The sequence below is a fragment of the Salvia miltiorrhiza genome, chromosome 2 (genome assembly GCF_028751815.1).
Source record: "Salvia miltiorrhiza cultivar Shanhuang (shh) chromosome 2, IMPLAD_Smil_shh, whole genome shotgun sequence".
NCBI lineage: Eukaryota > Viridiplantae > Streptophyta > Magnoliopsida > Lamiales > Lamiaceae > Salvia > Salvia miltiorrhiza.
The window spans coordinates 59427364-59569746 of record NC_080388.1 but is presented as its reverse complement, the minus strand read 5'-3'; the positions used below and the strand labels follow the sequence as shown (position 1 = coordinate 59569746).

At 35.9% G+C, this 142383-nt stretch overlaps 17 protein-coding genes and 2 long non-coding RNA genes across 20 annotated transcripts in view; 12 read left to right on the top strand and 7 right to left on the bottom strand.

The window, feature by feature from the left end:
- LOC131010735 (agamous-like MADS-box protein AGL104) overlaps positions 1 to 661 on the bottom strand; it is a 3157-nt gene extending 2496 nt beyond the window's left edge. The window contains exons 1-2 of the mRNA XM_057938396.1: positions 147 to 661; positions 19 to 72 (exon numbers count right to left, since the gene is read on the bottom strand). Coding sequence (XP_057794379.1) covers positions 19 to 72; positions 147 to 331 — 239 coding nt within the window. The 5' untranslated portion in view covers positions 332 to 661. The remainder of the gene's footprint in view (positions 1 to 18; positions 73 to 146) is intronic.
- A 16595-nt stretch (positions 662 to 17256) lies between these two features.
- On the top strand, positions 17257 to 19308 carry LOC131010734 (cytochrome P450 81Q32-like). The gene is made up of 2 exons (XM_057938395.1): positions 17257 to 18315; positions 18396 to 19308. Exons 1-2 carry the CDS (start codon positions 17407 to 17409, stop codon positions 19017 to 19019), a joined length of 1533 nt encoding a protein of 510 aa, XP_057794378.1. The 5' UTR covers positions 17257 to 17406; the 3' UTR covers positions 19020 to 19308.
- An 18376-nt stretch (positions 19309 to 37684) lies between these two features.
- On the bottom strand, positions 37685 to 38240 carry LOC131010733 (uncharacterized). Its single transcript, XM_057938394.1, has 2 exons — positions 37881 to 38240; positions 37685 to 37803 (listed from the first exon to the last, which is right to left on the bottom strand). Exons 1-2 carry the CDS (start codon positions 38205 to 38207, stop codon positions 37714 to 37716), a joined length of 417 nt encoding a protein of 138 aa, XP_057794377.1. The 5' UTR covers positions 38208 to 38240; the 3' UTR covers positions 37685 to 37713.
- Positions 38241 to 39941: 1701 nt separating this feature from the next.
- Positions 39942 to 42715, bottom strand: LOC131009817 (uncharacterized). Its single transcript, XM_057937224.1, has 3 exons — positions 42614 to 42715; positions 40537 to 42563; positions 39942 to 40464 (listed from the first exon to the last, which is right to left on the bottom strand). The coding sequence occupies exons 1-3, from the start codon at positions 42713 to 42715 to the stop codon at positions 39957 to 39959; spliced, it is 2637 nt and encodes an 878-aa protein (XP_057793207.1). The 3' UTR covers positions 39942 to 39956.
- A 1124-nt stretch (positions 42716 to 43839) lies between these two features.
- Positions 43840 to 46918, top strand: LOC131010731 (cytochrome P450 81Q32-like). The gene is made up of 2 exons (XM_057938392.1): positions 43840 to 44826; positions 46078 to 46918. Exons 1-2 carry the CDS (start codon positions 43924 to 43926, stop codon positions 46696 to 46698), a joined length of 1524 nt encoding a protein of 507 aa, XP_057794375.1. The 5' UTR covers positions 43840 to 43923; the 3' UTR covers positions 46699 to 46918.
- Positions 46919 to 49009: 2091 nt separating this feature from the next.
- On the top strand, positions 49010 to 51272 carry LOC131010732 (cytochrome P450 81Q32-like). Its single transcript, XM_057938393.1, has 2 exons — positions 49010 to 49973; positions 50507 to 51272. The coding sequence occupies exons 1-2, from the start codon at positions 49092 to 49094 to the stop codon at positions 51119 to 51121; spliced, it is 1497 nt and encodes a 498-aa protein (XP_057794376.1). The 5' UTR covers positions 49010 to 49091; the 3' UTR covers positions 51122 to 51272.
- A 1291-nt stretch (positions 51273 to 52563) lies between these two features.
- On the top strand, positions 52564 to 55546 carry LOC131010730 (uncharacterized). Of its 2 annotated transcripts, none has more exons than XR_009096645.1 (4): positions 52564 to 52862; positions 53548 to 53581; positions 53668 to 54263; positions 55349 to 55546. It is a non-coding gene; the product is annotated as an uncharacterized LOC131010730 (long non-coding RNA). The 2 variants fall into 2 exon arrangements; XR_009096646.1 differs by having other exon boundaries at positions 55020 to 55546.
- An 883-nt stretch (positions 55547 to 56429) lies between these two features.
- LOC131010729 (metal transporter Nramp3.1-like) lies at positions 56430 to 58617 on the top strand. The gene is made up of 4 exons (XM_057938391.1): positions 56430 to 57141; positions 57246 to 57382; positions 57462 to 58114; positions 58180 to 58617. Exons 1-4 carry the CDS (start codon positions 56519 to 56521, stop codon positions 58387 to 58389), a joined length of 1623 nt encoding a protein of 540 aa, XP_057794374.1. The 5' UTR covers positions 56430 to 56518; the 3' UTR covers positions 58390 to 58617.
- A 9167-nt stretch (positions 58618 to 67784) lies between these two features.
- On the top strand, positions 67785 to 71966 carry LOC131010728 (pumilio homolog 12-like). Its single transcript, XM_057938390.1, has 5 exons — positions 67785 to 68871; positions 68960 to 69122; positions 70109 to 70272; positions 70369 to 70624; positions 71627 to 71966. The coding sequence occupies exons 1-5, from the start codon at positions 67985 to 67987 to the stop codon at positions 71735 to 71737; spliced, it is 1581 nt and encodes a 526-aa protein (XP_057794373.1). The 5' UTR covers positions 67785 to 67984; the 3' UTR covers positions 71738 to 71966.
- Positions 71967 to 76753: 4787 nt separating this feature from the next.
- Positions 76754 to 78884, top strand: LOC131009816 (uncharacterized). The gene is made up of 2 exons (XM_057937223.1): positions 76754 to 78791; positions 78853 to 78884. The coding sequence occupies exons 1-2, from the start codon at positions 76754 to 76756 to the stop codon at positions 78882 to 78884; spliced, it is 2070 nt and encodes a 689-aa protein (XP_057793206.1).
- Positions 78885 to 78909: 25 nt separating this feature from the next.
- On the bottom strand, positions 78910 to 81891 carry LOC131009815 (uncharacterized). The gene is made up of 3 exons (XM_057937222.1): positions 81213 to 81891; positions 79892 to 80737; positions 78910 to 79803 (listed from the first exon to the last, which is right to left on the bottom strand). The coding sequence occupies exons 1-3, from the start codon at positions 81312 to 81314 to the stop codon at positions 78910 to 78912; spliced, it is 1842 nt and encodes a 613-aa protein (XP_057793205.1). The 5' UTR covers positions 81315 to 81891.
- Positions 81892 to 85322: 3431 nt separating this feature from the next.
- On the top strand, positions 85323 to 86286 carry LOC131010727 (uncharacterized). The gene has a single exon (XM_057938389.1). The coding sequence runs from the start codon at positions 85745 to 85747 to the stop codon at positions 86123 to 86125; it is 381 nt and encodes a 126-aa protein (XP_057794372.1). The 5' UTR covers positions 85323 to 85744; the 3' UTR covers positions 86126 to 86286.
- A 7609-nt stretch (positions 86287 to 93895) lies between these two features.
- Positions 93896 to 95342, top strand: LOC131009814 (uncharacterized). The gene is made up of 2 exons (XM_057937221.1): positions 93896 to 94705; positions 94788 to 95342. The coding sequence occupies exons 1-2, from the start codon at positions 93896 to 93898 to the stop codon at positions 95340 to 95342; spliced, it is 1365 nt and encodes a 454-aa protein (XP_057793204.1).
- A 3072-nt stretch (positions 95343 to 98414) lies between these two features.
- Positions 98415 to 101040, top strand: LOC131010726 (uncharacterized). Its single transcript, XM_057938388.1, has 3 exons — positions 98415 to 98990; positions 99758 to 100096; positions 100175 to 101040. Exons 1-3 carry the CDS (start codon positions 98580 to 98582, stop codon positions 100784 to 100786), a joined length of 1362 nt encoding a protein of 453 aa, XP_057794371.1. The 5' UTR covers positions 98415 to 98579; the 3' UTR covers positions 100787 to 101040.
- Positions 101041 to 120190: 19150 nt separating this feature from the next.
- Positions 120191 to 122091, bottom strand: LOC131010725 (uncharacterized). The gene is made up of 2 exons (XR_009096644.1): positions 121898 to 122091; positions 120191 to 120816 (listed from the first exon to the last, which is right to left on the bottom strand). It is a non-coding gene; the product is annotated as an uncharacterized LOC131010725 (long non-coding RNA).
- Positions 122092 to 125946: 3855 nt separating this feature from the next.
- LOC131010724 (protein TRIGALACTOSYLDIACYLGLYCEROL 5, chloroplastic-like) lies at positions 125947 to 128191 on the top strand. The gene is made up of 4 exons (XM_057938387.1): positions 125947 to 126082; positions 126198 to 126242; positions 127821 to 127853; positions 127940 to 128191. The coding sequence occupies exons 1-4, from the start codon at positions 126043 to 126045 to the stop codon at positions 128092 to 128094; spliced, it is 273 nt and encodes a 90-aa protein (XP_057794370.1). The 5' UTR covers positions 125947 to 126042; the 3' UTR covers positions 128095 to 128191.
- A 410-nt stretch (positions 128192 to 128601) lies between these two features.
- Positions 128602 to 132062, bottom strand: LOC131010723 (uncharacterized). Its single transcript, XM_057938386.1, has 5 exons — positions 131560 to 132062; positions 131294 to 131408; positions 130498 to 131136; positions 130211 to 130391; positions 128602 to 129026 (listed from the first exon to the last, which is right to left on the bottom strand). Exons 1-5 carry the CDS (start codon positions 131634 to 131636, stop codon positions 129001 to 129003), a joined length of 1038 nt encoding a protein of 345 aa, XP_057794369.1. The 5' UTR covers positions 131637 to 132062; the 3' UTR covers positions 128602 to 129000.
- Positions 132063 to 133632: 1570 nt separating this feature from the next.
- Positions 133633 to 135701, top strand: LOC131010696 (protein arginine N-methyltransferase 2-like). Its single transcript, XM_057938359.1, has 3 exons — positions 133633 to 134078; positions 134697 to 135092; positions 135252 to 135701. The coding sequence occupies exons 1-3, from the start codon at positions 133799 to 133801 to the stop codon at positions 135563 to 135565; spliced, it is 990 nt and encodes a 329-aa protein (XP_057794342.1). The 5' UTR covers positions 133633 to 133798; the 3' UTR covers positions 135566 to 135701.
- Positions 135702 to 136207: 506 nt separating this feature from the next.
- LOC131010681 (subtilisin-like protease SBT1.7) lies at positions 136208 to 139128 on the bottom strand. The gene has a single exon (XM_057938339.1). The coding sequence runs from the start codon at positions 138762 to 138764 to the stop codon at positions 136452 to 136454; it is 2313 nt and encodes a 770-aa protein (XP_057794322.1). The 5' UTR covers positions 138765 to 139128; the 3' UTR covers positions 136208 to 136451.
- Between the last annotated feature and the right edge of the window lie 3255 nt (positions 139129 to 142383).

The following is a 142383-nucleotide window of genomic DNA, read 5'->3' as shown; positions in this document are numbered from 1 at the left end:
GATTCTAATTTATCATACCTTCCTCTCTCATGCTCGGGAAGATTAACAAATCGCGCCATGACCTCTTCGATGCTGCAACAAAACAAACAAACTTCATCCTTAATGTATCTGTGTGTGTGTGTGTGAGAGAGAGAGAGAGAGAGAACCTTCTGTTTCCGGAGAAGATGCTAACTCTGCCAGAAGGGGAGAACATGATGAGAGCAACATCGACATCGCAAAGAACAGAAAGCTCATAAGCTTTCTTGATGAGTCCATTTCTTCTCTTGGAGAAAGTGACCTGCCTGTTTGTTGTGTTCTCGATTTTCTTGATCTGGAGTTTAACTCTTCCCATTAGGAATTAAATTAATATTACCACTAAATTTAGCAACTATCTCTGAGTTGTATATATATACACACAAGAAATGAGAGATATCCGTGTCTGTGTGAAAGAAGCAAGAAATTGCATATGAAAAATGAATGATGAAGAGGGAAAGAGAAAGGGGGTGAGAATGAGAAGATTATGCAATGGGTTTTGGCGCTGTCAGGCCATCTGCAGAAAGGTGACGGGAGAGAGAGAGAGAGAGAAAGAAATCATATATATGGCGGTGTGTGTATTGGGTGATGAGAGAGAAAGCGCGCAGTTGGTTAGGGAAGAAGCAATTTTCAGCCACGTACCAATTGGGCTGTTAAATTTGCTGCTCATACATACCACCGTTGCAGTAATAATGCACTCCAACCTTTAAACAATTCAACTTTTATATCCATTATTATCTCTATTTCAAATTTTTATTTTACTTTATAGAATAGAGACGAGGCTTCTCATATATTTTTATGTTTTCTTTTTTGAATTGTCACTCCTACGAAGAAGAGGAATGCCAATATGAGTTACAATCATCACTTCATATTCATAATTATTTGGTTGTTAAAACAAATTAAGTGATGTTTCTAGTATAAATTGATGGCAAAATCTCCTTCTCTTTTGTATATCTTTTTCAAGTGTAATTTTGATCGATGTTCTCAATGAAGAGTTAAGCGGTATTTGTAAATAGAATTCAGTATGGAATTCTTACATTAAAATATTCCATTCAAAAGCTGTATACATCATGCATCAAAATTTCTTATTTGCATCCGGAGTCCATGTATTTAAATAGAGTACCAGGATGGTACTAGTACAAGTGTGTGATACACGTAAAAATATTAAATTTGACTATTTGAGTAATAAATATATATGTGCTAAAATTATATGAATTCTACCACAAATTTAAAAAAAATTAAATATTAAAAGATCTCCCCACACATATTAAGTAAGGATAATATATATTCATGTGTAGTCGAAATTTGTCAGAATCGACAATTATATAATAACAATAGATAAATATGATTTTTCACATGACACTATTAATCTTAAATTAAATATTTACTCCGTCCCCATAAATATACATAGATACTTATAATATGATTTTTAATGAAAAATTATTTAGAGTATTAATAGTGGAGAAGGAGTTCTATATTATGGGTATTGTTAAATAATTACAAGGATAAAATTGTGAAAAATATTTATATGATATTGTCCAAAAGTAGAATGTTCATAAGTTTGGGAGACGTACCAAATACTCCTTTCGTCCACGATATGGTTTCCACGTTTGCAATTATGGTCCGTCTACAATATCATTTCAATTTTTATTTATGGGTCTACAAACTCCACTCACAAAATAGTATAACCCAAACTTCACTCACAATAATACCCTTTACTATCGATTACTCCCTCCGTCCCAATAAGCTTGTTCCATTTCTTTTGGGCACGATTATTAAGGAGAGTTAAATTAGTGTAGTAAAAGTGTATAAAGGAGTGAAGCCATATTGTTTGTAGTGTAAAATCATTATCAAAATAGAAACATGACAATATTATTGGGATGACTCGAAAAAAAAAACGTGACAAGATTAATAGGACGGATGGAGTATTGCCTCACTTTCGGTGGGATGGAGAGAGTATATAATATTAATTGTAACGAGGTAAAAGAAATAAATTATTTTGAAAAAATATATACTCTTTTTGTCTCATAAAAATATGAAAATTTGTAAGTGATACAGATTTTGAGAAGTGTTTGATAAAAGTTTATTGTGAATGATAAAAATACTTTACTTTATAAATAAATAAAGATAAAAAGTAAAGAGATTGTAATGAAATAGTGTATACAAATAAAAATATTTATAGTTTTGTGAGACGGTTTAAAATGATAAAATGTTCCTATTTTTGTGAGGAGGAAGTAAATGGTTTGGAATTTTGGATAAAAGAAACCCATCCAATTTGGTAATTAATAGATAAAATCTCATGGAAATCAGTGCCTCCATGATACTCGTCGCTGCATTCGAATTCGAAGAATTGTATTGTACGTACTATTTTGGTTGGAGATTTGCACGTACCAACTTAATGTTTTTAATCAATAAACAATTAAATTTAATGACCATCACATGATAAATTTAAAATCTAAATTTTTTGATTTTAAGTATCTTCTATCTCATGCATTAATCATACTAAATCTGAATTCAAAATTTGTAGTTTCAACCATTTTTAATTTCAGGCATCATATTGAAAAAATATGCACAATAATTTAAAAAATCAAGAAAAAACACATGAGAAATTTGATTATTCAGTTCATCCTATTTCTTCAATTCAAGAAAGCGCCACACATATCAAATTTTTCTTTTTACCGAAAAATAGCTGGCGCCGTTATTAAATTTGCGTTCGGAGTAAAACTTTGCTTCTATATAATAGTTTAATTAATGACAAAGCATATTAAAATATTCATGATTGATAGATTCATCGACGCGTGTTAAGACTTATTCGGCTCAGTTTCTACTTCTACATTATTATAGTCACAGAAAAATGTAATAAAATAATACTCCCTTCGACGAAAATCCTTTCTAGTAGAGAGTAACGCATGTTTTAAGAAAAAAATTATTATGTGTACTAAAAATGGAGAAACATAAATATACATTGTTGGGGATAGGTCCAATAACTACAAATAAGGATATCGGGATCGTCCTAGATAGGGGCGGAGCTAGGGGTGGGGCAAGGGGGTCACTGGCCCCCTTGGGATTTTCAAAAATAGTAGGGGTATTTTCGTAATTTTATATTAAAAATAAAAAATATATAATTTTATCTACATTATTATTATGTTGAGCTATTATAAACTGTAATTGGTATGCAATATTTAGAGTTAAGACGTTTTGAAGAAGTGAACACATAATTAATTTATACATATCATGATTGGATTGGATTCTAGAGATTTATTTTTTTTATTTGATATTGATAGTTACTGTCTTACAAAGTTTTATGAGATTTTTGCAAATAAAATCACAAACTATTTCAAATTTGTAATTTTAACGTGACTTTTGACTGTGACGAATTAAATCACTATTTTTTCAATTTTTTCAATTACGTCCCCTATTTTTTTTTCGATTGTCAGAGTGTTGAATTGCAGCTTACGTGGATTAGTAAAGACGACGTCGTTTTTGTGAGGCCTAAACGACGTCGTTTCGTACAATTCAATTAAATTTTTTCCAACTTAGAAAGAGACTGTATCTTGTATTTGCACCATAATTTCAATATGTAGTAATTTTATTGTAAAATACTCCCTCCGTCCACTAATTGTTGGCCTACTTTCCTTTTTGGTCCGTCCACCAATTTATGTCCTACCCATTTATAGTAAGTCTTTATAATTTTTTAATTGGTGGGTCCCAATAAACAATACACTTTTTCTCCACTCAACTAATAAACAATACACTTTGTGGGTCCCTTTCTCCACTCAACTAATAAACAATATATTTTGTGGGTCCATTTCTCCACTCACTACACTTTTTCTTAAAATCCGTGTTTTGCCTCCTAGGCCAACAATTAGTGGACGGAGGGAGTACATCGTAACATGAATATTACATGGAGAAATAATTCACACAAACTTCAAGTTAACAATTCGACAATCGAAAAAATTGGGGGATGAAAATTGAAATTGCAAAAATTAAAAAAGATGAGTGATTTACTTCGCCACACTTTCAAAGTTACGTTAAAAAATTTTTGGACCCCCTGAATCGAAAGTCTGGCTCCGCCCCTGATCCTAGGCGATGGGCACTAGCAACCTGAAACCACAAATACGTTAGAGCCCTTCTAGGAGCACCAATGGGGTATCGATGAAGGGGGTCTCCGACACTCAAGTCAGTAACAATATAAGAAACTGTATTGAAAAGAAGTGAAATATATTAAATAAATGGTTAGATCGGATCGGTCTGGTTGGCGGAGTAGAGAGTTTGTTCAGCAATCAGCCAAGGTCGCCGGGAAGTCCTGGATAATCTGGTTGTCGGGATCCCTTAGATTGAGAATGTGGAGACGGATTAGTGCGAGTGAGGAGAGAAGGTGGAGAGAACATGCTAGAACGTGAATGATTGGATGACCTGAATGACTTAGTTGGTTTTGTTTTATACTGTGGTATCCTGGCAGCTAAGGTTTTACTGGCACGTCCCTTAAACCCTAGTCGTTCTGATATTCATGGGATCGTCTCCTTGATCCGGTTCCTACCTACTTCCCCAAGTCATTGTCCTTTCTAGGGTTTGAGTCGATGGGCCTTAATAATTTAGCGCATGGGCTAACTTAATTGAAATTAATTTGATTTTCGGATTTGGGCTAAGTATTTGGGTTGTGAATATCTACTTAAATGGGTTATACGAATTTTGTCCATTATATATATATATATATATATATATATATATATATATATATATATATTGAGGAAAGAAGAAAAGGTTATTGAGTATAATGGAAATGGCGAAAAGGTGAAAAATATTGGCAAATAAAATATTTATAAATGATGGGATATAATCTAAAAAGAAATGTTTTTATGGACATTTCAAAAGGAAAAAGTAGAAAGTTTTTTAACACAAAATCTCCCGTACCCAAATCCTAACCCGCATGCTAATCCAAACTTGCACACTGACTCAATTCGTGTAAATGACACTATTCAGTTATATAAATGACACTGATTATAATTAACACTATTCAATTATATAAATGACACTGTAACATTTTAAAATGTTATAGTGTCATTTTCAATCTTATAATGTTATTTTTGAATAGTATCAATTATACACAGTGTCATTTATAATGTCAATATTATCATTTATACGCAGTGTCACTTGTATAACAGAATAATGTCAATTACAGACAGTGTCATTTGTATAACCAAATAATATCATTTATAATATTTTAGTTAGAATACAGGTTTTGATTAGATTGCGAGTCAAGATCTGAGTACACTATACCTGAATGTACCTAAGACCACCTCTATATTTAATTGCAAAAGTAGGATGATAAGTCCTTTTTCGTAGTGTTACGGAGTGAATCTAGATCCACGCTTTCGTCAAATGAGATGATGCCAAGTTTTTAAACATTTGATACAACAACATAAAAAATTGTCAATAAGCTTAATAAGTTTTCCAAGTCATTCAACGTACATTTTTTATGTACGGATGCTTCATTCGTCTCTTAATAAGTGTTATTTAAAAATGAATTTCATCCACGAATAAATGTGACATTCTAGATATCATGATATGTTAAAGTTTTAAATTTTCATTTTACGCTTACCATCAATATAAAATTTACATGATTTTCAATTTTCTTACAAGAATGAGAGAGAGAAAATGTAAAATTATCCACACGCATTCACTTGTGTGTTCAGAGCTGGGAACAATTACTTGGAATGAATGTAATATTTATTTATCAATTAATTATTAATTATTTATTTCGTCAATTATACGTACTTTAAAAATTTACTTAATCCGAAACCTCGAAGATCTCGGATGATCGTAGCACGAACAAGGAGAAAGGTCAATATGGTTAGAGCAAAACTCATGCATGGTTGCTACACTATCGTCAGAATAGACCTTGTATACCATATTTGCCAAAATTGAAAACCAAGTTATTATGACCAAAAAGAAAATAACAATATTTAAATAGTTTAGATGAGGTGATTGATACGGCCGACTACCGATGGCCTTGACTCAGCACCAAGAATGGAACATTCAGATATTTGATGTTTTAATTTGCATAATAATCATGAATGATGTCTAATTCAAGTGACGAAGTTGAGACACTTAAGAATTCTTCTTTTAGATTTAATTTTGCTTATATATGGTATAATTTTCTTATTTTTATGTGGATAGAGATCCCACTTATTATTTTTCCATCTTTATATGGTGTAGAATCTTTCCACTTTTGTGTGATATAGAGGTTTCATTTGCATTTAAATGATTTATTTAATTACATAATAGATATTTTTTGTAATTTTTTTAAAAAAATTGCACAATAATCCATCAAATAGTTATGTTTTTATTTTTAATTGAAGTTATGTTTTTCTATTTCAATTCTACATAACTTATTAATTTGAGTCAAAATCCCCCAAAAACTCCAAAAACTATTGATTTATTTTACCTTGAATTTTTGTTTGTGCATAACCAAAAAAAAAAAAGAGGACTTGACGTGTCGAGATGAATAAAGCAATAAGTGTAACTAACAAAGTAGGAGCTGATCTGGAATTTGGTTGGGTCCAATGCGTGAGTTTTGGAAATATTAGCCGTCGATGTGACCCATTATTTTTCGATATAGGAAACTTTTATTATCTCGATAAATAAAAGTTAATTACACCATCATAAATATATACTCATAACAAAAGTGCATGATAAAATACACTCGTTATTTTTTTCTACAATATCAACCAGTGGTTCGGATGTCCTAATTTTTATATTATTAATTTACATCAAACAATAATATTTATTATCCGAGTATTAAAATGAATAAATGAGAAAACGAGGAAAAGGTAGCCGCAGTATCTTTTGGAAGGGAAAAAGGCTTATTTTCATCTGAGTTGAAGGAACAAAGTTGGCGAAAGTTGGGAGTTTTAGTTTGTAAGATTATCCTCGTTTTCTGCGAACTCACACTGAAACTCCGCTGCAACTCACACGATTCCTCCACACGTGGCGCTCTCTCATTTCACATCGTACGACTCCGCCGCCCACAGTTTTATCTATACTTCCCGGCCTATTTTTCCTTTATCTCCTTTTCTCTTTTTCTTTTCCGGCTTCTTCCCGCAGATTTGTGAATTATGATCAAATGAAATGATCTGCTTCACCTCCTGTAATTTTCATTTTATTAATAGTGTAGTGGCGGAGACATTTAGTTCGAGAGACTACTAAACTTCGTATATTTAGATATTTTTTATTAAAACATAAACATAATAATAATAATAATAATAAATAATATTTTCATAAATTATATAGTTTCAGTACATTATAAACTAAAATCAATAGTAAGAAAAGACAAGCATAATAGTAATAATAACGAATAATTTTTTTTGGACATTTCATACATTTTAGGCATTTATTATTAAATAAACAAGTATAATAGTAATAATAACAAACAACATTTTTATAGATTATATAGTTTCAATACATTACAAACTAGTTTCAATACATTACAATTTTTTTTGGGGCATTCCATATATTTTTGGTATTTTTTATTAAAAGACAAGCACAATAATAATAATAACGAATAATATTTTCATAGATTATATAGTTATATAGTTTTAAATAACATAGTTAATCTTAAATTAAGTGTATATGAAGGCATATAACAAGCAAATCAACTTTTACAAAACAAGATTCTTTTATAATACTCCCATAAAAATATTTATAATTTGGGACGGCGCGAATTTTAAAAAATTCTGTAAAATATAGTATGAATGGAGAAAATGTCTCACGTTGATTGTGATGTTTAGTGAGAGAATTATTACTATAAATAAACTATGCATATTTTTATGAAACGAAAAAATTATACTATATATTTTTATGGGACGTATATATAAAGTAGGTATAAACACATGTACATATTTTTTTAAACAAAACAAAAAAAAAAATTCAAAATTTGGGAGGCTCCCCCGACTCCGCTCTACTGCTAGTATTTGAGAAGGTCTACATATTTCTTTATACTATAGCTTCTATCGGCCTTCACCCTTTACTATTCATCAATATCTATATCTCTACTTATTTAGATATGTATGCATGGATTCTCTGTTCAGCTGTTCCAGTTCTAGATGTGCACAGCACCACCTCGATGCACAAAATAAATTATTTAACCTTCAGATAATGTAAAATGACGTTGTTTTTTATTAATGGATTTTCAGAAATACTATTATTTAGTTACCTTTATAAATTAAAAAGAAATGTCCAAGTTTCGGAACCCATATTCCCGACCCCAATTCAAACCAAAAGATATATTCGAAATAAAAGAATAGGCTCAAGCACCACATTAGCCTCGCACGGCAGAGCGTGGGCTTCTCAAAGAGCCCATTTTCTATATGGCCCATAGAAAATCTATCAATAAATCAATGGGGATAGAAACACAAACGAGATATAGAGAGAAAGATATCAAAGAAGGTTTAACTATAACTAGCCATTTCCAACAGTCTATCTCACGCAACAAGCTCTGCATTATTCGTGATTATCTATGTTGGCGAACCTCTAATTTTTCTAGTTGTCTAAAGAATATTAATTGGTTTAAATTAAAACTAGTCATTTCCAACAGTCCATCTATTTCATTTTAATTACTTAAGAAAAATCTACCATTCCTCCTTTTATTTGATTTCATTCTCTTTCCATTTCCATTCATGTACTTGAACCAAACAAGCACTTATATTTCATTCTCTCGTTGTTCAGTTTTATCATACCAAGCATATGTCGTAAGGGGGAAGGACAAACAAAACAAATGATGAGGGAGTGGCGAGAGTAGAGTGAAGATAAAGATGACAAAGGGGATGGGTGAGGATGGAAATTCTTAAGGTAAATGATGATAATATGGATATATAAAGCTGTAAAGAGCCAATCTAGTTGGATTTCGATTCAATGAGCACGTTTAGTGAATTTCGTTAATTAAACAAGTCAAACTTTAGATTGACCACTCAATTCACTAGACATACTTTACTAAGAAAATCACACTTTTTGAAGTCAAAGGTTTAATTTTCGAGTCTACTGTAACGCAATCTTTAAAATGATTTATTCATCGACAAAAAAAATCATATTGTATACTTTAATAAAAATTCACACAATTATCAGTACAAATATTATTTTTTAAGTCCGTTGTTCGTAGAAAATAGAGTTTAAAATTATTTCAGGCCATTATCTTAGGGCGATTTGCAAAAGTAGGCCATTATTTTTCGCACTTGCAAAAATAGGCCAATTATTTTAGTTTTTGGTATTTTTAGGCCACATGTGTACCCAATCAGGCTATTTTGGGCCACATTTTGACTCCAAAAAGTGGCCTATAAATGCTGAATTGAGCTCAAATGTGGCATAAAAATGCCAAAAACTAAAATAATTGGCTTATTTTTGCAAGTCCGTAAAATAGTGGCCTATTTTTGCAAATTGCCCTAAGATAATGGCCTTCAATAATTTTAAACTCTAGAAAACATGATTGATGAACCTTTCTAATAGTATAAGATCTGATCCATATATAATGTAATTTGGTAGTTTAATTAAATTGGTTGATTATTTCGAAGTGTCGTATCGAAACAAATAAGGGTGTGTTTACTTTGATTGAAAATGTTAGAAAAAGTATATTTTCCATCATTTTCACATGTTTCCTATGATGGATAATTTTCTCCGGTCAGGTTGGATAATTTATTCGGGCAGCCCCTTTTCTCACAAATGTTGGATAATATTATCCTATTGGGAAGGTGTGAAAATATTTTCCAACATTTCAATTTTTTTAACTTTCCAATTTTACCCTCTGAAAATGTAGGGTTTGGCGATTCTCTCATTCTCTCCTGCAAACATTAGAAATCCCAAAAATCTTCTCTGATCGGCGCCGCTCTGCTCGGCCCCGGTGGCCGCTCCACCCAGCTCCGCCGTCAGCCTCGCCACTTGCTTGATTATCGGTCAGTCGCTCTCTCTCTCTCGTTGTCTCTATTTCCCATCGTCTCTCTCTCAATTTGGGAACCCTACAGAGTGCTCGCGAGTGGTCTCTCTCCCGCTGTCTCAGCCTCGACCGTCGCTCCGCCGTCTGCCTCCCATCGCCATTGCTGAATATCACCGGCGGGGTTAGATAAATTCTGCCTTTCCATAAATCTAATCGAGAAATTGGAAGATAAATTCAAGGTTAGATATAATGTTTGATTAGCTTTTGTTTTATGTGATATTCTATTTTAATTTATGTTATCACTAGAAGTAAATAATTAATGGGTTCGGGTAAAAATCATCCCAATTTACTGTTTTATGTGTTTCTGTTCTTGAATTTGGGAGGTTATTAGGAGGTTTGGGGTTGTAATTTGTGTGCAGAATTGATTAAGATGCCAAAATTATGTTTATGGTTCGTGTATTTTGAGTGGGAAATTGGTGAAGCTACATTTCTTTGCTTTTATTGGACTTTAGTATTAGAATTAGTCTTGATTGCTGTTCAATTGTTGCTAATTTTTTAGGGTATATATATATATATATATATATATATTAATTTCAAAGTTTGTAAATAAAATTAAAAGTTATAGTATAAATTTGGAACAATTAATTTCAACCGTAATTAATTATATTATTGTTGTTTAATTTGAAACTTAATGATAGATGAAAAGTAAAATTATTTGATAAAAATAATTTTATGTCATAATTGAATAGAATTGAAACTGAAAAAAAAGGATACCAAAAAAATATTGAGCTACAACTAATCTCAAGAGGTTTAATCTTGGTAATTAATCATGAGTTATAATTGAGGGCAATTTGGTAAAATTACTAATTTATCTATTCATTTCCAACAAAGTAAACAAGTGTATAGGATAAGTGTAGTATAATTTATCCATCTATTTCTAACAAAGTAAACACATGATAAAAAATGAGAAAAAGATAATATTATCTCACATTTTCTTATCCATCCTTTTCAAATGAAAACCTTACTAACAAAGTAAACACACCCCAATATATGGACAAACTTTAGTAATAATTTTGGTTGGTTGGTTTGTAAGAAACTAGATTTACAATGGGTCTTGAACCATGATTACTTGCTATTTTTTTTTAAAAAAAAAATCGTAAAATTAACTGGCAAACTAGAATTTGGGAGTTATATATATTCGTTAGTTATAATCCGCGACATGTCTATAGTCATTTTAGTGTCTGGCGTTCTGAGCCCATCAAATATTTATACACTACCATTGTATTCACGATGATATATAATTATAAAGTACGTGTGCTATGAAAGTGGTGTTAACCTAGAAAACTAAGTTGACAAGAACTCACGGAGCACATGCCAATGATGCATTTTTCTAGTGGAAAAGTTGAGGCACCCAAAGACTCTCATTTGTGAGAGCTCTTGGGTTCAATCCCGTTTGTGTGCGGTGATGTTTTCCCACTTTATGTGGTATTGTATTTCCGTTTGCGTGCGGTGTTGTATTGTTTGATATTGAGGTCCCACATGCAGGACATTTTTCGCCTGCATGCGGGTGATGTTTTCCTACCGTAAACGGGTGGTGATGAGGTCCCGCCCGCATGCGGGTTGCATAATTGATTATATTCAAATACCTCTTGTAATTTCAAAAAAAGAACTCACAGAGCACATCTTAATTGATAATTATTTCTTCTCCAATTATTATGTTAAGTTTGAATCACCACTAAAGATAAATAAGGAACTATTATTAATCATTCTTTAAAAATGATTAACTAGTAAACTAAGCTATAGTAAATCATAAAAAACATCGTAATAAATTGTTTAGTGCATAAAAGCACAAGTTGATGCTCAATTGTGTATTAAAATTTAGTGGTATATATTGACTAATGTGTGAGGAATGTATAATAGTAAAATTAAATTCTATCAAGTTTAATTAGTATATAGAATAGAAAAATATTTTGAAAGTTTAAATATTCCAAATTTGAATTCAATAGGATTAGTTATTATATGAATGTTGACTTCAAAAAAAATATTAATTGAATGCTCTTGAAAAATCAATCAAAGTAAATACTTGCCTGTATGTGCAGATTAATATATACCAATGGTGAATTTTTCAATTTTTTTTGAAACCATGATTTTTTCAATTATAGTTAGACTACATTAATGAGATATCAAGTGTATGGAAGAGACGGGTAAGATTGAGGCTGGACACGGGTCAGGTCCAGCGATCCAATCAAGAAAAGACATAATCAAAGAGAGAGTATAAATGACAAATCTTATTCAATCTTATTATCTTCAATATTTAATCTACTTTTCCTCTTCTCTCTTATTCAATACCCTTCAATCTTGGGTAGGTGGGTGTAGTAATGGAGGTTAGGGTTTAGAGTGGAGTTGGGCGAGTGTTGAATAATGTAAAGTATGATATCTTTTTTTTCAAATTTAAAGGTTTTAGGAGTGTATAAGCTGAAAATCGTGAATGGGGCCTACAATTAGCCAAACTCTGTCTTTTTCCTGAGGTCACGGTCGTGATCGCGACTGAGGAACATGGACAAGCATGAGGGGCCTACGGCCGCGGCCTGGACCGCGAGGGTTCCCTGGAAAGATTTGGACATTGGCCACAGTCGTGTGGCCTGGTGTAACAGACTTTCTCGACTCTATTCTCCCTCGTCCGAGTTTCGATTCGATCTTTGTTTGTGCTTACGAATTCCTCTTGAACTTTATTTCAACACCATGCTTTTACATTCTCCAAAATTTCTTTGACTTTTCCTGAAATCACATCAAAACTACAACTAAGCATCAAATCTTCATAAATTTCAACACTATGGCACAAACACGTATCCATAAGCAAAATACGAAGGTAAATGACAACAAATCATATAAAATTAAGATACATAAATCATGTTTGTCGGTGTCACACGTGTAACATTTAGTAAATACACTACAAGAAAACACGCGTTTAACGACCAAAATTTTCGGTCGTTAATTTTGCGGCCTTAACGACCGATTTACGATCGTTTCATGACCGATTTTATTTTTTAACGACCGAAAATTCGTTCGCTAATTATTTTTTTAATATTTTAATATTTTATTTTTCTTAACGATCGAATTTTCGATCGTAAATTTTTTTTTTTATAATTTTAACGACCGACAATTCAGTCGTTAATATATATATATATATATTTTTTAAAAAACAATTTTTTTTTGAACAATTTTTTTTAACGACCGAATTATTCGGTCGTTCATATTATTTTTTATTTTTTTAATATTTTTTAAATAAAAAAATATTTTTTTAATTATTTTTTTTAAAGACCGAATTTTTCGGTCGTTAAAATTATTTTTCTTTATTTTTTATTTATTTATTTTTTTTATTTTAATTAATTTATTTATTTTATTAACGACCGAATAATCGGTCGTTAATATTATTTTTTCAATTTTTAAAATTTTTAAATTTCGTTTTTATTTTTATTTTTTGATTATATATATATATATATATATATATATATAAATATTTAATTATTGTTTATTAATTTTCTATTTAATTACTATTTTCAAATTATAGAGAATATTTTAAAAATGATTGTTATTTTCATAATATTATTCTAAAAGTAGATAATATTGATTATTAATAAAAATGTGATATTATTTTCAAATAATAATAAATTATTAGACTTATATTTTCTAAATTATTAGATTCATTATTTTCAAAATAGGGTAAAGTACCAAATACCCCCCCGACGTTGGCGTCCCTATCGCGTATAGCCCCCCATAGTCAGGGTCAGCGCTGTTTACTACCCTAACGTGGCAAAATCGTAGCAATTAACCCCCCCGCCACTTAACGGACATTAACACCGTTAGATTAAATAATTTTTTTTATTTTTAATCGTAGCAAAACATTTATTTTCTACTATCTCTCTTGGCCTCTCCGCCTCCCTCACATACAGGCGCCACTCTCTCTGTCTCTCTTCCTTCTCTGGCCGACGGCGTCGCCGGTGCTGACGTCGCGCCGCGACCGCCCCTATCGGACCTCTCTCTCTTTCCCTCTCAATTCTCCGGCCGAACAGTCGCCACCCATCCCCCCTCTTCTTTGGCGGATCTGGGAGCTAGGGTATGCAGGCGCAACACATCTGGTTTGCAGGGCGGCGGATCTGGGGGCTAGGGGCGGCTGGGGTTTGATGGCGCGACGGATCTCTGAAGAGAAGGAGCAGAGGCGTTCGATTTTAGGCGAGAATCCTCCGCCTTGGTTCTTGAATCCTCCATGGCTGCCGCCCATCACCTTCACCTCACTTCACCATCACCGCCACCGTCTGTTTCATGCTTATGAAGACTTTGATTTTGGGGATTATTTTTGATTTGGGGGTATGAATCGAGGGTTCCAAATTTGCAGATTTTTTCTGATTTGGCGTATGATTTTGGGGATTATGATCGGAGGGAGCAGAGGCGAAGGGAATGCAGGGGACAGCGGCGATGCCTCGCCGGATCAAAGAGTGGTGGTCGGCGGCGGCGGCGGCGGCGGCGGTGGTTGTCGGCGGTGGTAGTTCAATTTCTGAATTTTAAAATTAAAAAATCATTTATGTATAAAAATAAAAAAATATTTAATTTAACGGTGTTAACGTCCGTTAAGTGGCGGGGGGTTAATTGCTACGATTTTGCCACGTTAGGGTAGTAAATAGCGCTGACCCTGACTATGGGGGGCTATACGCGATAGGGACGCCAACGTCGGGGGGGTATTTGGTACTTTACCCTTCAAAATATTAATAATTTTATTATTTTAAAATAATAAAATTATTTTTCAAATATTAATTTTATTAATATTGATTATTTGATTTAATATTGATTTTGTTGTATATTTGATTGTTATTTTTCATACTCATATTTTCTTTTCTTTTTTTAATTACGATAATATTAATTTTTTATTATTTTAATTTCGATCGTATATTTACCGTCAATGTTTCACCGGCACCACAAATCTTAATTATTATCTCGACATATTATAAGGTTATGAATGATTAATGATATTTTATATTGAATTAGAGTTTAAATGAATTAATAGGTACTATATATATCAATAATACGAGTGTTCTGTACTGGTGACTACTCAAAAGGAACTTCAAGGTTAAGCGCTCTTGACTTAGAGCACAAGTAAGATGGGTGACCTACTGGGAAGTTCGTCAAATGGTATGCAATTAAGGTCAAAATACATTAGAAATACACTAAAAATACTTGTGGGATATAAAGATAAAATATATATATATATATATTTTTTTTTTCGAAAAAAAAATATTTTTTTATTAATTTTTAACGACCGAATTTTCAGTCGTTAAAAATAAAATTTCGGTTGTAATTTAAAAAAAATAATTTTTTTAATTTATATTTTTTTATTTTTTTCTCTTTTTAACGACCGAAATTTCGGTCGTTAAAAATAAAAAATACTATGTCGTTAAATTTAACGACCAAAAAAACGGTCGTTAAAACTCGGGCGACGATGCAAACAACGACTGGAAAAAATGGTCGTTAAATCGGTCGTTAAAAATATTAACGACCGATTTTTGGGTTTTAACGACCAAAATTTCGGTCGTTAGAGCCACACTTCCTTGTAGTGATATCTTTTCTATTTAATTTATATTTTTTTAAATTAATATAACGTGAACTCAAATTTAAGACTTTTTGCTTCAAATATTGAAAACTCTATTACTATGTTAACATGCACATACACTTTTAGTCGGTATAATATTAGAATATGTAACTTTAGTACTATGCTAACATGCGCACACATTTAGGGATCGGCAGGGGCGGATCCAGGATTTAACGTTAGGGGGGACTGACTTTGTTGAATTACAGCATTTGAAAATATTTACACATGGTTCGAGGACGGGTGCCCCCGAAGAATTTTCTTTTTTGAGTATTTCGTACACTTCCTTTTCATACATTTTTTTAATAGTGGATTGAAAGCACATAAAGACATACTTTTTATGCATTTTTTTTAAAAAAATGTTTCATTTTCTAAACAAATGAACTAATTTTCATTATTAATAATTCGTAATTTTACTTTTAACTTGAAAATTGACTCAAATTCAACATTAAAAATTATTAAGAAAGAAAAATAGGATAAAAATAACATAAATGTAGCAAATCAATATATAATATTAAGCAATTACTATGAATAGTTTGATACTATATTTTTTCTTGTATTTCTTATTTATAATTCACATCGCATGGGTGAACGTACTAGTTACAATTTAAATAGAAGTGTTTTAAATAAATAATTAAAAATTATTCTACTCTATTTCAATCTTCAATATTATCAAATTAAATTCAACAAAAATGAGATTAATTATGATATTAATTCTAAGTTGGGATTTTAAACTACATACCGTGATTTGCTTGTTGAGATGATGGAAAATTATTAAATTCAAATTGATCAAGACTTTGGAGTCAGAGACAAGAACTATGATTTTTTTTAGGGGACGAGAACTACCACTTTACTATTGCTGATTTTGTGCAATGCCTATTTTCTTAATAGTTTGCTAACTGCCAGTTTTATTTATATGTTGAGATTATGTAGAAGTCTTGTTTTTTAGGTTGGGCTGGGCTGTGGGCTAGAATTTGGGCTGGGTTATGTAGATAGGAAGAATATATATAAGAAAAAATATTGGGCTTGCACTGGGCTGGAGCCCAGTGCAGCCATACTGTAGATCCGCCCCTGGGGATCGGGACGTTTATTTTGAAAAATTAATTTTAATAGATAGAAGTAATAAGGTTAATTTCTTGTTTATTTTGATGGATTGAAATTTTGAAATATTTCAAAGTTTTTGATTATTTCTATTACTCAAGCTAGTTTTACTTGATTCTTATCTATGAAAAAAGTGAGAATAGATAAAGTCTACTTTTAAAAATAAAAATTCTCAATCAAGTAAATTGTACTCCCTCCGTCCACAATTCAGTGCCCCATTTGGGTGTGGGCACGGAGCTTAAGAAAGCTGAAAAAGGTGTTGTGGTGAAATATAAGGGTAGTTGACTAAAGTGATAAAGGTAGTTGACTAAAGTGATAAAGTGATAAAGTGTAGTAAATATAGAATATAAAAGTGAAAAAGGTGTTTGAAGGTGGGTCCATTAGTGGCAAAGGGTAGTAAATATAGAAAAAGTAGGAGAGTAAAAGGGTACAAAAAGTAAAACAGGGCATTCAATTGTGGACACTTTTTAAAGGCCAAACAGTGAACGGAGGGAGTATCAATTTTATTAAAATAAGGAACATGACATGCCCTATACAACATAACGTGCACGACTATGTGTGGCATATATATAAAAAATCCAATTCTCTCTCAACTTACATAGATGTGGGGCCCTGATTGGGTCGATGTCATATAATTTTCATCGATTAAAATTGGCTTATTAATAAGGTACTATAGTAGTAACAAATCGTATCTTGTTCACAAAGACAAGCTCTGCTATAAGCATTAATGGAATTCTCAGTCTCACACTTCCTCTTCATTTCCTGGCTTCTCTTTGTTTTGTATCTACTATTCCGCCCATTTCTCCTCACGAAAACCTTAAATTACCCTCCAAGCCCGCCGCTCTCACTCCCAATTCTCGGCCACCTCTATCTCTTCAAAAAACCCTTGCATCAAACCCTAGCCAAAATCTCCCAAAAATATGGCCCCATCCTGCTGCTCCAGTTCGGCTCCCGCCCCGTGCTCGTCGTCTCCTCCCCCGCCGCGACGGAGGAATGCTTCACCAAGAACGACGTCGTCTTCGCCAATCGCCCGAGGCTGCTGGCCGGAAAACACCTCGGCTACGGCTATACCTCCCTCGTCTGGGCCTCCTACGGCGACCACTGGCGCAACCTCCGCCGCATCGCCACCGTCGAGATGCTCTCAGCCCACCGCGTCCAGACGTTCGCCGGCGTGCGGCGGGACGATGTCCGCCGCCTCGTGCGCCGCCTTCTCAGCGGCGGCAGAGAGAGCGAGGACGGATACCGAGTAGTTGAGATGAAATCCGCCTTCTTCGAGATGACGCTGAACGTGATGATGATGATGATCGGCGGGAAGCGATACTACGACGACGTTCCGGGGAATTCGGATGAGAGGTTGAGGTTCAAGGAGATCGTGACGGAGACTTTCCAAGTCAGCGGCGCCACCAATATCGGCGATTTCGTGCCGATTTTGCGATGGTTTGGGATGGATAAGATTGAAAGCAAGCTCAAGGCGTTGCAAGAGAAGAGGGATAATTTCATGCAGGATTTGATCGAGGAGCACAGAAATATCAATTCGGAGAAACAGAGGACTACGACGTTGATCGATGTGCTTTTGTCGTTACAAGAGAATGATCCTCAAAATTACAAAGATGAGATCATTAGAGGCATGATGCAGGTATATATGCTACTACAATTTATACAAATTGATAAATTAATTTTCGATTGGTTTGAATTGTGTGTTATATTTTTGATCAGGTGATGTTGTCGGCTGGCACGGACACATCATCATCAACAATGGAATGGGCAATGTCGCTCCTACTCAACAATCCGGACGCACTAATAAAGGCACGAGCCGAGATTGACCGTCAGGTCGGTCATTCTCGACTCGTCGATGATTCTGACCTCCCTCACCTGCCCTATCTACAAAGTGTAATAAAAGAGACATTTCGTGTGTGCCCGGTGGGGCCGATGCTCGTGCCACACGAGTCATCGGCGGCATGCACGGTCGGGGGGTACCGGGTGCCACGTGGGACAATGTTGTTGGTGAATACATGGGCCATACAAAGAGATCCCAAGGTGTGGGATCATCCAATGGAGTTTAAGCCCGAGAGATTCATTGGTATCGAAGAGAAAAAGGAAGGGTCGTTTGCGTTGATGCCGTTTGGATATGGGAGGAGAGGGTGCCCCGGTGAGAACATGGCGTTACGTGTCATAGGCCTAGCCCTCGCATCACTCATTCAGTGCTTTGAATGGGCGCGCCTTGATAAGGAGATGGTCGATATGGCCGGATCGCCGGGGCTTACTATGCCCAAGACTCAGCCGCTTGTGGCGAGATGTAGGCCACGGTTGGCCGTGGCGGAATTGCTTAAACATATTTGAACTAGTACAAGTATTTTCGATATTATATGGAGTAATTTGTTTATACCACTAAAATGTTTAGGGGTTGTCAAATTAAACAAGGCTATGCGCTTAGACTCAACAAATTCTCGACTGATCCAAATTTGACAGCTCTATACCTTTATAATAGTGTAAATGGAGATGATCTACTTTTGTATAAATAATCAATCTGAGGATTTAGTGTATAGCTTAAATTAAAATGTTAGATGAGGTCTTGTGTTATTCAACAAGTATACGATTCAAAAATAAAATCTGATTTCTGGTCAATAAATTAATCTCTAGTTATACTATGATTAAACTGGCCTTGTAATTGATCGATGGCTGAGTAACCAATCTCCCAAGTCCATTTAATCTCTCTTGTTCGAGTTGTAGCTTTCCCAAAGCATATTGACCGGAAGGCATTTCCATTATTAGATGACTACTTATGAATTTAAGAAATATTAGTTCAAATTTTTCAGTCGATTTGCTCAATTATTATATGTAAACCACAATTTCGAAGGATCCTAGCTACAAACTTTAAACACGAAATAATTATCTGATGCTTTCTCAATACTAACCACTTTTATATAAGCTTCAAGCACATATTCACCAGAGATTTTAAGAGGGTGTTTGGCTGAGCTTATAAGCTGTTTAGAAGCTTATAAGCTTCTTCAAAATGTTTGGCAAAATAAGCTCCTAAACAGCTTATAAGCTCCCCAAAAAATAAGTTCTTCTACCCCAACTTATTTTTTTATAATATCATATGAAACAATCATTTTACAAATATTTTTCAACTATAATTTATTATTTTCATCATATATCATTTAAGTTCATTTTTCATCGATTTTCTCTCTCTAAAAAATATTTTCTCTCTCTAGCAAAAAAAATTCACTCTCTAGCTTATAAGCTCAATTATCTAAACACTTTGACAACTTATAAGCTCTTGAAATATCTTATAAGCTCTTGCTCTTTAAAATAAACTTAGCCAAACACCCTCTAAGTCCAGCTCGAGTAATAATTCAGAAGCTTCACAATGATTATGAAGACTTATAATTTGAGGAAGAGAGAGATGTTTGTCGGCCGTCAATTTTATCGGACTAATAAAGTCTGATGTTCCATCTAGTGATGCCCGGTTCACCTAATCCACCCGTGAAGAGATTGAGAAAGACCGAACCGTTGATTGTCCTATTTTTTTTTAACGTTTTATGTACTGTGTATATTTTTTTTATTAAATTATGTTATTTAATCCATTACATATGTAACAAAATTGTTTAAAAAACTATAAATGAAATAAAATTATAACACATTAACACCCAAAATGTAATAAAATTCGTATTTTTATTAAATTTAAAGTAAAAAATTAATTTACTTGTACAAATAAATTATAATTTTCCAATTATAAAATTGAACAAGTAAACTAAATTTATTAAACAATTTTATTAGTACTACACTAATAACTAGTCTCAAATTTGAATTAAATAAAAAATTAAAAATAATCGAAAATCGTCAATTTTAGGCGGTTAACCGGTGGTTTTCGGTTCACACTTCGGAGGTCCGTAACCGGATTGGGACTCTAGCGGTTCCAATTCCGGCCTGTGGTCAACAGTCTGAGCTTGAATTGTTGACTTAGGGTCGATTCTGGGCCAGTTCAGGGTCGACCTGGGCATCACTAGTTCCATCCTCTCAAAAAGAAAAAAAAAAGAAGTATGTTGTTCCATAAAAAAAAGTAAAGTGTGATGGATTTGCAATCCCTCTTTGCGTCCTAACGTTTTGGGATATATTATTATTTTTTCTTTCTATCATTTATACTTGTTGTCTCTTTCATCTGTTGCACATACACCTTGTACGTAGCTTAATAAATTTTACTTAGAAAAAAAAAAAAATAGAGTAAAGTGTGATGTTTAATTATGAGAGGCCCTGGTGTGACCTGAAATGAAATGGAAACAAACAACTCGTAAAGAGTAAAGTGAAAGTGTGATGTTTGTTTTGGTTTGTTTTCTTTGTCTTCTGGATGCAGTCATTCTTGAGCTACATTTTTTTATGTTTCTGGTTTGTTTACTTTCGGCTTTTCCTTGTTGATTTTATTGGACGTTGTTACTTTTAGGCACCATCGTGTATGTGATACGGGTTGATGGTTTATCTATAGACCGCCTAACCCCTCATCCTGTGAGTGATTAAAAAAAAAACTCGTAAAAAGGGGGAAAAGATCATTTTATTGTGTAAAACGTATTGCGATATTGTCATTTTTTATTTTATTTTTCAAATTTAACTTCAACATAATTATTGCGGGAATTTGAGGCCAATCAAAATAAAATTATCATAATTTTCTTTGAGTTAACTTTAAAAGTTTGGGAGTGTGCGTGTATTAACATAACGGTAGGAGGTTAATGTCTTGAGTTCGAAACCTTCGTCGCCCTATCTTTAAAAAATTCTTTATATACTTATATAATTTATCAAAAAAAAATTAAAAATTTGGGTCGGAAGCTTTTGTTCCAACATGATTTTCTGTGTCCCGCTATTAAATTTATTATTTTAATATTATTTATCATAAATTTTAATTTTTTTATTATATATATAGTGAATCATAGTTAATATGTATTTCTAAAAATTTCATTGGAAGAAAATTATATATTCCAATTACTGATTTAATTATCAACTTGAACAATTAATTAGTAATTAGTAACATTAAAATTAAGTGCTAAAAAAATAACGATAATACCCAAATGGTATATAATGACACATCAGAAAATAAGATAGTGGATCCAAATGACGACTTGTGTGTAATTTATTCAGTTATTCTCAAAGTCTGAATGAGCATTGACCATAAATTTCCTCGTCAGTGGAACTATATAGGGCCACATTTATTAAGTGGAAGGGAAAGTAATTTCTTGCATCAGTAACCAATTGTCAAGCAAGGTCTACCATAGAAAGATATACACAAAGGTATATATTGAACAAATAAATAAACAAGGCTGGACGTATTAAGAAAGTTGACTTATATCACCAGTAGCCTCACTTTGGATCAGAAGTCATCTTTGGTTACTTGTCCGACGGCGACGGAAATCAAAGCGGTGGTCTTTGCTATGGACAAAGATAGCGCTCCAGGTCCGGATGGCTTTGGAGGTACTTTCTATCGTTCCGCTTGGGACATTATTGAGCATGATTCACTTCCGCCATCAGAAGATTCTTCACTCATCATTATCTCCCTTCGGGTCTCAATTCCAATACTCTGAGCCTTCTTCCCAAGAAAGTTGATGCCAAGGTTATCTCTGATTATCGTCCCATCGTTCTTGGCAATTTCTTTTTCAAAGTTATTGCCAAGATTCTGGCGATCCGGCTGAATGCTGCTGCGGCCACCATCGTCTCCAACAATCAATTTGGTTTTATTTTAGGACGTTCTATTCATGAGTGTATCACTCTTGCCTCGGAAGGGGCGAACTGCATGGAGAGGTCTTTACACGGCAAAAACATGGCTCTCAAAGTCGACATTCATAAGGCCTTTGATACGCTTAGATGGGATTTTCTTCTGTTCGTGCTTCAAGAGTTTGGCTTCCCCAATATTTTCTGCTCTTGGATCAAAACTATTCTCAGCTCGGCTCACATCTCTATTCGGTTCAGTGGTGCTCTCTATGGCTATTTCGAATGCGGTCGGGGGGTAAGACAAGGAGATCCTTTGTCTCCCATTCTTTTTGCCTTGGCGGAAGATGTTCTTAGCTGTATTTTTCAGGATGCTGTTAATCGGGGTTTAATCACCGGCATGCGTTTCTCGAGATCTTTGAGTTTCCCTTCTCATCTGCTTTACGCTGACGATGTGCTCCTGTTCTGTCAGGCCTCCAAGCGTAATTGCATTATGATAGACTCGATTCTTCAGCTCTATGCCACGGTCTCTGGTCAATATTGCAACAAGCATAAGTCTACTCTTTACTTCGGGAAATGGGTGTCTCCTGGGCGACGTTCTCGGCTTCAACAGATTTTGGACTTCAACATTGGCTCCATGCCTTTCACATACTTGGGAGTGCCTATTTTCTCGGGTAGAGCTTCTTCTGCTAAGCTTCGACCTATCTATGATCGGATTCTTGCCCATTTCCCTAGGTGGCAAGGTGCTCAACTCTCTATGGCGGGCAGGCTCTGCTTAGTTTCTTCTGTTATCAACAGTGCTGCGGTACATAGCATGCTTGTTTATAAATGGCCGGCGAAACTTCTGCATGCTCTCGACAGAGCTTGTAGATCGTTCATCTGGACTGGGAGTACTCTGAAGAAACCTTCCTTTTCTGTGAGTTGGATCAGAGCTCGTGCTCTGAAGGAACATGGCGGCATTGGAGTCAAATCATTCTCTGACATCAATAATAGTTTCATGTTTCGGCTGGGTTGGTTTATTATGAACATGAACAGCTTCGGCTATCGGCTGCTTCGTCAGAAATATCTCACTCAGACCATGGATTGGGCTTCCCAATGGGCGAGTTCGTCGATTTGGACTGGTGTTAGAAGGACGATTCGGGAGATTGTTTCGGATACCTTCTGCACGATTGGCACTGGAGATTCGATTTATTTTTGGAGAGATAATTGGCTCGGGTATAGACTGATCGACAAACTTCATATTCCGATGTTCATGACACCCTATTTCTCTCAGAAGATTTCAGACTACTACTTTGATAATAAGTGGCACCTCACTTCTAGTTTCATACAGTCTTTCCCGCGCATTGCTCTCGACATCATTTCTACCCCCATTCCTGGATTGTCTGACGACAGATCCTGGATTCACTCGGGTTTCGGGAACATTACTGCTACTTCGGCCTTTGCTCACATACGACCTCAGTTCCCTAAGGTCGACTGGGGCTCCTGGATTTGGGCCCCTTTTATCCCAGCTCGGCGATCTCTCTTCGTCTGGCGCACTATTGTTGGCAAGCTCCCTACCTTTGATATGAATCGTCTCCTGGGTATTCAGGGGCCTAACCGCTGCACTTTATGCTCGGCAGCGGAAGAGACGATGGATCACGTTCTGTTGAACTGTTCCTTCTCGGCTTCCATTTGGGCGGATGTCTTTCGTTGGTTTTTGATTGAGCAACCTTTGCCGTTGGACGTGGGCAGCATGATTCGCTTCTCTATCCACCAGAATAACAGCAAACAAGTTGGCAATTTATGGAAAGTTGGGGTGGTCTCTCTCCTCTGGAGTCTCTGGTCTCACCGCAACAACGTCATACACAAAAATTTAGCACCTTCACGCCACTTGATTCTCAAGCAGGTCCGGGTTTTTCTTTGTGAAGCGGCCAACAATTTCGTCCTTGGCACTATGGCCAACTCGATTTCTGATCTTCTCATTCTTAAGAATCTTTCCATCGCTGGACAACCCAGGAAGCCTTTCTCCTATATTTACGTTGCTTGGCACCTTCCCCCTCCGTCTTGGATTAAAGTTAATACTGATGGTTCGGTTCGTGATTGGAGGATTCGTGCGGGGGGCGTCTTTAGGAATGCCTTCAATGACGTTCTTGGTTGTTATCATTTTTCAGGCGGCCAGGGGGTTGCGTTCGAAGCAGAGCTTTTAGCTATTATTATTGCGATTGAATCTGTGCATCGTGCCAAATGGGAGAGAGTTTGGTTTGAGTCGGATTCCTCTTACGTGGTTCAGCTTCTTCAGTCGCTCTCTGAGACGGTTCCTTGGAGATTCAAGCCTCGGTGGAAGCTTGCTCTCTCCAAACTCCACACTTTCACGTGGCGCATTTCTCACATTTTTCGTGAGGGCAACAGATCGGCGGATTATTTGGCTTCTCAAGCTACGGAAGAGGGTTTTTGGCCTCATGCCATTGCTGGTTTAAATGATTTTGTCAAAGAGGATGTTTCTATTCCCTATTTTACTCGTTTCGCTTGATTTTTTGGTTTTTTTCTCTTGGTTCTGGATCGGTTGTAAGCCGGGAGGCCTAAGGGTAATGGTTCGGCCGGAATCCTTGAGACCTCCTAACTCAGCTCTGTCAACCTTGGTCCTTGACGAGTACTCTTTTTCCTCAGCTGTTATGAGGTTTTAACGAGGCTCGGCCCTTAGTCTGCAGCTTTGTGCTTTCAAGGGTGTTTGGTTTTCCGTTGTTGTTTCTTTTCTTTTTAATAAAATCTTATTTCAGCAGTATTAAGAAAGTTGACTCATGTTTGTTCGAAATTGATTTACGTGGATTCGAATTTTGAATTTGACGAAAATTTTATTAATTAATTAAATATTATTATTTAGTCATTATAAGTAATTTATGCAATATTAGTATATACTGACTTATTAATTATTTTTATTTTTCACGAAAAATATCATTCTTACTATGATTTAACCATATATATAATATTGAGATATAAGATATATCATTGGAACACTCCCCATATATATATATATATATATATATATATATGGGAGGGCTAAAATAAAAACACTTTTTAAAATATAAAATATAAACAATTTTCAGCCCTTAGATCATCAACTTTCAGCCCTTAAAATATAAACACTTCCTATTATATGTATATAATATTGAGATACTTATAAGATATATATATATATATATATATATATATATGTATATATATATGGGAGGGCTAAAATAAAAAAACTTCTTAAAATATAAAATATAAACAATTTTCAGCCCTTAGATCATCAAAATCTACGGTTGATTCGTAACCCTTTTGGATGCATTCGTGGTCCTGGGTTCGAATCTCAAAGGTAGCAAAAATTTATTTTTCACAATTCGTAATCCTGTTGGATGAATTCGTAACTATGTTGGATAAAATTCGTACATTAAAAACGTTTATATTTATATTTTAAGAAGTGTTTTCACTGTAGACCTCCCATATATATTATATATATATATATATATATATATATAGGGTTGGGTTCCGGTGGATCCCTATGCTTATAATAGATCCGTAGATCCAAATCTAGACCACACATTTATGACATGTGGCGCATCAAGATGGTGACACGTGGCAAGGCATTTGAAGGCAAAATCTGGAGAGGGGTAAAATTGAAATGTAATTTTCGAAATTAAAAAAAAAAAAAATAGATTTTCTCAAAATAGGTATATTTTAGATGCATAAAGTTTCATACGAGAATGCATAAACTTTCATATAAAAATGCATAAAGTTTCATATAAAAATGCATAAGATTTCACCCCACCCCCCACACCCCTGAACCCCACCCCACCCCAGAACCCCACCCCCACCCACCCCCTACCCCCCATCCCCCCACCCCACCCCAAAAAAAAAAAATTATTTTTTTAAAAACTGATTTTCTGACCACTGACCCACCCCTACCCCCCACCCCCCCCCCCCACCAAATTTTTTTTTATTTTTTTATTTTCTCAAAAACTGATTTTCTGACCACCCACCCCACCCCCCCATTTTTTTTTTTTTTGAAAATCAGTTTTTAAAAAAATACAATTTTTTTTTTTGGGGGGGTGGGGGTGGGGGTGGACCAGCAATCAGAAAATCAGTTTTTGAAAAAAAAAAAAATTGGGGGTGGGGGGGTGGGTGGGGTGGGGTGGGGCAGGGGTGGGGTGGCGAAACTACCAGATTTATTAAAATGAAATGCATTTTTTGTATAATTTAATGCATTTTTATGTGAAAACTTTATGCATTTTGTTGTGATTTTATAGCATGTGAAACATGCCTATTTTTGGGGGGTGGTAATGGGGAGGGTTGGGGGGTGGTGTGGGCTGGATTGGGGGTGGTATGGGGTGGGGTGGTGAAAATACCAAAACTCGAAAAATTAAATGCATTTTTCTGTTCAAAGTTATGCATTTCATGTGAAAACTTTATGCATCTTTGTGTGAAACTATATGCATCTAAAATATATCTATTTTGAGAAAATCTAAAAAAAAATATTTTTTTTAATTATTAAATCCGAAAATTACATTCCAATTTTACCCCTCCAGATTTTGCCTTGGAATCCTTGCCACGTGTCACCATCTTGATGCGCCACATGTCATAAATGTGTGGTCAAGATTTGGATCTAGGGATCTATTATAAGCATTGGGATCTATATGATCCCATTCCTATATATATATATATATATATATATATATATATATATATATATATATATATTATGATATTAAATATATATTACAATGAATTATTTAATTTTCTCACAAATGAACAATCAAATTAGTATAAATTAAATCAAATAACCAAACAAATGAAAATAACCCTCCGGTATATAATAGGATGTTCTTTTCTATTGAGTGATCTTTTCATAATGGTATATTTTCTTTGGTATAGATAAATTAAAACTATTCTAAATATATTTGATAATATTGATTAACCATTAATATAACATTGTAGAATCAAACTATGACTACTGTTATTTAGATTGTGCTCGGCCCTTAGTATTTTCCACTTAATTTTCGGTGGAAAGATTTTGATGAGACTCGACCCTTAATTAGTATATTTATACTATTAATGGGTTGTTAGACTTTTTTTCTTTTCTTTTCTCTCAATAAAATTTCAATATATCATTGTTATTTAGATTGTTTATCAATCGAAATTTATTTCAAGTGCAAGTGTTTTTTTATATACTTAGCTATTTTCACATATTTTAACATTACAAAAATGTATTTAATGTTATACCTATACATAAAAAATTGACAAATTAATCTGTATATATGAAGCTTGATAAAGATATTTAATTTATTACAATCATTTTATAAATTTTACTTTAAAATATGGTATCCGCTGCATCGTATGTACCAACTTATCATTTTATTAATTTGATTTAAATTATAATATCCGCTGCATCGCACAGAATGAATGCTAGTCTTTCAAGAAAATCAAAACACAATGGGTTGGAAAAATGTGACCTTACTTACCCCTCTATGCAAGGCAAAAAAAAAGTAAAGCTAGATGAATAAAAGTCGCAGCCATCTTTGTTGACGAAGCAAAAGACAAAGACTGGTGTCTTACGTTTGTTTGAAAATTAATAATGTCTTGCGTTTGATCGTTTTTAAGTTGTTTATATATTATATGTTCCAACTTCATGTTTATCTGGTAACCAATAATCTATATATATTTACTGCAAATGGTATATGCATGGTGTCATATACGCCATTGTAGTTAATTAGTGAAATATAAAACGTAATGCGTGACATATATGGAGATATAGGTTCACACAATTATATTAATACAATCGCATTTTTATATTTAAGGTGACAAAAGAAAGTATGGCGCACGTATAGATGGTGGTAGGTCTGGACCGAATCCTGCTTGGTTCATATTCAAATTCAAACTTTCTTTGTCTAGGTCGGATCTAGTTCAAAATTATTGGATAAAAATAAAAATGAGATCTAGGTCCAGATTTATAAGATACGCAGAGTCTCGAGTTCAGACTCGAATTCATTTTTTTCTCTTTTAAAATAAATTTATAAATTTTAAATTAATTAAAAATAAAATCATAATTATTGTCCAGAGTTTCAATAATTATTCAAAAATAAATAATTATATCATAATCCATAAAAAGTATTACAAATAATAATAATAATAATAATAATCAAGTAGTATTAAATAACATGTTAGTAGTAGAATAATGGGATACATGTAACACACTTATTTCAATTGTATATGTATTATATGGATGAAAATTAATTATCATATAATTAAAATCAATTTTGTCTCTATCTTGATCACAATATTCTGTAACAGTGGAACAATGTGTCTTCTATTTTTCATTAAAGAAAGAAAAATAATAGACTTCATCCGCCCACAAAGAGTGTATGGTGGAGTGGAGGCACGAGTTTTAATAAAATATTGAAAGATGTGATTTTAGTGTTAAAGGGTAGTATTGAGCTCACCAAATTGTAAAAGTAGATGGTAGGTATTTTGTAAATATTGAGTGTTAAAGGGGGTTTCTAAAAAGGGAAAACACACAATCTTTGCAGACAGACCGAAATATTAATAAACACAACAATCTTTATGAATGGAGGGGGTATTATCAATTCAGATAAAAGATACAACAATAATAAGGGAAGAACAACAAATAGTCCCATATCATATAACCCCTAACATATTTACATCTCCATCTTTTGATTTTGGGTTGTCAGCCCCTCAACTCTCATAAGAGCATCCGTAGTAGAGAGTCAAGGTGGGCTTTTAAGAGTGATCTCCACCATTTAAGAGCCAACCCTTCATAGAGGGAGAGCCTCCACTTTGGCTCTTAAAAAATCAATTGAAAAGTAGTAATTATTTATTTATTTATTTAAAGAGTCGTGCAATGCACGCGCTCTTCACAGGGTGCGCACCAACCTTCGCACCCCCCACTATGGATGCTCTAAGGAGTGCCAAATTCCCCCTAATCTTAACGGACACCTAACTCTTCTAAGAGTTTTCATTTTTTTAAGTGGGTCCCACTTTACGAATATAAACTGTCAATTGAGGGATAAGAAGAGCAAAATACACATTTTTAAAGTTTCAATTGAGGGATAATATTCTTAATGGCAACCATTACATAAGTAAAACATTTTATAGATCAGCATTGAGTTTACGAAATAACACACATGAATTTTAGAAATATCAACTGCTCAAATTATTAACATCCATATTTTTTTAACATTATTTCCACCATCAATGTAAGTCCATTCATGTACACTTTAACATTACTTGTTTAATTTATTTCTACATGCATTTGATTAATATGGATGCTAATAATTTGAGTCGTTGATATTTTCAATATTTATGTGTGTTATTTCATAGATTCAATCCTGAGTTATAAAATATTTTGCTTATATTATGGATGCTAATAAAAATATAAGTACTCGATTGAAGTAGGGATCTTATGTGTATTTCACTCTTTTTATCCCTCAATTGGTAGTTTATATCCGTAGAGTGGAACTCGCTTAATATATATATATATATATATATATATATATATATATATATGGAATATAGGAGATTTTGCACTTCTTATGAGATGTTGAGAGGCTGACAGTCCAAAATCAAAAGATGGAGAGGTAAATATATATGTTAGGAGGTTATAGATAGGGGGCTATTTGCTATTTCTCTCTAATAATAATACTCCCTCCGTCTCATTACAAATGTCTCAATCTCATTCCTTTTTTGGCAAATAATTAAGAAATTAATTAACTAATGGGTTCACCACCTACACTCTCTCTCTATACATAATTTTACAAATCTCAATTTATTTATCTCTTTCCATCAACTCACTTTATCTCCTAATTACACATTCCTTAATTACCGTGCTCAAAAGTAATGGAACATTTGTAATGGGACGGATGAATTAATAACTAAAATATAAATGAATATAAAAGTAAAATATTGCCTTTTAATAGAATTATATACACCCTCCGTCCTCATAAAATGTACTCCCTCTCATTTTAATTATATGTCTTTTTAGGGTAAAGATTAATTTTTTTTAATATATGACGTTTTATTTTCTTTTACCAAAATATACCTCATCATTTAATTCAATAGAAGAAGATTTTGAGAGTCCCCTTCCATTCAAGTAGAGATCGTAGAGTTTTAGCCGAATTATAAATTATCATTAATTGAGGTTATTTTTAAAAAAAATCTTTTATTAATTTACGTGCTTGAGCTTGGAATGACATATAAAAAAGTGGAAGGGAGTATTCAATTTGTCATTTTCATCCGTCTTTATAAAATGTATTCAGTATATTTTTGATAAGTTTTCCACTCGCTCGCAATAAAATGAGACCCTTACTCCACCCGTATCATTTTCAAATAAATACTTTTTATAAAGATGGAGGAAGTATTATTTATGAAAAAAGATGTATAGATTAACATAGATCTTTAGAGTAAAATTAGATAAGAATAAAATAAAATTATAAAATTCTTTATATATAATTGAATCCGCGGATCGAGTTTGAATCGAATTTGAGTCTCAGAAGTTTTCCTTTAAATTCAGATCCAAAAATCTTAAAAATAATTTAGATTTAGGTTCAATTTTTATAAAGTTGAGGTCTTAAAAAAATTAATCTAAATTACAAATCGATTATCATGATCCCTAGGCGCACGTCTAAGTAGATTCTAAGCCACGTTAATTTCCCATCAATTACGTCTTCCAGAACGTATTAAGTTTCTTTCTTTCATTTTTTTATTATTTTGTCTTGGTGTTGGAATATTTGTACCTCTTGAAATACTTTTCTACACCTTCGAGGAAAAAGAACAAATAAATTCTTCTAGATGATTGACTAGAAATTTCAAATATCAGAGTCTCCGAGTATAGGTAATCCTATCTTATATTCTCGGACTTCTTATTGATGGCTACTGCTTTGAACAATAAAACGTTCAAAATAAAATTAATATGAATTCGAGACTGTATGTTATCAACTCCGCATAATTTCATAATTCAAGCTTCTAGAAAATAGTTAGCAAAAAACTTGTTTTTTTAACAAGGGAAAATTGCACCTAAATACACAAACTTTGCCTATTTGACGCGAAGTTAGGATTTTACATTTTAATACACCAACTTTCGTTGTTGTCCAAATTTGACACGATTTAATTCTTAAAAATTCAAAAAACAACCCATGTTTGTAAATAATTATACAAAGACCCACTTATGTTATAATTTTGGACATTTAAACCAAAACAAGATATTTCCTTATGATGTTTTCTTTTAAACCATTTTAGGCGCGGATCAAAGATTAAACGAAAACATCATAAGGAAATGTCTTGTTTTGGTTTAAATGTCCCAAATAATAACATAAGTGGGTCTTTGTAGAATTATTTACAAAAATGGGTTGTTTTTTGAATTTTTAAGAATTAAGTCGTGTCGAATTTGGACAACAACGAAAGTTGGTGTATTAAAATGTAAAATCCTAACTTCGCGTCAAATATGGATTTTTGGCAAAGTTTGTGTATTTTTACGCAATTATCCCTTTTAACAAACATAATACATGTATACATCGGTAGAGAGACACCATATATCGATCAATAAAATAATATATATAAGTGTATTTATTTTAATGAACTAATAATATATAATTTTTTAAGAGTTTATAAACTGTCAAAGTATTTGATAATTAAGCTTATAAACTAGAGAGAGAACTTTTAGTTAAAGAGAGAGAATCTTTGTTAGATAGAACAAATCGATGAACTTGTGAGCACATATGATAAAATAATAAAAAATAGTTGAATAATATTTATAAAATAATTGTTACATATAAGATTATGAAAAAATAAGTTGGGTGTAGAAAAAATTATTTTTTAGGGAGCTTATAAGCTTTTGGAGCTCACTTTTAGAGTTTATAAATTATTTATGAGCTTATTTTGCCAAACACTTTGAAAAAACTTATAAATTCAGTCAAACACTCTTGTGATAGTGTGAAAGTACTCAAATAATTATTTTTAATCAAGTAAAGCTTATCTAATTTTTATAACGACAAATAATACATGAATATGATCCTTTAGGGGGCATTTACGTTGAAGCGTTGACCTTGATAGATAATAATAGTTAGATTAATTCTTTGTCTATTTTAATAAATTGAAACTTTGGGATATTCCAACGTTCTTGATTATTTTTATCGTTTAAATTAATTTTATTTGATTCTTATTTCATTAAAAATGTGAAATTGAAAAAATCTTGTTCTTGAGGATATAAAATACTCAATCACGTAAAAAAAAAAAAAAAACGTCACTTTAGAGTCATCCAAATGATAAAGACTTTCTCTATGTGTAGGATTCAGTCCCCCCCCCCCAAAAAAAATCATTACATGAGTCAGTTTAATTTGTCATCAATTAAAATTAAACCCGAAATGGTGATTAATCCTCAACAATTAGTTTCTAGACTTCTGAAGAGTAGATTTGTGGCCCTTGTGGGTGTCCACACATAATTTGCCTTGATATCTCTTGCCAGCTGCTCCTACTATACTTCTTGGCGCTTAGCCTAATCTTTCCTAGTTTTGGAGCATTTATTTATAATTATAATGGGGAACTACTTCAACAAAAAGAAGAAAAAAAACTGTTTATTAAATTAATTAAGATAAATACAACTAGCATTTATCTCATCAACAGATAACAAATCTTTTTTTTTTTAAACTAAAAAGATAATTAAATAAGATATCTAGCACTATGTTGTTGAACATGTAACTATTTCTTGTAATTTCTTCTTCTTTCTTCTTTTTTTCCTTTCTAGACGGTGACATCGCTATTCAAAATGCGTTTTCGATAAATCTCATCTACGTGTAACAATTTGTAAATTAAGTAAAGGCGATATTAGAATTGTGTGATAGAATCGACCTCTTAAGATATTTGTCACAAGCACCACACCACACTCCAATCGAGCACAATAAATCTAATCTAGGACTGTAAAAAAAACCAAGCCGCTCGCATATTATTCAGATCTTGACTAAACAAAATTTGTTCTAATTATTTAGAGAAATTCGATAAATAAATAAATCAAACTTGAGCTTAATATAGTATTTGACTCGTTAGCTCGTAAACACGTTCGTTGAGTAATTTAGCTTGAAAAATATAAATTATTAATAGGTACAACTTATATTTATGATCTACTGTATATATATATAGGGAGAGGTTCAAGAAAGAATCATAAATAAAAAAAGAACGGAGAACCATTTTCAGCCATTCGATTATCAAAATCTACGGTTGATGTATCATCTTGTTGGATGAATGCAGATCCTGGGTCCGAATCCTAAAGGGAGCAATTTTTTTATTTTTTTGAGTGCATTAATTTTAACAACGAATGCATTAATTTTTACAGTGAATGCATTAGATTTGATGTTTCTCACGTTCTCACAAATAATGTAGTTCTCTCTAGAACCACACCCTATATATATATATATATATATATATATATATATATATATATATAGGGATGGGCTATAATAAAAATACATCTTTTTGTAAAAACTAAAAACGGCTAAAATGTATGAATTCTATGTAGAACACGTAGTATGAATTAGTTGTGTAACTGTATGAATTGCGAAATTCATACGTGTTCTACATAGAATTCATACATTTCGCAATTCATACAGTTACACAACCAATTCATACGTGTTCTACATATAATTCAGCCGTTTTTAGTTTTTACAAAAAGATGTGTTTTTATTATAGCCCAACCCTATATATATATATATATATATATATAGGCCAAGGTTCAATGAAGAAGGCCTAAATGTAAGAAAGAAGAGAGAAGTAATCTCATCCGTTGATTTTATCTAATCTAACGGACATGATTTGTTCACGCCATGTTCAACGGATTTTTTCGTTGAACATATGGGGGGTCGAAACCCAGAACCCCCAAAAATATTGTATATATTCACGAATGTTCAACGAAAAAATCCGTTGAACATGGCATGAATAAATCATGTCCGTTAGATTAGATAAGATCAACGGATAAAATTACTTCTCTATTCTTTCTTACATTTAGGCCTTTTTCATTGAACCTAACCCTATATATATATATATATATATATTGAAGGAGGTTAAAATGAGAAGCCTTATTTAGTGGTTCTTTCTTGAACCTATACATACATATATATATATATATATATATATATATATATATATAACCGATTACCTACCCACCGTGGGCAAGCATAATGTGTCCACATCACTGATCTGGCAATTTTAATTTGGAAAGATAATTAACATATCTTATTATAATTAAAATTATCTTACTCTAATTAAGATTATCACATCAATGGTGGGCACATTATGTCTGCCCACGGTGGGTAGGTGATCGGTTCTATATATATATATGGGAGAGTTCAATGGAGACCACTTCCTTAAACAAAGAATAAAGACCAAATCTTGTGCGTCGATTTTGCTTAATCTAATGGTGATCATTCAACTGATTAAGATTATTAATTTTTGGTTATTTTATTTAATAAAGGTACGTAGGTATGTAATTATTGCACTAAATATATCTAATGAAATCTTTTATTTATGGAATATCCGTTTGTTACGTGAATAATGCATTCACAGAACAAATGAACATACTAGTGTTTGTATATTGGAGAAGGTTCAAATGAAAACTTTTATTCAAAATGAGAACGCAAGATTTATGATGAATGCATCGGAGCTTGATGGATGTAGGATATCATGAAGTGTAAAACACATGCATACACTGTACATGTATATTTAAAAGGGGCCGGAGTTTTTAAATACCAAAAATTAAAAAAGATAACTCTTTTAGCCTCAACTTAAAAACAACTCTTTTGTATACCAAAATCAGTTAAAAGACTAAAATACCCTTACATTATATCATTAAAGAAAAGCAAAAAAAAAAAAAAAAAGAGAAGTCATCGGCCCCTCCTCTCTCCTCCCTCCACCCCCAAATTCAAATTCTCTCTCTCTCTCTCCCAACTCACGACACGCTCACGACCGGCGCCACCTCACGATCGAATTCCAGTCACGACGTCGAGATGGGCGACCGCGACCGGAACGACGACGACTCGGTGTCGGCGACAAGCTCCGAAGAGGAGGAGCGTCTCGCACATCCTACTCCTCCGGTGAGTGAGCCCTAATTTTCGCCCAATTTTGCCTCCCTTGAAAAATTGGAGCCTAAATTCATTGTTAAATGCATGTATATGTGTTATAATGCTTTGAGAATCATGTTTAGTTGGTAAATAGCTAGAGTTTGTTGAGATTTGTTGAAAACAACTTGAGAATTTTGGTGTTTTTTGTGAATTTTTCGGCTGAAATTGGCGGAAAGATCGTGGATGGAGACGACGGGGGTTGGGGCAGGGTGGGCACGACGACAGGGGCCTGAGGCGGGGTGGGCACGAAGGGGGCTTGTGGCGGGGTAGGCACGACGTGGGTCTCGTCGTCGGATTCACGATGGCAGGCTCCCCATCGTGGGCACGATGGCGCCGTCGAGATCACGACGATGGCCCACGATGGCGTCCATCGTGGTCACGACGGGGGCTTGGGGCGGGGTGGGCACGACGGGGGTTTGGGGCGGGGTAGGCACGACGGGGGTCTCGTCGTCGGATTCACGATGGCAGGCTCCCCATCGTGGGCACGATGGCGCCGTCGAGGTCACGACGATGGCCCACGATGGCGTCCATCGTGGTCACGACGGGAGCCTCCCATCGTGATCTCGACAGTCCGCCTACCCCGCTTCGTTTATTTTTTTTTTTTTTATTATTGTTGTATTATTTGTTTCAAATACATGATTATCTTTCTAATTTGTTTTTAATACATTGATTTTGTAGATTAATTGTGATTGGAAAAGGCCTACATTGATCTACGTGACCCGTGGAGTTAATCTTTATATGAGGACCGATATATTGAAGGAGGTCAAGAATGTTTTACTTGATAAAGGCGGTCCGTTGGCTCTAGAGAGATTTAAAGAAGGCGTAGTAGGACGGTTGATTGATATCAAGAGAAACCATAGTGCAAGTAATGCTCTACACCACTTGCTAGCTCGTCAATTGAAAGGTAGCGATATACCATGTGACGAGTCTTGGTTTCAAGTTGGTGGACAGACCATTCGATTTAGGCCGACGGAGTATGCCCTTGTCACGGGACTTCACTTTGGCAACAGTGATTTTGATCCATATGCAAAACACAAGCCTCCACGGAATGGTATATTCAATCGATTCTTCAATGGTGTATCCACGAAGGTGCATGTGTTGCGCAAGAGATTCAATGAGAAGAGCCTTGGCAAGGATGTGGAAGACTATTTGAAGGCTGCCAATCTTTTGGTGTACTATCTATTCCTCCTATGTCGGGATAATCCAGTGATCGAGGATTGGGCATGGACATTAGTTGAGGATTTTGAGCGTTGGGATGCCTTTCCATGGGGCTCATACACGTATGGCGCATTGTCTTACTACATAGACACTGTTGGGATTGCCCCGGACCAAGCTGAAAAAGATTACCACTTTTATGGTCCGGTTTGGGCCTTACAAATTTGGTCGTACGAGGCCGTTCCAGATTTGGGAAGCCAATGTGGCTTTCGAGAGCGCGAGGAGATATTGCCTCGTTGTTTGAGATGGAGCACTCGACAGATGAGGAAGATTGATTTTGCAACTTTTTTAGAGAAGCGGGTACGTTTTATCTTTTTATTATATAATTTTTTATATTAAAATTCGAATTCTAATATTGTGCATGTTATATTGTTTTGTAGCGGCCGGTATATCCTGTGTTGGAAGCTACATCTAGTGAGTTAGATGAGTACTATATGATGAGCTTCGACAATGGGGATATGTTTGATGTTCGTTTCGAGGCTCCTGTACGCGTTGCCTCAAGATATGAGACAACATTGAAGGCGCCTGTACAGAAAGCACGACGCGGGACGAAGCGCCCCCGACAGAGCACTCCACTTCTCACTCCAACAGAGGGGGGAGAGAGAGCTAGAGTGTGTTGTGTGCACGGACGGCCTTGCCCAGACAACGAAGGGGGCACTGACAGGGGGCATGATATCGAGGACAGATTGAGGGCAGTTATCGATGATAGATTGAGGGCAGTTTTGACTGATGATTCTGATACAGGCTTTCTTGCTGTATTGAGAGCAGTTATCGATGACAGATTGAGGGCAGTTTCCGGCCGGAGGCGTTCTAGGAGTCCTCCACTCTTCCGGGAAGAGGATGTTATCTCCCACCACTCTCAGAGTCGCTCCCGCCAGCCACAGCCTCATTTTACACAAACAATAGAATTATGCTAACACGATCGGCATTCATTATGCTAACACACCATACATTCTTTATTCCAATCCTACCAACAATTCTAAAATAATTTAATCATCCTCTTCAATATAAAAAATTCCACGGAGCAAGAAAAACATCGGTTCTCCGTGCCACTGGTACGCAAGATAGCCTCTATCAGCCTACAACAAAAAAGGTTTACTTAACATTATGTGAAATTATAGAAATTAGTATATGTAATTCAATGTTTGTATCATACCGCACTATACGCCTGCAACTGTTCGACGCTGATTTCCATTGTGTTATGCATGGGATCCCATTTCACACTGGGATCCTCAAGGAGGTTTCCAAATTTGAAAAATCGGTCCCTCAACTGGTTTATCTTAGCCTGGTAAAAATTAAGCTGGTGATGTATATCAAATTCACAGTTCATACCTTCACAAAGTCTGCGTTGTCGACCATCTTGCAGATGTTCGGGATTGCCATCCCACTGTCCGCAATCGACCATCTTCAATAGCCTTGTGAGAAATTTGTACTCTATTTGAGCCGTCCACTTGTAATCACCCCTATCGGCGGGGTACCACATCTCACGTTGAAGGAAATCTATGGTATTGAGATAATTCATTTTGTAACAAAACGAAATTATGAAATTAACTCAAAATGCTTTGTGATATGAGACCTCCTCATCCCCTCATCCCTTAAATAGAGTACGAGAATGAGTTATATACAATTGCACCCGTGACTTTCGAGTTGTCATTCCAAAAAATTATACACTATTGCACTCGTGAGTGGCATGGGTCCCTTGCCATCGTGGACCACGATCGTGCCCACGATCGTGTCCATCGTGCTCACGATGGCACGATCGTGGGGTCATGCAGTGAACACGATGGTGCTCCACGATGGCAGCGACCATGTCCACGATCTTTGACGCCGTGAAATCGTACACTTTATTCGAAAAACATGTGGGACATAATTGATTCGTCTCATTAATTATGCTTTCCCCTGAGTTTGAACACATTTTCCAAAAAATGCACCCGTGACTAGTTGTCATTCAAAATAGTTAAACACTATTGCGCCCGTGACCACCATGGGCACACATGGATTGCCATCGTGAGCCACGATCGTGCCCACGATCGTGTCCATCGTGTCCCACGATGGTACGATCGTGGCCCACGATCGTGTGCACGATGGTACGATCGTGCCCACGATCGTGTCCCTCGTGCCCACGATGGCTACCATCGTGCCTACAATGATCACGGTTGCATAGTATTACTCTCTATTTAATGGGATCAAACCCCCACTCCTCATATCACTAAACCTTTTAAGTTATTTTCATAACTTTTTTTTTCCGCACAAAATGAATTATCTAAACACTCTAGATTGGCTTCAACGTGAAATGTGGTTCACCGATGATCCAAGGAACGAATGGACCCAGGATATGGAGTATTACTTCTTACTAAAGCTGATGAGGATGGTTGACAATGAGGTTTGGGATGGTAGTCCACAGCATTTGGAAATCGACCGCGCTCGTCGCCTTACTGAAAAAATGAATACCTACTTTGATGTGAATCATAGTAGACATTTTTACGCCGTTAAGATTCACACGCTGAGGTCCCGATATCTTTTATTTCGGCAACTCATTAAGGATGAAAATGTGAAATGGGATCCTTTGCATAACGACATTCGAATAAGCGACGAGGACTTTACCTACTTATGTTCGGTATGATTTCTCTATTATTGTATTACATATCGTTATTTCTAATAAGTTTACATAATTTTAAGTAAAAAGTTTTTGCTTTTTGTTGTTGTAGGTTGATCAAAGGTATGCTGCGTACCGATTCCACGGAGACCCGTTTTTTTTCTTACTCCGTGGAGTTTTTTATCGTCAGGACGATTAAATCTTTTTAGTTGTAGATTGATGTTTGTTTGTGTTGTTTTTGTTGTTGTAAATTGATGTTTTTGTTGTTGTAAATTGTAATGATAATAAATGTCGTTTTAATATGCCTTACTCACGGAGACCCAATGAATGTCACGATGACAGATTCCTGACAAAACCGTGATCACGATGGCAGCCTCCCATCGTGATCACGATGGCAGCTCCCATCGTGATCACGATGGCAGCCTCCCATCGTGATCACGGTGGGAGGCTCCTATCGTGATCACGATGGGAGGCTGCCATCGTGATCACGGCAGACTGTGTTAAAAACACCAACATCCACTATCAAAAACTCAATTGATACAAAAAACGGATTAAATTCAAACTAAATGAACATTAAAATAGATATTGGACACAAAGTTCCTTCTAAGAAGTGACAAAAAGTTTAACAACTTACATTTATTCACGGAGGGGCATTGGACATGCTCTAATATCATGACCCTCTTCTCCACAATTGCTACATCTTTTTTTCTTCCGACGTCTCTGGGTCGGTTGTGCTTCCTCCGTATCATGAGATGGTTCATCTGTGGCATGAGAAGGATCCTGAGAAGTTTCCTCAAACTCTGCTTCTTGAAATGGAACATTCAAATCCACCCCACCCACAGGGATAGATATTGTGCATTTTTTTCTATTGTGTCCCGTTCCATTACACCTAGAGCACACTTGACGCCGTCGTGAGGGTAGTCCTTCAACTGTTGACCGAGTACGACTCATCTTTGGACGCCCAGACTGACGTAGAGTCTCCGGATCGGGTGGACTACAATAGATTGATAAGACATCTCCTGGCACATTCCATTCACTCGGATGTGGTATTGGACTAACATGTTCGGCATAAGTTTGTGTCAACTCATATTGTTTGAAATATTTGTGTACGAAATCGTACACATTCAAACCATTGCCCGCCCACCTAATAAAACAATATAATTTCGGCTTAAAAACAAATTAAAATGTAATTAAAAAGTAAATAAATTTTACATACCTTATAGCGGCAACCGCATGCTTGCATGGAATTTTATCCTCATCAAACTCTCGACACTCACAAGTCCAATTCTGAAGATCGACTTGATATTGTTGATCATCCTCTTCAACTTTATACACAAGTCCGGTGGTGGCTCGAACAGTAAGAGAGAGACTTGCTTGCACAGAATTAGATAGCTTGTTGAACGTAGACACCGTTAACACATGATCTCTCGATTCAGACGATGTACGTCGCTCGTCAAACCAATCCTCCAAAAGTGTGCGAAACGATTCAAGTAAAGAGCACACTGGTAAACGCCTAGCCCACCACAACCGAGAGTTAAACGATTCCGCTGCATTAGACGTCATAAATCCATAGCGTTGCACCGGACACTTTGACCTAGCCCACCTCTCCGGTCCAATTTGAGAAAGTCGTCGGTGAGCTCCATCCGGACTAGCGTCGTGCAGCAATGAAAAAAATTTTTCGAACACTTCGTGACGATAAGAATATGCTGCTTCATAGAAGACCGTGGCCACTGTCTTCCCATAGGGCGTTAGATTCTTCAACAGATGGTGATAACACAGTCCATGGAATGCATTTGGATACACGGCTTGAACTGCATTCCGAATGCTTTTATGTTGGTCACTCACAATTAATAAATCTTCTGGAGGATTGTAACACCGCCGTAGATTGTAGAGAAAATAAGTCCACGACTCATCGTTCTCTATTGGTCCGAGGCCAATTGCTAGAGGAAACACTTGATCGTTCCCATCCTTTGTCACAGCAACAAATAACACTCCTCTGTTCTTTCCCTTCAAGTGGGTTCCGTCTATTACAATCACCGGTCGAAGATACTGCTCAAAAGCCCGAATACTTTGCCCGAGGGCAACAAACATGTGGCAGAACACACCCTCACGAGTCGTCTGCAAATCATAAACAGTCCCTGGATTACGTTGTTTCAATAGATAAAGATACGATGGAAGCCTCACATATGACATATTGAAGTCACCATACGTTCTCTCTATCGCCTGCTGCCTAGTTCTGACTGCGAAGCAATATAGCATTTGAACGCCATACTTACTACGCATCTCAGCAATCATCTCCTTTGGCCTCAAAACAACCTTCTCATCGATTAATTTTTTGGCAAAATAATATGCAGCCACCTCGCCACTCACAGACCGTGCTGTAGTAACACGATTCAAATCCGCCTGACATGTGTGATCCAATGTCAACTTAGTAATTCTCCAAAGAGTTGCAGCCTCTACTGCACATAATCTAAAAGTGCAGTTCTTCCTACCACTCTTGCATATGTACACTGCACGAGAATCTGTAGAACGATCGGTTGCAAACTCTAGATAGTGCTCCAAATGATAAATTCCTATAGCTATCCTCAACTCTACTTTGGATCGAAATATGGCCCCTACCTCGAGCAGTCCGTAGGCTATTGGATGATACTCTTCCCACCCCAACTGTAATATACTTTCAATGTGCGGAAATGGAATATCCCAATCGCGCGAGCCATGTTCATGCTCAACATAGCTTGCAGTCTGATAATCCGATGAAAAATGTCGCAACTCATTGCGACGATCTTCCACATCGTCTTCAGATGTAGACTCTGCTTCATCTTCCTCATAATCCTCATCGAATACCTCTTCATCATCTTCCTCATGATACGGCATTCTTTGATCATGATGTACAGCCGAGGTACATCCTCTCATAGTGTTGCGGCTCACATTACTATCGGGGCCGGAAGAACCGCCTTTCTCAATCACATAAACTTCTGGATCCTCTCTAGGATCTGCTAACCATCGAAGCAACTCCATATCTCCCCTCAATAGAACTTTTGCTTTAATACCATTGATGTTTGTGACGTACCATAATGTATATTCGGTCTCATTTCGATATCCCAAACCATCTCTAATAAGATCCACGAGGTTAGCACGATTAATTGTACCGGAATCGATATACGCAACAAAGAATTCCCCATCTATATATGTTGATCGCTCCCAACGACCGCCATGATGTATCATAATACGTCGCCCCGACATCTGAAATTAACAAAATGTAATATAAACAGTCAGAAAACCATTAAAAGTACCTTAAAACATGGACTGTCAACCCCACGATCGCAGCACACCATCATGATCACGATGGCACTCACGATCGTGGACACGATCGTGGCCACGATCGTGAGTGCCATCGTGATGACGATGGTGTGCTTCGAATATGTGGGCTAAACCCTAAACCCTAATAACATGACGTCGAAACATAAACTCTAATGTGTGACCTATTTGAAACAAAATAAACAATATTCATGATCAACATATATACTTCCATGAGATCAAAACGTTCAAACAACGAAACAATCATAAAAGCCGTTTTTAGAATGTTTTTTCACGTTTTTTTTTTTCATATTTCATGCTTGTGAGTAGTAGACGGAGGAACAAAACATACATACCTTTATATGAAGCGAGATGAACGAAGGAACGTCGCCTCTTGTTGTTTTCTTCTTCCTTTATGGTTGATCTTTGGATTTCTTTGATTAGGGTTTAGGTTTTAATTCGTGGTTCTTTTTGTTTCGTTCTTTGGTTTTAATTCATGGTTTTGGATTTCTTTCGTTCTTACAACAACTACAAGCTTCCACAATTATTATCACCAACAACCTCTTCATCACAAAAGTTATTCCTAGTCTCAACCGAAAAGATTCACCAAATCTGCACTTCATTAATGACATTCCGGAGTTCACGGCGTCGTGACCACGTTCGAGCCATTTATCGTGAGCTTCCATCGTCCCCTCGGCCCGTCGTGGCCATCGTCCCCTCGGCCCGTCGTGGCCATCGTGCCCACGGGCAATTGGCCTCGACCGTCGTGGGCACGACTGCGCGCTCGCGGGGTGGGCACGTCGGGGGCCTCGTCGTTCGGCGTGGGCACGATGGGGGCCTCGTCCGAGGTGAACACGATGGACGGGGTGGGCACGATGGCTCGCGTGCCCACGATGGGCACGATGGTCGTGTCCACCATCGTGCCCACGTTGGACACGACGGCTCGCGTGTACACGATGGTCGGCGACACCATCGTGATCACGATGGACGACGGTCGTGTCCACGATCGTCGCCATCGTGTCCGCCATCGTGGACACGGGTTTGACTTTGGCTTCAAGTGGTGGGCACCGTAAGGGGTATTTTAGTCCTTTCACAGATTTTGGTATACAAAAGAGTTAGTTTTAAAGAGGAGCTAAAAAAGTTATCTTTTTTATTTTTTGGTATTTGTTTATTAGTTTCCTCTATTTAAAATGTATAGCCAACCACTCCCATCAATCGGGGTCACACACATCCTTATAACCTAAATAAATACTCCCATCCACACCAAAAAAGATTAGAATCGCCCCACTTCCTCTTCCTCTTCCTCATGGAGACATTAAATCTGGTATATCTCCCACTCATATACGCCCTCTACATTTTGACAAAACACTTATTCCACAAGCTCCAAAAGCTTCCCCCCACCCCCCTCCTCTCCCTCCCCCTCCTCGGCCACCTCCCCCTCCTCAAAAAGCCCCTCTACCGCTCCCTGGCCCGCATCTCCGCCTCCTACGGCCCGGTCGTCCTCCTCCAGTTCGGCTCCCGCCGCGTCCTCGTCGTCTCCTCCCCCTCCGCCGCCGAGGACTGCCTCTCCAAGAACGACGTCGTCTTCGCCAACCGCCCCCGCCTCCTGGCCGGCAAACACATCGGCTACAACTACACCTCCCTCGCCTGGACCTCCTACGGCGACCACTGGCGAAACCTGCGCAAGGTTTCATCCATTGAAGTTCTGTCAGCTCACAGGCTGCAGCTGCTGCACGGAATTAGGGCTGATGAGGTTCGGACCATGGTTCGGGCCCTGGGGCGGGCCGCGGCGGAGCGGAGGCCCGTCGACATGAAGGCCACCTTCTTCGAGCTCACCATGAACGTCATGATGCGGATGATCGCCGGGAAGAGGTACTACGGCGAGAACGTGGACGACGTGGAGGAGGCGCGCCGCTTCAGGGAGATCGTCAGGGAGACGCTGCGCCTCGCCACGTCGCACGTGGGGGACTTCGTGCCGCTGCTGCGGTGGCTGCGGGTGGGCCGCGTGGAGGAGGGGATGGTGGAGCTGCAGCGGAAGAGGAATGTGTTTATGCAGGAGCTCGTGGAGGAGCGGAAGAGGAGCTTCAGGAGTTACGGCGCCGCCGCCGAGGAGGAAGGGAGGATGAAGACGATGATTGAAATGCTGCTCGCATTGCAGGAGAAGGAGCCTGACTATTACACTGATGCTGTCATTAGAAGCTTAATGCTGGTAATTAATTCAATTCTATCGTTTCATCTAAATTTATATATCTTCATTTTTCTAAATTCAAGTGCTAATTATAATGCTTTTCCGCATTATTGCCTGTTGCGTTTGTTAGTTTGTTCTTAAATTACTCTTGTTTGCTTCCTTGAAGCATAATAAATGCATAACAGTTGTGTGTAAGTGATATAGATGTGAAACTACAGTCTTGAACACGGCATAATATAATATTAAATGATATAGTGTCATTTATTTTATACCTGTAGCACATGCATCGAGTGATCGAATTGACTCTAGTCGGAAATTAGATTTGAATAACTTTTTCTGTCTTTGACTTTTTGGATATGCTAGTCAAAGTGGGGGGACCCACTGGAGGAAAAACACTACAAAAGAAGGAATTATAGTAAAAAAAGAATCTAGATCCTCTACCTACCAAAAAATAAAGAATCATGATCCACTAATCACTCAAATTAAAATAATTTTGTTCTTATGTTTGGTAGGCGTGATGCCTACATGATACTAGCACGCTAGGTATAGATTTCTAGAAATTTTGGTCTACTAAGTGGGCCGAAAATTAATCGGATCATTTTCACGTATGGTTTAGCCTTGTCGAAAATACCTACTATCGGAGTCCATCCGCTTGCCAACATATGATATTTTGGGCTATCAGGAAGGCCCAAATTGAAGGCCCAGTTGACCCGACTAAGACTTAGTCCAATCCCTTAGAGCATAGCACAGACTTCTAGTTCTTCGTCTCAACTGATTTAAAATACAATCATTTAGAAGGGTAAATTTGTAATCTAAAAACATGTATGTTTATTAAAAAATGTAGCACAAAATAATTACATAAACATATATGTTAAATTGTAATTATCCAAAAAAGAAATATGTCAAACCAAGTGAAACAATTCGATTGCCAAATCAAATATGGTGCATGAAGTAGTAATTTGAGTTTATTAAAATATCTTGTATATATGCATAACATATATTAGAGTGTTGTAAGTTAAGCAGATCAAACCAAAACTAATTAAGCTTGACAGCAACTTATTCTAACAAATTTTATGTTATATCATATTCTTAGTTACCAAAATTCATAGATTAAACCACGTCAAATAATCTTATAAACGTAACACATCAAATAAAACTAAAGTATGTTGGGCCAAAAACTTTATTTACAGTTTATTTTTTTTCCGATATAATTAATTTTTGTAATTGAAAACTTGTTGGCCTCTAATCTTGTCTGCCCACCGAACTCTGTAGGTGATGCTAATCGCCGGCACCGACACATCCGCCGGAACGATGGAATGGGCTCTGTCTCTCCTCCTCAACAACCCCCACGCCCTCCGCAGGGCCCAAGCCGAGATCGTCGACCGCGTGGGCCACGGCCGCCTCCTCGACGAGGCCGACATCGCGGAGCTCCCGTACCTCCGGTGCGTCATCAACGAGACGCTGCGCATGTTCCCCGCCGGCCCGCTGCTGATCCCGCACGAGTCCTCGGACGAGTGCGTGGTCGGGGGCTACCGCGTTCCCGCCGGCACGATGCTGCTGGTGAACGCGTGGGCCATGCACAACGACCCCAAGAACTGGGACGAGCCCCGCGAGTTCAGGCCGGAGCGGTTCGAGAAGCTCGACGGCTACCGCGACGGGTTCAGGCTCATGCCGTTTGGCGCCGGAAGGCGCGGCTGCCCCGGGGAGCCCCTGGCCGTGCGCATGGTGGGGTTGGGGCTGGGGACGCTTATTCAGTGCTTCGATTGGGAGAGGCTCGGTAAGGAGCTGGTTGATATGAGTGAGGGCGCGGGGTTGTCGATGCCCAGGGCCACGCCGTTGATGGCGTATTGCAGAGCCCGGCCTGCTGCGGCCGGCCTTCTCGCTACTATCTAAATACTGCACACTCAATCATTACTCCTAATTATGTGCAATAGTCTGCGAATCACACAAGAATCATAATATATATCACCGTTATGGATAGTCTCTTTCTCAACTTGCGAGATTAGAGAATCCAAGTAGTATATTAGTGAAGAGTGGCTATATATATATATACATACACATTCGTGTTCATTATATTTTTGTGTTTTTTTACTTGAGCTAGCATTTATTTCTAGTGATTTTGTTCAAATCATTGGTGTACTCACTCTAGTCTTCTATTTAAAATAATTATAAATTTATTATTTATTCTATAGTCCATAATTCCATAATTAAAAATTCTATATAATTCATAACCCCCGAAATTAAATACTCTATAATTTATAGATAAACTAGGGACGGCGGTTGGAATTGAATGGTAGAGATAGAGAGAGAGGCGGAGGCGCGGCCTGTTGACTGTGTTGTCCCCGGAGCAGGGTTGGAGCGGCAACGGTTGAAGGAGGAGAGAGTCAGCGCAGGATCAATGAATGTGCGTGTGCCTTATGTGGTATGGGAGAGTCATCGGCGAGAGAAGAAGGTGAGGAGGAAAGGAGGAGTGTCTCAAAAATTGAGAGGAGAGAATGAGAGAAGACAAATTTATTTAAATTAAGAAAAAATAAGGGTACAATTAGTTTTGCTAATTAAATTTTTAATTTCTCTTATAATAATATATCCCATAATAGAAACGACACATTTTTGTTGGGACGGCCTGAAAATGAATATGACTCAGTTTCACTGGCACAGATGAAATATTAATAAAATACTTGTAGCTCATCCATAAGAATAAATTATATATATATATATATATATATATATAGGGAAAAGATCATCGAATGAGACAAATGTGGTGAGAATGGAGAATGATTGCATAAACCAGTATATATGTTGCATAAAATGCTTGTAATTAATGACTGCATAACGAAATTCAATTAATTAGATAAATTTTTTGCCCCCTCCAGGATTCGAACCTAGGTAAAAAATTTATCTAATATTATACGATGCAACACTATATATTGACTTATGCAATCATTCTCATTTGAAATGAGAATGATTGTCATTTCTCACGAAAAATAGCATTCTCAATATAACTCATACTTATATATAAAAAAAAAAAACCAAAAAACAAAACAAAACAAAACACACCACACCCATTTAGGACCACACTTCAAAACCATATTATTATAGCCTCAAAAAACTCAGGACCACAAACAATAATTAACCAAGCACGCGAACTTAAAAAACATGTTTTAATTAATGTTCATAAAATACACAAATTATAATTAATCTCGAATTACTTAGGAGACGTTTCTTTGAAGGATTAGCCTTGATTGATAAAAATAGCAAGGTTAATCCCTTATTTACTTTGTTGGATTGAAACTTTGGGATATCCCAATGCTCTTGATTATTTTTATCATTTAATTTTATTTTGTTTGATTCTTATCCCATCAAAAGGATGGGATTGGAGTAATCCTATTCTCGAGGATAAAATACTCAATCATCCATTTTATCAATCATACAAAATAAACCTCCTCTTACTATCATAGGATGTGGCTGATTCAAATATTAGGCATTACTCACCTTCACCATTTTCGAGAACTTCATTCACAAGTATTTGATGTTAAGAAGATTGAAGAGCGACACGACGATTTTTCAAGCTTTCGCGGGAAATTGAAGGTTAAAGGGATTTAATTTGGGGAATTTTCGAGTTAGGGTTCTTGGGGACAAATTTTCGATGTAAGTGTTTAATTGGGGTTGTTGGGGAGAAATTTTCAAATCAAGTGGTAAGTGTTCACTGTACGTGTGTATTAATAAAATAAAAATTTCAAATTTTCAAACTGTGAAAGCACTCACGCCTCACATACAAATCATTGTCCTAAATATACAAACTCAAAAAATTATGACTTGTTTTTGTAAATCACCTTAAAATAATGGTCTAACAAATTTTAAAATTGATAAAATGAAACGTTAAATCTCGTTCTCAGAGTTGTACTCCATCCGTCTCACAAAAACATGAATATTTGTAAGTACGTAGCACGAGTTTTAAGAAATATTAGATAAAAATTGAGAGTGAAAATTGGGTCCCACTTTATAAAAAATAGATATAAAAAGTAAAGAGATTGTGGTGGAGTAGTGTACAAAAATAGAAATGTTCATGTTTTTGTAAAAGGCTTCAAAACAAAAACATTAATGTTCATGTTTTTATAAGACGGGGGGAATATGTGGTATGAAATTCAAGAAAGATACTTAAATCATGTTTTCCATTTCAATTAAACATACTACGATACACTTGATTTTCACCATATCATTAGCTTTATAATCTCTCATAAATTCAACCAACAACTTACGAAAAAAACATCAGTACTAGTGGAGAAATGGATTCACATATTCTCATCTACATTCCTCTCATACTTGCCCTTTTCATCTTCATCAAGCACATCCTCCACAAACTCCAAAACCTCCCTCCTACTCCTCTCCTCCGCTTCCCCTTCCTCGGCCACCTACACCTCCTCCAAAAACCCCTTCACCGCTCCCTCGCCGTCATCTCCCGCCGCCACGGCCCGGTGGTCCTCCTCCACCTCGGCTCCCGCCGCGTCCTCCTCGTCTCCTCCCCCTCCGCGGCCGAGGACTGCCTCTCCAAGAATGACGCCGTCTTCGCCAACCGCCCCCGCCTCCTTGTCGGCAAGCACCTCGGCTACAATCATACCTCCTTGGTCTGGTCATCCTACGGCGATCACTGGCGAAATCTGAGGAAAGTTTCGTCCGTTGAAGTTCTGTCGGCTCACAGATTGCAGACTCTGCAAGGAATTAGGGTTGATGAGGTTCGGGCCATGGTTCGGGCTCTGAGCCGAGCCTCGGGCGAGCGGAAGCTGGTGGACATGAAAGCGATGTTCTTCGAGATGACGATGAACGTGGTGATGAGGATGATCGGCGGGAAGGCGTACTACGGAGGGAACGTGGAGAAGGCGGAGGAGGGGCGGCGGTTTAGGGAGATCGTGGCGGAGACGATGCGGCTCATGGCGGCGTCGAATATGGGGGATTATTTGCCGTGGTTGGGAGATGGCGGCGTGGAGAAACGGATGGTGGAGCTGCATAGGAACAGGGACGATTTTATGCAGGAGCTCGTGGAAGAGTGTAAGAAAAAACGTCGGAGTTATGGCGACGGCGAGACCAAAACCATGATTGAGATGTTGCTCGCCTTGCAAGATAAGGAGCCGGAGTATTATACAGATGAGCTCATTAGAAGTCTCATGCTGGTGAATATCTTCTCTAACCCTCAATTTCTTTCATATTAGTATTACTATTTTTGGGTATAATTGCTAAAATATTTACTAGTACTACATATTTTATCTTGATTTTAGTCTTCGACACATTTTATAAATGGAAGGGGATCCACCGTCTGAAAGTTTTTAAAAATCAAGATAAATTAATTTGCGTCCATGTCCCAAAATGACTATTTTTTACAGACGAAGGAAATACAATAATAACATATTTAGTATATTATTAAAGCACATAAAAAAATTTAATATAGTACTATTATTTTATTGGATATTTGTGATGTTTTAAAAATTTATGATGCTTATGCTTAGAAATTGAGATAAAAATAGGTTTATTGAAAAAATTGTATGTACAATTCGGTGAAAACAACTCCAATTCAGTTGTATTTGCGATTTGACAAATTTTACCGATCCATAGAGATCCCTAGTTATTATTGTAACAATTTATCGAAAATGAAAATGGTGAAGGTTGGTGAATTTTTGAGCTATTAATCCATGTTGTTTAATTGCAGAGTCTGGTAATCGCCGGCACGGATACATCCTCCGGCACAATGGAGTGGGCCCTCTCTCTCCTCCTGAACAACCCGCACGTGCTGAAGAAGGCCCAGGCGGAGATCGATGCCGTGGTCGGACAGGGCCGTCTGGTCTGCGAGGGCGACGCGGGCGAGCTGCCGTACTTGCGGTGCATCATCAGCGAGACGCTGCGCATGTATCCGGCGGCGCCGCTGCTTGTCCCGCACGAGTCCTCGGAGGAGTGCAGTGTCGGGGGTTACCGCGTCCCCGGCGGCACCATGCTGATGGTGAACACGTGGGCCATACAGAACGACAGCAGATACTGGGAGGACGCGGCAGAGTTCAAGCCGGAGAGGTTCGAGGGTTCAGAGCGCCACGGCTGCAAAATGATCCCGTTCGGGTCCGGGAGGCGGAGGTGCCCCGGCGAAGGGCTGGCGGCGCGTATTTTGGGGCTGGCGCTGGGCTCGATTGTTCAGTGCTTTGATTGGGAGAGAGATGGGGAGGAGTTGGTTGATATGAGCGAGGGCGTGGGGGTGTCGCTGCCCAGAGCCGCGCCGTTGATGGCTTATTGCACACCCCGCTCTCATGCTGCTCATCTTCTTTCCACTATATGACTTACAGAGTAATGTATTTTCTATATTTCATAACTTCTTTTTTCTTTTTCTTTTCTTTGGGATAGTTTATTGGAGAGAGGATAGATTAGGGCCTATGCCAAGAAAGAATTGTGGACGGTACGTAGTGATATTGATATATGGTCCCCCAAAAGAGCTATCAGCCTATCAACTATCAAGTGCGTAGATATATAGTTTGTGTGAGTTGGCTAACCGCTAAGGAGTTTAATGCTTAAGGTCAAAGTCTTGAGTTCGAGTTCCATGTGACGTGACCTTTTAATTTCTTTATTTAATATTATAAATTTATATAAAAAAAACTATCAAGTGTGTATAAAATTGGAATCCTCAACAAAAACGAGGGAAATGAAATTAGATAACTTGGATGTATATATTAAAAAAAAATCATGATTTTAGTTATCATAGTTAAATTTATCTCGGCCGTCCAGTATTACACTTGACTTGTCTTGGAAGCGATCCATCAAATGAGGAGAAGATGAAGGATCATCCCCAGTAAGAAAGAATCCGGATGTGTACCACACCAAACCAATACTTAATTAATGGAGTATTGGGGTGTGCTCCAATGAGATCTTATTTTTCGTGAGATTTTTATTTTTTTAATGAATAAGACATATATATTTATGAACAAGGCAATATATATTGATGAATAACGAAATTTAAAAAAATGGTAATGAATAAGACATATATACTGATGAACAATACAGTATGTACTGATGAATTACGAAATTTAAAATATTTCGTTCCCTCCAAGATTCAAACCCTGAGAAAAAAATCCGCCCTTTAGGTACAATATCAGCCATAGGATTGATAAAATAAACGCACGAGATCGTGTCTAAGATCTCACTAAAATAGGGGATCTCATTGGAGCGCTCCCCAGCAGTATTTATTAATTAAGAACTAAAAAGAAAACTATAAATCCTAATTATGACATAAACATACCTAATAATTAATTATTTAAAAACAAAAAAAAAGTAATACTAAACCTTAATTGAATATAATAATCAACCCTAATCAATAATTTGAAGATATATCTAAAACACTAGGAAATAGAAAAACAAACTTGAAAAGTTAGTAGCAATACACATGTATAATACCGAAAAATGGGATCGATCAGAATTCACACTACTAGAAAAATGACTTATTACTACATTTAATTTAATACACTTTACAAGAAATGTCATTTTAAATACTCAATCATTACACCACCTTTTTACTACATTTAAATCTAATGTTAATACTACATTTTTAAGTAAATGTCATAAGCACGCTCATTTGCTGACACTTCCATTAAGAGTCTACAACTTCATAATAAACGTATTCGTATTTATATAAATATGAAAAAAGCTCTACAATGTCATAGATATGGGCGGCAATATATCCCACCAAAATTTTTCTTTTTCTTTTTAAATCTTCCCACCACCCACGAAATAAACACCCCTCTACAAACGCTTCTGCTTATGCAAATTCAAATATGGAGAATAAGCTTTCATCTCTTTCTAATTTAGTTTTTTTAAAAAAAAAAAACTCTCTCTCTCTCTAACACATACACGCACACACAATTAGAGAAACATTTACGAACTGTACCAAGATTTTTTCATCTCCCATCTGCCAACATACTTTATCAACGACATGTCGTGAACCGCCGGATGCTAGCACCTGTCGGTTTCCATAGTCATCTCAGCATGTACAGTTCTTCCAAAACCCCCCAAACGAGCAGTTCTATCAGGTGAGAATTCGATCTTTTTCAACTACCATTGAACATATCGAAACCTAAATTCGCAATTTTGTTCAATTCATTAACATTATCTTGAAATTGTAGTAAATTTGTATCTTTTTGGGGGTGTTTGAGTGGCAGTCGAATTAATCTCTTTAATCTAGGGCTAGCTATTGAGAGCATATTAAATTGGATTGGATTGAAAAATAAGAACCGATCTGATATATGTGTTGTTGGTCGTAGGATAGCTTCATTTCTTTTACGGCATTTTCCAGTTGATTGTTGCGTATTGGATTGAAATTTGGAGGTTTTGTTATGCTAAAATGAACTATTAACTTATTGTAATCTATACTTGTTTTAGCATAAACTATTAACTTATTGTAATCTATACTTGTTTTGATATGCATATTGAAATAAAGAGTTCGATAAGAAGTTAACTTAATGGTTGCTTATGTTCATCCAGCTGATGGTTGAATATATTAACTTAGCTGCTTATGCATTGTCCAGTTGTTAACTTAGCATGAAGGCATAACTCTTTCTCTGGGCACCAAGTAATACATTTTCTGTGTTATTAGCATAAATCTGACAACTTGATAGGGTATCTAATATTAGGACTTATCTTTTTATATCTTATATTACAATTTATGTTTTGCTACTGGGTGTGTGTTACCATAAGTTTTACTGTAATTTTTGGCAGTCAGTCACAAAGCGTGAAGCTGAGGAGCGACTGAGTGAGGCTAGTACTACTCTGTACATACGGCATATTACTTTTATGTAGGTCCCTAAATCATATATCATTTCTCGGTCTTTCCTGCAGGGGATGAAAAAAATTCAAGAAATTTTCAATCATGAAGGAAAAGCTGTAGATGAATTATTAAACATTGCCAAGGTAAAGTATCTAGTTTAAAACAAATCAATTATGGGAAGAGCAGTCTATAAATCTTAAATTATGCATAGTGATGTAAAAATAAGGTCACAATTTGTACTTGTTGACCCTAACTGCTCAGCAAAAGGATAATACATGGCTTTTTGGGTGAGAGTCGTGAGACGAAACAAAAGTACTTGATCTCATGAATGTATCGTTTCTATTGTTTCTGATTTTCTCATCATTTAAATTGTTATCAAGCAGGAGATTTGATTGTGCTGATAACTACTTACGTCAGTTTGTGTAACTTCCTCTCTTCTTAGATTATCTGTCGTATTAATCTTCTGAACTCTGAAGTAGACTCAAGTGTTATCCATCAGTTTCCATGATGGTGGAAAGTGCTAATTTCTTAGGGATAGGAGATGCATGTAAGTATGTTTTGACAAATTGCATGCAGACATCTGGAAACACCTACTCTGTGCCTTGTTGGGGCTCCAAACGTTGGAAAATCATCTTTTGTTCGTCTACTATCTACAGGAAAGCCAGAGGTATGTACTAAAGCACAATCAAATTTTACATTTTATTCAAAATAATTGAAGACTTTTTCTCTTGGATTTATGTCAGACTGACTTTGAACTTGGCATTGCTGACACTTGGGATGAAATATTAGGCTGTCTAGTTAATTCTTAAAAATTCTCTGTACAGCAGTCTTGTGCACGTTATTGTTAGCTGCTAAATTTCATTTCTCTTACTTTTCTGTACATAGATCCATTGCACCATAATAATAGGGTGCAGTATTCTCAATCTCATTGCAATATGCTAATTGTGTGGCTTTTAGTAATATACTATGATATCCATAATTTATGTTGAATGAAGATTTTTATCTTGTTTGATGCTCTACTGGCCTTCAGAGATTTAGTTAACTGTTTGTATTTACCTGGCAAGATTAAAGAAGAGTAGTTCAAAATTTCTTAAGGTTCTCTCTACAAGAAACTTTCATGGCAGGAACTGTAGAAAAATTAGAGCTAACTTTTATGCATTGCCTAAGCGCATAAGATATGCAACTTGAACAATTTTCTCTCTCTCAAACTCATGTCCTAGTCTATTGAACTTGGTTATGCAAATAATTAAACTGAACATTCTAGATATAAACTGGTGCCAGCCATACAAACGTATGTAGACAAGCTGGAAAGGCAAATGCTTTTAATTGATTAGTGCAAAAGTTGCATGATCCAAGATTTTTCTTAAATCACGATATTAGGTAAGATTCCACGTAATTAAAATTCTCAAGAACTGAAATACAGGATAGAGGATTCGTTGCCATAATATATTTTCAAATTCAAATGATGTGTCTCGACTTGAACAAGTCAATAGTATCCAGTTGGAGCCTGGAGGTGAATGATCACAACTCACCCACCGTAAAAACTGGTAGCTTAGAAAATGACAATTTTGGAACTTCTGGTGGGAGCACTTTAGCACTGGTAAAATCTGCTAAACTTCTTCTACTGGTGTTTTTCCTTCTAATACTATGATACAAGCTGTTCTCTATTTGTACTATTTTGGAATTCGAAGTTCTATATATTGTTTGCATGCCCATTATTCATTTTTCACTTTTATTTTTGTTTTGCGACAGGGAGGTATATATCTTGTTTGAAGCGCTTCAGTTGATGCTAAAAGGCGATCATCTAAAGATGCACAAATTCAAGATTGATCAAAAGTTGTTTATTCTGTTAAGGAAGATCAGATGAGCTTTTTATAGTTGTCATATAGATGTTATGTACTTTGATATATATTTTTTAATGTTATTAATGAAGCATTTATATTTTTTTCATGTATAGTTTTATTATTGGTGTTAATATGAATTTCATAGTTTTGTGTCAAATTATCAATATGAACGTTTTTTTAGTCTAAATTTAAAATTATAGCAAAATAAATGTGAAAAAAATATGCTTAATATTACATTGAAAGTGAAAAATGTAATTATATATACTTAAAAGTAAGAAATATAAATTTTAAATATTTAAAGGATGAAAATATAATTTGCAAATATTTGAAGGATGAAACGATAAATTATAGACATTTGGAGGGACAAATGTAATTATCAATAATTACGGGAGGTACTTTGTAAATTCTCATCCTAGTAAATTAGTGTAGTCTTAGATGATATTTCGAGACACTTTATAGTGACATTAAATGTGATTTTTTGTGACGTTTTTAAGTGAGGTAATAGAGGCTCTATCGTTACATGAAAGCTATTATTACATTTTCTAATATTACACCAGCACTAAGTGCCATTATAGCTGAAGTGTCACAATAACTAATTTCTGGTGATACTTTTAGGTGTCATAATAGGCCAATTTTCTTGTAGTGTCATATGAAATGTTGTATCCTTTGATAAAAAAATTAAACCATATAATGGGTGGTGAAATCAGAAACCAGTTCAAAAAGCTACACCCTTGCAAATTTTGACTTTTATCTTTTTGGGATACTCTTGCAAAAATCATAACTTATCATCCACTAACAAACTCAAGTTACTATTCAAAAGTGCTGATAGATTTGTCTGTCAAAAATTCAAAATAACCTTGTGTTCGCTGCGGAGAGTTTATTAGTATATTCTTAGTAACCAAACATGAAACATATCTATGACCAATGTTTTAAAATCCAATCTTAGAATACAAACAAACCTAAACTTTTTTTTAATCCCTATATTTAAACATAAGTATATCGTCAAAAAGAAAAAGAAAAAAACAGCAACCTCATCTTTCACGGTCAACGCAAAATTGGTCGAAAAAATAACAAACACATGCAAATTAATAATCTGATTCTCATAAATCCGATGACCTCTTCTCCCAACAGTCCCACTTCATTCTCTCCCCGCCACCACCACAACCACCACCACCGCCATGCCGACTCCAATCCCCTCCTCCCCTCGTCCTCCGCGCCGCTACCGATCCCGCCCCACGTCGCCCACGAATCAAGCATTCTCCTCCACAGCGTGGAGATCGAGAGCAGCGACTCCCCCGGCGTGGCGGTGCCGCCGTTCTCGTGGAAGAAGCTCTGGAAATTCACCGGTCCCGGGTTCCTGATGAGCGTTGCCTTCCTCGATCCCGGAAACCTGGAGGGCGATCTCCAATCCGGCGCCATCGCCGGCTATTCGCTGCTATGGTTGTTGCTGTGGGCCACGCTCATGGGCCTTCTCATCCAGCTGCTCGCTCTCCGCCTCGGCGTCGCCACCGGCCGCCACCTCGCCGAGATTTGCAGGCAGGAGTATCCTTTTTGGGCCGGCCTCATGCTGTGGTTCATGGCGGAGCTGGCGCTCATCGCTGCCGATATTCAAGAGGTCATCGGCAGCGCCATTGCCATCAAGATTCTCAGCAATGGCTTCTTTCCTCTCTGGGCTGGTGTCATCATAACTGCTTCTGATTGGTCTGTTCGTTTTCTTCTAATATTCATTGCATGTATTTAAGTGCAAATGGAACGTAAATTCATCTTTGCTAGACCATGCATATACACTGTTTTTTGTTGAACAGTTTCATCTTCTTATTCCTTGAGAACTACGGAATCAGAAAGCTGGAAGCCTTTTTCGGAGTTCTTATCACAAGCATGGCCATCTCTTTCGCATGGATGTTTGTGGATGCAAAACCCGGCGGCAAAGAACTCTTAGACGGTTCCCACCCAATTTTGATTTTTATAAAATGTCATCACTCATTGTGTATTTGGTAGGTAGATGATTGTTTGTGGTGCAGGAATACTGGTACCTAGGCTTAATGCAGAGACAATTCCGAAAGCAGTGGGAGTGATAGGGTGCGTGATAACTCCATACAACGTGTTCCTCTACTCCGCCCTAGTCCAGTCCAGAAAAATCGACCTAAAGAAGAAAGGGAGAGTTCAAGAGGCTCTCAACTACTACACCATCGAGTCATTCGTCGCCGTCTTCATCTCCTTCTTCATCAACCTCTTTGTCACGGCCGTCTTCGCCAAGGGCTTCTATGGGACCCCGCTGGCCCACAATCTCGGCCTCGTCAACGCCGGCGATTATCTGGAGCGCAGATACGGCGGCGGCCTGCTGCCCATCCTCTACATTTGGGGGATAGGGCTGCTGGCGGCTGGGCAGAGCAGCACCATCACGGGCACCTACGCCGGCCAGTTCATCATGGGCGGCTTCCTGGACCTCCCCATCAAGAAGTGGCTGAGATCGGTGATCACCAGGAGCTGCGCCATCCTGCCCACGGTGCTCGTGGCGGTGCTGTTCAATAGATCGGAGGAGCTGTTTGATGAGCTCAATGAATGGCTCAATGTGCTTCAGGCCTTGCAGATTCCGTTTGCGGTCATTCCGCTGCTGCATTTAGTCTCCGATGAGCACATTATGGGGAGCTTTGTTGTTGGAACTACTATTGAGGTAAGCTAATACATTTTACACTAATAATTATTTCAGATTTTGAATTAATTTGTTTTGAATGGCAGAGGATATCATGGTGCGTGGCTGGAATCGTGATAGCCATAAATGGATATGTATTGGTAGACTTTTTCATATCACAAGTTCATGGCTTCATGTATGGAACGCTGGTGTGTTTGGTAGCAGCTTCTTACACAGCTTTCCTTTTCTATCTCATTTTACGCCGCACTCTCCTCATCACACCACGCTTTCATGGGTTTCATTTCTTACCTCAATAATTAAACCAATAACTTCAACTCTAACACCAGATTACATATATGTATATTAATTAATTGCCGATTCATGCATTCTATTATTATACACTACAGTGTTTTCTTCGTCAACTAGTTTATGTAAATTTTATATATGATTTGATTAGTATACTTTGTAAGATGTGTTGTATGTGTAACTGGTAGTGCATATCAAAATCTCTTGATGTAATTAATTAATTCCTTTATTTTGAATGAGCTCAAGGAGAGCTATCATGCATCCAAACTATATTGCAGTTTACTCTTGTTTGTTTGGCATAAATTTTGTTCTTGATATCAGAAGTAATATTAGTATAATTTAAAAAAATTAAATTCATGTGTTTGATTGAATTTTTATCAAACAAGAAAAGTAATAAAATATCTAAAATAAGAAAATGGGTGTTGGGTATCTTCGCCTAACCGAGGGTTCACCGCTTGGTTCCCGACCGCCCTGCCGCTTTCACTCGACACTCAAGTGCCAATGTCCTCTTCTCGACTCTCTTCCTTCTTCTTCTCAACTTAGTACCTGCAAATCACAAAGAAAAACAGCAAGTAAAAGAGAAACAGAGTATAACTTAAAGAAGAAAGAAAAGAAAGTATTCAGAGGAAACTCGAGGTGGGAAAAATGTGTCCTCGGGACACTTTGGCTTAGATTTTTCCCACACAAGGCAGCAACTCTTCCGGCAACTCAATGATCACGGCTCAGGGAATAGGGAGAACTGATCGGCACTCAAATCTCACGTTGTACAGCCACCAACAACAGGAATCCGATGGACAGGGTTCCGATGACTTGCACACCCACAGTGTATCACCAAACATGAATCCGATGGTCAGGAATCCGGCGATACAATCAATCTATCGGAGCGAAGTTCACACCCACAGTCACCAATCAGGAAACCACGAACAGGAATTCGGCGACACTTCAAGAAGGAATAGCAGAGCCTTCCGAGTAAAACAGTGTGTGAAACTTACTACAATAGAAAGACTTGCAGCAGGGATAAAAATGAGTGGAGTGGAGTTAATGGTTTGTGGGAACACAAAAGAGGGCAGCCATCAATGGGGGAGGAGCTCGAGGGATCAGGAGACCAGAGGTCGGGGGAGAGCAAGGGTTTCGGGGGAGAGAGGTGAGAACGGCGGAGAGGAGAGAAGATGAGAAGGCTAAGTGAGGTGGGGGTATATCAGATGGGGTAGTGGGCTAGGGTTTGAGAAGGGGCCGAGGAACTGCTTTGGGCCTGGAAGTTGGGTCAGTTCAGAAGAGAATTAATGAGAATTGGGCCAACACTCCACAATGGGTAATTTTATTCACAGCCTCCATTTTACTTAGAAATTTCACCAAAAGCCCTAGAAATTGGGGATTTTATTTTAGGGAAGAAATAGGGAAGGAGATGAGGAGGAAGAAGAGGCGCTGGTCTCGTCGTGCCAGAGGCGGCGAGAACCAGCGATGTCACCGGGCGAGAGAGGGAGAGACAATGGAGCGAGAGTTAATGCCGAGAGAGGGAGGGAGAGAAATAACACTGTGTACAAGAAAAAAAAAAGAGATGAATAGACGATGTGATGTTGCATTGTTGTTTAATACATTAATAGATGACGCTGTTGTAAGCGGGTAGTCTATATTGGGCGGCTATAGACGGCCTCAAAAACATGCATGTCATCTATGTTTTAATAGATGGCGGTTTCTTAATTATGAGCGTCGTCTATGGCCGCTATTATAGACAACATGTTTTCGGAAAGCGTTATCTCTTCCTTAATAGATGACGCTCTTTTATGACTATCGTCTATTGCCGCCCATATAAACAACACGTTTAAGAAACCGTCATCTATAACAGGTTTTGAAATATGTCATCTATATTGTGTTTTCTATAAGCTGAATTCTTTTAGTGAATTTAAAATAATAATATAAATAAATATAAATGTACTATTATATCCTTGTAAGTTATAACCCCTAATTTTTTATAATGAATTAAACTAAAAAAATATGAAAGATGTGTATAGCCCCTCCGCTAATCACTAAAATTTGCAAAATATATATATTTGATGTGAGAAGGATCTTCATCTTCAAGAACCTTCATCTTCTTCACTCTGTCACCAGACATGAAAATGCTTCACCCATCCCCCAAATTCCAACCATTTCTATCAAATATTAATTTAACTCAACATCCAAAATATTTATAAAACTTACGAGAATCGCATCAATGGCTCTGAAGCTGTCGACTGCCTCATACGACAACGCGTAGGCGAGAAGAATATTTAAGATCATTTTCTGTGCTATTCGTATGCCTCGGCAACACCAGCCATAGCCCAGTAGTTGAAAGCATTATCCGGCAACTTGTTAAGAAAAAGAGCTCCGTATTCCATCTTCTTCACACTTCAAATTAAAAATAAAAAAGAATTGCAGATATCAATAGTTTCGATTCAAAGTGGCTATCATATTCCATCTTCTTCACACTTCAAATTAAAAAAAAAAAAAAAAGTTTTGCAGATAATAGTGGTTAACGGAGGGGCTATATAGATCAATCATTTTTTTAGAGTTTAATTTATTATAAAAAAATTAGGGATTTTAAGGATATAATGGTACATTCTTATTTATTTATATTATTACAGATTTAGGGGGGTGTATTCGTTCAAGACTTGTGTAGATTTTAAAAGTCCGTGGATTTTAAAAATCTGTAGAAGTCATGTGGATTCTTCATGATTTGAAAGGAATTCTTGCTCGGATTTTAGGTGAATTAGCAAGAATTTTTCATTGATTTTATCGGATTTCAAATCCTAAAAGCCAGCGGGCGTGGAGACCGCGCGGGAGCTGCAGGCCCCGCGAGCGCTGGGTTTACGCGAACGCTTGAGGCCCAGCGCTCGCTGAAGCCCAGCGACCGCTGGGTAATGAAATACTGCATTGAAGATGGCTTCCTCCGCAGAATCAATTTTTTACGGAGTATTGGTATGCAAAATTCTGAAGCCTAAATACATGTATTTGGTAAATGAGCTTAAGAATGAGGTCCACTCTCTGACCAAATATCCAACGTACCTTAGCTTGTCTTTGGACCAACGGATCAGACCTCGTCATCGATTCCTGGTTTCATTGAAGAAAGCTCCGAAAAGGCCAGCAGTGGGCAGGAAGTAGCAAAGAAATATGAAAGACAGTAATAGGCAGCGGAAGCCCAGCGATCGCGGCAGACCAGCGAGCGCTGGCTTCGTCAGGCTCGAGCGCTGGGTCCAGCGGCCGCTGGCTTCTTGGCCGCGGGCGCTGGAACCCAGCGAGCGCGGTGATTTTGCCAGATTTGTGAATTTTTGTGGTGGGTCGTCGGATTTGTTGATGCCTATTTTTTGAACGAAATCAATGAAAGTCATTCCAACTTAAAAGTCTGTAGATTAACGAATACACCCAGATTTTCATAGACTTTTAAAAGTCTTGAACTAATACACCCAGACTTTAAAAGTCTGCAGAAATCTATAAAAATCCTGAACGAATACACCCCCTTAAAATAGAAGCTAGTTATAAGGGTATAATAGTACAATCATAATTATTTTTATTATTTTTTTAAATAAGGGGCTATAGTGAGAAAATTAGAGGTTGTGTTTAACCCTAAGAAAAGTAGTGTAACTCCTCAGGATTCTCTAACTAATTTTCTTATATGTATTTTTCTTAATTCTTAGGATTTTTACATAGTTAGGGGTGTTTAATATTGTTTGATTGAAACACATACTAATTTTTATTAAGTAGTGTTTTGCATTATTATTAAACTAATCTTAATTAGTTTGATTTTAGAATTATGAGTCATGTGATATATACGTATCTTAACAATACATTGTTGTTACTATAAAAGTGATTATGATTATTTTGTTCATGTTAATTTGATTATTGTATTATTAGTTGATTAATTTAATTAATGAATACAAACCCATAAGCTTAATTAACAGTTTTAATTTATTGGTATTTTCAAACACATGATAAGGAGTTTGTTAAGACCCATTTTTATTTTTATTTTAAACCATTAAGAGTCAATTTTCTATGAATTATTTTCCTAGGACATTATCAATTAATATTACTTCCTTGACAAACAAACATAGAGCTTTTTACTTTTTATCATTCAATAAATTGGCATAAATGTATTTTATTTTCTACCAGACTTATCTTAGAGCCGCGTGATAAAGTGCTAAGACTATTCAAAGTTGCGACCCTCATCTTTTTTTTTCACGGGAAAAACCCTCATCTAACCCAATCTAATTTAACTTTTTAATAAAATATTCATTTTTCTTTCATCCTTATACACAACCCACAACCTAATATAATCTATTTTCCATTAATATTGACACCGAAAACCTAACATATGTTTTCTTTTTAAATTATCTATTGTGTATAATAATTTTATGTTATATTTTAAAATACAGTAATTAACTTTTTTTTACTTTGCAATATTCATACTAAAAATAAATAAAATTTACAGATTAGACTATAAAATGAAAAAATCAGGGAAAATAAAGTATTATTAGGAAAAGAGAGGTTTAATTTGCTTGTGAAAATATAACAAAATTAAGCTCTATTTAGGGGGGGGGGGGGATCAATAAGAAGTATATAATAAAATTTTATAAAAATTATACTTGTAAAATATGTTTAAAATAAAATTTTAACACACGAGTAGAAAGATGTCAAATGTCAAAATATGGTAAAAAGGTATCAAGGTCACTTAAGTTTCTTTGGCCGCCTTTGGCTGAACTTATAAGCTCCTTTAAAATGTTTGGCAAAATAAGCTCTCAAACAACTTATAAGCTCCAAAAATAAGCTTCAAGAGCTTATAAGCTCCCCAAAAAATAAGTTCCTCTACCCCAACTTATTTTTTTATAATCTCATATGCAACAATTATTTTACAAATATTTTTCAACTATAATTTATTATTTTCATTATATATCATTTAAGTTCATTTTTCTTCGATTTTCTCTCTCTAACAAAAAATTATCTCTCTAGCTTATAAGCTCAATTATCCAAACACTTCAACAACTTATAAGCTCTTAAAAATTACATCTTATAAGCTCTTAAAACATCTTATAAGCTTCAAGAGCTTATAAGATCTTTAAAATAAGCTTAGCCAAACACCCTCTTAAAGTCATGTAATTTAATATATATGTGAACAGAAATCCCATTAATTACTGCATCGCGGTCACATTATAAATTATCCAATACTTTTATACTCCATTTCTAAAGGTCTTTTCATTAGATCTATTGTGCTGTTTATAGCACATCTAACTTTGGCTCGGAGAAAGACAAATAATTAAGGAATTAAAGAGGCAGTGAGGCACTAAGTCAATAATTGAATTACCCTAAGACATTCTTTTTTTTGAAAACAACGGACATATATTCTTATTTAAAACAATAGTCACTTTTATTAAAAATATATATTTTTCGTGATAAAGTTTTTTAAAAATAAAAATTTATAATGGATTTATCACTTTGAACTAGTGATCCAAACTTCGAATCTTGTAAGCGGCGAAATTTTTATTTTTTTGGAATCACTAATTTTTTTTCAATTTTTTTATTTAGAATAATTGATACTTTTGTAAAATATTTTTTGTGCCAATTTATTGAACTGGGAAAAAATAAATTAAAGTCTTTCTCTATTAAATAAGAAAGTAGTGTCAATTGAAAATATTGTTTGAAATGCTTGGAATGTGCCTTAATATTAATTAATTTATTCAAGTGTGGTAATCGGACTTAGACAAAAATCTTTATGAGTTCACTCTTATTATACATGTGGATCCAAACTAGACTTGCATTTATTAATAACAATATGTATAAAAATGTGGTGATTTTAAGGATATGGGTTAATAAAATTAAAAATTAAATAATTAGATATTTTGTGTACGAATTAAATTAAAAAATTAAGAAGATGTTATGTGAACCAACCGAAAAGAATATTATTTATTACTCGTTTCCAACAATAGGTACCTTTTCGACAATAATTGATATTCAAACCACACAAACAAATATGGGTCGAATTGGGAATAAAATAAATGTGAGCAGCTGCGCGGAAATTAGGATGGAAGAGATCGTCGAAATTACCAGCCGCCGCGTCCACGTCACTCTACTGCCACTGCCATTGGAAAGTAATGTATGCATGAAATAATTTTATAATTTCCATACAATTGCATGCAACTTAATTTCCATTTTCCACATTGCTTTTTAATTTAGACAATATAAAAAAAACAGAGATGATACTATTTTTATAAAATCAATGATTTTAAATAAAACAAAATTAGTTATGATCATGATTCATACTGATGAAAGAAAAATACTAAATATTATTCATGATAGCATGCATATTTTTTTTTTTTTTTTTGATCGGGTCATGATAGCATGCATATATATCATATGTGGGTATCACTCTGGACACGGTTTGAAGAAGAAAAAACGAATTATAAGTTGGACTGTCATTTGGAGAAGACACGGTATTGACCAACTTAATTAAAGGTAATCTTTGATTTTTTTTTTGAGGAGAGGTAATCTTTGAATTTAACTACAATTAGAAACCTGTAACTGAATGGTTTAACTTTTATTGGAGGTTGAGTGTCAAAAGCTTCGTCAACTTTGACTCAATTTTATTTCTAAAACTGTATCGGAAGATTTGGGGATTAAGGCAGTTTGAGAAGAATCCTTCAATTTCTTGTTCAGTCGTTGGAAAATTTTAGATAACTATATACTGTATTATTTATTTTGGTACAAATTAAAAATTAATAATAACATTATAGTTAAATTTAATTTGGTTTTTTTCCCATACATTATGAAATTAATGTTTGTTCGAATTTTCCATAAATTACACTTTTTTCCAAATCAAAGCTTATGTGGTAAAATTAAAATTGATGTGACGTTTTGATTTTTTTTTAAAATTAAAAAATAAAAAGAAATTCAATGGGCCACAACTGAAAGCCGCACGGCGACTTGAAGGTATCAATGATAATGCAGCAAATAAGATAGTTTTTTTTATTCTTTTTTTTTTAAATTACTCGATTCATCCACTAATTCAAGGTCTAGGAGGCAAAACACGAATTTTAAGAAAAAATATATTTTTATTAGTTGAGTGGAAAGAGGGACCCACAAAGTGTATTGTTAATTAGTTGAGTGGATAAAAAACATATTGTTTATTGAGACCCACCAATTAAAAAATAAATAAAAAGTTACTAAAAATAGATAGGTCTTGAATTGCTGGACATACCAAAAAGGCTAGTAGGCTTTGAATTAGTGGACGGAAGGAGTATAATTTATGAGAAAAACCAAAATTTGACTATATATAATGTATGAATTTATAGTCAATTAACCCTTTATCCTATCACTTAAAATAAACATATCTTAAATGTAAAATTGTAGTAATACTTTTGTTCCTTCGTCACAAACAATCTTAGGTAGGCACATATTTTACAAATTATTATTTTGAATAATAATAATAATAACAATAACAATAATAATAATAATAATAATAATAATAATAATAATAATAATAATAATAATAATAATAATTTTTCTGCGATTTGAATATTATATTATAAAGTCTACCCACAAAATCGAGTTTTTTTGCTTTTTTGGTGGGTAAGTAACTTCGTGCTACTCGGCTTGCGCTTAAACTTCAAGATATATACTTAGAAAAGTCACTTTTTAATACTCAAATAAGTAAGGAGAAATTACATTTTAACAATCGAATAATTTACCCTTTAACGAAAATATCTTGAAAAGTACCATTTAAATACCAGAACTAAATTTTTGTATTGTTCATAAGTTTACTGGTTAGTCTGACGTTAATTTGGATTTAAACATAAATATTTTAATATTGAGGAGCATATATTGTTGTTTCGTTTTTAAATTTTTTAAAATAATACTCCTCTGTTAAGAAAGAATATGTATACCAAATTTTGACACGAGTTTTGATAAATATATTAAGTAAATGAGTGGAGAAATAAATCTATTTTTATTGTAATGTTACGATCATAGAGATAATTCTTTTTTGATTGGTGATATATGTGATAAAATTGTGACTAAATTGAAAAAATGAAAATATATTTTAATAAATTTATTATAGAGTAATATTTAAAAATAAAATATACTACATGTTTTTAGACTACAAATAACAATGACCAACTATACGATATTAAAAAGGGAGTTTTCAATTTCAAATTGATTTCAAATCAATTTCAAAATTGAGTGGCAATTTTGTAGTTAGAATAAAATTGAAGGTTTATATATAAGCTATACATCTTTTTTTTTTTTCCTTTTCTTTAACTTCTTATTTTTCTATTTTATTTCTTTTTTTAAAATTGTGAAATTCGACTAATTATAAAATATTTGATGTGCATATCAAATTAAAGATCATGACAAGAGCTTTAATTTGATATATGTTATGTAAATATTGAATTTAAAATATAAAAATTATATTTATTTAAAGATTAAGACTTAAGAAAATTCTCTCTTTTCTCTCCTCTTTTTTTTTTTGAATAAATATATTAATTTTTTCAATTATCTTTTAGCTTATATTGTTTTCATTTTTTAAAATATCATTTTTTATTAATATGAATTATTCTCTATTATTTTTATATTAAACTAAAATATATTTATCTTAAATTATACTATTTTTAATTATATTTAGAATTTTTATATAATAATCAAATAATCAATTTTAGATATAATAAAATATAAAAATATTTTTCGTGCAAATACTAGTTTGATGAATGCTCGACCACCACCTCATCAATTAATTAACAAAAAAAGAAAATCCGTCTCCTCAACCAACCATGGTGGACGACCCATCCTCAAAAGACCCCAAAGTTTCTCCACTTCTTTTATGATAAGTGTCAATTTGTTATTAGTTTATAATTTTTTATATTGATATTAAGTTAACTGTTTAATATATTTGGTATATTATATCAAAATAAAAAAATTAAAAACATCTATTCTATGTAAATAGACACTCATCTTGTTATAGTTGTACATATAATATAACTATATTATTTTCTGTATATATAACATCAATTTTCACTATTAAAACTTCATCATTCTCTCTTAATTTATTAATATTATCTTAATTAGTATTTAATACAATTTAAAATATTATGATTAAAAATGATAACAAAATAATTGTATAAAATATTGTGATTGGAGTGGTAATCGATAAACGATATATTCAATATAAATGTGGTTGGATAGGATGGATATAATGATATGGAAGAGAGAAAAAAATTAATTAAATATTGAAGAGACTAGTAGAGTGTGATTGGGGTAGTTGTTGATAACTATGAGATGTAGCGAGAATGTGAGTGATAAATTATGAAGCAGAATCGTGGCCGATTATTGAATTTTGGAATATTTTTATTCGTTTCGTGATAAAAATATTAAATTAGTACTATAATTTCACAAAATACTCATTAAACTAAGGAAGTTCCAAAAGAAATCGAAGCAGAAGAAGATAGATGTATATATAAAAAAAAATGAAAAAAATAGAGAGAAGGTAAAAGGAGTGTCCGTCCCTCCCCTATAAATAAAACCCCTGAGTAAACCCCTCCCTACAAAATCTTCAACCCAAAAACACACACACACACTCGCAAAACGGCGATGGAGCCACATATCTTTGAAAATCTATGCTCTTCGCCCTTCCAACCGCCTGAGGATTTCTTCACCCCGGAGGCGTACCGCTTTTTCCCCGCCGCAAACCATCGCCAAACCCCTCTGATCACCGAGTCCGACCAAACAATCGAATCAGCCTTTTCCAGGCTCAACCTCGCCACCAATGTCCGATTCCGGTCCCAGGAGGCGTCGTTCCACGGCCATCCCGCCGCCGTCGACGTAGGCGGAGCAGCATCAATTCCGCCACCAATGGCTTACGGGGGAAGCCAGCAGCAGCAGGCTTTAAATTGGGCTCAGACTTCCAGCGTCAATGGGCCTCTCGGCCTCCCTGGGGCCCGCCAGAATATCAATGTGGGCTCCAGTTTCTCGGGTGGGGGCCCATACGTTCATGCAGGTGGTCATATTCATAATCAATTGATAAACTGTTATCAAAGACTGGATTTTTGTGATGCTAACAACTCCGATGATTTTGACTACCATATCTTGCATGGCAAGGAATCCCGAAGGTACAACGTTCCGGTTGTACCTTTGGCTCGAAAGAATAATTCTTTTGCAAATTCTTTGTATACTGATCAGCAGTTGTATAAGTTGGCGCACCATCTAACTATTGAAAACATGATTGGGAAAATTGTGTCCTTGGCCAAAGACCTAGTTTGGAGCAGCGTCTTGATTTTGAAATTGGAGGTGGGGATGAGTGATAATGAAATCGAGATGATTGTGTTGGAAGTTATGGAGTCTTGTGATGATTTGTTGAGAAATCAGTTTGGTAGCCAATTTGTGCATAAGCTTTTCGCGGTGTGCAATGAGGATCAGAGGACTAGGATCATCATGGCCCTCACCAGAGTTCTCACTTCAATTTGTCTCAACCCTTCTGGGTATGAACAAAATGACTTTTTTGTTTGTTTGTTTGTAATAATTTGCATATTAATTTATAAAGTTGTGATGTGGGTGATTCATATACAGGGCTAAAGCTATACAGAAGTTGTTGGAGAAGCTGAATACGCCTCAGCAAATATCATTAGTTGTGGCTTCTTTAATTCCTGATGCCTTTGTCTTAGCCACCGACTGCAATGGTCAACATATCATACACTTCTGTGTTAAGCGTTTTCCTGGGGAATATACAAAGGTAGTAGACAAAGAAAATATTAATTTACTTTGAACTATTGATTGTCATGTACAATTTGGCCCATTATGCATGGGATTACTTGGTTTGACTTGTTCAATTATTGTGTTTACTTGAAGATTCTATGTGTTCAAATGCTCCTCAGTTAATTGTTTGAGTACTAGTAATTGTCTAGTTGTCTCATTTCCTGTTAAGTTTTAGGGATTCTATCCTTTGGTTCTGATTACAAAGTACATAGGGTTAATAACTTGCCAATTCTTGGGATCAATGTTGTATCCTATATATGAACTAGTATTGGTCTAAGCAGCCTTTATACAGGGGAGAAGTTGAAGATTTAATTACTCGTTTTGATGTTTTAGTGGTCAATAGTGATGGTCTTATATAAACGAGGCTCGTGCTTGTTTGTGCTAAAGCTTGTGGTAGACTGATGCTTCTAGGAAACTTTTGTCATGTTAAACACGCAAAGCATTGCGAATATCACGACAACTTTTCTTATTATATACTCGACCATCTGGAGCTTTATCTTAGAACTCTTGAATGTCTAATGTAGGGTGCTTTTAGGCCTTACTTTAATCTAGCTATACAGTAAAAGTAAAGTCCTTCATTTCACACACAAAATATCATTCAATACCTAATTTCCTACTCCTACCATTTCCCAACTGACTTCGCATTATGGTCTCTCAGATCAATCAGTAAACTATGACCGAACTTAGAGGTGGAATGCAATTCCATGTAACTTGGTCCATAATCGGATTTTATTTATTTTGTAAAGAAAACTTCCCATTCCTATATGTCCTCGTGTGAAACAACTTGAATCTTGTTTTTGTTATCTTTTTTTTTTTCGTGCTTCTCAGCATACAGTAATGAATCTTCCCTGGGAATTGTAGTGTTTTTTTATATAGACCTAGAAATGGTGGATATTTTATTGATCTATTATTATGTCACTGTGCGGCTCAATCATATATCTAATATTGAATTTTAAATGGCAGCACCTTCTGAAAGTGATTGCAGAAAACTGCTTTAGAATTGCAACTAATAAAAGTGGATGTTGTGTGATACAATCATGCGTGGAAAATTCTCGTGGAGAAACAAGAGAAAGATTAGTAAGTGAGATAATAGAGAATGCTGTGCAGCTTGCTGAAGATCCTTATGGGTATGATTCCAAACCTATCTGATTTATTTCATTGAGGCTCAACTAATATCTGCAGCATTATTGAATCATTTTATTGTTCATTCTTTTGACATGTAGAAACTATGTGGTGCAACATCTTCTCGGGATGAAGATGCAAAAAGTCACGATATATCTTCTGAGACAGTTCCAAGGCTGTTTTGTGTCTCTTTCCTGCAACAAGTATGCCAGCAATGTAGTGGAGAAGCTCTTACAATCGGGAGAAGTGGTTTCTGCAACTATTGTCTTGGAACTGCTGAGAAGCCCAAATGCCTCGATGCTTTTAGTAGATCCCTTTGGAAATTTTGTCATTCAAAATGCATTGTCGGCAACAAAGGTGAGATATCCCACTTTGCGTTTCAATGTTTTTTTTGCTTTAGGTTTCTATAGTTTCGCATCTTGGAACCATTCACTCTGCTAGTCCTTAAATTGTGCATGAGTTCATCTTCATCCCCAATAACATTTATTTGTGCTCTATAGCACTAAAATTACTCGGGCCTCGGAGATCAACATATTACTACTCTAAGGAGGTGTTTACTATTCAGGATTCACAATATACATTGTTGAGTATCTTTATCATAATTATTAGGATGTCTCCAATCCTACCCCTTTCAATTGGATATGACTCCAGCAAGTTATCCCAAATTCTAGAAATTATCAAGGGCCTTAGGATATCTCAAGTTTCTAATCTATCTTAATAAACAATAGATTATCATAGTTTCTAATCCATCTTAATAAACAATAGATTAGCATATAGTACTATTTTAATCTACTCCCTCCGTCCACGAAATGAGTACCCATTTGGGAGTGACACGAGTTTTAAGAATTGATTAAGTGTGTGTAAGTGGAATAAAAAGGCCCATTTTTATTGTGAGTGGGCTGTGTGAGGTACACTTACTAAAAAAGGAAATTAGTACTCATTTGGTGGACGGAGGGAGTATTTAGTAAACGCCCCTTAACAATACAAGTAACACATAAATAGATAAAGATATTGCATGCTTAAATAAAAAGTAGTGTCCTTGATGACCCTAGCCAGAATATTTTATAGGAAAATCCTATTAATTTCATTGTGGCTGGATATATAATTGGTCAAGTAACTATAGCTGGATAACCAGATATGCCCTTGTTTAAGGTCTTAGCGAGAGAAGCTATCATGAATTTCTATTTTCCATTGCCTAATGACTTGAATGTACCAATTTTACTGGGATTTCTTGAAGTTGAAATTTGAATAGATATCAGCATAAACGCCTTCCAATATTTTCAATGGATGTGAACTGTTCAGCCTTAATACACGGGGTTTTCGTAATGCATATGTCTCGTTTGTTCCTAATTTACACAGGGAAGAGTCTTTGATTCTTTGGTGAAATTGATCCAAGTTAATGCAGCATCCATGCAAAGCAATCTTTATGGGAAAAAGATCCTTGCTTGGTTTGACAAGAAGAAGCCTTAAAATGCCTCTAGCTAGCTTCTTACATTATAAAGATGGTGGTGTATATTTTGTTGTTTTTCTACTTGTTTAATTGTTTGTCTAATTCATAGGTATTTGCATCCAACTGCATATTTTTGAAGTAGCACTTCGGATTCAACTAAGCTAAGCAATGTAGAGAGTGTTGTACATAAATTGTAAATTTGAAGCAGCTACACGTATTATTAACTCAGTTACTATAGCTGAAGTTTGCGTTTTTCCCCATCTTTGTATGTTGAGTTACATTCTATGATTTCCTTACTTTGATAATAAGTAATTAAGCCAGAGTTACATTCTATGATTTCCTTACTTTGATAATAAGTAATTAAGCCAAGCATTGAACTTGCGATTTGCTAGGCTACATTACAAATAATATCATGTAAGTGCTAACTCATTTGGCTTATTTCTTTTTTTCATATTAATTTCCTAATTATATTATTCACAAGTTTTTGTTCCAATGGGATTTTGGCGATGCCTCGTTAAAGTATATCCAACTAAATTATGCATATATCAGTGTATCTCCATATATTGTTTTCTTTTCCCCTTCTCCATATAGTGTTTCTCATAAAAGTTGGATATACTTCCCGATGATATTTTCCTCTAATATATATCATGCTCATGATTCGGGGTTGAAAATAGTTTATAGTTGTTAATAATTAAGTTTTATTTTATGGTTGATATTAATATTAGGGTTCATATTTGGGTTTATAGTTATTTTTAGCTCTTTATGGTGCTTTCTCTTTAATTGCAAATATATTATAAGAAGATAAGATAATCAGAAAATATAGAAAATTTTATCATTCCACACTTTTTTTATCTCATATTCTCTATGGTGAAAATATTATTACACAAATACTCAAGGTAATATTATCATGATTAGAGTAAAAAGATGAAAAAATGGATGCTTGGATTTTAATTTCTTCCATGCTGCTTAGGGAAATATATTCATAATATGTGAAAAAGTGAAAAAATAATAAATATATATTTTCCATCAAGGAGAACACGCCCTTTTACGATTATTAATACTAAAAAAATGTGCTAAGAACACCCTTTATATTTTATAGATATTTTAATACATTCTACCAAATATGATATTACTAAAAGACATCTCAGTCAAACATATCACACATTATCCCATACATATCACACCTTATCCCATATCGCATAAACGAGCACTTAATGTATTAGTGAAGGGACATTCAAATATCATATCATTCTCTTATTTACTTATAAAAAAAATAACATTTTATAATTTTAAAATTGATTTAGCTATGAATGTGTATATATATGAAAAAAGAAAATTTAAACCACATACTAAGAGAGCAAGAGTATAATTTTTCAGGACAAACAAAAGAGAAATAATATGAAATTATTTCTATGAGAATGGGAGAATAATTAGTATGGCGTGTCGTATCATTAATAGACACATTATCACATGCTCACAATTGATAGATGGTAGTATCTTTTGTAGTTGGAACTAACTTCTTGAAATTTCATATGAGGGTACATGCTCCAATACTATAGCTAGTTAGAGACTATGGCTGCGTTCACTTTTATGGATAAATTTATTCATGGAAAATATTGGATAATATAAATGTCTCATTTCTTTTCCAATATTTGACACAAAAGAAATGCTCACCATTTTTCTTTCCTTATTTTAAGTTCAAGGATGGATAATATTATCACACAAAAAATGAAGGGATCCATCTTTGAAGTGAAAATAAGAAAACAAAAATGGTGAGCATATCTTTTGTGTCAAATATTAGAAAAGGAAGGAGACATTTAAAGACATAAATTTGTGTTATCCATCATTTTCTATGAATAAATTTATTCATTAAAGTAAATGTAGCCTAATATTTTTCGTAATTGCTACGAACCCATAAGGGGAAACAATGACCACGACTCATGTTGGCGTCAATCTGATCTAAATAAGGTATTAGGTCACAACTTCTAATGTAATAACACTTTATTTTCTAAAAAAATCGATCTCACAATTTTTAGCTACATTTTTTTTGTTTTTCAATCTACCATCCATTAGGTCGGCATATAGTCTTAGTATCGCATTTTCATGGCTATGGATAACTATTAGGTGCACCGAACTTTAAAGTCGATTAAATCTTATCCCATCAAAACTTCAATCAGCTCCGACAAAGATCAAAACCATGTGCACATCAATAACAATTCCACTAACTTTAAACGTGTTGGAGTTTATGTAAGACCCATATATATGGATGCTATTAGCTAAATTAATCAAGCTTGAGCTTAATATATAATATTCAACTTATTTAATTAACTCGTTAAATACTTTTACTTAAAAAATATATAAAATTATTAGCTAGATACAATTTAAATTTATATATTATAGTAAGTAATATATAGTTATATCTAATCTCTAATTAACTTTATTTGATATAACTAAATATATTTTTTTAACTAAATAAATACTATTCCCTCCTCCCCTAAAATTATGCAGGAATTTTTTGGTAAAGATTGTTGAATGTATTAATTATGGAGAAAGAATTTGACATTGGGATTATTGATTGTGGTTGAGCCTGATATTGATAAATGAAGTAAGTTAATTGGGTAAGACAGTATTGAGGTGAGCTAAGTTGGATTAGACTAGGGCTGTAAATTCGGGTACCCGCGGGATAAAATTCGTCGAAATCCCCGCCCTCACCCGACCCTCCTTCATACTGCGGGTACCCGAATACCCGCAGCGGGTATACCCTCACAGTCCCACAATTTTTTTTAATTGTAATTTTGCGGATTTTTGGTCCCGCTGGAGGGTATTTTATCCCGCGAGAGGGTATTTTGTCGCGCATTTCATAAAAAAATTTGAACATATCATTTCTATTTCATCGATTATCCATAAAACCTGTGACGAATAAATAATAAATAAACAGGTGACAAACAAGCACAACAATCAAAATTATTCCTAAATAAAATTAGATGAGAGAGAGAGAGACGAACGAAAACGATTAGGGCTTGGAGGTTTTGGGAATTTTAACCTAAATAAAATTATTTAATTTTAATTTTTAAATATTACCCGAGGGTACCCGATATTCACGATTTTTGAGAATATGCTACCCGCACCTGACCCTCCTCTTTAAATTTGCGGGTATCGGGTACCCGATATTCGCACGGGTATCGGGGCGGGTGAGGGTATACCCGATACCCGCAACCTGATTTTACAGTCCTAGATTAGACGATGGTATAATTGTTGAGTATGTGGAGTGGAGATGAGATCCAGTGTCCCACAATTTTATGTGTGTCACTATGTCTCATGTTTATATCTATTATTTAAAAAATATTTTTTATAAAAATAAAATTTATTATAATACTATGAATTATATTGAAGTTTTATTTCAAAAAATTAATTTTTTTAAAAAGTATATACCATGACTTTGAATTTATCAATATATTATTAGTTAATAAAAGTGAAATTAAATGATAAAAAATAATTATATACCCTAGATTGATGGAATAAACCCTAGTTAATAATCACAAAATTAAACTAAAGCATATAAAGTTGAAAATGAAAAAAAATATACATAAGAAATTAAATAAAATTGAAAACGGGATACAAAATGAGACATAAAGTGTGGTATACTGAATTTAATTCCATGTGGAGGGAGGGAATGGCGGAGACTTTGATATGATATGACGCAAATCAGCAATTAACTATAATTAAGCATTTGGATAAACAGAAATCACCTGACAGCTGTATTCCTCTATTTCCTGACCTACCTTATTTTGACGGCATTAATTCACTACCTCCCAACCACTATTCCTCCATATATGTATACCTTCTTCATTCTTTCCTGTCTCTCTCAGCTGACATAATTAAGATGAAGCTGCTTCCAGCATTGCTCCTACTGACCCTCTTTCTCGCCACAATGGCAATGGCAGATTCAAGTAAGTCACCCTAATAGTAATATAATTGCTTTTATTTAGTGACAATACATAGTAGTAGCATTTTTGATAAAATAAATAAGTTTTGTATCACACCCCATAAATAAATAAGTTTTGTAGCACATTTGACCTAAAGTACATAAGTACAAGTCAATAAAGTGAATGATAGTGACATATTACTTATTTTTGATTTAAAAATAACCAAATAAAATAAAAATCTGATTCCCTCTCTCTCTATCACGTTAAAATTAAAACTGAGTAAGCAAACCATATCTTATGGCATTATGGCGTGAATTTATGTGATCAAAATCTGATTCTCTCTCTTTGATTTAAAAATAACCGAAATCACGTTAAAATGTGATTTAAAAATAAGCAAAATCTGATTCTCTCTCTCTATTCACGTTTATGGCGTGATTTTATGTGATATTATGGTTGTTGGGTGCATTTACACCAACTCAAACACTTGTTAAGGAAACAACCTTAAATTCACGAAATTAAATGCTCCGTACACGGCTGCTGTGGGTAGTTAATGAAGGATACCAACCAAATGTTCATTCATCAGACATTTGAACAAGAAAGAAGAAGAAAATCCTCTCAATACACATACACGACTCATACACGGTTGCTCAAAAATTCAAAAAAAAATCATCTAAAGGCTTGTATTACATAAGGTATGTGAAATACATATTTTTTTTTAATTTTCGGCTGTACACGGTTGGTGTTCTAGAGTACACGGTTGTACACGGTTGTACACGGTTTGAGTTTTAGTGATTTTTTGTTGTTTATTTCAATAATTATGTTATATATATGACTTATTACATGTTTTGGACTAAAAAACGACATAAAAAAACACTCTGTACGCAAATTACCTTATTTTTGAACCCTTAGTGTTCTGCTGTACACGGTTAGGGTTTCTGTGTACACGGTTGTGTACACGGTTGTACACGGTGGTCGAATTTGCTGTACACGGTTGGGTTGAATATGATTTTGAGGTTATTTTTAGCATGTTTGTATATTCAGTTGATGTATTGGGGTACACGGTTTCCTGTTTGTGTATTTAAATGTTGTATTTTTGTCGTTTTGAAGCAGATGTCGTTTCAAGCAATCGTTATACGGCACAGTGGTCAGTGGAAATTAACCGAGTATGAAGGAGGCGATGAGGTTGTCGTGTACATGTCTAAGGAAGACCTTTGTCATGCGAAATTGATGCAAGAGGTGCACGATCAATTAAACGAGGATGGTCGATCCACTTATATGCTTTTCTACACATCGACCACGGACGAAGGGCGAAGAATAAAAGTGGCTTTGAAGACTGATTCGGATTTGAACCGACTGATTTCCGAGCATAAGAAATATCCCGTTGTTTACGTGATCGAGAAGGGCAAACAATCTGCGGCTCCGATTCCTCATACTCAAGAGCGGGTATATTATGAGGGACATCGGTCTACTGTGTTTCCTATCGAGACGGACGTTGGAAGAAGTATCCCTACACACGATGATAGTAGGGACGATTCATCGTCGCAGGAGGAGGAAGACGAGTCCGAGTCTTCGGATGAGGAAGAAGAGGCGATACGACGCAGAGAGATATTGGATTCAGTGTCGACTGAACAGGAAGCGTGGAGACAGACAGGGCCTCAGAATTTCACATCGGATGATCAGCCCGATGTCGAGCCTCGTGTTGGAGTTCAGCAGCTTGAGGCACGTGACTGGGGGATTCCAGTCCTCGATTTTGACGATGCGCCGGCATTAGGTTGGGAGGATTCTAACGTATTGGAGAGCGGGATATTATCAGTGGGGGCTCTATTCCGGTCGAAGGATGATTTGGCAATCGCTGTTGGCCTGTACCATATGGAGAATCACGTGGAGTACGCCGTGCATCGTTCCAGTACGACCCGTTTGTGGTTTGTTTGCAAGCATGGCAACGGTTGTCCGTTCATGCTGCGAGCCGTTCAGAGTGCATCGATCTGGAGAGTGATCAAGGTGGTGATGGATCATACCTGCCACACGGATTTGAATCGCACTGCCCCGAGACAGATTCCGGCGAGGGTTGTTGGAAGATATTTTGCACGGAAATTGGTAGGCGAGGGGGTCGTTTTGAAGCCGAAGGAGATGATGTCAGAGATGCAGCGCTTATTCGGTATTGAGATCAATTACAGCTTCGCTCTCCGCGCAAGAAACATCGCGATTGAGATGACGTATGGTGATTTTGGGAACTCGTATCAGATGCTCCCATCGTATTTGTATATGCTGAGAATGAGTAATCCCGGCACATTATACGACCTTGAGATGAAGGATGATGGCAAGTTCCATCATATGTTTGTTGCACTTGGACAGAGCGTGGCTGCCTTTGAGAAGGGTTACTTGAGGCCGGTCATCGTCGTAGACGGGACCCATCTGAAGGGAAGGAACGGCGGCATTTTGTTCGTCGCTGTTACAAAGGATGGGAACGAAGCAATATTTCCTCTCGCAGTTGGGCTTGGTCCTATCGAGAACGACGAGTCTTGGACTTGGTTCTTCCACCGACTGCGGACTTGCTTTGGTCAGCCGGATGATCTCTTGATTGTGTCTGATCAGCACAAGAGCATCAGAAATGCTGTGGAGTGTATCTACCCGAACGTCCCTCACGGGTTGTGCTATTACCATATCCAGAAGAATCTCGCGCATTATGGGCAGCATGTAGCTGCAGTCTTCAAAGCAGCGGCATATTCCTATCGATCAGACGATTTTCAAAGGAATTTTTCTGCGCTTCAAGTACTGAAAGTCAACGCGTACACACGCCTCGACACTATTGGTGTGGAGAGATGGGCCAGGTCCAAGTGCCCTGTACGACGCACGAGCTTCATGACGTCGAATGCTGCCGAGACGATGAACAGTAGACTGTTGTGGGCACGACGCCTCCCGGTTGCTTCATTGATCGAGACCTATCGAGCCATTATGGAGAAATGGTTCGATAGGCGACGCATCTCGGCTGCATCGAGGTCACATGAGTTGACTGAGGTAGTAGAGGGAAAGTTGCATGTGGCTGTCGAAGCGGGTCGGCAATTGGCTGTTCGAGGGACGACGACGCACATGTTTAGTGTTGAGGATGATCATGCATTCTACATTGTCGATCTCGAAAATCGGACTTGTAGTTGTGCTCAGTTCGACCTGGATGACATTCCGTGTCGTCATGCTTGTGCCGCTATTAGGTACCTCATTTATTACAAATTTTGCATATTGAATTATTTTTTTGCAAATTTATCTTTTTATCTTTGCATTTTATTAGGCGTGCAGGACTGCAAGTCACGGATTTTGTTGGAGGATATTTCAAACAATCCGTGCTGTTGGCCACATATATGGAGCGTATTGTTCCCGTTCCACATCCTATGTCTACGAGGCGGATCCATGTCTCCAACTGAGTGCCTATGGCTAACATGAGGTGGATCCTCACGCTCTGATCGCCTAGGACTAGGAATGTGAGATGTAGACCGTCTGCGACTGGGGCTCGGCTGGTCGTACTCCTCACTCTGATGTCTATGACGACTGGCATGGCTGGATGATGATCTATGCCTCCTCGAAGAAGAACGTCTCCCAAAGATGTCCTTCACAGCGGCTATGACCTTCTTCGTAATTTTGGCGACCAGTCCATGCTCAGAGTCGTCGTCTACAAGCTCGCGACGTATCTCGCGCCGCATCTCTGGGACCACAGTCCGGATCTGCTCCTGTGTGATACGGGCAATCAGGTCCTCATCGCGTCGCCTCCAATAATCCTCATCTCGGTCTGCCTGAGGCTCGCGATCATCAAACTCCTCTGACCTGCGCCGCTTCGACGGGCTGCCACTTGGCTCCTCATACGTCTGCCTATGTCGCTCGACATGGACAGGGACAGGCTGCTTCTCACGAGCCCTCTCTGCCCGTGAGCTACTCCTCGGGACAGGGACAGGCTGCTTCTCACGAGTCCTCTCTGCTCGTGAGATACTCCTCTGCACAGGGGGAGGCCTAACAGGAGGAGGCGGCTCCGGTACAACTGGCTCTGTCAAGCCAGCGTATTTCCCTCCGGGATGGTATCGTACAGAAAAGGGCTCTGGATGCCTCAGGGTCTGCAAATAAAATGAATCATTCTCCTCCTCGACCGGTTCGAGTGTCCGGTGACACTCAGCCTGCACAAAGATGAATCGATCATTTCTCATTATTCGTTAATCATAACATAATAAAAGGATTGAAACTGTAAAAAACAACAATAATTACCTCATGAGCATCAAAAAAGTGGGTGAAGTCAGAAGCCGACTTCCAAGTCGTCCAGTTCACCAATCGTGGCATCTGCAACCTCGTGTCACGCATCCCACACGCGCGGCCCAACCTCGGAATGGCCTCGTACGACCAAATCTGTAATGCCCATATGGGCCCATAGAAGTGGTACGTCTTCCTATTACCGGTAATCTCGTTGGGATGCTTCTTCAACACACTCATCCCATGACACAAAATCTGGAATGAGTAAGAGCCCCACGGGAAGTCGGACCATGCCTGATCTTCCTCTACCAGTGCCCACACCCACTCGTGCACGTATTTATAATCCCGACAGAAGATGAGATCATACGCCACGAGAATATTGGCCGCCTTCAAATAATCCTGGGCACTGTTGCCCAGACTGCGGCTCACGAACCGCTTCCGCAGATCCTTCACTTCCACCTTCTTGCCTTTCAAAACTCGGTGCCATAGACTCTGCTTCCCAACACGGTGATCCACATCAGGATCAAAACGCTGCGGGGATGGCCCGAAACACAACCCCGTCACCAGACAATACTCCACTGCACCGAATCGAATGTCGTGTCCACCAACGTGGAACCACTTCTCCCACGGACCGAATGCTTCGTCATACAACTCCCGTGCAAGAAGATGGTGCAGTGCGGCATTCGCACTATCCTGCCTCTTCAACTGAAGTAAATGCCCAAACGGACCTTGATTAAATTGTTCCAATCGCTGGTAGTGCGTCAGACAGGTCTCCACTTCCTTCAGTGTCGTGTCCTTTACATAGTGATTGATTCGTCCGGCATAACCTTGCATGCACGGACGTAACCAAACATGCCTCGGAGGCTGCAATTAATTCAAAAAAGATGATCAGTATCAAAAAATATCAACCGTGTACAGATTCTAGACCAACCGTGTACAACCGTGTACGATTATAGACCAACCGTGTACAACCGTTTCAGATTATAGACCAACCGTGTACAACCGTGTACAACCGTGTACGGATGAACAAACCGTGTACGGTTGTACACGGTTTGTTCATACACGAAAAATACATCTATACGTTGAAAATACATAATTAGGGCATATTAAATCAATTAATACTAATCGTGTAACATAAATACCTAATCGTGTACAACCGTGTACTGAAGAACCATACACGGTTGTACACGGTTGTTCAAATTACTTTCCAGAATCAAAATTTCGCAAATTACCAACATTATGCCATACATAAACACCTAATAATCAACTATTGTGCACAATTTAACAATACAAAACACATAAATTCAAATTTTAACAAATATAGTTCACGGTTACTTACCGGATTCGGCGTCGGGTATTTTTCCCTCCTCGATGTACTCGGGCGATGGCCTCGTTCTACAGGCTGTTCTTCCCCATCGTAATCTGATTCCGTTGAACTCATAGTGGCTTGAGTTTATGGAGTGCACGGTGGGCTTGAGTTTATGGAGTGCACGGTGGGCTTGAGTTTCTTAGAGAGAGAGAGAGGCGTGTATGGAGTTTTTGGAGTGCACGGTCCTTAAGGTTTTTGTCTCTTTTTTTTTTGAATTTGGAAGCTGAATAATAGAAGAGAGAGAGAGAGAGAGAGCCGTGTATAGTGCACGGTCTTCTCAATATTTGCATAAGATTCTTTTTTTGGGGAATGATTTGAAACAAGATTCTTGTTTGACCACTTTTCAGCCGATCCTCACGATTCATGCTTCCAAATCGTGTACATGCAAGAAAAGAAACCCTAAACCCTAAAAGATATACTATCAGATCACGATTTTGGAAGAGAGAGAGAGAGACATAATAAGACAAATCGTGATAATGATAGAAGATTCTATCAGCCACGTTTTTTATTGTTTAAAGAAAACAAATTTTTTAAATAAATCAAAGATTTGGTGGGACCATTAAGAATGTGCTACAAAACTTATTTATTTATGGAGTGTGATACAAAACTTATTTATTTTATTCAAAGGGCTAGATAAAAATCTCACCCTTTTATTTATTATATTAATGAAAAATAAAACAGTAGGCTACTGCGAGTCGAAATGCGGGGATCGATGCGCCAAGGCGGGCGTCAAAGACCGCTGCTTGAAATACTGCGGCATCTGCTGCGCCGACTGCAAATGTGTGCCTTCTGGAACCTTCGGGAACAAGCATGAGTGCCCTTGCTATAGAGACAAGACCAACTCCAAAGGCAAACCTAAATGCCCTTGAATTCTAGTAATTACCTACAATATTATATATATTTGTGTTGTTGCAAATCCTATAATATAGATGGCCTTCATCTGATGTACGCTCCTACTGCGATTAATATCTATGAGTTTCTTATATTGTTACTAATTTACTCTCCTTTTTTGGCCCAAAACTTTGATTATTAGGTTGAAATTAATTAACATTTCCAATAAGTCTATGCTGGTCTGGTCTGGTATGCTTCATTACTTATGGAAGATATAAACCTTAATAATCTGACAAAACTCAAACACTTTAATCTTTCTGTGAGAAAAGATTTAAAGTGAATTTGGAGGTACACTTTTCTTTTTAGTTCTGTGAAGGATCCTACACTATTATTTCTCTCACTTAACCTAATCAATTTTTTTTATATATAATAAATTAAGATATTATTATGATGATTAGTACAACAAAAAAGAGGTACTGTTATAAAATCATTTGCCCTTGGAACCGAAACAAAATCCACATGCAATGAAAGTACATCTATTAAATAACGTGAAGAAAAATACGCCTGTATATTGATGATTTTACGGCTGATTTTCAGACCTCATTTAATTTGTGTATTATTCCACTACTTGTATCCACTTAATTGTTAAAAATGACCGTAGTGTTTAAGTATTATATTTGCAGAATTTGAAAATGAGGATTATAGCTTTCATTTTTTATATTTGTACTCCTATTTTGGGCCATGACGGAAACTATAATCATCATTTTGATGTGTTAAATAGGAGTGTAAATGTAAAAAAATGGCAGCTATAGTCCTCATTCAAATTTCATAACATATAGTCCTCTTTCTAAAAATACTGAAAGTTACGGTCCTATTTTATCAATTAGTTCTCTTATAGTATAAGTTTGTGGGGGGGAGGGGGGGGGGGGGGAGAAAAGAGTAGATTTTATTAGGTTGAGTGAAAAACTTGTTGATGACTCATGAGTTTATATAATTTGAAACACAAACGTCAGTTTTTATCGATATATATGTTTAAAATGTTTCAGTTACAACCATTTTTTTGTTTGTAATAGTTTAAATTTTCTCCAATTTAGTTTGTCCAATATTGTTATGAGGAAACAACACAATTGTCGAGAATTGAAATGTGGTGTCACTATTGAGACTACGTTAAAAATCGTGATACAACTAAGTGCAAAGATTGTGATTTTCATAGCACTACTACTTTAAAAAAATGACTTGATTATATCGTTTCTTTACTATACAAGATGAACAATAACAAAAATTTTAGTAATTAATACCAATAGGAGGAGGACGAAAGTGAGCATATTTTGGGATAAATATATTGCATAGACGTCGCAGATCTCAATTATACGTCTCAATAATTTAAATTGTGAGATGCTGTTTTGAGGTACAATGATATTGTTGGTGATAAAAGGTCACCAACGTATCTTACATGATTTTGTTGTTGATGATGATGATTATGATATACTTCATCCGTCCATCAAAAATATGCCACTTTACTTTCGGCACGGGTTTTAATAAAAATGTGAGTGAAGTTGGTAGTGGAGTAAAGGTCCCACTTTAAATGTGAGTGGAATGGTATGGACCCTATACTACTAAAAATGGATGTGGCATATTTTTTGTGGACGGACGAAAAATAAAATTGTGGCATATTTTTGGTGGACGGAGGGAGTATATAGTAATTTCATTTTTCAAGGACGTACTATATATGTTTATGTCAACTTTCTGTGGACACCACCAACATCTACACATGAAATGTTAGGAATTTTTTGGCTTTCTCAATTGAGGGGGTGTTTGGTTGAGCTTATAAAGCTCTTTTAAATAATTTATAAGTTGTTTAGAATCTTATAAACTCTTTTAAGATGTTTGACAAAATAAACTTTTAAACAGTTTATAAATTTTAAAAATAAGCTCTCAAAACTTATAAGCTCTCCAAAAATTAAGTTCATATATCCCAATTGATTTTTTCATTATTTTATATGCAATAATTATTTTATAAATATTATTCTAGTATAATTTACTATTTTCAGTATATATCATTTCTAGTTCACATCTTTTCGATTTTCTCTATCTAACAAATATTTTCTATCTCTAACTTATAAGCTCAATTATTCAAACACTTTGACAATTAAAAAGCTTTTTAAAAATTACATCTTAAAAACTTTTAAAACATCTTATAAGTTGTTGGAACTTATAAGCTTTTTAAAATAAACTTAGCCAATATGATTATGTATTTTTTATATGTGCGTCACCTAATTATTATTATTATTATTATTTTGGAGAGAAGGGGAGCGGTGAAGTTTGAATCTAATTATTAATTATTAATTAACTAAAAAATGTGTAGAAACAATGACTCCTGCGATGTGGCCAATCGATAATTATCGGCTCTAACAACGATTACGTGACAGATTATTTATATTATCATTTACCTTTTTCTTAAGATATAATGATGATCCTGTGTAAAAAAAAAATTAGTTAAAGATTTTATTTTACAAAGCCCTTTTACTTAATTATAACTGTTTTTGCGATTTTATTCTTAATTTTGACATTCTATCTTGTTGATACACTTGAACAATTTTGCTTTCAAAACGAGAAGTGTGTGCAAGCATGCACATGAGATGTTGGGTAAACTTTAGAAAAATATGAATCTTTTAAAAAAGCGTGATTCTATTCATAATCCCTATTTTATTTTTTATAGTTTCATATTTAGATATAAGATAAATTTCTAATTATTATTTTAGATAATGGCTATAAAGACTAAAATAGGGGCTATGAATTGAATTAAAGGTGCGTTTATTTTGAGGGATAAATTTATTATAGAAAAATGAGGGATAACAAAAATGTATAACTTTAAATGCCTCCTTTTTCCCTTTTATTTTATACAAAAGATAAGTTCACCATTTTCCTTCCTTATTTTCACTTCAAGAAGGATAATATTATCCCTCCAAGAAGTGAAAATAAGAAAGAAAAAATGGTGAACTTCTCTTTTATATAAAATATAGAAAGTAAATAAGATATTTAAAAGGATAAATTTTTGTTAACCCTCATTTTCTCATGATAAATTTATTCGGTAAACATATCCTAAAAAACCTTCCATGATTGGTTCAATAATAGTAACATTTGGGGTTATTATATGGGCCTTGAGCCCAATGAGGAAACTAAAACTAGAAGCCCATGGGTTTGCTTTATAATAAATAAATAAATAAAAGGTGATTCTAAACACAACCCTCAATTTATTTATTGTAATAAGTAATGAATATTAAATCAAAAATAAAAGAAAAATTAGTAATAGTGTCTACAATTAATATTAGTATAATTAATATTTACTTAAATAAAAATATTATTTTAATATTTGTCTCTAATTTCTACTAGTATCAATTTGATAAATGTTTTACAGTTTTAGATAGGCCAGTGCCAAATTCAATTTAGATCTCCTCAAAAAATTCAATTAAATTTAATGCTCCTATCCTCTCGTGTTTCACCTCCAAGTTTCAAGTCAGATTCAAAATTCAACAATTTTAATTTCACAAGATTGATCTAGAATGGCGGAAATTTCAACCCTTACGCGCTATTAGATCTTCTCTCTTCCTCAAATACATAAACCTCAGCCCACCACCACCGCCTCCAAATTCAATCAAAACATAAATATAATGGCAACGATCTACTGCTGCAGAGAGTGCGGCGCGAATCTGAACCTCCAGCCGGCCGACCTCTTCTCGGCGGACTTCTACTTCGAGGCCGGCAACAAGAACACCCTGTCCTTCGCCGCCGTGGATTCGTCCAAGTTCCGATTCGAGAAGGAGGACAAGATCCGCCCCTTTTTCGAGACGCTTAATTATTGGGGGATCCAGAGGAAGCGCACCAAGATCAAGTGCAATAGCTGCGGGAAGCTGGTCGGCTACATCTACGACGACGGCCCTCCGTTGACCAACGGCATCGGCCAATTCGGCTTCGGGCCGAGCCAGGCTATTCCTAGAAACCCTAGGTATAGGTTCAAGAATAAAGCTTTGCTCGTTACTTCTCAGACTTGATGATTTCTCTACTGTAAATGCCTCTTCTTTTTTCTTTTTTTTTTTTTTTTGGTAGATTTTTTACTTTTAGTTACACGTGTGCGATCATATGTACATGCGTATGTAAATCTCAAGAACTGATATCTTTGTTCAGGTAATTTCAATTTATAGTTTTAATTTAATTTTTTTTTTTATATGTGTGAGTTTGTGAAATTATTTGATTCTATTTGGGAATTTTGAGAATTAATGATGCAAATGGTGGGTGTCGGCGGCAATGATGCAGGGCGACGCTGCTTGTGCAGCGGCGTCAGCTTGTCTCTGGCCGTCTAGGTAGCAACGCTGCTGAGGGAGCTGGGCCCGCTGGGGGAGTAATTTTTATAAAATAAAATTCAGATGTTCAAATTTTAAATCATTTCTATGTTAAAATAACAAAAGGACATTTTGATAAGAGTGCGTAGTATCAGGAGCGGATCCAGAATTTATCGATAGCGAGGCTAAACTTGCCAAAGCATTGAAGCTGAAGGTAGCCTTGGAACTTGCTAAAACATTGAAGCTGAAGGTATTGCACCAGGGTTCCTGGGCAATAGCTTTCGAGCCAAATTTTTGGATAATTCGTACAGTTTATTTTTATTTTTAAGATTTTGAATGGACTTAGGATTCGAATTCGATTACCGGTTAATTATTTTTTTTATTCATTCAATAACATATACATTGAAAGGATATAAAAAATCACTTCTATATATTTTTTTGAAAATTGCACTAGGCTAAGAGTTGAACTGTGTAGATATTAGGCTAAATATATTTAATATATATATGACGAAATTTTGGACTTGCACTGGGCTCTAGCCCAATGCAGCTCCTATGAAGATCCGCTTCTAGTGCGTATAACCTTTTTTTATTTTAATAAAATGATTTTTTTAACTTTTTTATTTTAAATAAAATGATTATTTTTTTTTACCTCATAAAAATATTCTCAATTGGTTAGAATTCGTGTTGACAACAAAAACTTAGAACAAATAAATATAGAACAACAACTCTCTTTTTAAACACTATTTATACATAAGAATTCTTCGTACTATTGAAATAGAGAATAACATAATGCTAACCTATAGGCAAGATTAATGGCTTCTTTTTTAAGTATGAACATTCACACATTTCATTCATAACACGCTTGATTATTATACTAAAGATGGTTTGGTTTAACTTGAAAGGTGCCTTGTTCAATTGAGTTCAATCAAAATAACAGAATTGAATTTTGACGAGACGTGCATTCATATCGTATTATTTTTCATATATTTATAAGTTTTAGCAGATTTAGAAATCAAAATATGCACAAACATCATAAAAAAAACTTGTGCGGGGTAATTAGTTTTATTTAAGTGTTAATAAGCAAAATTGTCCGTTTGTTAAGTGTAAAATTCAAACTGATTCTCTTGACTCGGCTGATGATCGATATTCATTCATTTAACAATTCTATATATTGTGTTTTGATGGTGATTGTCTTCACCTGGCTGCTGATAGATCTTCATTGCTTTAATACCACAAAACTCCCCTCACAACTCTATAAAGCTTTGCTCACATTTAAATTGTTCCTTTCTTTGGTTGGTTGGGCTTAGGGTGTGTATTCGATTTATTTTTTTGCTAAAATTCAACCAAAATCAGATTTATATTTAGCTATAAAAAAAATATCAAAATGAACCAAATTAATTGAAATTTTAAGAATTAAAACTGAATCAAATCGAAAAAAAGAAAAAAAAATTATATTCCAAAATTTGATTGTAAAATTCAAATTTACAAATATAAATTTGTGTTTACCGAATCTAGATAACATAAATTGGGAATTGGGGTTTAAGTGAGTGAAGTGTCATTTTCCCTTCATCCTTGTGTTTATTTGAGTAATTTGTGAGAAAGGAATGTTGTTTTGTAAGCTGAGTATCAAGTGTTGCGTATTTTGGGCTCTCATGTATGGAAATTGAAGCCCAAATATGTTTCCCGGGGTCGGGCTATTAATATGGACCCATTTAAAATATTGAGACAATATTAGCGATCTTTATGTTTGAAGACGAACAAAATGCAGCTCATTGTCTAGTGATGGAAATGGATTTTTTTTTTTTTTGAGAATTGTGATGGAAACTGATATTAAGAGAACATTTATACATTGTAAACGAACAAGAAGCTTTATATGCACCGCTAAATTGAGAATTTTATTGAAAAAAAGAAAAAAAAAATTAGTAACTCATTGATAGCACAGAGAAGATAATCTGTAAAAGCCGAGAAAAACGCCGGTAAAAGAAAAAGAGTACCCATCTATTACAAAAAGTAAGAAAACAAAAACAACGAACGAGAAAAAGAGCAGCCGTAAAAACAGCTAACTTTAAGAATAAAAGAACCACCAAAGAAACAAGACCAATTCAAAACAAGATTTTAACGTACCAAAAATCTGAAAAAAATTCAAACCAATCACTCCTAGTCTAAACAAAACAATCGAAGGAACACAGCCAAACTCCAACACACGATGATTATATCTGGAATGGCAAAATCCCACTATTCATCCATTTTTTTTGATAAATTACATAAGTAAATAAATAAATTTTTAAGAGCGCGCGACGAAGGACTCAAACCAGAGACCTCAGATTTTAAACATTAACTTTCTACCGCTAGGTCAATATACGCACACATTAAGAAGCATGAGTGCCTTCAACGCCGTAAAAATCGGCTTAGTAAAATCTAAATTACATTTACTTTTATGCTTTAATTACGTAAAGGTATACACATAATTTACCAAAATCAAATTACTGAATAACCGAAAAAAAAAATTGTTACCGAGAAGGTTCAACACTTAAATATTATGTCACGTCTCGCAGGTGAACACAACACCATGTCCCACTTAACTTAAATATGATGATCAAAATTCAATTTCTAATAGTTAATCTACGAAGGGACGTACTTCTATCGTCAATCCAATCCAAATTTCCTAAGCCAACATTAACAACTGTTACTGCACCAACACGATTACACGACTAATCAAACACCTAAGTCAATTTATAATTTCAATTCCAAAATTCCTAGGCTGCTTTCTACTTTCTATCCCTACTAAACGGAGCCGATCACTTCCCATCAATAGTATTTTGTCCGGTTTAAATTGAAATGGGAAAATATACTTTAATATTTAAACTATTGGCATTTATGAAAAAATTATGAACTATATATGCATAATTATAATTAAATACTATCTGAATTATTGACATTTGAAAAACTATATCTCAGAGTATATATAGCTAGATTGCAATTATATGCCCAAAATACCACGAGACTTATAAAAATACCCCAATAAGGTTTGGTCAAGAAAATATTACATAGCTCTTCAGATGCTCACATGGACTTTGGCACATATATTTCAAAATTGAGCTAACATCAAAGAGACACCATTTTCTGTCTAAAATTAAAAGGAAAAATACTACTAATAATTTCTGATGAGCACTGTGATCTTTCCGTAATCAAAATTTAAATTTCAGAACATTTTTGTTAATTTTGTGATATATATATTGAATATTTAATTTATATAAGACATTTTCGTTAAAAGATCAATAGTTCATTACTCAATTATAATTATAAATAGTTTGGGACATTCTTGTTAAAAGGCCAATAATTTGAATAACTTTAAATTTTCAAACAAGAAGACAAAAAAGACTATTGAAGCATAGATTTAGAGAAAACAAGTGTAAATTATACCCCCGCCATCCGCGGCATCAACTATCTCACCGCCCGACATGATTTTCTCACATACTACTTATATTCTAATTGATTTTCATTATTTAATCTTACAACTAGCATTATATGACTATTATTTATTTATTGTCAAACACGAATTTCGTAGTCGATAAATAAACCTTTAGTCGAAATGGTGTGAAGAAACTCGTATTCCTTATAATTACCACCAAAGTCAGTTTGGAGTTTGACTAATTTTACATCACGATTAGTTAGGTAGTGTCAAGTGTGTTTCATTTCAAATAAATCATGAATTTTAAAAATTAGCTTCCTAAGATTTAAAATAAAATATGGATACTTTGGTCAATCAAGCATAACTCAAATTGCAAAAGTGAGACATTCAAAGACTCTCTTCTGTGAGAAATCTTAGATTCACCTATGTATAGTTTAGAGGTTCCTCATGTGTGCGGGTGACTTATTTGATTGTGTAATAAATACCTCTTGTATTTTTTTTAAATATGGGTACTTTTCGTGAGCACTACTAATGTTTATTATGCATTACTCTTATTCCTTTTATTATGTATATATTTTTAGTTCCAGTGCATAAAAATTACTCTATTCGTCCACAAAAAATTGTCATAATCTATTTTTAGTAATAATTTGTAGGTTCATTTCTCCACTCAATAAATAAACAACACATTTTTTCTTAAAATCTGTGTCTCCCTTCCTTAAGACAATATTTAGTGGACGGAGGGAGTATTATTATCATCATTAGTTAAATAAATTAATACATATTTCAATTTATTTATTTTCTACTTAACTTCAAACAAATAAATAAAAGGAAACATATCAAGAATAAATCAAATAAAATTAAGACCACCTAATTGTACATTGTCACCATAGGAGTTCAAGAGTCAAATAGATATGAGCAATGGTGTGTAATTCATTGAGAAGACGTTTCTTTTTTAATTAATAGAAATTTTGAGTCACCATCGAAAAAAAAATGGAAAACTATTAAGGGTATTCTCAATTAATTTATCATGAAAAAATAAAAAATAACAAAATTTTATTTCTTTAAATGCCCCATTTCCCCCCCTCATTTTCTATAAAAGTGAATATCACAATTTTTTATTCATTCTTTTCACAAAAAGGAATGATATTATCCCTTCAATTTTTTGTTTATTATCCTTTCTTAAAGTGGAAAAAGGTTAATGAAAAATGGTGAGATTCTTCTTTATAAAAAATGAAGAAAAATAAATATAAGATTTAAAGGGATAATTTTTTATTATCCCTCTTTATCCCATTATAAATTTATCAATAAAAGAGAATACACCCTAATATTCCTTAATAATAAAAAAATTTAGTTATTATAGTATGACTGTAAACCGAGTAATAGATTCTCAACGCTCGGTAAAATCATCAAAATATAATACTCCCCACATTCCATCTATCTTGAGACAATTTCTATTTTGGACGTCTCATCTATCTTGAGACATTTGCTTATTTAACAAAAGTTTTACACTTTATTTATCTTTTTGTATTTTTCACTTACCACATCTAACATGCTAAACTTGTGTTCAAAATTTCGTGTCTAAATTTTTTTATCCCAAGATAGATAATGGGGAGAGGGTAATTGGTCATTGAATTAAGTGTTAATGCCTTCTGTAAACGACTCAATCGATGTAAATAATAATTCAATAACATAACTAACTTGTCCAATTTGTATCAAATTTGGCCGTTTTTTATTGTTAGAAATAGAAGGCGCAATATAATGGAATAATGAGTTGGATATTGAAGCGAGCATGTGATCTTGCTCCGTTTTTCCTCTTTGGCATTTAACCATCTAACTTGATTCTTTTTTGAGAATCTCAATCTTCATTGGAGCGGTTGACCTTGACTTTAGTCTTTTTCATTTATTATTTTAATTTATTTTCTCTCCTTTTCTTTTTAACCCCCAATTGGCATGCAGTGAGCTTGGACATTTACTATAGATGGTAAAATGCAATATGTTGATAAGATATTTATTCTCCAGTTAATAAGTTAAAGTTTGAGTCTTCAAAAGAATTAGTGTGTGAGTACTTTTCAAAATAGAAAAAGAAAAAAGAATTAGTGTGTGAGTGTTTATTTTTTCTTTAGTAATTAAAATTTAAAAGAAAATTAAATTTATCCATTATCTTGGAAAATATTTTGTGATTTATGTTACCTTTCTCATTAAATGGATAACTGAATCCAATGAATTCTTCATTAAGTATGTACAAACCGTGACTAGTGAAAACGTACGAAGCTTAAATAAAATCCTTGGGCCCGACATGATGTGAAGATGTCAACCTTCATCATTTGAGACTTAACGATCAATTTAAGTAATTAAATGTATGACTTTTGTTGACAATATTTAAAAATGCAAATACTCCCTCCGTCCCACGAATCTTGACACGTTTGGTTTCGGCACGAGAATTAAGGAGTTGTAGATTAGTAGTATTTGTTTTAAGTGTATAGGTAATAAAGTATAAAAGTAAAGTAGAAGAGAGAAAGTAAAGTATGAGAGAAAATGTAATTAAGAGTCCTTATTTTTGGACTAATTATTACCTTATTTGAAAATGTGTCAAGATTCGTGGGATGACCCAAAAAGAAATACGTGTCAAGATTCGTGGGACGGAGATAGTACACGTTTGTGTATTCTTTGGGATTCATTACACTCCAATTTTTAAATATTTTTAGTAAGTAATAATATTAATCATGATTCATACATAATTTTCTCTTGTAATTTTATACATATTCAAGTAATAAAAATAATAATCAAACACGATAAAATACAAAAAAATTATAGGATAAAGAATTTAAACTTATGTATACTAAATACACACAAATGGGTGATATGCTTTATCAATAATCATGATAGTGCTTTATGGCATCGGCATCATATAAAGCACAAGATTAATGTAATATTATAATTATAATATGACGGCAAAGCGTAAGTTAATTGATAAGATATTTCTTTTCTAAATAGGTTGGATGTTCAAACAATGTAATGATGTCTGAGTGTTTGAGTTGTAATCCGAAAAAATTATAATTAAATTTTTTTAAGTGTCATGTGAGAATGACAAATTTGATCCTGGATTAACTAATCTAATACTAGTAATAAATATTGTTTGGAATATACTCCCTCCCCGTCCATGAAAAAACTTCATAGGAGAGAGTGGCACGGGTTTTAAGAAAAAATATTATTAAGTGTATTGAGAGTGGATAAAAGATAGTTGAGTGTATTGAGAGCGGTGAAAAAGTGTTATAATTAATATTGAGAGTTGTGAAAAGTGAAAAATAAGAAGATTATAAGTGGTGTGGTATAGTCTAAAAATAGGTAGGATGTTTTTTTGTGGACGTCCAAAAAAGGAAAGATAGGTAGTTCTTTCGTGGACAGAGGGAATATATAATATTTTTCTTGACCAGGAATGCATATAATAATTAATATTATACTACGAGTGAGTAGAAATAAGATTATTAGTATATTACTCCCTCCGTCCATGATTTAAAGCCCCACTTTAGTGTGGGCACGGAGACTAAGAAAGCTGAAAAAGGTGATGCGGATGAAAGAAAAGGGTAGTGGTTAAATGATTAGATTACTTTTACTAATTTGTGATTAGGAGATTGCTTTTAATTTTTGGATTTATTTTTATAAGCATTTGTAATTTATTTTACTTATTTTTTCTTTTATAGGTTTTCTATTTTTTTTATTCTTCCTTCATTTCAAATTTATTTTAACTTTGAATTCCTTACTTGTACAAACAGCAAGAACTTCGATTTTTTTGTTTTTTTCTTAATCTGCTTTTTTTTCTTTTACAAGTTGGCAGCTTTATCAAATTTTAAATAACTAAAAAACCAAATGGAATGAAATCAGCAAATTAAAAGCTGTAGTAAAAAAGGAGGGAATAGAATATTTCATTGAAGAAACCAAGAAAGAGTACAGCGGTCCCTCCAAAAATTAGGAGGGAAAATTGACCCCACCATAAACTCTAAAATCCCTATAAATACCACTTTAACTTCACAATGCATTCATTTCTCACCTACTACAAGTAAATCACTAAAATGGCCATTGAATGCCCTAAAATCCAAGATGATGACATAAACAAAATAGCACAGTGGCTGCTTGAACATAGCACTGGAGGCAAGCTTGAATATGGTGCAAAAAAGGAGGCAGCCCTCCTCTTCAAAGTGAATTTGAAGACCATTTGGAGGATATGGAGCCAAGTATTACATCAGCGAGCTTGTGGCGTACCTGTCCAGGTAAAGTCCATTAGAAAAGGCATCTCATACAAAAACAAGAAGAGTATTGATGTTGAAAAAGTGAAGAATCTTTCTGTGCTTCAAAGATCATCAATGAGAATCATGTCTACAAACCTAGGTGTGTCTAAGTCTTTGATTCACAAGTGGGTAAAGGAGAAAAAACTGAAACCACATACAAATGCTATAAAACCATTTCTTACCCCACAAAATAGGCTGTCAAGGCTTAGTTGGAGCCTAAAACAGCTTAGTTCAATAAGTGAGGGTGGTTTTATAAAGTTCCAAAGTATGTACAACACCATTCACATCGATGAGAAATGGTTTTACCTTACCAAAATTAAAGATAGGTATTACCTCATGCCGGATGAAGAGGAACCGTATAGGACATGCAAATCAAAGAGGTACATTGACAAGATTATGTTTATGTGTGCTGTAGCACGACCTATATTTGACATAGATGGCACAATACTCTTTGATGGAAAGTTTGGCATATTTCCTTTCACAACCATAGAACCAGCTCAAAGGAATTCAAAAAACAGAAGCAAAGGAACCTTGGAAGTGAAGCCAATTGCAGCCATTACAAAAGAAGTCATGAAAGCTTGCCTTATTAAAGAGGTAAGGTGTTACAGTTTTTATGTAATTAATGAATGCTATCAGAATCTATAACAGAATCATCATTTAGCCCCTTTTTTGACAGATGGTTCCAATCTTTAAAGCTAAGTGGCCATTGGCAGCAAACAAGCACATTTTTATCCAACAAGATAATGCCAAACCCCACATAAAACCTGATGATCCAGACTTTCTAGCGGTTGCAAATACTGATGGATTTAAAATCCAACTAGTATGCCAGCCAGCTAATTCGCCGGATACAAATGTGAATGATCTAGGCTTTTTCCGAGCTATACAGACATTGAAAGATCAGAAACCAGCAAGTAATGTGGAGGAGTTACTAAAGAATGTGAAAGATGCCTATGACGAATACCCACCAGAGAAGCTAAATCACGTGTTCCTCACTTTGCAAAGTTGCTATCACGAAATAATCAAGGCAAAGGGTGGGAATAACTACAAAATTCCTCACATGAACAAAGACAGACTCACAAGACTCGGATTGCTACCAGACTGTATTCAGGTTGAAGAAGCACTTGTGAGGGAAAGTTTAGAGTTCCTAGAGTTGGAAGCAAGTGAAGAAGGTGAAATTTACAACCTTGGAGATGTCATAGAAGGGCTGCATCAAGTGGGTATTACTGAGTAGTTACTATAGAGTAGTGCAGGGTTTACAGATACAAACACATGAACAATCTTTTGATGTGTTTGCAATGTAAATCAGTTTTTGTAAGCATAATTGTCTCTGCAAAATTTAGCATCATTGACTATCAGTTTTTGTTTAAATTCAACCTCCAAAAACAAGTGATGGCTGAATTAAAACAAACCCTCAGACTATAAAAGTCATCATAGGGACAGCTTACAGTTGGATCAAGTTTAGTACACACTGTTCTAACCCTAGGATATTAAGAAACTCCTCACAGGGCAACAAATATACACAATTGGCACCACAGATACACAATTGGCACCACAGATACACCATTGGCATCATAGATACACAATTGGCACCACAGATACACAATTGCACCACAGATACACCATTGGCATCATAGATACACCATTGGCATCATAGATACACAATTGGCACCACAGATACACCAAATGCATGAAACAACAGATAAGGCATCACCAGCCATCCCCACAATGCACATCAAATAAGAATAACAGATAAGGCATCACCAGCCATCCCCACAATGCACAGCAAATACAAATCACAGAAGGCATCACCAGCCATTTCCCACCAAAGAACTATAAACGGAATCAATGAACGAAATCACCTGATTCGTCTAAAAGCTTCTCTCAAGTCAAAGGTTCGCTTGGCCTTCTCCCTATCGCGTTTGAAGGATTCTCTCAGGTCGGAGATTCGTTTGGCCTTTTCCCTCTCTCGTCTGACAGATTCAGAGATAGGGAAGCTCTCAGATTTGTATTCCGGCGATTCAGAGAGAGGGAGGCGCGCCGCTTCGGTTTTCGGCAGCAACCATTGCGCCGCTTCATATTCCGGCTGCATCGCCTCCGATCCAGGGAGAGGGAGCAACCACGATACTTCTGAGCGATCGAAAGCCGCCGCTTCGCATTCCGGCGGCAACGGCTCCGATTCAGAGAGAGGGAGGCGCGCCGCTTCGGTTTCCGGCAGCAACCATGGCGCCGCTTCATATTCCGACTGCATCGCCTCCGATCCAGAGAGAGGGAGCAACCACGGCACTTCTAAGCGATCGAAAGCCGCCGCTTCGCATTCCGGCGGCAACGGCTCCGATTCAGAGAGAGGGAGGCGCGCCGCTTCGGTTTCCGGCAGCAACCATGGCGCCGCTTCATATTCCGGCTGCATCGCCTCCGATCCAGAGAGAGGGAGCAACCACGACACTTCTAAGCGATCGAAAGCCGCCGCTTCGCATTTTGGCGGCAACGGCTCCGACACACATAGATCGAAGGTGGTGAAGTCCGTTTCAGACACAACCGACACCGATTGAGAGAGATCGAAGGCCGACATTTGGGTTTCCGGCACAATCGACTCCATTTCTGGTGGAGAACAAAACCAAGTGACATAGTGTAGCACAATACCCTCCATCGAAGATGAAGGGCAATTAGTCTTTGAGAGATTCATCGAGTAACAGAGAAAGGAACACAAGACAGAGGAATTAATTTTGAGAGGCAGACGAAGAGAGAGAGACTATAGATCTAGGGTTTCTTCTAGAGAGAGGAAGACAAAGAGAGAGCCGATACAGATCTAGGGTTTCTAGATCGTATGGAATTCTCTAGAATAACATAAATGAAGTGCCCGATTTTTGGTTTATTTAATTAGTTAGTGTTAGTGAATTAATTAAGGAAATAATTAAGTGGGTTAAAAAATGAGGAGGAATAATTAATGGCAAAGGGTAGTAATTTTAAATAGCAAGGGAGGGTAAAAGGGTATAAAAAGCAGAATGGGGCTTTAAATTGTGGACAAATTTTTAAGGGCAAGTAGGGCTTTAAATTGTGGACGGAGGGAGTACTATTTACTACTCCCTCCGTCCCGTTAATCAAGTCCCCTTTCTTTTGGGCACGGGTATTTAGGAGACTAAAATTAAGAGTTAGATGATATATTTGAAAAAGTTAATGCTACTTTAATTAAGGGTCTCAGGCTCATTAACACTGCCGCACCACCGCCTGTGCACTGCCACGCCACCGCCTGTGCACCACCGCACCACCACAATTTCTGAACCACACCACCGGACCATCGTAGCCGCCAGAACAGTGAACGGAAATTAAAACACCACCACAGAGAAATCAAAAAAATGGAAACCTTTCAATTTCTGAAATTAAAACAACAAAAATAACTGAAAGGGTGGAGGCGAGCCCTAATCGTTTTGGGCGAAACAACCAAAAATGGAAATCTTTCAATTTCCTCTCTGCAAGAAGATGGTGGCGAAGGCGCGAGGCGCCGGAGGTGCCAGGCGGTAGAAGGAGGCGGAGGGCAGCGGCTGTTGCGGCAGAGGCGGCGTTGGAGCCAACGGAGGCGCGAGGTGGCGGAGGCGTTGGAGGCGGAGCAGGAGGAAGGTAGGGCTTAGATCTCGATTTACAGAGAGGGAAGGGCTTAGATCTCGGTGAAACCCTAGATCCCTAAATCTGCCCCTCAAGCTTTGATTTCCGACGTCCGCACCGCCGTTCCTCTCTCCGCGAATCGCCGCTGCTGTGCTCGATTTCCGGCGAGGCAGCAGGAGCTTCACCTTCGTCGCTTCCCCTCGGCTAGAGAGAGAGAGAGAGCAGAGGGTGGGGATGAAATTGGGTGTTGAGATGGAGAGGGCGACGAGGCCGACGAATAGCCGTGAGTGTCGCCGACGGCGGAGGAGGGAGGCGCGGTGGAGGCGCCGGAGACGAGATTCGCAGAGGAGAGAGAGAGAGGGGGAAGGGGGGAGGTGGTAGAGAGAGAGAGAGAGAGACGAATAGTGTGTGAGGTAGATGGGGGGGATTAAAATGAATTCATAATTAATTAGAGATTAGTTCCCTTAAAATTTACCCAAAAAGGAAAGGGGACTAGTTACATGGGACGGCTCAAAAAGAAATAGGGGACTTGAATATTGGGACGGAGGGAGTACTAAAGAATGAAGCAATAAAAAAAATATGCATAGAAATAAGCATTCCCATTAGTCATTAGATTGGAATTTACAAAAATAGATAAAACAAAAGGAAAGAAGGAAAAAAAAGACAGTAGTTAGTGGTTACTCTGTTTCTCACTCTCTGAGTTGGACACTGTATATAAAGAGCGAAACAAAAAAGAAAAATGCTCTGCTTCTTCCAAACGTCATTCTCTCTCCTTTTCCACTTTCTCTCTCCTCCCTTTTGCTAAGTATACATACATTACATACTAGCAGCAGCGGCGCTGTGTAATTCGCCTCGCATTGCTGCCAACATGGAGCGAAAGCAGGGGTTTTTCTCAGCTCTCAAGGAGGAGGTGGTTCGCGGGCTCTCGCCGGCGCGGTCGAGGAGTGGCCGGAGCCAGTCGCCGTCCGCTTCGGGCCTGCTCCGTCGGAGGAGAGGCAGCAGCCTGGGCCCGCCAGATATATACATGATGAGATCGGGCAGTTTCAGGCCCGGGGTTGAGGCCCTCTCGCCCTTGAGGGAGGGCCCGGATCCAAGCGGCCCGGATTCTTCCGACCCGAAGAGCGAGAGGTGGGCCCATTGGCTCTGCCGCGCCCCTTCCGTCTCCACCGCCGGCTCCGATCTGCGGCTGCTTCTCGGCGTTTTGGGTGCGCCGCTCGGCCCCGTGCACGTTACCAACAACGAACCTCTGCCTCACCTCTGCATCAAAGATACCCCCATTGTTAGTCTCTCTCTCTCTGCCTATGTTTTTGGATTTTTGCTGTTTTCAAATCACTCTAATTTGTCTTCATGTTTAACTCCACTCGCTATCTATCAAACTCATTTTCTTCAAATTCTTCATTTGCTGAATTTATTTTCGCTATAATTGGTTTTAAAATAAGTTAATTTTCATACGTGATTTTGTGACTCCACAAGTAGGAGTATCTTTTTTTAGATACAGTTTACCTATATTATCCTCCGTCCCATGAAATTTGGTGCCTATATTTTAAGTTTTATGTTTTTGGAATGTTCCAAATTATGGTTCACTTTCTTAATCTGAATTATCTTAAAATAAAACGAGACTATTTTAAAGGAACTAGAGAATACAAAGAATTCTAGCTACCAATAAAATGGAAATACAACTTAAATTGGTGAGACTTGAACCAAAACGTTTTTTTTTAGTAAAGAGGAACTTTTGCAACTCAATTTTACCATTTGTACTAGATCTCATCCATGACTCCACAATTGCCCATGTATATTTACTTTTGTGCAATTTTATGGTACATCCAAAACTTCACTAAATGTAACAAGCAATTTACTAATGTGTAGGTGAATATTCGCATCCATTAATGAGGCCAATAAAAAAAAAGTAGTAGAAAATAAATGGTGTTTAATTTGAGGAGTGAGACACATTCGTTGGGTTGGTAGACAGCTAGTTTGTTGATGAATGAATGAAGATGAAGAGCACATGGTGGTGGCCCAATATATAATGTCGTTTTATGAATGCAGGAATGTTCGTCGGCGCAGTACATATTACAGCAGTATCTGGCGGCATCCGGCGGTCAGAAGGTGCAGAGCTCAGTTCAGAATGCTTATGCAATGGGGAGTGTGAAGATGGTGACCTCCGACATAGAGACGGCCACCAAGGTGTTGAAGAGCAGGAACTCGGCCGAGTCGGGGAGCTTCGTGCTGTGGCAGATGAATCCCGACATGTGGTACGTCGAGCTAGCCCTCGGAGGGAGCAAGGTCCACGCCGGCTGCAACGGGACCCTTGTGTGGCGCCACACCCCGTGGCTCGGCGCCCACGCTGCCAAAGGCCCCGTTAGGCCTCTTCGCCGTGCCCTGCAGGTGTGTGCTTTGTAATATATACGTTTCGAGTAGATGGTCGTAGTGGGATTCATTTTGAATGGGATTTTTAATTTGTAGGGGCTGGATCCAGGGACGACGGCGAGCATGTTCGTGAACGCGAGATGCACGGGGGAGAAGCAGATCAACGGCGAGGATTGCTTCACCCTGAAGCTCTGCGCGGACCCCCACACGCTCAAGGCGAGGAGCGAGGGGCCCGCGGAGATCATCAGGCACGTCTTGTTCGGCTACTTCAGCCAGAAGACGGGCCTCCTCGTGCACTTGGAGGACTCGCACTTGACGCGGATTCAGACCAATGGAGGGGACGCCGTCTACTGGGAGACCACCATCAGCTCCTTCCTCGACGACTACAAGCCCGTCGAGGGGATCATGATCGCCCACTCGGGGCGCTCCGTGGTCACCCTCTTCAGGTTCGGTGAGACGGCCATGAGCCACACCAAGACCAGGATGGAGGAGGCGTGGACCATCGAGGAGGTCGCCTTCAACGTGCCGGGGCTGTCCATGGACTGCTTCATCCCTCCTGCTGAGCTCAGGTTCACCTCCATGAGCGAGGCGTGTGACCTCCCTCAGGAGGATAGGGTGAAGAGTGCCGTGGCCGCCGCGGCTTATAGGGCCAAGGTGGCCGCGCTGGGGAGCTCCCACGACGGCATTGTGGTCAGGATGAATGTGTAGCTCAGGGCTTTCATTTCAAGGAAATTATTAGCCTAGGCAGACCAACGGAGATAAGTAGTCAAGTTGGAAAATTTAGCCAATTTGAGGAGCTTTTTGTACCATAGATTCTCTTATCTATCTTAATTTGTATATATGTTGGAAATGAGTCATTGGTTCTCTCCCTGTCTGGAGCTCCATAATTGTCAACTTTTTTCCCCCCCTATTATTTATATAAATCTAATGGCACCTGTAATACTGATTTGAATTAAACAAAATTGTATGATTGTTTAGACATTTGCCGTGTGTGTGAAAATTGGAAACTAGGAGTGGGATGATGATTAAGCGTGGTTGGGTGGTTATGATTATGGCAATGAGAGCTTCTGCAGAAAGGGAGTTTTGAGATATTGTTTAAATTTGTGAGGGAATGATGTTTAATTCCTCCCTGTATCCCAATCAACTAATTATATCTCTAATTGCGTGTATGAATATGGCTCATTAATTATTACGCTAGTGCATGACCCTTTTTATTTGTCTGGAGCTGTGCACATTAATTTTGTTATATTTTCATACTACTAAATTTCATATTTTATGCTACCAATATATTGTATTTTAACTTAAGAAAACACTATGTTTCTTCTTATCTTTTTTTTAATAATTTTTTCTGAAATATATATATATATATATATATATATATATATATATATATATATAGGAAGATGTTCTAATAAAAACCTCTGTTAAAATGAGAACTAGGAACCTAATCTTGACCTTTTAAATATTAGATCTAGTGGTTAGGATTTAGTCAACAAAAGAAACTGTGCATCTATTATATTTTACTGTGCAATTAAAAAATATGCAATTTATGCAATTGAAACTATGCATCTATGCAATCGAAATTGTGCATATGTAGTTTAATCTCAACCCTCTATTTTATTTAAATCAATGGTTTTAAATTGGTTCCTAGTTTTCATCTTAAGAGGGGTTTTTATATTAACCCTACCCTATATATATATATATATAGGGTTAGGTTTTATTGAGAAGCTCAAATGTATTGAGAAGTTGAGAAGCAATCCAATAGATGAACATGTCAATTAGTTTTTATGAACGCGGGTTTGATATGGGGTTCGATCCTTGGCGGTGGCGTATTTTTTTAAAAATTAAATAGATTCGTATGTTCGTCAGTTATATTTGATATGTTCAAAGAATTTATTGATTTGAGGTCTAATTGCCATGTTCATCAAAATGTACTGACATGTTCATTTATTAGATTGCTTCTCAACTTCTCAACACATTTGAACTTCTCAATTGAACCACTCCCTATATATATATATATATATATATATATAGGGTTAGCTTATATTGAGATTTTAAATATTTTGAGATTTTGAGATAAATGAACATATCAATAAATTCTTTGAACATAACCAATATAACTGATGAACATATGAATCTATTTAATTTATTTAAAAAACACGCCACTTGTAGGGTTTGAACCCTAGACCAACGCGCGTTCATACAAATTAATTGACAAGTTCATCAAAATGTACTTATATGTTCATTTATCTCAAAATCTCAAAATATATATAAATCTCAATTGAACCAATTCCTATATATATATATATATATATATATATATATATATATATATATATATTATTTAAGTATGTGTATTTATGAAAATCTGCCGTCAGTCGTCACTATCGAATCAAAAGAGATTCCAGAAAATTTGCCAAAACGTGCGTAATGTACAAACACCTTGCAGGCTTGCGCTACAATAAGGTTGGGTCAGCTTGGCCCGAAAGTGATCGGGTCTCCCTAAACTTTAGCCCATCCCAGCAGCATGGGCCAATCCAGTCCAACTCATTTGCCCATATTCTTTTTCAACAAAATTATTTTAAAAAGTAAAGAAAAGGGATTCGAAGCTTTGATAATGTAGATAAGATGAAACCACAAACATCTCAAGAGACCAACATTAATTAATGATCAAATTTTGTTGAAAGCCTTGTACTAGCCTGCTAGCTCCAACTCATCAGTCCCGATGAGCTTTATGGGTCAATTTGTGCGGCTAACTCCTTCGTAGCCTGCTAGCACTACTATTTTATGACTTATTAATCAAGGTAAATTTTACTCCTCCGTCCGCGAATTAAAGCCCCATTTGCCTCTAAATATTTGTCCGCGAATTAAAGCCTCATTTGCCTTTTTGTACCCTTTTACCCTCCCTCTTTACTTTAAATTACTACCCTTTGCCATTAATTATCCCACCTAATTTTTTAACCTACTTAATTATTCATTAAGTATTCATCCTTAATTAAAGCCCCATTAAATTTATGTCTATCAAATGGAATTCTAGAGAATTCCACATTTCGCAGTTGCCTCTCTCTCTCTACCAAACCCTAGACTTTTTCATCGGGTTCTTCTCTCAGAGCATCGTCTCTTTCTTGTTCTTCCTAAATACTCCATGGATCATCCCTTTGAAACTGAATCGATTGTGCCGGAAACCCCGGCCTCTGATCTCTATGAATTGGCGCCGTGGTTGATGGCTGAAACCGAGCCGTCGGGCCTCCCTCTCTCTGAATCGGAGAAAACGACGTCGGTATCTGAAGCGGCGCCGTGGTTGCTGCCGGATACTGAAGCGGCTCGTCTCCCTCTCTCTGAATCGGAGCAGATCTCGCCGGTAGCTGAAGCGGCGCCATGGTTGCTGCCAGATACTGAAGCGGCTCGTCTCCCTCTCTCTGAATCGGAGCAGATCTCGCCGGTAGCTGAAGCGGCGCCATGGTTGCTGCCAGATACTGAAGCGGCTCGTCTCCCTCTCTCTGAATCGGAGCAAATCTCGCCGGTAGCTGAAGCGGCGCCGTGGTTGCTGCCAGAAACTGAGCCGCCGGGCCTCCCTCTCTCTGAATCGGAGGAATCTCTCTCTGAATCACCGGACTATGATTCTGACGGCTTCCATCTCTCTGAACACATCAGACGAGAGAGGGAAAAAACCGATCGAATCTCAGAGCTCCGCGAATCTTTCAGACGCGATCGGGAGTCGACATGCATCCTTTGCTTCCTTTGTGCTGGCTCTGTGGTTATGAAAGGATAAATGCCTAACTTTCCATCGAATATGACTGTGCCATCTTCATCAATGATCGGCCTCGCAGCAGCACACATAAACATGATTTTTTCAATATGCCTTTTTGATTTGCATGTCCTATGTGGTTCTTCCTCATCGGGCAGAAGGTAGTATCTATCATTGGTTTTGGTAAGATAGAACCATTTTTCATCGATGTGGATGGTGTTGTACATACTTTGAAATGGTATAAAACCATCCTCACTGACCCCACTCAGCTGTTTAAGGCTCCACCTCAGCCTACATAGCTTGTTTTGTGTGGTAAGGAAGGGTTTTATGGCATTTGTATGTGGTTTCAGTTTTTTCTCCTTCACCCATTGATGAAGCAAAGATTTAGACACTCCTAGGTGAGTCGACATGCATCTCAGTGTACTTCTTTCTAAAACTGAAAGTTTTTTGACTTTTTCACCATCAATGAGCATCTTATCCTTGTGTATACATCATTTTCTAATTGATTTAACCTGGACAGGTACACCGGATGCTCTTTGATTGGAGACTTGGCTCCAAATCCTCCAAATGGTCTTCAAGTTTACTTTGAAGTGAAGTGCCGCCTCTTTTTTTGCTCCATGGCGAAGTTTGCCTTCACTGCTATGCTCTAACAGCCACTGGGCAACTTTGTTTCTTTGATCATCTTGTAACTTTGGCCTTTCTATAGCCATTTTTTGTTCTGCCAGATACAGTAGGATTTAAGGAAAATTAGGTGGGAATTGAATGAGGTATATTCATGGATTTATAGTGTAAATGGCGGGCCCTTGTACTTTTGGCTCCAAAGTTTTGGAGCCAATTTGGATGATGCCTATTTTAATGAATTTATTTTGGCAGCAACAGACGTGTACCATCCTTTTTGTTTCTTTGAATTTTTGCCACTGTACTATTCAATTTTAATGAATTTATTTTGGCACCAACACACGTGGAGCCAATTTTGTTTCTTTAAATTAATTAATCAATGAAACATAAAATTAAGACTTAAATTGAAACATAAAATTAAATGGAAAGCTTAAAGTCAATAAAGTAAAAGCATTCTCTTAAGTAAAGATTAGCAAAAAGTAAACAACTACCCTTATCTTTTACTTACAACACCTTTTTCAGCTTTCTTAGTCTCCGTGCCCAACAGTAAATGGGGCTTTAATTCACGGACGGAGGGAGTATAAGGGAAAAACAAAGTGTATTATATAAACCAAAAAAGTTATGTCCAAATATCAATTATTTCATGCAAGTGAATTTTATAATTATAACATTATTATAGACAATTATCCGTATATTTAACCCATTTTTGAAGTTTGAAACCTAAACTTCAATTAATTTCTGAGCACTTGAACCTTAGCCCAAGCCTAATTCAAAAAGGGTTTCAAACGAGCAAAACGCCCACATAACTTGGAATTACAAAGAAAAGAAGAATAATAAGAAGAACTTTTTGTCGAGGCTTTGTGTTTGTGGTCGGTTTCTCCCTTTTTCTTTTTCTTTTTTCTTTTTTTTTTGGTTCGGTTTCTCCCGTTGATATACGTAATGCGTAATAACGATAGTGTCTAGTGGATTTTTTTTTTCTAAAATTTTAATTAAGTTCGTGTGACTATATGTATTACTTGTTTATTTTATTATTATTTTGAGAAATTCCTTGGTATATCTTATAATTTCTTAGTATGTTTTAAATGTCCCAAGCTAGGCTAGTTTTACTTGTATAGTTATGTTACTCCCTTCGTTCCACGAAGCATGACACAGTTTTATTTTTGATCTGTCCCACGAAGCATGACACATTTTTAAAAATGGCAAAAAATTTATCCTTTATTCACATTTTCACTTTTTCACCTACCACACTTAATACACAAAATACCAATTTTTTAATTCTCATGCCGAAAAGAAGTGTGTTATGCTTCATGGGACGGTGAGAGTATTTCATAGTCATTATAACTGTGTGTATTAATCTTGTGGTATCGTGATGAATCTACGAATTCAAAAGATTTAGGTTTAAGTTAATTCACTGTTACGAGATAGTGAAATTTATATAGGAATATTCGGAATTTTTTTTATAATTCCTTTCGCAAATTTAGGAAAGGGTGATTTTAAACATAGCCACCAAAATTCTCATTATAACCCCCCATCGAGAAAAATTAATATTTGTACGTATCTACCCCTACAATTTCAATTTAAAATTTTAATAACTATTCCAAAATCATTTACGCAAACCCCCTTTCCTGAAAAAACTGCATAGCCCCCAAAATATGAAGGTAAAAAATAAAAAAAAATAAAAAAATAAAAATAGCTGACTTTGAGTTCAGAAGGTGAAGCAGCGCCACCAGCGAGAAGAAGAAGAAGAATGGCAACGCATTGCCTTCAAATTTTTGCCCTTGATTTCTGAATCTATTTTGATGAGAAATAGCAGTAGGGAAACATCCGACATCATTGTCCAAGTAAACATTATTAACATTAGTTCATAGTCTTAGTCATCTCAACTCAATCGCCAAATCATCTGAGTAGGAGCCTCCTCGCTGCAAAAGAAAACGAAGCAGAGCTGCTGATTACACAACACCAACAATATCAGAGTTAAGCTCCCCCTCTGGAATTACAATGCGACGCTCCCTCTCTATGCCTATGGCTTGTGTGCTATCTTGAAGCCTAAAACAGATGCCTAAAACCTCCATGGAAGAAAACAGATCCAAAAATCAAGGGCAAAAAATTGAAGGCAACACGTTGTCGTTCTTCTTCTTCTTCTCACCGGTGGCGCCGCCTCCACCTCCAGAACTCCCACAATTACCTTCTAAATCTAGCTATTTAAAAAAAAAAAATCCCTTCACAGTTGGGGGCTATGAAGTTTTACAGGGAATGGGTTGCGTAAATGGTTTAGAAAATAGTACTACTCCAATAGTTATTAAAATTTTAAAATGAAATTGGAGGGGTAGATACGTACTTTTCCTCATTGAGAGGTTATAATGAGAATTTTGGTGGCTATATTTAAAATTACCCTTTAGGAAAATAATGGAATATTCTCTCGTAGACCGTCCATCCCAATTTAAACCCAACATTTATACTCATAGGGCCCAACTAGTCAAACTGAATAGAGTCAATAGACCGTCCATCCCAATTTGACGTTAAAAGCTCAAATTTAGAATTTTACATTATGACTTAGAAGGTAATTAAATATAGTAATTTATTTAAATTTGAGATTAGGAGTATAAATTGGGTTGGAGGCGGCTACGCTACCCAATTTTAATTTTATGAAGTGTCCGACCCCAAAGTGCTACCCTACCGTCAATCCCAAGTCATTTAGTCGAGCACCTTAACCCGAATGGGATACCAATATCGAATTGGGAGGAATTTTGAGTTGGTGTGTACAGTGCTCAATAGAATCGTGAAATTGAATTAGGAGTAATTTAGAAATTAGGAATCAAACTTCATATTGTAGTAAATAAAAAAAGAAAAAAAAATGAATTATGAATTAAATTAAATTCGGGTATACTTGATACCTGATAAACTTCTAACACAATATTCGATATTGACACACCTCTGATTTTTGTTGGATATAAGCCATCGGGCACCCTGTATCCAATTGGGCATTGGAACGGGTTGGGCATTATCCGATACCCAATTCCAATTAACACTTTTATTAGGATAATAATGTAATACTCGGGCTTTTATTGACTTGTTTAATTGCTTAAGTTTGAGTAATTAAGATTTTAGCTCCTTTCTTTAATTTTATAGAGACATGAGAATTCGCTTAGATCTATTTTGATTTACAGTTTTTGAGAAGTCAATATTTTATATCCGAATGATGTGAGATTTTATATCCGTATTTGAGTATGAGTATTTGAATAATTTGAGATAATTATTTGAATGAGAACGATGAACTCGAAAGTGAGATATGAGTCCGTTAAGACGTTTTTGAAATTTTAACAATTTGACGATGAATAGTAATAATTACTATTTCGTCTTTTTGTCGACTTTCAAAATCTTACGTGCGCGTCATCGAGAAATATTCTTAGTTTTTCGATACGAGTCCAATAATTAAAGTTTTTATTTTTGAACAACGAGTGAATAGTAAATCGAGATTTATCGATAAATGAATATAGCTCGTTTATTAGAATTTAATGAACGAGCTTGCGTTTTCTATATTTATATAAAACTAGTACGACCATCCGTGCGATGCACGGCGAAATCGAAATTAAATGATATGTTTAAATAAATAAATATAAATAATAAACAAAAACAAAATATAATAAATGCAAAATATGGTTTAAAAATAAAATACTAATTACTCAATAAAATTTCGAATTTAAAAACATAATTTTCAATTATGTATAAAGTGTAATGATAATTATAGTTATTAAATTATTTTAAATTATTTGATAATGAAAATATTTTAAAGTTTTAATAACTTATTCGTTTTAAATTAATTTTTGATAATTTTTATACCATATTAAAGATCTTCTGACGAACTTAAACTTAAGATACACATTGAATATTTTTTTATAAATTAAATTTGACAATGTTTAGAAAAGAATTAAAATTATAAAAAGAAAAGAGACAAAAAATAATATAAAAAAATTGATGGGAGAAGAGAGAGAAAAAATGGAAGAAAAAAATGGAGTGAGAAAACTCCTCTTTTATATATTATATAGATTACGAGTGTAATGAAAGTGAAAACTCCTCTAGAAGTTGAGAGGGCGAGTAACAAAGAGAGTATGAGTAGTTAGTCGTTAAAACGAGACGAAACGAGATATTTAACGACTAAAATGATTAATATCCTAAATATCTAACTTACCCTACCCTTAACCACCCCCAACCGCCCAAACCCACCCACCCACACATATTACACGGCTGATTTCAGCCAAACACTTTAACTCACATACACAACACCTAAAACACACACTAAACTCACGCATAACACCATTTCTATGATGTTAGAGCTTTCAAGCTCCGTTTTGAACGAGAAGACGAGCCACGATCATCTTTTCGAACACTTATCTAGGTAGGTGTCATCTCTACCTTCATTTTGATGGTTAGATTTTCGAGTTTAGTCGACGTAAAAAAACGTCGATTCTCGACTTTATTTTGAAACGATGTCGGATCATCGTGAATTTTTAATATGTTGTTCCTAGCATATAGTTGAGCATGTTTAATGAAGGGAGTAAGAACGGAACGAACCGTAGCTATGAAACCCGTGAGGGCAGCCCCATTTTTCGCCTTTTAGCTCGTCTTTCGATTTTTGTTTGATCGTTTTGACTTGATATTTGTGCTTAGGGGTATGCTAGGATCGTTATATATTAAATTCTTATTTTTTTCAAGAACGAAAATTTTATGAGTTTTTAGAGCATGATTATTTAAATTCGTGAAGTTTGGGACGTTACATGATGAATATTATTGTGTATATGTGTTCTACGATATCACACGAGCATGCTAGTTTAATTTGGAAATTTTTGAGAAATATAGAAACGAGAAGCATGAGGGCCGAATGGTTTGATGCCCGGATGCGAATATTTGATTTTTATTTGAATGATTTGAGTTTATATATGTGTTTATATTTATTAAATATTGCACATATAATTTACTTAGATTTATTTGAACACCGAGGTTCAAATTTGATGAAGGCCGCGAGTCATAAGGCTGGAGACGAGCGATGCTCGATTTTAATTGAGTTAATTTGAGCATGCCAGTGTGTTTAGAATAATTAAAAATATTTGTATTTGAATTTTGAGAATTTATTTCCATTAAATACAAATTTTCCAATTATTCGATGATTTACTAAGTTGAGATATGTAGAGTATGTGAAGTCATATAAGTGAACTAGCATTTCATATGAGTTAATGCTATGTTAGTAAGACTACATGAATTATTTGAGTATTTATGAGATGAGCATGAGTAGGTTACTGAGCTTTTTGAGTTGCATTAGAAATGCATATAAAATGACCAAGTACGAGAAGATAGCATGAATTAGATATATTATGTTAAATGAGATAAATAAATTAGAGAAGTATGTTAATCAACTAAAGTTGGAATTTAGTATTTAATTACTAAGTCCGAGATTAAACTGAGAATTCTGAGCATATTAAATTGTTAAGATATAATTTATTATTTGAGTTTGATATCAATTATGTGTCTAAATGGAGTGAGTGTGAGAGTTATGATTAACGCACATAAATGTTGGTATTTTACACTCAAACAATTGGTTTCGAGTATAAATGATAGTTGACTGATAAAGAGTCTTTGATGTTTTTAAATTGTTGGTTTGCGTTGATGAGATGTCAAGATGTTAAGTTTTGAGTTGAGAGGCGAGTTCACGTGGTGGGATTCACGCGTTGAAATCTCGTGGCTGATGCTATGTACAAATAGGTCATGACGAAATTATTAGAGAATACCTTGATATATCATCAAATTATCATTATAATTTTTTAATGAAATTAGGATTTGACCATAGTCAATTCCTGTTGACTCAGCTCGTGACTCAAATACCTGCCTAATGGAAAGTTTAACTTTCTAATTGGTTAATTAGACGCGATGAGAGCGAATAGATCTGCTAAGAAAGTGGACTTTTCGATGAGTTAAGTATTTCTTTTAATTGAAGAGTTGCTAATTATAACATAAGGATGTTATAATTAATGAGTAATGACAGGAGAGAAAAATGATTATATTGATTGACAACTTAGAGAGATGAACATTAGAGATACTAATGTTTCATAAAAGAGCTTAGATTAATAATTGAGTTTTCTTTTATAATGACCCTTCTTCTCACTGATTATTCATAACGATGAAGGTCCTTTTGGGAAGTAATTAACTACTTGAGAGAGAGAGTGACGTTACCTGTTGATATAGAGACGCAACAAGGTGGGCTTTTCTACGCTAAAATCAAGATGTTTACGCGTTTTATGTATTGATTTCTTTTCAATGATTGAACTGAAAATCTATTTTGAAGTTATTGTATTGCCAAAATATTTGAGATTTAGTATTTTATCTATTTGTCTAAGCATAATGATATCGGTTCTACGCGAGGTAGAATTAGTATACACGGTAATCGTGAGTCAGCTTTCAGGTTGGCCAATTACAGTGCTGCAGAGGAAGGCCTCCCTCTCAGTACATGAGTTAACAGATACGGTACTTACTTGAGAACATAGACTGGCCAGTCAACTTTGAGAAAAGAAAATTGAGTTTAGCGAACATAAGGCTTTTAGACAAATCCCTTATGTTTTGTTTGAGAATGGTAATGACAATATTTATAGCTTTATAAGCATGAGATGTTTGGCATGTGTTCACTGAGTGCTTTTGTACTCAGTCCTACATATGTTTTCTAAATGTGCAGGTTGCGCCGATGTGGTGATGGTGCTGCAATGAGCAGAGTCTCCAGGGTTGTTAATAAATAAAGTTAACATGTCTAGAATATGTCTTCATACATATGTCTAGCTACTTTCCGCTGCAAAATACTTTTGATGTTATATTATGTTAAGTCGTACTTTGAGTCTTAAGAGAATTAATGGTTTCATATGATTTATAACTTGAATTAATGTTATTAATTGAGTTTTTATGTCATCTTTCATAGACTGTTTAATTGAGTAATAATGAGTAATTATGACGAGTTTTCTTAAGTTGAGTAAATTTTACGGTTCTAAATGACGCCCATTTCTTTCTCTTATTCTTTAATCTCATTCCTAGTCGTAGATCACTCGGCTTAACTTTCCTTAGTTAAGGCGACTGCGACAAATAAATAATTATTCAATTGAATGATTAGAGTACGTTCCGAATTATCTATCACAGATCGAATCATGCATGCAAATAAGAAATTTGATTAAATTCAGTTATTTAAATTACCAGTCATGCGTGTCTTATCATTTCAATGCATATGTCATTGACCCCACCATCTATTGTTTTATTTAGACTTCAGTAAATAAAACCCTGATTTGGTCAGATAGATATCTCTTTATATCGTTTATATGACATGAAACGATTGAATTTCAGCCAATAAAACCCTAATTATCTACATTTCCAAGTCATAAAATAGCACTATAAATAAATGCCCGGATCAAAAAAGACAACCTGGAACATAACGTTAGAGCAATTAACCCTCCCTAATTTCTGCATACATACAAAATATAATCAACCAAGTACGAGTATATATGGAGTCACAGACACAAGTGATGGAACGTATAATTTTTTTTATTTGACAAATATATAATCATATATAGTGGCACCCTCATAGATTGAATGTGGAGTCGTGGTCCTCACCATGATCGATCGACTAGCTGCAGAAAGGTGATGAAAATAGAAAATTATGTACTAATTTTTTACAAGTAATCATATTATTATATTCCTGATGATCTGGATAATCAATGTTAGCTAATTAATTTCTTCTTGATGCATGATTAATAATATTCCTGAACCCTGATACACATAATTTCATCTAAAAGCAGTGCTGGGATCAACTTTTTGAGTGGGCAAAATCTTTAAATAAAAGGAGCTACATACCTCAATTACTTGCTACATTAATGTGCTACTATTTAATTATGGCAAAGCCTAAACAGTCTTGTTAATTTGATCTTCTACTACCTCTCTCCATCCTTTTCCTCCCAACACAAGCCTCTTCCAAAATCGTCGACAGGCCTACAAATTTTCTTGCAAGAACAAAGATTTCGAAATTGAACATGATCAGGTAAACGTGACATCAATTTAATTATTTACTTGCTATCTATCTATATAAAAAAATCATACTACTCACCTGATCCATAATTCTTGTTATTATGCTGTAGTTGATCAATTTGAATTTGAATTTCAGTTTGTTCCTTGGCCTTAATCCTTGCTTCTCTGAAAAGCCATGTGGCCTCCATCTGCTTGGTGATCATACGCACGGCGTGATACGGCAGCTTGAGGCCGAATCCGGCCTCTGATCTGATGAAGACGATGCAGTCCATCAAGCTCTCTTTAGCCCTCCCTTTCATGTCATAAGCCTGCGCTCTGATCCAGAGGCTTCCGGCGTGGGAGTTTGGAGGAGACGAGAGGCAAAGAGCACGCGTTGCATCACTAATGGCGGCGTCTGCATCCCTCAGCAGCAGATGGCACTGCGCCCTATTGCTATACAGCATCATCCTCTCATTCCTATGCCTCAATGGGCATATCTCAAGACCCTCACCATATCTCAACACAGCTTCTCCCACATTTCCCACTAACAGATCATGATTCCCTTGCTGCTTCATCAGCTTCGCCACCACCCTTCTCTCTTCAACCTTGTCTCTTGACATCAACTTCTCTCTCTTCCTTCTCTCAACCATCATTTTGGAGTAGTCATCTTCATGTTCATGTACAAGTAATGCCCTAGTGATGGAATCTCCCACGTTTCTTCTGTTGCCAAGATTCTTCAACTCAATCAAATCCACCAGTACAGCAGCAGAAGATCCGACAACGGCATTGCATCTCGTATCCGGATCCTTGAGAAGCAAGAGGAGGCAATCAATCCCCATATACTGCCACTCATCTGAAGATCTTGAAATGTTGCATAGATTCTCAATCACATGCTTGGATCTTGAGATGCTCTCCCTCCCAATTTTAGTGTGGCATAGGATTCGAATCAGGCCTATTCCAGCTGGCGACGCGTGATTGGCTAATCCACCCCATACTTGGCACAGCGCCTCGAGGAATCCCCTCTTGCACATCAGATGCAAACACCTCTCCTTCACAGCAAAGCAGTTTAAGAGATGGATGCTCCAACACTGCAGCTGGCTAGCCCATTCCTCCGCCTTCCGATTCTCCGTCTCCGCCCCTCCGGCGCCTCGAGTCAGCAGCTTGCACTCATACCTAACCCGATCCTTCACTCCCACGAACTTTCTATGCACCTCTTCCAAGCAAGAAATGGCCAAATTCATGGCTAATGTCACTACTTCCTCTTCATAAACCGCGACGGCCTCGAACGTCTTCTCGTAGCTTGCAAGATGGCCGAGTGCCCTAACGGCCACCCTCTGCTCCACCCAGCTCATCTTCTTCCCTCTCAGGAGCTCCAACAGTGGCTGCACCGCTCCCGAATCAACGGCCCTGGCCGCGGAATCAGCTCTGTTCATGGTGTAGGAGCCCACTATGTGAGCTGCATAGTAAGGGATGTAGATGTTTTGATGCTTGAGCAGCCAACATCTGTCATGGATGGCTTTGTTCATCAAGATTGTCATGCACTCGAAGAGGCCTAGAGAGAGAAGCTCCTCGTCGTCAGGTCGAGTCATTGCCACGTTCCACAGCTCACTAACCACCAAGATGAGCTGTTCATCGTCAAGAAAAGGTATCCCTTTTATGTAATCTTGGATTGTGCTTCTCCTGATGGATGAATCTTGCTCCTTCAATATGCAAAAGAAGCAACTAGATTTGGTGCAGATTTGCTTGGATGACATGATGTTTGATGAGATATATTAAGTATCTATATGGCTCAAAGGTTATTGATGTTTTGCTTTTAGGGTTTGAAGATATGAGTGGAAGGTGAATGGATTAATAGATTTAAATTTTAATGAATGTAGTGGATTAGGCCGAGTAGTGAGCCTAAGCGGCGCATTAGATGGCTTCCTGTAGTTTTGAGAATTTGAATAATGAGCATAAAGTTATGCGATCATTGTTTTTTCGCACATCAGATAGCAAGAAGTTGAGTCCTGCCTAATTTCTTTTATTAGGATTAAGATGGTGTTTGGCTAAGCTTATTTTAAAGAGCTTATAAGATGTAATTTTTAAGAGCTTATAAGTTGTTAAAGTGTTTGGATAATTGAGCTTATAAGCTAGAGAGAAAAAATTTTTAGAGAGAGAAAATCGAAGAGAAATGAACTTAAATGATTAATGATGAAAATAATAAATTATAGTTGAAAAATATTTGTAAAATGATAGTTGCATATGAGATTATAAAAAAATAAGTTGTGGTAGAAGAATTTATTTTTTGAGAAGCTTATAAGCTCTTAGAGCTTATTTTTGGAACTTATAAACTATTTAGGAGCTTATTTTGCCAAACACTTTAAAGGAACTTATAAACTTCTAAACAACTTATAAGTTGTTTTCAGGAGCTTATAAGCTTAGCCAAACACACTCTAAGAAAGGCTTAATGTACAATGAATCTAGCTAGTTACGCTTTAATTGTTAGTGTTCACTAGATAAAATTAAATAATTAAACTTTGTTTCATGTCTATTCCTTAAATAGAAACTCTTTTGTCTTATACGGAATAAAGGGTCATATTACATTAAAAGCCTACATGAAACAGTAGTTAATATCTCATTAATATTATTATTACTTGGGATTGCGAGGGAATTAACGACAATTGTGTGTGTGTGTGTGAAGATTATCTCAAATTAAGCAAAGCTAATTTCAGACAAAATTAAGGAAGAGTGGGAGCTAACGCCAGGCATGCATGCAGATTTCTTTCAAAGATAAATTTGTCTTCAAAGATAAATGCAGTGATATATATATATATATATATATATATATATATATATATATATCAGAAAACACAGCTTAATAAATTAATATAATTTCCTGTCTCAAAATAAAATATAATTTTCGAACCAATGTAATTGATGTAATTAAGTGGTCCCTTGTCACTTACATTTGTGAAGCTTCATTTACTATTAATTAATCCTGCAACTACTCAACAACACATTTTTAATTTATATTATATGAATTAGTACAAATCTGGGATGGTCTCAAGGGTTCGTAGCGAATGACATAAAAAGCAGTTTTACCAATCCATGGATCCTTAATTATTTGTTATATATGTATAGAATAATCACTGTTATTCAATTTTCTAGCTTTTTCTTGGTGTACACAGAGATCATGGCATGCCTAATTATATTAAATTTGTCGCATTGTGTAGAAAGGTCCCTTCTCCCTTTCATAAAGTTAATCTATTTTGTCACTAGTGCCCCTAATTTATTAATTTTTTATGCTTCATTTTGAACTTGGAATGATGACAATTTGTTCTTGGTGGTGATGTTCTAGTAGGAACAAACCTAGGAGGAAGTGCGATGAATCTTGTTTTCCGATGATGCCTTCAATTTGAGGACAACTTCATTATTTAAATGTGTTCGTTCATTAGGGTTTTCCATAAACCCTAATTAATATCTGTCCTCCTGCATAAGAAGTTTCCTTTATTTAATGTATCATCTTTGAAAACTGTCAATCCTAATAAGCGTATGTCAAGATTCAGCTGCTCATATGTATATATAATTCAGGCGCAATAGAATTTGGTTGATGGATTTGAATGACGTGGCGTGTGCATCTAATTAATTAAGTCCAAATTAAGGTGATATGAAATGATTAAGCATGTTAATTAAAGAATTAATGGGTATAGAAGTGGCGTAGTGGTCCATCCATGAATTGAATTGATTGGGGCAGAACACAACCATATTCTAGTTATTTATACAAACCGGCGACTGTCTCAAGAATATACGCGGCTGTCATGCACCACATGAGAGGGAGAGAAGCGTGTAGTGATCTTCATAAAATATTATAGTGTAAATGATTTCATTACAACTCATCATGTGAAAATGTGTTGCTACAATCTTCAAATACATGTGACATATCATTCTGCTTCACTTGTTTGTGCAACTTTTAAACAAAGGGCTGGGCTTGAAATTTAGTTGTTCACTTGTTTGTGCAACTTTAAAAAGAAATTAAAAAATGAAATATGTTGCCTGCTCATCTACTCCTAGATTCAAGGTGCTCGTCTTCCCCCGTCCCTCTCCTATTTCACTATTTGTCTCTCATTTATTAACTTAAGATTAAACCCTAAAATCCTAAATTAATTTTATTCAATGATCAATATTTAGTTTTAACTGTATGTTTGTAAATTGAAGATTAATTTTTGAATGATTGTTTGGACTCTTTCATTGGAAAATTGTATTTCTACAAGTTTATGATGATGAGGTTGTCAATCGCTTTTAACAAATGAAGACTCGTTGAAGAAAATAGATAACTATGTAATTTTCTTTTATATTTGAAGTGTATATAACTTTAAAATTGAAAAATATTATGGAATATACTACTTTTATTATTAAGTGTTTTTATGTTTATGATTATGACAATATGTAATTATTTGACACACCTTGGATGCAAAATGATATCTACTCATTTTGAAAAATAAAAAGTACTCATAATTTTATAAAATATAGTATAAATTTTACTCATTTAGTACTTTTTTATTCTTATGTCGATTATTAGTGCATTTGTCACTAGTGTTTCACCATTGATACTTGATTGCTCGACTCGCAGTGGTCCAGTATGTCGATTATTAGTACATTTTCTACGAATTCTCGATCAATAATGCTCAATTGCTCGGTCATTACGAGTCGAGTAGTCGAGCATTATTGATCGAGAATTCTAGATGCATTACGAGTCGAGCATTATTTACATATAAGAACATTAATCTAAGTATATACTTTTGATCAAAGGTGATGATACCGCACAGGGGCATAGCCGCCCCCCGGGGGGGGGGCTGAAGCCCCCTCCCAAATTTTGAGTTTTTTTTATAAAATATATATAGATATATGTTTATATTATAAAAGAATTTTGTTTTACAAAAATTGATTAGCTTGTTATATTCTTCCATTTATAATTAATTTAAGGATAATTGTGTTATTTAAAACTATATAATCTATAAAAATATTATACATTATTATCACTATTATGCTTGTCTTTTAATAGAAAATGCCTAAAATCCTAAAATGGATGGAATGCCCAAAAAAAATTTGTTTGCTATTATTACTATGCTTGTCTTTTATTATTATAAATGTACGAAACGATAAAAAAAAAAGTTTGCAATGTGTTGAAATTAATTTGTAATATATTAAAACTATATAGTATATGAAAATGTTGTTCTTTATAATTATTATTATGCTCGTCTTTTAATAAAAAATGCCTTAAAAATATAGAATGTCCCAAAAAAAATTGTAATGTATTGAAACTAATTTGTTATATATTTAAATTATATAATCTATGAAAATGTTGTTCTTTCACTACAAGAATTTAGCTGATAGACAACAAAATATAGACAACAAGCTTGGAAAACTGTTGTCTATACGTTGATAGACAACGGTGTATAGCATAGCCGTTGTCTATCAACAAGAATTCTGACGACGCGTCTCAAAAACCGTTGTCTATTATGATAATAGACAACACTTTATAGAACTTCGATGTCTATTTTAGGCGGTCATAGACAACGGTCCTAAAAGCCGTTGTCTATTAGAGAATAGACAACGGCTTTTAGGTTCGTTGTTTATGACCGCCTGAATTAGACAACGCATTTCTGTACGTCGTTGTCTATTATCATAATAGACAACGTAATGTTTTTAAGTTGTGTAATGTCTGTTTAAATTTTTTGAAAATTAATTTCTAAGCCCTAATTTCATTATCTCTTTTTCGCCTAAGCTCCCAGCTTCCTTCCTTCCCCACGCCACCATCAGCATCGAAGCTCCAGCCACCGTCGCCCCACGCCACCCACCGCCGTCCGACCCCATCCTCCGTTGCTCGCGCCAGATCCGCCGTTCAGTGGGTGGTTGAAGTTTCTAAGTCGTAATTTCGTTCTATTCTTTTCGCCTAAGTTCCCAGCCTCCTTCCCCACGCCACCCATCAGCGTCGAAGCCCCAGCCACCGTCGCCTCACAAGGTGCTAGGAAAACCATCCTCACCGGCGCTAGGGCAGTAACTCCACGGCGGCGGCTCGAGTTCAGGCGCTAGGGCATGGCGGCGGCGAGAGTTCAGGTGCTAAGGCACAGCGGCGATGCGATTTTCGGCGCCACCCCACGGCGGCTCTATCGATTATAGGCGGCACCACTTCAGGCGATGGTGGGTTTGTACCTCTCTATCCTTGTTCGATTAGTAATCCACGTTTCTGATGAACAATTTCATCTAGATTGATTTTTAATTCGATTATTATTTAGGGTTAATAAGAATAACTTTATTGTTTCACATCTGCGCTTTTTCTCCCCATTTTCTATTTGGTGATAGAGATGTAGTCTTTCGACTTTTTGCAAAATTTTAGTGTTTGAATTGATTTTGTCAGATTGAATTTGGCACCTGCTGGTTTTGGGTTCCGGACGACCAACCAAACACGGCATTGTTTCACTCGCTACATTGAGTTCCACAGGTATGAGTCTTAGAATCAATATCCTTCACTAATTCCTTGGAAGGAGTCATAGTGATACATTAGAAAGGTAAACTATGATCCATATACACTGGCTTCGACTTTGGATAGTAGAATGGCCCTAATTTAACAAATTGATAGGTTAGCCTTAGCCAATACCATATTGCTGGTATGTAGAATTGTACATACGGATAAGGGTGGTTTTGTACAACGATAAGTCACTTCATGTATCCTTGTTTATTGTTTGTATTTTTTGGAAAATTGACTAATGTGTCTCAAGCCCTAACTTTTAGTTTCAAGTTGCTTAGTTAGTGTGCCTTGCACATCACAGTGTTCTGTTTTTACAGCTCGCTTTTTGTACTGCAGGATTCTCTTGAATCTGATGTTGATTTGCTGAATTTATGAGCCTTTTTATTTTATTTTTAGTTATACTGTCAGTTATGCTACATTATGCAGTCTCTGGTATACGTATATGTGAAAGTTTTGTACGAAGAAGGTTTATGATTCAATAGCCTTTGTGTGTTTATAGCTGGAAAGTCGAACTTACTTATCCAGTTCTATATGTTCTATATGTATGATACATGTGTGAAATGTTAGTCATAGGAAATGGGTGATGAACATTTATGGGGATTTGGCTGCATAAAGGCAATTAGGCTTTTTGGGTTGGAAAAGCTAACGTTTCTGAACCATTTTAATAGGATATTGCATAAGGGGCAACTCTGGCTCGATTTTGAGTATATACATCTTATAGTGTGTAACACCCTAATCTAATTAAGGAGTTAAATATAAAATTTAAATAAATATTTAATGCGGAAGTCTTTTAAAATAATTTAAACTCACTTTTAAAATAAATATTTTTGAAAATAATTTTAAGAAAAAGAAATCTTTAAATAAAATTGGTTTTTAAAGCACCTTTAAAACGATTTATAAGATATCAAAAATTTTCAATAATGTATTCAAATATAAAACTTGATTTTAAATTCATAAATTTAACAACTTTATTTTCAAAGCACGACATGAAGATGTCAGAAAAATAATTAACTAATTAATAAAACTTTTACTAAGGAAAAACTCTAAATATAAAATAATATCTTTTTAGCAGCGGAAAATATAACAAAATAAAATCTTTATATGATTAAAAATTATGTATGTATCCATGTATATATTTTCGTAAAGATATAAATTCTTAAATAAATATTTGAAATGAATTTAAATATAAATTAAACAAGTCATGACATTAAAATAATATAATAACATTTATTCAAACAAATCACACACAAATCTCAAATAGTATAGAATTTCAGAGTTTACATAATCAAGAGATATCACATGAAATAACATAATATGTTTTAGGAAACATTTATCTTTAAATAGATTCGACGCGCCCATTCGACTCTCCACGCGCCTCCGATATCAATCACCTGAAACTGTTGAATATGGGATGAGCATACAGGGTACACTCAGTGTGGGAACATGCAATAATTGTCCATGTTAATAAAATGGTAACACATATTGTCATAACGTAACATAACTTCCATACGCACTGTGGCAATCCAAGGACTTTAATGTCCCGGACCCTATATGTGGGCCCCTGGCGACAATATAATGGTTGCAACCCTGTAACATGAAATCGCATTGTGGCATACCAAGGACGGTGAAGTCCTGGACCAATTATGCTGGCCCCTAGCGATAAATATTTTTACAACACATACGGTAAACACATAATATTAAAATGGACAAATATTAACCACGTGCATGTACTGAAATAAATCCCACACCTGTAACTTTAACTTGAACTTGAACTTCAACTTGAATGCTAACTTGAGTAATACAATTAAAATTCATATCCTAGTCGCGCCGCACCTAGTCAGATAAATTCAAATAATAACATATAAGGGCCTATTTGAACTTTAAAATAATTTAGATTATTGGATCATATAAAAATAATAAATTTAAGTAATAAAATATATTTTCTTATAAAAAGATTTGGGCTCAAAATTTAGTTAAAAACTAAGTTTAAATTAATAATTCAAGTCTAAATATATTATTAAAACATCCTTTGAAAAATAATGCAAAATGCAAGACCATGAAAATTAAACTATGAGCCCAATTACTAATTAAACTGAGCCCAACTATCTTAAATAAATTGAGCCCATTAGCCAGCCCAAGCCCATTTCCCTTCCATTCACCCTAATTTATATTCACACCACACACATACGCAGCGTAGCTCCCATTTCCTCACTCTCTCTCTGCCGCTCTCTCCTCCATCTCCTCTTCTCGGCCCTCCTCCTGCCGCCGCCACCGGACGGCATCGCCGTCGCCGGAGTCGGCTGTCCTGGCTCCTCTCCCTCTTCTTTCTATCTCCATCTCACCCCACACTTCTCGCCCTCACTCTCCCTCTCTTCGTCGTCTCTCTCCAACGACCTCACCCCCGTGTCTACAGCCCCCCCTCTTTCCTTCGGCCGGTAGCAGCAGCCGCCATCGTCGTTCCCACGTCGACAGCAGCGCCGCCTAGCCACCGCCTCCCTCATCTCCTTCACCTCCTGGCCGACAGCAGCAGCGGGGCTGCCATCGCCGCCTCCTGCTCCCTCTGTCTCGACCAGCAAGGCACGGCAGCGGTCGAGACCACAGCGCCGCCGCCCCTGTCTCCTTCCGCCGGCCGACGTGCAGCGCTAGCAATACTGCTGCTCAACCGCCCCCTTGTTTCTAAGCCACCATCCCTCTTCCACTTCTTCTATCTCTATTTCCCATGTAATATATAAGATTTATTCTATTTTCTTTTTCAGGTATTTAGCAATATATATAAATTACAGAAAAATAGATGTATGCATGATTGGATTTTGAAAACAAAGTTTTTTGATGTTTAGCCTTGGTTTTGGCGAAAATGCAGAAAATTGTTGATATGCTTGAAATGAAATAACTTTTCAAAAGTTATTAAAATTACCAGCTTGAATGAGTGAAGTAAATCAGTTGCTGCGAATTGGAAATATTTGAGTGAATTTTTGTTGATTTGTGAATTTGAGAATGATACATTGATGTTTAAATAGATTGAAATATTTGACATAGAACGTGTGAAAGTGTGAAAAGAGATCAATCAAACTTTGTTGCTTCAAAGTTTGCTGCTTCAAAATTTGCTGCTGTATGCTGCTTTTGAAATCAAAGTTTTGAAATCAAAGTTTTGCTGTAGTTTTGATCAAATCTGACTGAAAGGTACTACAGTGATATATGGCTGAAGCTGAGTAAATGTGGATATGTAGCTGAAGTCATTTTCGTAACAAATTTATTTACACGTTAATAATATATATATGGGCTTGTAATGTATGATAAATAAATGGGCTTGTTGTTTCACAAAATAAATGAGAATGAAAGAAAAACGTAGTAATTTGCTGTGATGAATTAAAACATGAAATCTCACAGAAACAATAAAATTACCAGCTGAAGTTTTGTGAAGGAAATATCAGAAATGAGAAGTCTGTTAACTTGAATGAAATTTGTGCTCTGGAAAATTTTGATGAAATGAAACCTAGCAGGTTATTTGGGTGAATTTAAATGTGATAGCAGTGAGTGATACGTGGCTGAATAAAATTAGGTGGCTGAAGGAGATTAAATCAGAATATTTGGCTAAGTAAAAACTGAACCACGTAACATCTCATTTTAATTAAAGAAAGACATATGGACTTATAATAATAATTGGGCTTTAAAGATGATAAATGGGCTTTCAAATAATAAAATTTTAACCCAATTATCATAGAAAAAGAATAAAAACTATGGCCCAACATATTTATTAAAAATATTTGATAATATAAATTTGTATCTTTTTATAAATATAATCTATAGTTCAAAGTCATTTATCTAATTAGGGCGGTTAGATATCTGATAAGAATAAAAATAGGAATGGCTGGCTTGGAGACTTCTTTAAACAAATGTAAATAAATAGAGTAGAAATTGTTAATTTGCAGATACGAAAATAAGGTATCCAAATTCTTGAAATCATTAATAAACTATAAATGTTGAAACTTGAATAATTGTTTTAGGATCATTGCAAAAGAATTTGGCACATTAATAACAATAAGCCCAACACTAACAAAATTTATGAAAATATTTTATTCTTAATCCAAAATTAATATAATGTCCATGATAAATATATTTAAGTAAATAAATTTATTTAGGCCCAAATTTATATATAAATATTTTTGGAATATAAAACTTTATTTCTATAGGTATAACCTAGAATTTAGAGTCATACATCTAGCTAGGGGCGCGACTAGATAATTCTCCACAAACTCGACTCATAGATTTATATTTTTTATATCTCGAAAATATAAAAATTTTCAAATAAAATTTGCAAAGGTAGTAAACGGTTTTGGGCTGTGACATAGTGAGTCTAGAGAGATGGGTGACAAATAACAACTTTCTTGAGATTATTGTGTAAGCTCTTGATGATGCATGATTCCTTTACCTAAAAAGCCTGAGATGCTGCTTCTTTTATTTGATATTCTTAGCCTATTTTAATCCCTGTTTTTCTCATCCACCATGTTTAGCCATGTCAACATGTTTAAATGGTGTTATAGCTGCATGCAGCATCTTAGAAGGTAGAGAAACAATGACTACTGAAAGCATGAATTTACTGCACCATCCTTCATAATGTGTTGTGTTGTCAGTCATTTAATATTTTTTATTGTCAGTCATCTAATACATTGTGATGAAATTAGTACATAGACAATAAGAAGTCAGTACCATGACATAAAGAAAGGTGTTCCATGATATAGTTTCCTAAAATAAGTAAAATATAATAGTATAATCATGGAGCTACTGAGATGTTAGAATATAAGATTTTTGTCTCATTTTTTCCGCTCTCAATTTGCAGATATTCATAATAGTATAATCATGGAGCTGGTCAAGAAAGTTGCCCATGGAGGATCTACAGTTCCAGATAGTATTGCAAAAAGATTTGATCAAAAAAGTTATACTTATGTTTCAATGTAATATAGGATGATGATGTTTGATACTAATGGATGTAGAATGATGATGTTTGATGCTAATGTATAAATTATTATTATTAATTTATGTATTTTTGGCTTTTTATATAATGTTTTTAGATTTAATGAAATATCAGATCGAAAAAATAGGAAATTTTAAATATAAATACAAAATAAAAATTGTAATATAGACAAAAGAATAGACAACGGGTTTACTAACTGTTATCTATCAGAGAATAGACAACGGTTCACTGAATGTTGTCTATCAAAGAATAGACAACGGTTTTTCGATCGTTGTCTATCAGAGAATAGACAACGTGTTTCTATCCGTTGTCTATGACCGCCCTCCAATAGACAATACTCTCATTTACAACAGTTGATTTTCTAATAGACAATGGGTTTTGTCCGTTGTCTATTAGCGTTTTTCTTGTAGTGTTTATTATTACTATTATGTTTGTCTTTTAATAAAAAAATGTCTTAAATATACGGAATGTCCAAATTTTTTTTCGGAAAAAGGGTTTAACTTTCCACAATATTAATATTGCAGATACTCAAAAATCAATCACTAACAACTACACTATATATATATATATATATATATATAGGAATGGGATCATATAGATCCCAATGCTTATAATAGATCCCTAAATCCAAATTTTGACCACACATTTATGACATGTGGCGCATCAAGATGGTGACACGTGGCAAGGAGCTTCCAAGCATTCCAAGGCAAAATTTGAAGGGGTAAAATTGGAATGTAATTTTCGGATTTAATAATTAAAAAAAATATATTTTTTTTTAGATTTTCTCAAAATAGATATATTTTAGATGCATATAGTTTCACACAAAGATGCATAAAGTTTTCACATGAAATGTATAACTTTGAACAGAAAAATGCATTTAATTTTTCCAGTTTTGGTATTTTCACCACCCCACCCCATACCACCCCCCAATCCAGCCCACACCACCCCCCAACCCTCCCCATTACCACCCCCCCCCCAAAATAGGCATGTTTCACATGCATATAAAATCAAACAAAAATGCATAAAGTTTTCACATAAAAATGCATTAAATTATACAAAAAATGCATTTCATTTTAATAAATCTGGTAGTTTCGCCACCCCACCCCCCCACCCCCAATTTTTTTTTTTTTTCAAAAACTGATTTTCTGATTGCTGGCCCACCCCCACCCCCCCCCCCCCAATTTTTTTTTTTTTAAACTGATTTTCAAAAAAAAAAAAAATTGGGGGGTGGGGTTCTGGGGTGGGGTGGGGTTCAGGGGTGTGGGGGGTGGGGTTGGGGTGGGGTGAAATCTTATGCATTTTTATATGAAAATTTATGCATTTTTATATGAAAGTTCATGCATTCTCGTATGAAACTTTATGCATCTAAAATATACCTATTTTGAGAAAATCTAATTTTTTTTTTAATTTCGAAAATTACATTCCAATTTTACCCCTCTCCAGATTTTGCCTTGAAATGTCTTGCCACATGTCACCATCTTGATGCGCCACATGTCATAAATGTGTGGTCTAGATTTGGATCTACGGATCTATTATAAGCATAGGGATCCACCGGAACCCAACCCTATATATATATATATATATATATATATATATATATATATATATATATCAAGAATATGTATTTTAATATTTTTGCATTAGACCAATCTACTATTACTATGTTAAGAGGCAAAAGTCAAGCAGTATCATGCACACTATGGCAATAACATTTGTGCAGATTATGTAATTTACTATCTTTGTCTCAGGCCAATCTAGTAGATTAAAGAGGCCGAAACCCATTATGCTGATCAAGAATGTGTGCGTGTTGAGATTTATCTTGTTTAGCCTTCCAACGAAAATTACTTATCTTGAAACACATGAATTTATTTTAAAATGTTTAATTTTTAAATGCGAGTATAATTTATGATGTGGTGTTGGATACATGGATTACTTTGAAGAAAAGCCCATCAAAAGTTTAAGTTTGTGACACATAAAAATCTCCGAGCCCAAAAATCTTCATAATAGAAATCATGGCCCATCTCCGAATCACGAAATGAAACGGGAGTGGGATTGACATTCACACTTTTCGCTTCGGAAAGGGGAAAATGGTGCTAACAAATTTCAGTGGAGGAGGTGTCGGTTTTGGTGAGCTTTTATGTCATTCTATTAACAATTTTTGCGATTTGTTCCATGATTTTTGCTTACTGAAAATCTGTCCTTCCTTCTTTTTTTGGATAACTGGATTTTGAACTGGTCTCAGGTTTCGGAGTTGGCTGTGGTTTTGGAGTTGGGTGGGGATTCGGAGGTTTGTTACTCTAAATTATTCTGTTAAGCCTACCTTCGCTTTTCTGTAGATAACAAAAATTGAGCAGAGAAAAATGGGGAAGGACAAGATTCTGGATTCATACAATCACGATTATTGATGGTCTTTTATTTGCTTAGGAGCTGGTTTTTCAAGTGCTTTTTTTGTTATCCAGCTGCATTCTCCTCTGTTCATTTAGTAGCAAATGTGAATTTTGGTGGATTATTTTAATTGGAGTATAATCCATACCAAGATTGTATTTTGGTTAATGGTTATGGTTTTCTTCTTGACTTGTTTGTTGGACAAACCAATAAAATGGATGAGCATATGAATTGAGTATATGTGTCTATGTATCTAAATACGTCTCGCTATTATTCATTGTCAATGTGTGGTTTATTGCAATATATGACAATGTATCATACTTGAGTTGGCCTTTTGCCAATGAGAGGATATAGGTTACAATATTGATGTAATATATTAAGGTGATCTTAATTTCAGTATGCATCCAACTTGTTATGATGCTGGCTGCATTTGTCAGTGGCTAGTCAAGTTTAGATTTTTCGTGCATTTAAATTACTAAACAAGAAGTATAGCTTTTGTTGATAGTTAGTTCTGCTTCATGAATTGTGCACCTGCTTCCACATTCAGCATAGTGAAGAAGATGCAGCATTACTTCCATGTGACCATTCTATTCGGTATGTAGCACAATATGAAGAACTGGAAGGATTTGAATAGCTGCACATTAAGGTAGTAATTGTATGTGGTCTGTTACTTTTCCAACTTACTAGGGAGTTGGTGTTGTTATTTGGACCAAAGAATTAGGATAAACCTCTCATAGAATATAATAGGTGTAGCACCCCAGTGGAATTTTTAGACCACTGTTTATCATTTACTTGACCTGCATGTTGAGATGATTGTATATAGGGTCACTTTTGTTGCTCGTCTCTCCATCTTTATCGAAACTTGATTCATAGCATCTGTGTCACTCATGGTGGGTAGTTTCAAACATAACCCAAATGCTTAGTCAGATTGCAATTTCCAATCATATAGGAATTCTACTGTATAGTGATCAAATTACCTAAAACAAATACTCCCTCCATCTCAATAAAAGTGACATGTATTCAATTTTGAGATGTTCCACTATAAGTGGCTCGGACCACAAATGGAAAAAATTTAACTCTTGAAAAAGTGTGGGCCCTACTACTTTTAACCAATTTACACTTTCTCTTTAGTTTCCGTGCCCAAAAGTTTTGAGCCACTTATAATAGAACAGAGGGAGCATTTGACTATGACTTATCAAACCATTGCCATGCTTTGTTAATCTGAAATCTTGTATGGACACTGTGATAGCTTGTACGGACAGAGGGAGTATTTGACTACGGCAGTGTTAAACGATAGTTCGTGAATCGCTTCCCTAAGTTTGTACGTATACCGTGATCTTCGTTTTTCCAGGCTACATTGTCATAGAATGGTCTATTATCTTATACTACCATATATTGGACTTGGCCATGGTTACATTCTGCACTGGTCATGCATCAAGAAAGAAATTATTTCTTGAACTTACGTTGCTCTTTATTTCAGGTGCACCCTTGAACCTCTTTGGACTTGGTGTAGGTAGAATCTTGCAATAATATGTTTGTACTCTGCAATTGTTTCTTCTAATTATCTCTACACTAACGCATTCATTGTTTGATCTGAAGGTGGTGGCTGCGGTGTCGGGTTGGGGCTCGGATGGGGATTTGGCGCGGCTTATGGCAGTCGGTACTATAGTCCTGGATTAACATTCCAAGGCGTCGAATTTGCCAATAAACCTAGTGAAGAAAAAGATGCCAAAAACTTGTCAAAGAACAAGTAGAAAAAGTAGGGTTGTCACTGAAATATATCTTTCTCAATGAAATGCCGAAAGCTTTTGTAGTTTGGAAATATAATGAATAGTTTGATTTCTTATGTCATTTTCCTCGTATGCTTGGCATAGAAAGCATTCCGTATCGCAGACTGTTTATCTATCATTTTGTATTTCACTTTTAATCTTTGATTGTTGACGTTAAGAGATGTAAGGTGTTGTAGATGCTAACTCTATCCCTCAAAAGTTTGCCCCAAGGAGAACGACACAAGTTTTAATAAAAACTGGTAAAAAGTTATTTGATGGTGGAATTATGTATAAAAAATAGTGTTCAAAGAATTGTAATTAAAGTAATAAGTAAGGGGATTGGGACAAATTTTTTAGAGGCATCAAAAGAGGAAATTGGCATCAAATTTTTTAGTGTGATTGATGAATCATAAATGGACCTGTAGTTGCAAAGCCTGCAGCACATAAGAGAGTAACTCTGAAATTATATCGTACCATATAAAAACCATGAGATAACTACACAATATTGGCCTTTCCTAGTTCAAACGGAAATCAATATACACAAGTCACGAAAATTTATATACAAGTTGCCTTCGATACATGAAACCAATGATACAACAGAAGCGACTATGACATTTAAGTTTCTGAAGTGGAAAGATCGATACTACAACAGCAGCTCCAAAAATACAACATTACAACAAGCCTCATCGCCCAGAAGAAACAAAAACGGGTAGTTGTGATGTTGCCAAAGCAGCTCTGGCATAATCATGAATGCTAAATTACAGTTCTCATCAAAATAGTTCAATGAATGCTGTGTATCATCTGTTTAGGGCATGGTAAAGCAATCCCCCAACTATCTGATTTTACAACAGATGAATCCTGAATTAGAATGGAGAAACGAAGCTCTCCCCCTCAGATTGCACGCAACGCCAATAAGACTGCAGACAAAACAATATAATAAGTATATCGAGACAACTGAAGCTTCATCTCTAATAGTTTCTATTACAGTACAATCGCAGAGTTACAGACAGAATAGACCATATATATTAAACAGTAGAGGCAAACACTTTCACATGTATATCATATTCACATCAACAGTTTCAGTATTCATGTATGGCCGTATGGGTTTTGCAACAAGCTCTTGATTCTATATATGCAATATTTGCATGGATTTAGTTCTGTGATTCCCAGAATACACTGCATTTATTTTTGAAATATTCAAGAAAAGAAGTGTCATGAGAGATAATCATGAATTTCATGTTCATCAATAGATTTTTAATAGGTTAAATAAGTTCCGTAAGTTACAAATGCCTAGATTTCATTTTTTTAATTTCTTTGGTGCATGATGCATGTAATCCTTTCACTATTTTATTTTGACATAAACAGAACAATAATTGAAATCAAATTGGTAGCACCAAAAACATTTGCCTCTAGGCCACAACATGCTCTAAAGAAGGTACCACACTCTTATGTTTTATGAAACAAAACATTTTAATTATCGGTTGAAATGCCTTGTAAGAAAATTCCGGCATCCATGTAGAATTAATTGCTGCCAGAATTTTAATTTGGGCCAAATTCCAAAATGTTGAAAATTCATGTATTGATTGACCAAAAAAAATAATGTTGGTTAAAAACGAAAATTTGGGTATACTTCGTGTATTTACTATTTACGGGAAATTAACCCATAAGGGAAAAAGTGCAAAGTATGATACAAAATTACGAAAGTTCCTACCCTGAAGGAAAATGGATGCAATAACTGATGGGGTTGTATATAAGGCAAAACCATTGGAACATTTGATATTGTAGTTCATACCAAATATGTTTATCATTTACTAAGGAGCTATGACACGTGTAAGATTAGGAAAAAAATTGACAAAGTTACCGTAAAATTTTAATGTGACAAGTATGAATAATCTCATTATACACTTTACAGGAAAGTGGAGAGGGAAAAATAATCTAGAGTGGTACTATTATTGTATATAGCCTATAACTCAAGGAGAAGGATCAATTGTAACAATAAGAAGTTTAAAAAACCATATCAAATTGCAAATGCAGTCGAATCTGAATCACTACAAGAAATGAAACAGTTACCATATAGCAAATAGAAAATCAGCAGGCTCACCGAGTAGGCAGAGTATGAGAATGACGGAGAAAACAAATTGGACAGGCCGACTATATTGCACGTGATATTGGGATCTCTGAAGCTGTCTCTGGATACTACCATACCAACCATACCATTGTTTTTCATAATCATCACAGCCTTCAAGGCAACTTTTACTCTTCTCATAGCACGTATTAATGCCCTTCATGTACAAAAAAATTATGATCAAATTAGCAACTCAACTACATAACAATATAACAAGCTTAGAAGATAACAGTAGAAATAATCAAGGAAAATTGACTACTAACTCTAGTCAAAATCTGGGCTCTAGGTAATGTAGCACCAGCATCCTGAGGCCCATCTGTAGGCTTTAGTTTCTTGTAACCGTTCTTTGACCACTTCAATTGCGACATGGACGATTCCATGCTATTTAAGAATCCTGAAAAACTAGGTATCTTTCGTGGGGGACGATCAGGCTTTGCACTAGATGAATCGTGTAGAACATCATCAGCTACAGCAATCTTCCATGAGCCAATGTCTGCACTTGCACTAGCTGTCCTCCGATGACCTGAAAACTTGTCCCCCTTGCCCTCTACTTGAGCCAATTCAACCAAATGAGATGAACTCCTCGAACACTCATTATTCACTTGTTGATCACCCTCTAGCGAATTTTCCTGCCCCTGCTGATGCTTTCCAAAGAGTTTATTTGGGGAAGATAATGATTGTCCTGAAAGAAACAATGCAAGCTCATTTCGTTCTCCTTCATCCAACCGCACCCAAGGCAATGGTGGCTTGCCTTGTCGTACTGTCGATTCTTTCAAAGAGGTTTCAACTTTTTTTACTTGATTCTCTATTGCAACAATGAAATCCCGATGCCTATCCTTTGCATCATCAGCTGATCCACTATTTGGGTAACTCGATCTTACAGCACGTCCAAATTCTTCCAACTGCAATGCATCACACCCACAACCTTTCAGTTAAGCATAGCATCCCAAACAATTTCACAATACATAAACTCACACAACGAAAAACCTAAGGCTATATAACATAAGATCACACAGATGAATCAATACATGAGTATAACATAAAACATAAGCAAATAACCTGCCACTTGGTTGTGCCAAGGGTTGTTTGAAGATCTCTCCGAAGCTCATCCAAATTCCAAGAACCGGAGGGCTCCTTGATCGCATGAATCCATGTTCTATATGTTGATTCCATCCTTCACAATGAATTAGATAAATCCCATCAGTTACATCGACAGAATGATTGTTCAATTAACAAATTTCCCACTACAAAACAATACAAGAAATCCACAGATAAAATCATTCATTTAAAAACTGCGTGAAAAATGGGTAAGTTGTTGAAAGCACCTGTCGGAAGATTCCTGAACGTCCTCCGCAGCAGAGAAAAACGGATCTTTTTCCCATCTATCAAACGTTGATGTCATTTCTCCCCCCAAAATACGAGCCCTTAAATTAAATCTACAAATTGGGGCCAAAAATCAAAATGAAAATGCCTAGAGAACAAGAACAGCAAAACCCTAGGTGGCGCTGATCAATCTGTGTATCTCTAGAAATCAAACGGACAAAAATGTTCAAAAAATCAAGGAATAATTGAAAGAGACAACGGAATCGTAAAAAACGGCGGTCTTTTTTTGTGGATTTGGTGGATCAATTGTGGTATCGTGGAGCTGCAACTGCGGGAAAAGACGATCTTTCTTTTGCAATTATCTGAAGGCAACGGTGTCATTTTCGGTTCTTGGTGGCTGGCTCACATTGTGGTAAGCGGTCAAAAAAATTGTGCATTTTTTATTTAAAAATTATATTGTCGGGTCATTTTGTTGCTGTCACAAACTCAGCTTCTCCTTCAACACAACATATTATTGGGAGAGTTTTAGTGTTTTACTAAAAGATCATAATGCATTGATCATCTTGTATTTTTTATTTCGTTTATACTAACTGTAGATGAGAAATTGAGAATAATTGATTCTTACTAATTCTGATAGTATGTGAAGCAGGTGAACGTAATGAATTTAAATAATAATGTATCAAAATAGATGGTTATAATTTTAATTTTTTTTAAAGACCGCACGACGGAGGACTCGAACCCAGGACCTCGGGTCTTGGATATTAACCTCCTAACGCTAAATAAATTTTATATAATAAATCGCTAAATTATTCTTAAAAATTAAAATAAGTAATAATGTTACATGAGCATAATAATAATAATAATTTGGACTTCTTCATAACACGACGGAAATATAGAAATATGGTAATTATTTGATGGAATTAAAAAACAACGATGATATTATGAAAAAATAAAAAAAATATGTATATTTTTTTAAAAAAATTATTCAAAAAAGAATGAAAGAGGATAAAATTTATTTAAAAATTTTAATGTTTAAATAAATATAACTTTTACATTTTAAATTAAATATATAAAAAAATATATCTGGTAAAGCATAAATGAACGATGATCGTTTGTTTGGTGAATTATCGGTGAATTGTGGATTTTACCTAGAGATCGATTGTAAAAGTGAGAGAAGATTGCTAGATCGCTGAGAGCACGAGGGGAGATTGTTGCAGTAGTAAAAGTATTGAAAGCATAAGATTACAAAGTGTGTATGTGCGACTATTTATAGACTACATGCTAAGGGTAAAATAGTGATTTCGCCTTCGAAGCATGCTTCCCGCGTGGTCAAGGGCATAGTGGTAATTTTGCCCCCCAGGCGGGCGGTTCCTCTGCTCTTCAGCGACTTCTCTGGCATACGTGACTTCTCTGGTGTAAATGACTTCTCTGGCAAGAGTCATTTCTCTGATCGGGAATGATTTCCCTGACATATCTGCTCCTTTGGTGAGGTCCATTCCTCTGATAAAGATGTTTCCTCTGCTCCGCATATATTATTCCTCATCAATATCAAATTAAAGCTTTATCATAATCTTTAATTTGATATGCATATTAAATATTCTATAATTAGTTGAATTTCATAATTTCAGAAGAAAATAAAATAAAAACATAAGAAGATAAGAAATATATATACATATATATATATATATAATTTATAAATAAACTTTCAATTTATAATTATCATTCAATTTTAAACTTGATAATATAGTACATGGACAAGTACATATTTCACGCTAATAGCATCCACATTAGATCTCTTAAAAGTAATCCTAACTTTAAATTTGAGCTAAAATAATAAAAAGTGAGATAAAATGATCATCCAACAGATCACCTATATTAAGTTGGGCCCATAAAAAAATTTACACTCCCTCAAATTTAATCCTAAATTTACATCCCTTTTAAATCTAATCCTAAATTTATAAAATAGATAATAAAAAATAGGAGAACTGCTGTGTGCAATTGTAAAATAGGGGTTAAAAATAATTTAGTAAAGACTTTAGTAGTATTTTTAGGAGTAAAATTTTGAGAGAGGGGGTGTGAATGCTAAATCACTCTTATTACTGTTATATTTTTTTTTTGAAGACAATATTACTGTTGTTATATTACTCCTATTATTTTTAATTTGGAATAGTTAGTGGCGCAAGTATCAAAACCCTCCTCCTGAAACTGCCGTCGGACGATAGGGTTTAAGGCGGCGTGGTCATGGCGAAGAACCAAGAAGAATCACTCTGCGAGGCCGCGCGAAACGGTGTGCTCGAGCAAGTAAATTCTCTGATTGCAGCCGGAGCTGATGTCACCTACTTCGACGCTGAAGGCCTTACGCCGCTTATGCACGCCGCCAGAAATGGCTGCTCGGAGGTGGTCAAAGCACTCCTCGACGCAGGTGCCCCGTGGAACGCTCTATCTCCTTCAAATATCTCCGCCGGAGACTTTGCCATGGAAAATGGCCATCAATCCGCCTTCGACATCCTCCTCAATGCTGGTCCGTCTCTTCCTGCTTAATTTTCTCCTACTAGTGTGCGTGTGTACATTTGGTTTGTTAAATGAGGAATCTGGTTGCAATGGCTGTGCTGCCGGGTGTTTGGTGATTCAAAATCTGTTTATTTACATAACCGTATCATTTATGTAATTCGTATTCGTCCCTGTGCTTTATAGCTTAGAACGTAAATTTAGATTTTCGGAGGTTAATTTGTAGCCAATTGGTACATGAACACTACATAGTGCTTGTATTTTCACTTGGATTTGTCTATCTGCAATACAATTCCTCACCTTACCTATGTGTCATGAAGCACAAAAATCTGTGAGAAACTTGCCTTTTGAAAGAGCAAACAGAGTTCATTATGCAATACGCGTGTGTACCTGCAAGCTCCTTGCCCCCACAGAGTTGTAGTTTATTTTCATGATATTGGTTCACCATCAAAATGCTCATTTTCAACAGTAGCTTTTATACCTTAACTCATCTATTATTTTTCTCTCTAACCATTTATGTATATTTACTATCTGATTCTTTTTCTTTAAGCTCTTCTTTTTATAAAAGAATTCCATTGTTCTTTGTTTTTGACTTTGTTAAATTGATGGCGACATATTTGATTATTTATAGGCATTCAAGCTGAATTGGTTCTTGGAACTATAGCAAGGAAAAACAATGGAAAGGGAAATCCTAATGGGGATTATTTGGATGAGAGGGTTACATTTAGTGAGGATAAAGTAATGGATGCAGAAAGCAAGGCTATTATGATGGCCTGGGAAAGGCCACTAATGGAAGCTCATGCTAAAGCTATTTGCTCGGGAGGTGGCCACATATTGAACATTGGGTTTGGCATGGGTCTTGTCGATAATGCCATACAGCAATATTCACCCATGTCACACACCATTGTCGAAGCTCACCCAGAGGTATACGCTCGTATGCTTCAGACTGGGTGGAGTGAGAAGGAGAATGTGAAGATAATCTTTGGCCGCTGGCAAGATGTCCTTTCTCAACTGGAGTTATATGATGGTAATATATGCGGATTAAAGTCTATCTTTAGATAGATTAGTGATATAACTGATAGAATAAAATTTTATATGTTATATTTTTATATATCTATCTTCTATTGAAGATCTAGTACTGCTTGCGTAAACAATCCCTCCAGTTAACTGTTCCATCTTATCCCAGGGATATTCTTTGACACTTATGGGGAATATTATGAAGATATGAGAGAGTTTCACCAGCATCTTCCGCAATTATTGAAGCCTGGGGGAATATATTCATTCTTCAATGGACTTTGTGGTAGTAATCCCTTCTTTCATGTTGTTTACTGTCAGTTAGTTTCGCTGGAACTCGAGATGTTGGGTTACTCTACACAGTTGATACCCTTACCAGTGAAGGATTGTTTAGGAGAAGAAACATGGGAGGGTGTGAAACACAAATACTGGCAGTTGGATACTTATTCCCTCCCTGTTTGTCAGTCTCTAGATGATTCTGATTGATAATTTTTCACATTCCTCTTCCTCCTATTGGGTTATGAATGCATTGTACTGTGCTTGAATGTAGACTATTATTCACTCGTTTCGGACTATAGTCTTATCATCTGGCTTTTGATAATGAAGTTCTCTCTTGTTTCAATTGGTGCTTCATATCTGACTGATTTTAACTTGTAATGTATACACTTGTTGAAAACAAAAATGAAATTCCTTAATGTAAGATATGCAATTATGTTTTCTAGGCTGCAGATCATTATTTTTGGTTTAACATTTGGGTTAAGAAATGTAAAACCACTTATCTCTCAAGCCTTTGAATATGCACCTAATTTATTAAAAGGAGGAGACCGACATGCCTATAGTGGTGGATGCTGATTTTCTACATGTTCCATTACCGTTGCATCATATGAAGTGTTGACGAAATGCAAATATAAGATATATTTAAAGAATTATAGTTATGCTTTTAAATTTGATGGTTGGTGGACGCATTCAAGGGATCCTAAAAACAAGAAAGCAGAGGAAACTGCAATTTTATGGATTTTTTGCTCATATTCAGTACTTTGATTAGCTTCAGGAATGTTATCCACCAAATCCTGTTCGAGAATGGGGGAGAAAACTTTAAAAGGTTGAAGTAAACAAAAGAAAGTAATCAAAACATGTAGGGATGAATGCTGGGCTAGTATTGATTGCTACTTTTTCTTAGAATGTTGCTATTTTTTTTTTTTTTGAGGCAGAACCAGAGATTATTTTATATCATAATGAATCAAATCTAAAAGCCAGCTAGGATTTTTTTTCTTAGAATATTGCTATTAATTGCTTTACATTCATCACTTTTAATTTTCTTACAAAGTTCTCATTTCACATACAAGAATCATTAGACATATATACATTACTACTATGTCCAGCTAAACACAATTGGACTACCAACAGTATGTTTCCCATCCGACCATTCCAAATGAGCAAAGCTGCTTGTGCCTGATGGCATTGAAGTTGCAGTGAATGTCACCGTGTAAGTCCTCTTCTCGTTTGGAGTACTGAAACTGAGCACTGCTGGCTGAACCTGGATCTTGACTGAATTTTTATCCTGAGAGATGGATACCTTATAAGTTGCTGGATCACCCACATTTGTTAGGGTCCTAGTATATTTGACAACTGTTGGTGCGCTACTACCCCCACGTGGACCTGAGGCGGTCTCAAGTGGAACAGCAAAAGATGGGTAGTTAAGATCTGCTACCCTGTAATTCACATCTGCCTTGCATTGATACTCTTGCTTCGCGATGAGCTTTATCATACTCGAACTGTATCCTATGGCACAAAGGAAATCTATGTAGTTGTTGGTTGCTGTATCATATACTAGACCAGGGTCTAGTGCTGATAAAGGGTCCACATGTCCAGCACCATAATCAAATGGTGTGGATGGCTTTCCAGTTGCAATATCTTTAATTCTTTCTCCATTCTTGTATTTACTATAAGCTGTTGTCATCAGTGCTGACCTTATAGCTGCAGGGCTCCATTCTGGATGGGCGGCCTTAACAAGTGCTGCTAATCCACTTATGTGAGGGCAGGACATGGACGTGCCAGAAACTATGTTGAAGTCCACATGCCGGGTGTCTTCAGGCAATCCTGTAGGACCAACCTTTCCCGTCCAACCAGCAAGTATGTTCACACCTGGGGCTATCAAATCAGGTTTGAGTATATCAGGTGTGATTAGATTTGGACCTCTTGAACTAAATGCTGCTACAACAGGTGATGGCTGGACTCCGAGCTGGGTGCGTCCAGATGTAACTATGGCACTTGGATTAGGGTCTGAAAAGGTGTACTTCTTTATCTCCTCGCCTGGAGCCTGACCTACAGCTGCTGTAGGTATAAAATGGGCGTCGGCAACCAGCTCTTCTCCGAAGGTATCCGTGTTTGCTAGAATCATTCCAATCCCACCTGCCTCTCTGACTGCCAGACCTTTTTGTGCCCTTGGATTCAGCCCTCGGTCGCACACCACAATCTTCCCCTTGGCTTTTTCTGAGATTAAGCCTCCTTTCATGCATAGATTACCATTGGATGCTCTACTGATATTGCCAGCATAAACCAATGGGATTAAGGACCCAGGTAAGGGTTTTCCATTGTAAAGTGATTCCCCAGTTAGTTTTTTACCATTTCCAAGGGTAATATATGATGGGAATTGTCGATCCATTGTACCAGCCCCCACTGTAGTTATCCATGGCGCGACATTAGATAAGCTACCCGGACTTGGGCCTCCATTCCCAGCTGAGCATGAAACAAGAATCCCTTTAGACGTTGCTGCAAACGCTCCGATTGCAACAGCATCTTGGAAGTAATCATTGGCTGATCCACCCAGTGACAAGGATAGAATGTGCACGCCATCTTCAATTGCCTTTTCCATCGCCATTAGTATGTCGCTGCTGAGACATCCTCCCTGCCAGCATACTTTGTATGCTGCCACTCTGGCGTGTCTGGCCATCCCGCGTGCTGTGCCTGCAGCATAACCAAAGAGGCTTGCTCCAACCACAGGCGATCCAGCTGCTGTGGTTGATGTGTGTGTTCCATGGCCGTCGTCATCCCTCGGGGACCTGGATTCTACAGTCTCATCAACTGGCCCATATGCTGCTTCATAACCTTGTGAGAAGAACCTTGCGCCAATCAGTTTGCGATTGCAGCTTGATGAGCTGAAGGTTTTGCTTGCTTCACACGCTCCCTTCCAGCCAGGAGGGAGTGGGCCTACTTCCTTATCATCGTAGCTACTTGATTCGGGCCAAACCCCAGTGTCTAACACACCTATGATCACGTCACTTGGTGTGCCAGACTCATGTAAGGATGCATCACTGTTGAGGATTCCAAGGAACTCAGGTGATCTGGTGGTGTGGATTTCATATTTCTTATCCTCTTGAACCAAGAGGACTCCTGGTTGCGCTTCAAGCAACTGAGCTTCCTCAACTGTTAGGCGCGCTGAATATCCATGGACAACGTTGTTGTATGTGTAGAGCTTGTTGGCAGTTTGTGATACTGACTTCAAAGAAGAGTCATACCACTGCAGGTGATTGTCGAAGCTTTCTGGCACGTTCGACTTGTCCATGTGAACTATGAACGTCTTCTTCATCTGCTGATGCAAAATCTCTGCATCAACAAATGACTGGCAAAGAAACAGAAATGTCAGGAGTGGAAGAAGTCTAAGCACAGACATCATGTTTGCCATGCAGTTTTGAAGCTGAAGGACCAGCAAAAGCTCTCACTCGATGTAAATATTATTGTAAGTTCTCCCCCTCAAAAAATTTTGGTACTAGCAAAGAGTTTGAGATATGTGTTTGGGTCTTATATTGATATACTCATACTGAAAAACATTTTTTTTGTGTGGAGAGCTCCCAAGTAGTCATACATATAATAGTCTGGCTTCAGGTCGTAAAACATAATCTGGTCCCACATTAAGTTAGAAATTGGAGAGAGATGATTCCTGTTAAAGATTCAATTATTCACCTACAATCAAGTATTATTAGATTGTGAAGAATCTTTTTGCATCATTGTTAGAAAGTTGATGTATCCTTTTGCAAAATTAGTCCCAGCTGCCACTTTTTGTGTCTCTTTCCCTCATTTGTAATAACCTTCTTTTTCTTGGTATTTTTACTTGTTAAGTTTGCCTCAATTATTTGCCCTGTTTTGGTGATTTAGATGGTTTGATGTTTCATATTATTGCAAACATGGCTTGGTTTTATCAGAACAACTGGCTGATTTGATGCATTTAGTATTCAAGAATTTTGAGTGGCCTAAATCTTGTGAGTGGTCCTTTTTTCAACAGATGCTTGAATATTTTCAAGAATTAGCAAACATTTGTTTTACACTGCCATTGTTACAAATGAAGGTTATACTATTATATAAATGAAGGCTACTTTCAATTCAAGTTGAGGCTCTCTCTCTCTCTCTTGTGGGAGATGTGATTGGACTGTTTGTGGGAGATGGGCTGTCAGCCTCTTAGTTGAATGGCATTAATTTTTTCTTTAGGGAGTTTACTTGTTTAAAGTGAATTATTAGCAGACAACAAGTGAAAGATTAGGATAGTGCCCAAACTTTGTACATTTGTGATAAGATTCTCGATGAGTGGAATTCTGATGATGATTTCTTTCAACAACGTTGACATATGCTCAAATCATGAAATTTTTGTACGTATCCATGAAATACAATATACGATATGAATTTAGTTATTAAGTTGGGTAACGTGGAGTCTTGTGTTTGGGTTGGATGGATGAGTGATGCTGTTGCAGTGTGGGATGATCCTAACATTTAGGGGGTGTTTACTAAGTGATTGGATAGGTAGATAAAATAAGGTTATTTGCGTGTAAATATTCAAGTTTTCAGTATTTTTGGAATTGAAATACTCAAATTTTGTGTTCGTCTGATTTTTTTCAAACGAAACTTATTTTTCCTCAAATTGATGTTGACGTGTTCGTCGGAGCTGCCAACGTGGGATTATCAGCCGACAGTCTTAATTTTTTTGAGTCATTTGCGTGTAAATACATGAGCTTTTAGTACTTTCTATGTTTTTTCTGCAAATTTCATGCTTTTTTTTCCACAAAATTTATTTTTTCTCACTCAGAACTAGAATTTTTAGATTAAAATATCATATTAAAGCTTTATAATTTCTCGCCACAAAAAAAATAATAAATTAATATTTTAATCATAATTAATCAATAACAAATTCGTTGAGGAAAACATGCCATGATAGAATTTTTTATTTAAAGATCATATTAAAGCTTTTCAATTTCTCGATGCAATACAAAAATTGAAACTAACATTTTAAGCATAACCAATTACGACACAAATTAATTGCAAAATCTGAAAAACAAATTTCATGAGAAAAATCATAAGAATATTAAGTTCGTGAGAAAAATGAGATGTTAAAACTTCGTGTAATTATATGTGTAAGGTCCCGGGTTCAAATCCCACTGCTTCCCTTCTTCAACTCCCTCAAGTCAAAAATAATAATAATAATAATAATAATATATCACGCAGAAGCCAAGTTAGCTACAACTTGATTGGAACTGTTCACCATGGAAAAAAAATTCAGAAGAGCACTAAATCGTATATTTAGATTAAAAAAAAGTTAATAGAAAAAATCAAAAAAATAATAAAAATATGTATATTTAAACGTAAATAATTCATAAAATAATGTCATTTATTTTGATGAATGGAATAATTTTGAATTTATTGACACGCTCAATCCTTTCAATATTGAATTACGTGTTTTATTGATCCATCATATCACACTTAATAAACGTCTCCTTGGATATAAATATTAGCACCATTTGACACTGTAAGCGGCTTGATTTAAGGATTACGAGTTGGTTCGTAGTTCCTAGAAATAGGAATGAAATTTGATATATATAGTCAACCATCCACTCTCACAAAATGTTTATTTAATTTATCATTTTCATCCGTCCTCATAAGATGTATTCAATTTATTTTTGATAAGTTTTTCACTCATAATAAAATGAGATCTTTACTCCACTCACAACACAACTATTCTATTAAAAACACTCAACTATTCTATTAAAATTTGTGTTATTTAGAAATAAATATTTTTTATGAGAGCGGAGGGATATATATATAATACTGACATATTTGAATTCACCTGGAATCAAGCTATGAAGTTTTCTCCAATCATGCGTATTCTTTTTTTTTTTGATGAAATTACATTATAAATAATAAAAACCACACACACACCCCACCTAGTAGTTATTGTGGCCGAGAGTACTCGAACCTGTGACCTCTTGAAGGACAGGCAACCACCCCAACCACTAAGCCATCCCAAGGGGACATCATGCGTATCCTTCATTGTGGATGATGAGTCACCTCCAAAAGCTTAGAAATGTTTTTTAAATTCACAGCCTAAAACTTTCGAGATATAGAGATATCCTATAGATAAATACACTTCTTTTGTCTCATTCTTTTTATCTCATTTTTTTGGAAATGAGAATTAAAAAGAAGATATAAATTAATTAAAAGTGATAGTATTCAAATCTTTTGAAAAATTAATTATTATTTTTTATGTAAATGAGAAAAAAAAAAAAGATGACTAAAAAGAAAAACCAGGTAATAAGAATGGAATAGTATTCTTGTCACGAATATTTCTGTCCATACACTAAAAAAGATCTCATTCAAGCTGGAAATTCGTGAGCTCCTATAATCTTGTCGTAATCTGACGCAATTCCAACAACAACAATTAATATAGTAGTTATGATATGATGTTTAATTTGCCCACTATAATTAATGGGTTGAGCACTAACCATCCTATTCTAATCTGGATAGGGTCTATATTATTCTCAACACTAATTGTTTACAATTTTACTCATAAGGGTTGGTCTTGGGTGCGACCGTCGCACAGTGTGCGACGGGTCCGCCCCGGTCCGGGCCCGACTCGGCCCGCAATCCAGACCCGAAATCCTAAATCCTAAATTATTACATTTGTTTATAATAATTATTATTTTTAATAAGCATGACATATACATTTGTTCGCACAAATGTATACTTATATAAATATAGGTATTTTCCTTCATTTAATATACAGTATTATATTTTCTAAACCCTAAATTCTATAAACTAAACCCTAAACCCTGTAAACTAAACCCTAAGCGTGAACACTAAACCCTAATAGGTGAAAACTAAACCCTAAGCGTGAACACTAAACCCTAATAGGTGAAATATACATTTGTTCGCACAAATGTATACTTATATTAATATAAATATTTACCTTCATTCAATATAAAACATTATACATTTATATGAACAAATGTATATATTATATTTATTAAAAGTAACAATTA

What these genes read in the sequence shown, in the direction of transcription:
- LOC131009816 (XM_057937223.1), top strand. Translation starts at nt 76,754, where the DNA reads ATGTCGTTTCAAGCAATCGTTATACGGCACAGTGGTCAGTGGAAATTA. An exon ending in CGATCTCGAAAATCGGACTT is followed by an intron (nt 78,792 to 78,852) that starts GTAGTTGTGCTC and finishes TGCCGCTATTAG; the next exon opens with GTACCTCATTTATTACAAAT.
- LOC131010731 (XM_057938392.1), top strand. Translation starts at nt 43,924, where the DNA reads ATGGAGACATTAAATCTGGTATATCTCCCACTCATATACGCCCTCTAC. An exon ending in TCATTAGAAGCTTAATGCTG is followed by an intron (nt 44,827 to 46,077) that starts GTAATTAATTCA and finishes CGAACTCTGTAG; the next exon opens with GTGATGCTAATCGCCGGCAC.
- LOC131010681 (XM_057938339.1), bottom strand. Translation starts at nt 138,764, where the DNA reads ATGGCAAACATGATGTCTGTGCTTAGACTTCTTCCACTCCTGACATTT.
- LOC131010734 (XM_057938395.1), top strand. Translation starts at nt 17,407, where the DNA reads ATGGAATTCTCAGTCTCACACTTCCTCTTCATTTCCTGGCTTCTCTTT. An exon ending in TCATTAGAGGCATGATGCAG is followed by an intron (nt 18,316 to 18,395) that starts GTATATATGCTA and finishes ATTTTTGATCAG; the next exon opens with GTGATGTTGTCGGCTGGCAC.
- LOC131010733 (XM_057938394.1), bottom strand. Translation starts at nt 38,207, where the DNA reads ATGTGGTACCCCGCCGATAGGGGTGATTACAAGTGGACGGCTCAAATA. An exon ending in AGTTGCAGGCGTATAGTGCG is followed by an intron (nt 37,804 to 37,880) that starts GTATGATACAAA and finishes TTTTTGTTGTAG; the next exon opens with GCTGATAGAGGCTATCTTGC.
- LOC131010727 (XM_057938389.1), top strand. Translation starts at nt 85,745, where the DNA reads ATGGCAACGATCTACTGCTGCAGAGAGTGCGGCGCGAATCTGAACCTC.
- LOC131009815 (XM_057937222.1), bottom strand. Translation starts at nt 81,314, where the DNA reads ATGAGTTCAACGGAATCAGATTACGATGGGGAAGAACAGCCTGTAGAA. An exon ending in AATACCCGACGCCGAATCCG is followed by an intron (nt 80,738 to 81,212) that starts GTAAGTAACCGT and finishes AATTAATTGCAG; the next exon opens with CCTCCGAGGCATGTTTGGTT. An exon ending in ACTTTTTTGATGCTCATGAG is followed by an intron (nt 79,804 to 79,891) that starts GTAATTATTGTT and finishes ATCTTTGTGCAG; the next exon opens with GCTGAGTGTCACCGGACACT.
- LOC131010724 (XM_057938387.1), top strand. Translation starts at nt 126,043, where the DNA reads ATGGTGCTAACAAATTTCAGTGGAGGAGGTGTCGGTTTTG. An exon ending in TGGAGGAGGTGTCGGTTTTG is followed by an intron (nt 126,083 to 126,197) that starts GTGAGCTTTTAT and finishes AACTGGTCTCAG; the next exon opens with GTTTCGGAGTTGGCTGTGGT. An exon ending in CCTCTTTGGACTTGGTGTAG is followed by an intron (nt 127,854 to 127,939) that starts GTAGAATCTTGC and finishes TTTGATCTGAAG; the next exon opens with GTGGTGGCTGCGGTGTCGGG.
- LOC131010696 (XM_057938359.1), top strand. Translation starts at nt 133,799, where the DNA reads ATGGCGAAGAACCAAGAAGAATCACTCTGCGAGGCCGCGCGAAACGGT. An exon ending in CGACATCCTCCTCAATGCTG is followed by an intron (nt 134,079 to 134,696) that starts GTCCGTCTCTTC and finishes GATTATTTATAG; the next exon opens with GCATTCAAGCTGAATTGGTT. An exon ending in TCAACTGGAGTTATATGATG is followed by an intron (nt 135,093 to 135,251) that starts GTAATATATGCG and finishes ATCTTATCCCAG; the next exon opens with GGATATTCTTTGACACTTAT.
- LOC131010723 (XM_057938386.1), bottom strand. Translation starts at nt 131,636, where the DNA reads ATGACATCAACGTTTGATAGATGGGAAAAAGATCCGTTTTTCTCTGCT. An exon ending in GTTCAGGAATCTTCCGACAG is followed by an intron (nt 131,409 to 131,559) that starts GTGCTTTCAACA and finishes TTCATTGTGAAG; the next exon opens with GATGGAATCAACATATAGAA. An exon ending in TCTCATACTCTGCCTACTCG is followed by an intron (nt 129,027 to 130,210) that starts GTGAGCCTGCTG and finishes TTTTGTCTGCAG; the next exon opens with TCTTATTGGCGTTGCGTGCA.
- LOC131010728 (XM_057938390.1), top strand. Translation starts at nt 67,985, where the DNA reads ATGGAGCCACATATCTTTGAAAATCTATGCTCTTCGCCCTTCCAACCG. An exon ending in ATTTGTCTCAACCCTTCTGG is followed by an intron (nt 68,872 to 68,959) that starts GTATGAACAAAA and finishes ATTCATATACAG; the next exon opens with GGCTAAAGCTATACAGAAGT. An exon ending in TTCCTGGGGAATATACAAAG is followed by an intron (nt 69,123 to 70,108) that starts GTAGTAGACAAA and finishes TTTAAATGGCAG; the next exon opens with CACCTTCTGAAAGTGATTGC.
- LOC131010732 (XM_057938393.1), top strand. Translation starts at nt 49,092, where the DNA reads ATGGATTCACATATTCTCATCTACATTCCTCTCATACTTGCCCTTTTC. An exon ending in TCATTAGAAGTCTCATGCTG is followed by an intron (nt 49,974 to 50,506) that starts GTGAATATCTTC and finishes GTTTAATTGCAG; the next exon opens with AGTCTGGTAATCGCCGGCAC.
- LOC131009814 (XM_057937221.1), top strand. Translation starts at nt 93,896, where the DNA reads ATGGCCATTGAATGCCCTAAAATCCAAGATGATGACATAAACAAAATA. An exon ending in AAGCTTGCCTTATTAAAGAG is followed by an intron (nt 94,706 to 94,787) that starts GTAAGGTGTTAC and finishes CTTTTTTGACAG; the next exon opens with ATGGTTCCAATCTTTAAAGC.
- LOC131010726 (XM_057938388.1), top strand. Translation starts at nt 98,580, where the DNA reads ATGGAGCGAAAGCAGGGGTTTTTCTCAGCTCTCAAGGAGGAGGTGGTT. An exon ending in GCATCAAAGATACCCCCATT is followed by an intron (nt 98,991 to 99,757) that starts GTTAGTCTCTCT and finishes TTATGAATGCAG; the next exon opens with GAATGTTCGTCGGCGCAGTA. An exon ending in CTCTTCGCCGTGCCCTGCAG is followed by an intron (nt 100,097 to 100,174) that starts GTGTGTGCTTTG and finishes TTTAATTTGTAG; the next exon opens with GGGCTGGATCCAGGGACGAC.
- LOC131009817 (XM_057937224.1), bottom strand. Translation starts at nt 42,715, where the DNA reads ATGGCACTCACGATCGTGGCCACGATCGTGTCCACGATCGTGAGTGCC. An exon ending in TTGACAGTCCATGTTTTAAG is followed by an intron (nt 42,564 to 42,613) that starts GTACTTTTAATG and finishes TGTTAATTTCAG; the next exon opens with ATGTCGGGGCGACGTATTAT. An exon ending in CATGCGGTTGCCGCTATAAG is followed by an intron (nt 40,465 to 40,536) that starts GTATGTAAAATT and finishes TTGTTTTATTAG; the next exon opens with GTGGGCGGGCAATGGTTTGA.
- LOC131010729 (XM_057938391.1), top strand. Translation starts at nt 56,519, where the DNA reads ATGCAAATTAATAATCTGATTCTCATAAATCCGATGACCTCTTCTCCC. An exon ending in ATCATAACTGCTTCTGATTG is followed by an intron (nt 57,142 to 57,245) that starts GTCTGTTCGTTT and finishes TTTGTTGAACAG; the next exon opens with TTTCATCTTCTTATTCCTTG. An exon ending in TTGTTGGAACTACTATTGAG is followed by an intron (nt 58,115 to 58,179) that starts GTAAGCTAATAC and finishes TTTGAATGGCAG; the next exon opens with AGGATATCATGGTGCGTGGC.